This window comes from Neodiprion lecontei, chromosome 1 (assembly GCF_021901455.1).
Source record: "Neodiprion lecontei isolate iyNeoLeco1 chromosome 1, iyNeoLeco1.1, whole genome shotgun sequence".
Lineage (NCBI taxonomy): Eukaryota > Metazoa > Arthropoda > Insecta > Hymenoptera > Diprionidae > Neodiprion > Neodiprion lecontei.
In genome coordinates, this window is record NC_060260.1 from 6,247,881 (window position 1) to 6,372,628 (window position 124,748).

At 38.0% G+C, this 124,748-nt stretch overlaps 4 protein-coding genes across 9 annotated transcripts in view; 3 read left to right on the top strand and 1 right to left on the bottom strand.

The window, feature by feature from the left end:
• LOC107222748 (cleavage stimulation factor subunit 2) overlaps window positions 1-2,589 on the top strand; it is a 2,975-nt gene extending 386 nt beyond the window's left edge. The window contains exons 3-8 of one of the 4 annotated variants that reach the window (XR_006903874.1): window positions 214-785; window positions 959-1,130; window positions 1,204-1,230; window positions 1,305-1,402; window positions 1,851-2,067; window positions 2,280-2,589. Coding sequence is in view for 2 of the 4 variants with exons in the window: in XM_015662247.2 (XP_015517733.1) it covers window positions 214-785; window positions 959-1,130; window positions 1,204-1,230; window positions 1,305-1,402; window positions 1,877-2,067; window positions 2,280-2,399 (1,180 nt within the window). In the remaining 2 variants the exon portion in view is untranslated. The remainder of the gene's footprint in view (window positions 1-213; window positions 786-958; window positions 1,131-1,203; window positions 1,231-1,304; window positions 1,403-1,850; window positions 2,068-2,279) is intronic. The other 3 variants (XM_015662247.2, XR_006903875.1, XM_015662248.2) reach the window with 3 other exon arrangements.
• Window positions 2,590-14,063: 11,474 nt separating this feature from the next.
• LOC107218542 (RING finger protein 17) lies at window positions 14,064-115,123 on the bottom strand. 2 transcript variants are annotated; one of them, XM_046738797.1, is made up of 28 exons: window positions 114,718-115,118; window positions 113,675-113,950; window positions 113,103-113,185; window positions 112,747-112,950; window positions 112,328-112,408; window positions 22,166-22,399; window positions 21,894-22,021; window positions 21,632-21,786; window positions 21,289-21,405; window positions 21,034-21,183; window positions 20,537-20,816; window positions 20,173-20,332; window positions 19,953-20,066; window positions 19,743-19,845; window positions 19,469-19,641; window positions 19,135-19,364; window positions 17,908-18,502; window positions 17,675-17,817; window positions 17,119-17,465; window positions 16,802-16,977; window positions 16,577-16,696; window positions 16,331-16,441; window positions 15,950-16,246; window positions 15,659-15,871; window positions 15,204-15,297; window positions 14,935-15,070; window positions 14,619-14,781; window positions 14,064-14,499 (listed from the first exon to the last, which is right to left on the bottom strand). In XM_046738797.1, exons 1-28 carry the CDS (start codon window positions 114,824-114,826, stop codon window positions 14,389-14,391), a joined length of 5,103 nt encoding a protein of 1,700 aa, XP_046594753.1. In that variant the 5' UTR covers window positions 114,827-115,118; the 3' UTR covers window positions 14,064-14,388. The 2 variants fall into 2 exon arrangements, 1 of the variants encoding a protein (XP_046594753.1); XR_006904139.1 differs by lacking the exon at window positions 14,064-14,499 and having other exon boundaries at window positions 14,640-14,781; window positions 15,214-15,297; window positions 114,718-115,123.
• On the top strand, window positions 23,498-46,822 carry LOC107218548. 2 transcript variants are annotated; one of them, XM_015656457.2, is made up of 3 exons: window positions 23,498-23,850; window positions 41,210-41,404; window positions 45,506-46,822. In XM_015656457.2, the coding sequence occupies exons 1-3, from the start codon at window positions 23,790-23,792 to the stop codon at window positions 45,850-45,852; spliced, it is 603 nt and encodes a 200-aa protein (XP_015511943.1). In that variant the 5' UTR covers window positions 23,498-23,789; the 3' UTR covers window positions 45,853-46,822. The 2 variants fall into 2 exon arrangements, with proteins under 2 accessions (XP_015511943.1, XP_046595020.1); XM_046739064.1 differs by lacking the exons at window positions 23,498-23,850; window positions 41,210-41,404 and adding an exon at window positions 42,066-42,447.
• LOC107218547 lies at window positions 81,280-112,152 on the top strand. Its single transcript, XM_015656455.2, has 3 exons — window positions 81,280-81,493; window positions 109,324-110,945; window positions 111,039-112,152. Exons 1-3 carry the CDS (start codon window positions 81,400-81,402, stop codon window positions 111,375-111,377), a joined length of 2,055 nt encoding a protein of 684 aa, XP_015511941.2. The 5' UTR covers window positions 81,280-81,399; the 3' UTR covers window positions 111,378-112,152.
• Window positions 115,124-124,748: the final 9,625 nt, after the last annotated feature.

Below are 124,748 nucleotides of genomic sequence, written 5' to 3' on the forward strand. Positions count from 1 at the left end.
CTCCGTAACGTTCTTTACCCTAACCTCAAACAGTCTTTTATTGTGAAACAAAAAAAAAAATTCAATTACTTTACAGGAATTGGCAGGAAAAATCCATTAAAAAGTTTAAATTTATCTAACACTTTATTAGCATCTCATTATTTCCATAGTGAAAAATACTTATTATTGATTTATTTTGAAACTTGTGTATATCTTTTCGTATCTTTTTCTCAGGCTGGTTTTTGACAGAGAAACTGGAAAGCCGAAAGGATATGGATTTTGCGAGTATAAGGATCAAGAGACAGCGCTTAGCGCAATGCGTAACCTGAATGGCTATGAAATAGGTGGAAGGACACTGAGAGTGGACAATGCTTGCACAGAAAAAAGTCGGATGGAAATGCAAAGCCTGCTTCAGGGACAGAACACTGAAAATCCTTATGGCGAGGCAGTTCAAGCAGACAAGGCACCAGAGGCTATAAGCAAAGCAGTTGCATCGTTACCTCCTGAACAGATGTTTGAATTGATGAAGCAGATGAAGCTATGCGTGCAAAATAATCCAAACGAAGCACGACAAATGCTACTACAGAACCCGCAGCTTGCTTATGCCTTGCTTCAGGCCCAAGTTGTGATGAGAATTGTCGACCCTCAAACTGCAGTCAATATGCTACATAAAGCCAACCCGATTCCTGGTGTTATTTTACCAAATGATAAGCCACCGCTGCATCCTATTGTTCCAAGAATCGAAGAACCCTGGACTCCTAGACCTGCACCCACACCAGTTAATCCACCTGCTCCAATTTTTGCAGGTGAATATAGCCAGATTTCCTGATACTCATTTCAAATATTTATTCTCAGAAAGTCATTCGTCGTGACCCAATTTTAGTGGAACTTAATTTTTTTCTGTAATTTACCCATCGAGTATTGACTTTTAGGTTGAAAATTCAATTATATGATTTCTAATTATTCATTAAATTTATAGGGCAGGATGTGGATCTGCGTACTTTAGATAGACAAATTGATCCAAGGCTGGCTAGAATGGATCAAGACTTACGAGGGCCACCCCAAGTCCCTCCTGTTCCTGTCAGCGCTCCAGTTATAGCTCCTCCATCAGATCCCAGAGCTGTATCACAGAGCTTTGCTCTTCCAGAACCGTTAGTATAATTATAAATTGGGTTCTGTTTCCAATGGGATATTAAATAATCAATAATTTGCGTTCTTTTACAGCACTCTTCCAGCGGAGGGTATAGAGAGGTGTTACTATTATACTTGTCGTGAATGTAGCCCAATAACTTATCATTGTTCGGTAACTTCAATATTCGTTCTAGTTTCGGTCGTGATCCGAGAGCTGACAGATTCGGACGAGAACCACGAGACCCACGTGACCCTAGGATGCCAGTTGATCCTCGAATTCCCAAAATTAATCGTAAGCATCAAATCAGAGTTTTAATTTCCACTATTAACTTATCAGAACTCAGTGCTAGCAGTAACTTTTGTGAAAAAGTGATTTTCTAAGTAACTGTCGAAAGTTGCATGAGAATTTGAAGATGGTTCCTGGTTATGCATATCTACTGTAAAATTTGAAACGATCACGATTAGATGAAGAGATACATTCTCCTCATTCATATAATTTCATTCTGAAGAGTTTTTTCATATAGTTTGTGGATTATGATTAAAAATCGAACGCATAGAGATGTATAATTTATTTCATTCTTAAAGAAGATTTTAAGATTCGCTTGTACAGTATCGTTCGCTATTGCGGCAATGCATTATGCTATGCTGTTGACTTACCCTCGCCACATTTCATGAGATAAATTTAACTCTGATTACGATTTAGTTTCGTGTTCCTTTAACGAGATTATGAATTTTTCCAGATCAATTCTTGTTTGTGATGTTACAGCACCGGCTCCTGGGGTCACGTCTGTCGCACCCAGACCCATTGTGGCAACACCGGTGCCACCCCCTACAACAAGTGGTATTAACCCTACTAATCCACTGAGTCTCTCAACACCCAGTACTGCTACCTCAAGGTTAATGGCGGGGATGTCGCCTGCTGGTAACATTCCAAGTGGTGCTTCTGACCAGGAAAAGGTACTAAAGACTTTCCAATGTTCAAATTTACAATGTCATAGTATGTGATTTTATGAAAGGCTCCTGCTATGTAAGCCTTCCCTGCACTCACCAAAAGATTAGACTGTTGACCTAACTTCATCTAAGACGTGAAGAATATAAACATATTACAACTTTTTGTGTCTTTACATGTATATAACATTTCTTGAAATTGTTTTCATTCTATGTTACAGGCGGCATTGATCATGCAAGTGTTACAATTATCAGATGAGCAGATTGCTATGCTTCCTCCGGAACAAAGGCAGAGTATCCTAGTGCTCAAAGAACAAATAGCGAAAAGCACTCAACGTTGAGAACATCTTCTCACGGAATGATAATAATTGTATTTTACACGAAAAAAACTCATCAATTTTAATATTTAAGTATGTCACTGAACATTATGTTGGGTGTACTAGGTCTAGATTGTTTAAGATTCAATATGTTTCATTATATTACCTGACTTGTCTAAGCAGAGGGTGTGAAAATAAAAATTTGATTAACTGACGTGCGATTTTTTGTAAATATCATGATGATTTTGTGAATACGAAAACTCTGTATACACCACTTGACGAGAAGCACAGATTTTCTGGCAAATAACGTCTTGAAATTTCAAAACGAATTAAAATAGTGGTTAAAAAAAGGTTGGTAGAACCGGCCTTATGTGCGCAGAAGGCCGATGATTTCTAGGTTTAGTTGAACAGCGTATGACGTTGACTCCTGTCTATGGATTCAATCTACTACGAATTTTTTTCAAAATAAACCAAAAACTGGTTTTTTTGGTCACGAAATCTCTTATTAATCAATCCGATCTCAACCTCCGATTGTTGCACTGATCTGCTGAAACTTGGAAACCATTGGTCGCAGCTTACCGGAACTATGTGCAATTATGTTCTCTCGCAAGGTTGCGTCCAAATGGTGCATGAAAGATGCAACATTATTTGAAATCTGCCACATTTCAACGGAAAAATTTCAAGCAGTTTTTGAAGCGAGAATGTTCATTCTCAAATTCGATTCAAAGGATCCTTATAAGACTAATTGCCACAATTAATTTATTCCAGCACTTTTCAAAATCGCGAAAATTTTCGCCAAAAATGCAAAGGGGTTAGCCTTCCTTTTTTTTTGACCAAAAAATTTTTCGTCTCAGAATTGATTCGTATGACTCTTTCCCGACCAATTGGACCCCAAGGAACTCAGAAAACGCAGCAAAAGGAGCGTGGGATCAACGGGTGAGAAGATACGAGGAAAAAAGCACCTGCTGAAAAATGTCGAAAATTCAGGATTTTGTTTTTTGGCTGTAACTTTCGATGCGTTGATCGCAGCGTGTTGGGACTTTGCCCAATCGATTTCTCTCGCAAAATTACGTCCATTGAGTGCCACAATTAATTTATTCCAGCACTTTTGAAAATCGCAAAAATTTTCGCCAAAAATACAAAGGGGTTAGCCTTCCTTCTTTTTTGACCAAAAAATTTTTCGTCTCAGAATTGATTCGTATGACTCTTTCCCGACCAATCGAACCCCAAGGAACTCAGAAAACGCAGCAAAAGGAGCGTGGGATCAACGGGTGAGAAGATACGAGGAAAAAAGCACCTGCTGAAAAATGTCGAAAATTCAGGTTTTCGTTTTTTGGCTTTAACTTTCGATGACTTGATCGCAGCGTATTGGGACTGCGCCCCGTCGATTTCTCTCGCAAAATTACGTCCAAATAGTGCCACAGTTAATTTATTCCAGCACTTTTGAAAATCGCAAAAATTTTCGCCACAAATACAAAGGGGTTAGCCTTCCTTTTTTTTTGACCAAAAAATTTTTCGTCTCAGAATTGATTCGTATGACTCTTTCCCGACCAATCGGACCCCAAGGAACTCCGAAAACGCAGCAAAAGAAGCGTGGGATCAACGGGTGAGAAGATACGAGGAAAAAAGCACCTGCTGAAAAATGTCGAAAATTCAGGTTTTTGTTTTTTGGCTGTAACTTTCGATGCGTTGATCGCAGCGTATTGGGACTGCGCCCAATCGATTTCTCTCGCAAAATTACGTCGGAATAGTGCAGGCAAGAATTTATTGCAGCACTTTTCAAAATCGCGAAAATTTTCGCCCAAAATGCAAAAAAATGCCTTACTTTTTCTTCATTTTTGAAGCCGAAAATTTTTGGTCTCGGATTCGATTCAAATGACCCTTACCTGAATAATTGGACCCTCAGGAACTAGGAAAACGCAGCGAAAGGAACGTGAGATCAACAGGAGAGAAATGGCGAACGAAAAAGCACCTGCTGAAAAATTTCGAGAACACAGGTTTTCGTTTTTTGGTTGTAAGTTTGGACGCGCCGATCGGAGCGTATTGGAACTGCGCCTTATCGATTGCTCTCGCAAAATCACGTCCGAATAGTGCATGAAAGAATTTATTCCAGCACTTTTCCGAATCGCAAAAATTTCCGCCAAAAATGCAAAGGGGTTAGCCTTACTTTTTCTTCATTTTTTGAGCGGAAAATTTTTTGTTTCGGATTCGATTCAAATGACCCGTACCTGATTTATTGGACCCTCAGGAACTCAGAAAACGCAGCGAAAACAGCGTAGTGATTTAAAGACCTAGAAAGGTGATAGGGAGAGAAAGAACGACGCTTCTTAACACTTCGAGTGTATTTTAACACACATTTGAAAGATACGAGCGAAATTTCTCATCATCCAACTGTCGCAGAACGGCAGCGTTATTAGCCGACCCGTTCACTGAAGAATACATCTTCAGTCAACGGCTGACGATCGAAGGGCCTGGCCGCTTGAGTCTGGAATCGGCAGGAGAGATAAAGTGTGTATTTCTTGTATGAAATGTGAAAGCTAAAATCATTATACATCATATCATATCATCATACATCATACATCATACATCATACATCGTACATCATACATCGTACATCATACATCATCATACATAGTATCAAAGTTCGAAACCATAGTTTGGATGTCGGATGTTCAGAAAGTGACGTCACCAATTCAGAATCAGCTAGCCGAATTCCTCAGTCGGGAAACAACCGCGCAGTAGAGCGGACGGATGAGAGTCGCGCTCCGCAAATTTCGAGTAAGGGTTCTCAACCTCCCGATCCCGCGCTTCGGGTCCGCTACGTATTTCGAGTACCGGGTTCTCAACCTTCCGGATCCCGCGCTTCGGGTCCGCTACGCGGTGAAACTCGACTTCCAGGATAAGCGCTCCGTGGCTCCTCGTTCATGTTTACGATAAATTATTTCAATTCGTTTTTCGCGCAAGCCCAAATTCAATAGCTGTCAGTCCGCTAATAAAATTTCTCGACTTCCAGGATAAGCGCTCCGTGGTTCCTCGTTCATGTTTACAATAAATTATTTCAATTCGTTTTTCGCGCAACCCCAAATTCGGTAGCTGTCAGTCCGCTAATAAAATTTCTCGACTTCCAGGATAAGCGCTCCGTGGTTCCTGGTTCATGTTTACAATAAATTATTTCAATTCGTTTTTCGCGCAGGCCCAAATTCAGTAGCTGTCAGTCCGCTAATAAAATTTCTCGACTTCCAGGATAAGCGCTCCGTGGTTCCTGGTTCATGTTTACAATAAATTCGTTTTTCGCGCAACCCCAAATTCGGTAGCTGTCAGTCCGCTAATAAAATTTCTCGACTTCCAGGATAAGCGCTCCGTGGTTCCTCGTTCATGTTTACAATAAATTATTTCAATTCGTTTTTCGCGCAACCCCAAATTCAGTAGCTGTCAGTCCGCTAATAAAATATCTCGACTTCCAGGATAAGCGCTCCGTGGTTCCTGGTTGATGTTTACAATAAATTATTTCAATTCGTTTTTCGCGCAACCCCAAATTCGGTAGCTGTCAGTCCGCTAATAAAATTTCTCGACTTCCAGGATAAGCGCTCCGTGGTTCCTGGTTCATGTTTACAATAAATTCGTTTTTCGCGCAACCCCAAATTCGGTAGCTGTCAGTCCGCTAATAAAATTTCTCGACTTCCAGGATAAGCGCTCCGTGGTTCCTGGTTGATGTTTACAATAAATTATTTCAATTCGTTTTTCGCGCAAGCCCAAATTCGGTAGCTGTCAGTCCGCTAATAAAATATCTCGACTTCCAGGATAAGCGCTCCGTGGTTCCTCGTTCATGTTTACAATAAATTATTTCAATTCGTTTTTCGCGCAACCCCAAATTCAGTAGCTGTCAGTCCGCTAATAAAATATCTCGACTTCCAGGATAAGCGCTCCGTGGTTCCTGGTTGATGTTTACAATAAATTATTTCAATTCGTTTTTCGCGCAAGCCCAAATTCGGTAGCTGTCAGTCCGCTAATAAAATATCTCGACTTCCAGGATAAGCGCTCCGTGGTTCCTCGTTCATGTTTACAATAAATTATTTCAATTCGTTTTTCGCGCAACCCCAAATTCAGTAGCTGTCAGTCCGCTAATAAAATATCTCGACTTCCAGGATAAGCGCTCCGTGGTTCCTGGTTGATGTTTACAATAAATTATTTCAATTCGTTTTTCGCGCAACCCCAAATTCGGTAGCTGTCAGTCCGCTAATAAAATTTCTCGACTTCCAGGATAAGCGCTCCGTGGTTCCTGGTTCATGTTTACAATAAATTATTTCAATTCGTTTTTCGCGCAAGCCCAAATTCGGTAGCTGTCAGTCCGCTAATAAAATTTCTCGACTTCCAGGATAAGCGCTCCGTGGTTCCTGGTTCATGTTTACAATAAATTATTTCAATTCGTTTTTCGCGCAACCCCAAATTCGGTCGCTGTCAGTCCGCTAATAAAATTTCTCGACTTCCAGGATAAGCGCTCCATGGTTCCTGGTTCATGTTTACAATAAATTATTTCAATTCGTTTTTCGCGCAACCCCAAATTCGGTCGCTGTCAGTCCGCTAATAAAATTTCTCGACTTCCAGGATAAGCGCTCCGTGGTTCCTGGTTCATGTTTACAATAAATTATTTCAATTCGTTTTTCGCGCAACCCCAAATTCGGTAGCTGTCAGTCCGCTAATAAAATTTCTCGACTTCCAGGATAAGCGCTCCGTGGTTCCTGGTTCATGTTTACAATAAATTATTTCAATTCGTTTTTCGCGCAACCCCAAATTCGGTCGCTGTCAGTCCGCTAATAAAATTTCTCGACTTCCAGGATAAGCGCTCCGTGGTTCCTGGTTCATGTTTACAATAAATTATTTCAATTCGTTTTTCGCGCAACCCCAAATTCGGTAGCTGTCAGTCCGCTAATAAAATTTCTCGACTTCCGGGATAAGCGCTCCGTGGTTCCTGGTTCATGTTTACAATAAATTATTTCAATTCGTTTTTCGCGCAACCCCAAATTCCGTAGCTGTCAGTCCGCTAATAAAATTTCTCGACTTCCAGGATAAGCGCTCCGTGGTTCCTGGTTCATGTTTACAATAAATTCGTTTTTCGCGCAACCCCAAATTCGGTAGCTGTCAGTCCGCTAATAAAATTTCTCGACTTCCAGGATAAGCGCTCCGTGGTTCCTGGTTGATGTTTACAATAAATTATTTCAATTCGTTTTTCGCGCAACCCCAAATTCGGTAGCTGTCAGTCCGCTAATAAAATTTCTCGACTTCCGGGATAAGCGCTCCGTGGTTCCTGGTTCATGTTTACAATAAATTCGTTTTTCGCGCAACCCCAAATTCGGTAGCTGTCAGTCCGCTAATAAAATTTCTCGACTTCCAGGATAAGCGCTCCGTGGTTCCTGGTTCATGTTTACAATAAATTGTTTCAATTCGTTTTTCGCACAACCCCGAATTCGGTAGCTGTCAGTCCGCTAATAAAATTTCTCTACTTCCAGGATAAGCGCTCCGTGGTTCCTGGTTCATGTTTACAATAAATTATTTCAATTCGTTTTTCGCGCAAGCCCAAATTCAATAGCTGTCAGTACGCTAATAAAATTTCTATAACTTTATAATCTTCTCATAATCTTTCTGGTAGATTATATCGATAAAAAAATTATATCAAACCTTACACATTATTTTTGATTTGTTCTCACGCTGAAAATATTTATTAGTATTCGGGGTATAACTCGAGGTGGTTGAAGGTGGTCGGAGGTGGACGAGGAGGAGGACGAGGAGGACGAGGATTTGTGCTGGGTGAGTAAAACACTTTTATAATATTTGATGGCAATTATAATTATATTTCATCTGAAATATTACAAACTTGTCACGTTTACAATAAATTATTTCAATTCATTTTTCGTGCAAGCACATATTCAGTAGCTATGAATAATCTTATACAATTTATTATATTATTAATTAATTAATTAATATTCTTATAATATTTAATGGCAATTGTAATTATATTTCATCTGAAATATTACAAACTTGTCACGTTTACAATAAATTATTTCAATTCATTTTTCGTGCAAGCACATATTCAGTAGCTATGAATAATCTTATACAATTTATTATATTATTAATTAATTAATTAATATTCTTATAATATTTAATGGCAATTGTAATTATATTTCATCTGAAATATTACAAACTTGTCACGTTTACAATAAATTATTTCAATTCATTTTTCGTGCAAGCACATATTCAGTAGCTATGAATAATCTTATACAATTTATTATATTATTAATTAATTAATTAATATTCTTATAATATTTAATGGGAATTGTAATTATATTTCATCTGAAATATTACAAACTTGTCACGTTTACAATAAATTATTTCAATTCATTTTTCGTGCAAGCACATATTCAGTAGCTATGAATAATCTTATACAATTTATTATATTATTAATTAATTAATTAATATTCTTATAATATTTAATGACAATTGTAATTATATTTCATCTGAAATATTACAAACTTGTCACGTTTACAATAAATTATTTCAATTCATTTTTCGTGCAAGCACATATTCAGTAGCTATGAATAATCTTGTACAATTTATTATATTATTAATTAATTGATTAAATGCATTAATCCTTACACAATATTTTTGATGTGTTCCTATACTTAAAATATTCATTACTATTCCAGGTATTACCCGAGGTGGTCGGAGCTGGACGAGGAGGAGGACCAGGTGGACGAGGAGGAGGACCAGGTGGACGAGGAGGAGGACGAGGTGGACGAGGAGGAGGCGGGGTGGGTCGTGGGAGAGGACCTCTCCTCTCCTCAGAGGAGAGGAGGGGGAGGGGCAGGGAAGGGGGAGAGGTGGGCGGGGAGGGGGAAGGGATGGGAAGGGAAGGGAAGGGCGGCGGGGAGGGGCGGGCGGCGGGGTGGGGGAAGGGAAGGGATGGGGAGGGGAGGGTGGCGGGAGGGGGCGGGCGGGCGGGTGGGAGGGAGGGAGAGGGAGGGAGGGAGGGAGGGAGGGAGGGAGGGAGGGCGGGGAGGAGGGAGGGCGGGAGGGAGGGAGGGTGGGCGGGCGCAGGAGGGGGGGGTGTACTGCTCTATTAACTCTAACGGGCTCGCATCGACATCCGTCCTCCACTCTCTCCCTCCCGCCCTCCCTCCCTCCCTCCCTCCCTCTCCCTCCCTCCCACCCGCCCGCCCGCCCCCTCCCGCCACCCTCCCCTCCCAGCCGCCCTCCCCGCCCCGCCGCCCTCCCCACCCCTTCCCTTCCCATCCCTTCCCCCTCCCCGCCCACCTCTCCCCCTTCCCTGCCCCTCCCCCTCCTCTCCTCTGAGGAGAGGAGAGGTCCTCTCCCACGACCCACCCCGCCTCCTCCTCGTCCACCTCGTCCTCCTCCTCGTCCACCTGGTCCTCCTCCTCGTCCAGCTCGTCCTCCTCCTCGTCCACCTCCGACCACCTCGGGTAATACCTGGAATAGTAATGAATATTTTTAGTATAGGAAGACATCGAAAATATTGTGTAAGGATTATTGTATTTAATCAATTAATTAATAATATAATAAATTGTACAAGATTATTCATAGCTACTGAATATGTGCTTGCACGAAAAATGAATTGAAATAATTTATTGTAAACGTGACATGTTTGTAATATTTCAGATGAAATATAATTACAATTGCCATTAAATATTATAAGAATATTAATTAATTAATTAATAATATAATAAATTGTATAAGATTATTCATAGCTACTGAATATGTGCTTGCACGAAAAATGAATTGAAATAATTTATTGTAAACGTGACAAGTTTGTAATATTTCAGATGAAATATAATTACAATTCCCATTAAATATTATAAGAATATTAATTAATTAATTAATAATATAATAAATTGTATAAGATTATTCATAGCTACTGAATATGTGCTTGCACGAAAAATGAATTGAAATAATTTATTGTAAACGTGACAAGTTTGTAATATTTCAGATGAAATATAATTACAATTGCCATTAAATATTATAAGAATATTAATTAATTAATTAATAATATAATAAATTGTATAAGATTATTCATAGCTACTGAATATGTGCTTGCACGAAAAATGAATTGAAATAATTTATTGTAAACGTGACAAGTTTGTAATATTTCAGATGAAATATAATTACAATTGCCATTAAATATTATAAGAATATTAATTAATTAATTAATAATATAATAAATTGTATAAGATTATTCATAGCTACTGAATATGTGCTTGCACGAAAAATGAATTGAAATAATTTATTGTAAACGTGACAAGTTTGTAATATTTCAGATGAAATATAATTATAATTGCCATCAAATATTATAAAAGTGTTTTACTCACCCAGCACAAATCCTCGTCCTCCTCGTCCTCCTCCTCGTCCACCTCCGACCACCTTCAACCACCTCGAGTTATACCCCGAATACTAATAAATATTTTCAGCGTGAGAACAAATCAAAAATAATGTGTAAGGTTTGATATAATTTTTTTATCGATATAATCTACCAGAAAGATTATGAGAAGATTATAAAGTTATAGAAATTTTATTAGCGTACTGACAGCTATTGAATTTGGGCTTGCGCGAAAAACGAATTGAAATAATTTATTGTAAACATGAACCAGGAACCACGGAGCGCTTATCCTGGAAGTCGAGAAATTTTATTAGCGGACTGACAGCTACGGAATTTGGGGTTGCGCGAAAAACGAATTGAAATAATTTATTGTAAACATGAACCAGGAACCACGGAGCGCTTATCCTGGAAGTCGAGAAATTTTATTAGCGGACTGACAGCGACCGAATTTGGGGTTGCGCGAAAAACGAATTGAAATAATTTATTGTAAACATGAACCAGGAACCACGGAGCGCTTATCCTGGAAGTCGAGAAATTTTATTAGCGGACTGACAGCTACCGAATTTGGGCTTGCGCGAAAAACGAATTGAAATAATTTATTGTAAACATGAACCAGGAACCACGGAGCGCTTATCCTGGAAGTCGAGAAATTTTATTAGCGGACTGACAGCTACCGAATTTGGGCTTGCGCGAAAAACGAATTGAAATAATTTATTGTAAACGTGAACCAGGAACCACGGAGCGCTTATCCTGGAAGTCGAGAAATTTTATTAGCGGACTGACAGCTACCGAATTTGGGCTTGCGCGAAAAACGAATTGAAATAATTTATTGTAAACATGAACCAGGAACCACGGAGCGCTTATCCTGGAAGTCGAGAAATTTTATTAGCGGACTGACAGCTACCGAATTTGGGCTTGCGCGAAAAACGAATTGAAATAATTTATTGTAAACGTGAACCAGGAACCACGGAGCGCTTATCCTGGAAGTCGAGAAATTTTATTAGCGGACTGACAGCTACCGAATTTGGGCTTGCGCGAAAAACGAATTGAAATAATTTATTGTAAACATCAACCAGGAACCACGGAGCGCTTATCCTGGAAGTCGAGAAATTTTATTAGCGGACTGACAGCTACCGAATTTGGGCTTGCGCGAAAAACGAATTGAAATAATTTATTGTAAACATGAACCAGGAACCACGGAGCGCTTATCCTGGAAGTCGAGAAATTTTATTAGCGGACTGACAGCTATTGAATTTGGGCTTGCGCGAAAAACGAATTGAAATAATTTATTGTAAACATGAACGAGGAGCCACGGAGCGCTTATCCTGGAAGTCGAGTTTCACCGCGTAGCGGACCCGAAGCGCGGGATCCGGAAGGTTGAGAACCCGGTACTCGAAATACGTAGCGGACCCGAAGCGCGGGATCGGGAGGTTGAGAACCCTTACTCGAAATTTGCGGAGCGCGACTCTCATCCGTCCGCTCTACTGCGCGGTTGTTTCCCGACTGAGGAATTCGGCTAGCTGATTCTGAATTGGTGACGTCACTTTCTGAACATCCGACATCCAAACTATGGTTTCGAACTTTGATACTATGTATGATGATGTATGATGTACGATGTATGATGTACGATGTATGATGTATGATGTATGATGTATGATGATATGATATGATGTATAATGATTTTAGCTTTCACATTTCATACAAGAAATACACACTTTATCTCTCCTGCCGATTCCAGACTCAAGCGGCCAGGCCCTTCGATCGTCAGCCGTTGACTGAAGATGTATTCTTCAGTGAACGGGTCGGCTAATAACGCTGCCGTTCTGCGACAGTTGGATGATGAAAAATTTCGCTCGTATCTTTCAAATGTGTGTTAAAATACACTCGAAGTGTTAAGAAGCGTCGTTCTTTCTTTCCCTATCACCTTTCTAGGTCTTTAAATCACTACGCAGCGTTAAATACTGTCTCATATACGAAGCATCCATTTCATCTCGTTCAGAATTAGCGCATCCGTTATGTATTGCAGTTACTCTGAATTTTTTTCCATCCGAATACTTTTCGAAAAACAATTCCGCTTCTCCACCCAACGCAGATGCTCCACTTGCGACCAGCTAAAACAGCGTTTCGATTCTATGCCTATGAAAATTCAAGATCGAGAGAGCAAATGAAAAGTTGTTGGAATAATTGTGAAGACTAATGTTATGGAATACATCGAGCGCGCGTCCAATAGAATCCCAATACGAAATGAATAATTATTCTCTTTTCATATCATAGCTAATCTAGTAATGTAGGTAAATAGGATGGTTGGAGATGTTCGGAAATGGTAGGACATTTCAAAAGTTAAAGTCGACGATGATCCCGTGCATCAATTTTATCGTTACAGATTTTCTTTTTCCATGAGGCATAGAGTATTCAACAACGATAATGCAGTCCTTAAAATTCATCATTCATCTCTGTCTGGAAAGCTAATTCGCAAGGCGTGGTGTTCTATTCTATTTGCATTATTAGAAAAATACCCGTACTCTACATACACTGTTTCTAATCTTTTGCTACATTTGGTTTAATCCCCATGCTTCCACAGCACGAATAGTCGGAAATGTTTTTTATCATCCATAATAAAATAAAAGAAGTAACAAAGCTTAAATTTATTGTGAAAGCTCTAATGAATACATCAAACTGCGGTCGAATCAATTCACTTATTATTTGCACATGACCTCTGGATATTTGATAAATTATTCCTCAATACATTGAAACATACGCATTTATAATGAAATATCATGCATCCAACCTTCCTTTTTTTTTGACCAAAAAATTTTTCGTCTCAGAATTGATTCGTATGACTCTATCCCGACCAATCGGACCCCAAGGAACTCAGAAAACGCAGCAAAAGGAGCGTGGGATCAACGGGTGAGAAGATACGAGGAAAAAAGCACCTGCTGAAAAATGTCGAAAATTCAGGTTTTCGTTTTTTGGCTCTAACTTTCGATGCGTTGATCGCAGCGTATTGGGACTGCGCCCAATCGATTTCTCTCGCAAAATTACGTCGGAATAGTGCAACAATTAATTTATTCCAGCACTTTTGAAAATCGCGAAAATTTTTGCCAAAATCCATAGAGGTTCCTCAACCACAGGTTCAGAGAACAGCATAGAACAGTTGTATATTCATTTGATATCTCTTAAAGTGATCTACAAAATTTCTTACATGTATTACGTCTTTTTGAGCACTTTTTTTGGATATAATTATCATGGCAGAACTAGTTTAAGTGGAGAAGGAAAAAATAACTTCCAGTTGGCTGAAGGAATTGTGAAAATTGTCATGTGCGCTTTATTCAACATAATCTTACACGAAATAACTAATGTCTTGAATAAAACTAATAGAATATCATAGAATGAAAATAATACGATTATATATTATAAATTGTAATCGCACTTATGCAAATCTGACTCATCTGAGTGAACATGTCCTAGTACAGTCCTACTTTGGTGGGCAATGAAACTAAAAAATCTGTCACAATATCTCAGTCATTGTGTAATCATTCATATATCATGTCCGGAAATAAAACTCTGTTGTTACTTAGAAAAAAACTAAAAGATCACAAATTTGTTTGGCCTATCAGAACTTCTGAATTACTCCTGCACTATTTTAAACACACCGTCTTGTATTAGGTTTTCATAGAGCAGCCTGTTGCATTCATCATCAGAGTACAGCTCCACATCCAATTTATTAGAACAACGATTCTGGAACAGCGATGAGTAAATAGTTATTGCAAAATTAGTCATTAGTTGACGAAGCGTCAAGTAAAAAAATAAACATAGTTTATTCAGCAGTCAATCAAATTCGGGATCACCTTACGTACCTTGACTTTAGCTTTTACAACTCCGCTATAAAATACATGTTCAACTTTCTGAACCATCACCGCTAGAGATATTTCCGCATCCTGATCTTGATGAATATTCCATAATTTACATCGATAAGTCATGACAGGTACGTCCAGCCAGTCTTTCTTCAATGAATGTATTCTGGGGTAATAAAAAATTGTAACGATTATTCAAGTGTGTAATTCAGAAAAGAAAAGAGTTTCTCACAAAATGTCATTCAATCTTTGATTTACAATATTAATAAAAAATTATAAAATTATTCAACTACCGATTAAAAAATAATGATAAACTAACTTTCCAATGTACTGGTGTTCCTCGTCTCCATAGTCCATGTACATTACTTTGACACGTTCAGTATCAGGTTCAATTTCAGTTATAGAAGCTCGGTACCATATACCATTACTTCCATACTTGGCGCAGCACGGAGCACCTGTAATAATATGACAGAGTGACACTTGTTGCAGTTCAGAATCGGGATGGAGATAATAAAAAAAAAAAAAAATAATAATATTGTGCTGTCCCAGATTAGAAAAAAAAGAGGTAATCATTACAAGTGTAATTACCTAATCTTACTTCTTTGAGCACTGGTTGATCACATGCTTCTTCTTGCATATCATTTTCAACACGTTTGAGTTCTTGGTGACACATATTTAGAAACTGTGAAAGATTAATATAGTATTTGGAAAATTGTTATTAAGGTATAATTTGCATAAAGTATGTTCAAGAACTGCATCAGAGTGGGGCGAAACAATGTCTAAAAATGTGACATATGAGGTAAATGACCGTTAAATGTGATTTTAGAAACGACTTTTAATGAGGAAGAATATGATATTCACAAAGATAGCTTTGCAGGAATCTCACAGTTTCAAGTTTTGTCAGAATTAACTTTTTTCAATTTATTTTCCGTGAAACATCATATTACGAGTAAGTGTACCAAGAAAAAAAAGTGGGAGATATGAAATTTTAATAAGATGCTGTTTTGACCGATAGAAAATATGGAATTACTATACTTAGATACCTCGAGTTCGGAGGAAGGGTGGAGCTGTGCACAGAACTCAGTGGCGGTTATCATATGGCACGGATCAAGATTTATAATTTCTACATGATTTGGAATATCGAACATATAATAATTTTGAGGGCAAACGTTATTATCTTCAGATTCTTCGTCATGACCGCCATCATCGACTTCATTTTGTGGAGTAGAAGATACAGTAATTGATTCTTTAAAATCCTGTAAACATAAACACAACGAATGATTCGTATATTCCATTGATATTATATTTGAATGAAGAGTCATTTATAAACTAACATTCGTGGTAATATGGTTCTGTATTCCAGAGATGTCAAGCGAACCAGAAATTATTTTATCGAAATTTGCAGGTTTCATTTCTGGAGATTTGGATTCAAGACTCGTAGACAGTTGAAACATCGGCTCTGAAGTACTTCTGGGATCACAGCCTTCAATGCTTCCTTCAATAATCACATCCGCATCATCCGAACTGTCGTGACGAGAATCTACGTCCAATTCACGGATTTGGAAATGCAGAGTGTATCGTAAATAACAAATTAAATCTATTCCTTGGAATTCTCTAAGGTTTATTGATATCTGCAATGTAAATAATGGAATCAAGGAGACGTACATTTAAAAAATTCATTATTTAATATTATGGATGGATGTTCACTAGCTCACAACAAGGTGATCCGATTTTCTATCCAGAATCGTAATGTCGTTCTTTTTGTCAACTACCAGTGCGTGGATTGTATCTAAATTGGATATACTCCACTTATCGTCTGGTGTATCCTGAAAGTAAAATGTTTGAATAAAGTGCATGGATTTTAAAGATGCATACCATATTTTTCAAAGAAATTCGCAGCCATCTATATATTGGATACAGCTAAGAAGTGATACCTGTCATGATTGTAAAATAAAACTTACTGGGATTAGACCGTGTACCACACATTTTGTAGCTTGAATTGGAATGTGTTCCATAATGACCCGTTTTCTCAACGTACCAAGTTTGCATTCATCTACATTTCCATAATCTACAAAGACCACCTGTGAAAAGTAGAAAAATGCAGTAATGTTTTGTAGAGTGTTTAATTCTGGATAAAAAAATATGAAAAACATCATTCAACTATGATAAATAACTGAATGGAATACCTTGACTTCATCATTCTCTAAGAGTTCAAGAACTTGAGCTCTGTACCACTTCTTGTCAACATGATATTGAGCAATACAAAGGTCATTTGGTGCCCAAAACATGTCACATGCCTGCGGTTTTGAATCTTTGAAGTGGGCTTGCAGCGCAGCATCGATATGTGCCAATGTATAGCCATCTGATGAGTAATTAGAAATTAAAAATTAGAGCGCATAGGTTTAATAACTGGATTACACCAGTTGCAGCAGTAAACATGTATCGGTCAGTTGTGTTTCTCAGCAGAACTACAGTCGTTATTTTGATGGTAACAGCAACGTACTTTGTTTTGGTGAGTGTAGATATATGGTACAGTTAAGGTCCACATAAGTGGAAAATGCACAGAATTTATCATCTATGATTGGAGATGCTGGTATCCAGGCTGAAAAGGGGGGAGGTATCGGATATTCATCTTCAGATTCGTCATTTTCTTCTCTGCTTGCAGTATCAGATTCTGACATATTGATTGAGAAAGGGGCTACTGATGCATCACTCATTACATCTGAATGGGAACCGTGCATTCTGTTTTTTGCCACCCATTCAACATCGGTGAAATGTTGTTTTTCATCATTTTGTTGCAACTGCTGTCTCAAGTCAACAGCCAATACTTTCTCTTCCTCATCTTTGTATCTAAGAATTTCAAAACAATAAAAAAAACTTTATTATCTTGGGCACGAAGCAAGTATGTTAATAGATTGAGAAGAAAAAGCTGAAAAATAAATTGAATTAATTGATTCATATTTGAAATTTGTCTGTAGTGTCTGTATTTGAAGTATAAAATACCTAAGCTTAGAATTACTTTTTCTTTAGACACGTTTTCGTACGTCTGCAATACTCACCCTCTGACTGGCAGAGCAACGCCTTTCTTAATCAGCATTTGATTGACTGAATTGATTTCAACAATAGTTGGAGCCAATGCCCCTTCCAGTCTTGTTTCTCGAACCCAAAGCACAACGCATATAGCATCATCTTCTATGCCTGCCTGAACAATGATCAAAATAAATTTCATTACATAGTTTTGGAATGAACTGATATGTTTGATTACACTTAGACAGCAAAGTTTTTTACATACCACTTTGGATATATAAAATAGCGAATGTTGATTTTCGTTTATAATATCAGTTAGCACTTGGCAAGACGAAGAAACCCATGTTGCTGATCCGCCACAGGGAAGAATTCCAGCTAATTTAACTTTAAATGCCCGTGATGGTATATTTGCATAGTCTGGGTGTAAGGTTTGCAAATCTTGAATTCCCACTGTCTCTGTAATGCCGATATCATACAAGAACACCACGACTTTTGTTGGTGAAGCAATTTCGATTATTTTCGCACGGTGGTAAAATTTATCCTTAGCAGAATAAGCTACACAAACGTCGTTTTGCTTCCACTCTTCGCTTTCTCCAGATTTATACGCATTATAAAACTGTTGCAATTTTTCCATCATGTCTTTTATAACTTTTGTACAGCTCACGTCACCAACATAAATGCAATCCGGAGATACCACATGTAATACGTTTACACACATTCTAAATGGATCTGGTTCTGCCAGATCATTTGCCAAATATTCATCGTCAACATTCTCAGAAACTTGACTGTATTTTTTAGCCTTATTGCCTTTTTTCTTTCGCTTTTTTGTCACAGTTTTTGGCATATTCATAAACTTTGAGCTATTTGCAAATAAACAAGAAAATTAGTAATATATTTAACTAACGCCAAAAACACATGTTTTTGTAATACAGTGGCCTTCCAGAGATAATCTGCTTCGAAATGATATGGTGCCGGAAACATTCCTGGCAATGCTATACCCACTCTGTTCGTACGGACAGTGTACTGTGATGTCACACCCAGATAGTAGGGAGTTGAGGAGTAGGATGTAGTGCAAATTGCAATATGTACACCATATGAAATCCGAAACTGAGCGGCTAAGCTAGTCACTTTCAATCAGGATCAGGTGTCTTGGAATAGCAACATCGGAATAACCAAGTCCAATAGTTTTGAATATTGTTTCTATATGCTTAAAGTAAATTCAAAAAAATTTTCACGATACTGCCTGCCTGCAGGGAATAGGAGACTAAAATAAAAATGATCTATCTATAAACTTATAGTAGTAAGCTTGTTCTTATTCATCTCTTTTATCATTGTTCATAAAAATATTCACAGCGTGCGACAAATTTAGCCCACCAAGGAATCAATTAAATTTATGTCCTAGAATAGCCTCTTCTAAGATGAGTTACATATTGTGTTATCCTTGGAAGACCAGCACTTTTACTTTCTGATAATAGGAGTATAAAAAACGTACCTAGTCCCAGTGCTAATGGCATATCCTTTTTCAACTAACATAGCGTTGAAGTTGACATCGTTATTTTCCATTGGGATGTAAAGAGCAACTTTAAAGCAATCACTTTCCTTTGAGAATACAAATATTTTTAACATTTGAGATTCCAAGGTTTCGATCATAAATTTCTGTGTCTCCAAGATTGTTTCGCTGTCATTCACAGGTACGACGTCCTTCAGTGATATTTTGAATGCCTAAGACGTAAAATTTCTTAATTCCCACAGAGTAGATACCAGAAAGGAAATACTTTAATTGGCAGAAATTCCGTAACAATTTTCATCGATATAGGTTCACTCACCAAAGCAGTGAGAGACATAAATTGATTATGGAGCCTTCTGATTTGGTCATACTCATATTCACGTTTACATCCAATATCAACAGAGAACACTTCCACTTTCCGATTTCCAAGTAAGTTAGTGACTCTTCCTCGATACCACATACCATCATTGGACAACACAGCACAAGGCATACCTAAGAAATGTTAGCATAATTTGACACTTATATCGAAACAACATCGACTCGAAATGTTACAGAGATTATCAATTAATTCAAACCATAAAGTTTATTAATACCTATTTGTGGTGTATAAATTATCCCTTTATTTATTCCGATCTTTCCATATTCGATCGTCATGTCGTTTGTCAGTTTTGTCAAATGCATCTGACCATCGCCGATCTGTAAGATATAACTTAAAGTTGAAAAGGTCTCATAAATAAAATAAGCATTTATAAAAACTCATTGAAACCTGAATTCACTTAGACAAACATCAATCAAATACAAACCTTTTGTACGTATAAACAATCTGGCGACTCTATATAAGTCGCATAAACGTCGTAAGAATTTTCAATCGCTATTTCTTCTTCAAAGAATTTCCTCAATGATTCGGGATTAGTTCTCTGTAAATTGAAAACACATGTATTAATTTTACGAATAACATTATTTTATGATTTTGTTTTTTTCCCCATCTTACCAGTATTGTTAAATAAATACTGCAAACTTTACCTTCAATCTTTCGTTTGTTATGAAACAGCCGTATTCCAGAAAGATAAGAGCATCCCGAATCGAAACAGGACGATCCCCATCACCTGCCGATATTTTTGTAATGTCGACATGACAAATACCGTTGCACACTTTATACACGTGCATGACTGTATGCGATTTACTGAAACGAAATTGAGAAGTTTTAAAAATAGTGAAATCTTAAAGGACATACACAATTTTAAAGATATTTTCTAATCGCAGCAAATATTCACGTATACTTTCAGTATACACAAAGTTGTTCACAGTTGGAACTTATTAGGGCACAATAATTGATTAAGTGAAGGGATGCAGTTGACGACATAAAAAAGAAGCATTGAAAACTTACCCGCCGACCATTTCGTACATAGCTTTGTTAGCATCTATTGACCACTGACCATCTTTTGGGACAATGTCGTACAGAGCGCACAGTCTGGCCATAACAGGTACGAGGGAACTTTGTACCGTCATATTTCTCATTCTAGAAAGGGGAACTAAAATTTCCGTATTCCCATAGTCTATGTAAAAAACGTCACCGACCTGAGAACCATTTTTATCCAAATACAGCTTTACGATACGACCCCGATACCATTTCATATCATTTCCGTACTGAACCAGATATAATTTATCTGTAACAGAAACAGAATTAATGATGTAACGCCTTATGCGTCTTAGGCGCATAATAACGTCACTAACATCATCCCTCACTCGACCCGCACAAGCTATCAGCTTATAGGGACATACCTGAAACGGTATGGCGGTACTGAAGTGTTTATTGTTATTATCATATTATCATTATAATATCGTGTTCAATTCTTTTCAAAGTTAAGCTTGGCAATTTCTTACTCAATTCTAATTCTGTAGGTAAGGCTGAAGTAGCTGCTTGTTTCGCGAGTGCTTTGTGCAGTTGAACCAATTCTGAGCTACGGGACAATGGTTGAGTATAAAAATACGATGGATCCTTGATGTACGGAATTGTAACATTCTCACTAACACCTGAAATATATTATTATTTTCTCTTATCTAATAATCATATACGTATTAGAAATACCGATTGATACAATAATTGATTTTGAAATATAATGCATATCGACACGATACCTTCCATAAGACCGTTGTTCATGTTTGGATCAGATGCTAATAGTGAAGAAGTACTGATGGCTGTTAAACTTCTATTCAAATTTATCGGAGACGATTTCAAAGTAGGTATCCCAGGCTCTGCAAAAAAGAAAAGAAAAACAGTAGGATCAATACATACAAAAATATGGATGACTATAATTGAGAATTGTTGACATAGATAGCTGTGACATTGCCAACTACATTGCCAGATTTAGTACACAGTTCTTAATATATGAGAAAAAAGACAGAATGATGTAAATTTCACCATCATGTTCGAATACGAATATTTCTAAAATGTACTGTAAATAATTTTTGAACAGTTTACTTTTTGGTAATGTGATTTCCTCGCGATTAATCGGTTCTATTTCGTAGTCTTCTGGCAATTCTTCAGTCTTTAATAAGCAATAATTCGGAATAGGTGGGACTTCAACCCAGCAGTGTTCCTTGAGAGATTCAGTTATGGTTTCGTCGATATGCAGTCTAGAAAATGAGAGCGCAAGTCAAATTTACAGCATACAAACAAGACAAACAATAACAAAGAAAACTCATCAAGAACGTATGATATTGAGGTCAAATTTTCATCTTACGAAAATTTCTCGCCGGGGACAGAGTTACGAAAAAGATGACAAGGCAAATCTAAAATCTGCTCTAGTTTATCGATAATTGCTGTCATATTTACGGCAGAATCACTTTCTTGTAATGCTACTGTTCCTGCCTGTGAGAAAAAAAATAGTAATTAACAAGCTTGTAATGACAATGATAGCTTGACTAGAGTAAAAAGAGAAAGGTAAAATAAAAATTTCTTCAACAACAAGTAAAATAAGGCAATTTCAAGTAAAACCTAAACGTAAAAGCGTACATTCAATGCATTTTCAATTTCATTTTTCTGTTCTTTTAGTCGTTCCTTTATCGCGGCAATATTACTTCCAACAAAATTCTGCTGCTCCTGTAGCTGGTTGATCAAACGGTGTTCAATATTTTGCAAAACACCGTGTAGGTAAGTAAAATGTTGGATAAGTGCGGCTTCGACTTTTTCTCTATCCGTATCACTGCCGTATGATGTGTCGAGGACGGGTAGAGGTTTCGACAATTTCTGAAACAGAAAAAGAATATACCATGTAAATAATTTTACCGTCTTCTTCACTGAAACATGGGGATAAAAAATTTTGGATACAGCTGTGTCAAAAAGTGATCGCAAAGCCCTGCTGCGGAAATCGAGAACCGCGATACACGTATAATTACATATTTCATCAGTTATTTTATTTTTGTACAATTTAAGAAGTAAAGTTACGCCGACCAATCTCCTGGGAATAATGAGAATCCTGAAACTTGCGAAAAAGGGCGGAAGAAAAGATGAAGATAGGTATATACAAACACAGGCACGCATCTGAGGAAACGTAAAAGAAAGTCGCAGAGAGCAGCAGGTGAGTTGGTACCTTCTTTTCAACTGGGTCAAGTCGCGCCAGCAATTAAATGTAGTTGAAAAACTATCTCGTTCTTAACGGTACTATGAACAGACGTAAATCATTTAAGACGCCACAGCCTCCTCACAGAACCGTTTACCTCGCACGTCGTAGATGCGACGAGAAAAGTATTTTTTTTCACCAAGTGCAGCAAAAAAGGAAAGGGAAAAAAACCTTGATAAAAAAAAAAAAAAATTGTTGAAGCATTTTTTTCTGTTGATAAAATCAACGGATATTTGAAAGAAAAATCCCTACATGGGAATTTAAAAATACTTGTGAAGTATCGAGTTATTTCGTAAGCACAATGTTGAAGTAACGTGACGAACTTGAATCTCGTGATAATTGAGACAAAAGGAGCGTGGTAGTAGAAAAAGGTAAAATATGTCGTAGGAATAGTTATAACGATAGTAACGATCGTCGCGAACAGAAAGTGACATTCGTTAAAGCCGGCTGAGCATCGAAGCCGCGTTTAATTTCCAAGGCAATTATAATGATAAGAGTAAATCGTGATTCGTATCGAATCCTCCTCCCAAGGAGCCTGCAAGGTACGCACACGGTGTAAGATTCTTTCGATCGTTGATCGAGACCGAGGAACAAGGCTGCTATTGGAATGCCTCGGTAAGGTAGAATGAAACGAACCGTACATCGTCGTGTCTACCTAACGATGAAAGAGGAACTCGGAGGCCAGCAGCACTCCCTCCAATGCATTCTGCCGGCCGATGAGCGTTCAGCTTCAGTCTTTCTCGTTCCTACAGGCAGCCAAGACGCGGTTTTAAAACGAATCAAGCCGAGAAGAGGCTCTGAAAAACATTTCGCGTAGATCGTTATAGAAACGACGAGAGGGTTCCGCGATAACGTCGAATAGAATACGTGATTGGGGTTGCTTCGATTTCGAGGAATGATGCAGCGTCCGATCGGTTCGCGAAAATCGTGAAAATCGCACGAATTTTCATACGATTCTCTCTTTAAGTGAACAGAGAGAAAAACCCGTCGCCTCTACGCAGGAGAATCCCAGTGATCATGAGGGTTTTAAGCACCGTAGTAATTTTCATCAGTATTGATATTCTCCTACCTGCAACAGGTGAGTTTGGTACAAAAATTCGTCGACGTCAACAAATGTCAAAATTTTGGTTCTGACAACGTTCAAACTTCCCAGTCTTTCGCTGATCTCGTGTGTTTGGTTCCACGCTTTTCAAGCTCTACGACAAGTGAAACTGAAAACGCGTAATTCCAATTTTCGTATGAAATAGATTTTGAACAGTCATATAGATTAACTAATACCCGACAATTTTTTTTTTTACAACGATACCATTGTCTTATTTACAACGGTAAAAATTTCGTTGCGCGAAGTCGGTTGATATTCTATTTTCCTTATACATACGAATCATGCGGGACATTCCAGATTTATCCAAACACAAAATCGGAAAAATACCGTTAACGATATGAAAATATTTGTAGGAAAGAGTTAATAAAACGTAATTATTATTCCGCGAAAGCTTCTACGTATACCTACCAATGCATACGGTAAAGAATGAAGAGAAAAAAAAAGCTCACAGATTTACTCGGCAACGAGGTAAACAACGGGTAAAGCTCGACTAGCGCGTCCCGGAATGGTGTTACCATGGCAACCGAATTACGGGATTTCTCTACCCGACAAGAAATAACACGGTACTTTGCAGGAGTCCATTTTGAAACTGTAAACTTATTTCCACGAATCCGGACAAACGATGAAAAAATATTTAATAAAAAAAACATAAAAAAAAAAAAAAAGGAATGGAAGGATACAAAATGCGTTGAAATTTAAAGGATCGTCGTCCCTGCACTCGGCACAGTTTTGTGGGCGTTCGATGCTCTCTCATATTTTTACACAGGCTAATGAACTTTGTTACCGATTCGTGCATACGCCGTATATGTATACCTATATGATACCATGGGCGGTGATCGGAGAAACACATGGGGATTGTGTCGTGTCTCTTAAAATCCTTGTCTTCGGGCCGCGCCTCGGGGTAAGAAAGCAAAAGTTATTATCACTGGGAGTGGTGTTTCGATTTAAAGCTTCTGCACCACGTAGAATAATGAATATCACATATTTGCCATTTAAACTTGTGCTGAAAGTTTTGACAAAGGATTGTATCGAGAGACAGGCTCGGTTATCCAATCCGTAACAGCGTTGGAGAATTAATCGTAAGATGTTGCAAACATTTTGTTTTTTACATAATTCGTTTTGCAAATAACAAAAAGATACGAATAATCAATCCGTCAAATCGCTTTACCATTGAAATCGTAGCCTCTACAAGCTGTTCTCGAATTATGAAATGTGCGAAACACGAAATTAGATTGATTAGCACCACAATTAATCCTTAACTCGATTGAATTGGATATTGAAATCGTTTAGACGGTAAACAGTTTCAACGTTTTTAGGTAACAAGTGGACGATTTTATTATGTATATATATATTTTTTTTAATGTTCTTCAACGTTAACTTCGAATATCTGTCACGACGTTGTAAAGGTTACGTAATCCGATCTTCGACCGGAGCTAGCTGCGAAAGTATAGATATTGCAGCACGTGCTTTTTGATTGCAAATCTGTTTCGATGATTCATTGTCGGTAAGATAGAGATCTCGGTTATACCGTTATTAAAATGAATCGACGATAAAACGATGAGAGAAAAGTGCCGAACTCATTCATTTTAATCTCACATTCGAATATCGAATAAAAACACATCCTAGGCGAGCTTGAACATATTTTCTTGGTTAACGAGAGAGCGCATGTACCTAATCAAATACTCGAAAGAGAAAAGAACCCTCGGAACCTTCCAGCTTCTCTCCTCTCTCCTCTCCCGCTCTCTCGTTGTTCAACAAAACCGAGCGAATAGTCGGGAAGAACGCCTGCGGCCTGTCGGTCTACCAAGCACATTAACACGGTACGCGTGTGTTAAAAGTCTGACGGAAGGACGAAATATCAGGCACGATAACACCGCGGGAGTAAGTTGCACTTTGCGTGCAGAAAACACTGCATCGGTCACGGTTACGCGGCTAAGCGTTGTTCATTCAAAGGACAAACAACACGCGGAGAGGAAGGGATTTCGAAGGAGGGCGAGGTTGTTCGGACGACAAGGACTCCAAGAACAGCCTGCCGAAGGCGTTACGCTACGCAGCCGAGGGATCTTAATGGGATAAAATAAAACTGTCCGATACACACGTCCGAAGTGACAAATAAACAATGAAAATTAGGTGCTAAATTGACGCGTCTCGCGATACTTGGCGCGATTATCAACGCTGGATGAAATTGGTCCGTAAGAGATACGATCGTTTAGCCTGTGTATAATAGTTGACTGGTTGTTGATTACCTGGTATAGTACATTCAAATTGCGCCATTGATGATCGGGCAGGAATTATTGCGGACAATTGTTGGTAAATCATGAGTAGTATACGGAGCGTTAGAAACAGACGTAAAAGTTTAGGCGTAAACGACCATAAAACAGCTTGGTAAGACCGGCGTCGACTTCGTCTCGTCACTTCGGATATACCAGATCTTTACAACTCAGCGGTTTCCAGCATTAGGACAATTTCGAGTGAATGTGCGTGTACGGCATCTTAGCTACGATTTCTTAGAGATTCGTATAAAAACTTCAAACGGCTACTCTTATTTCTAAACGTCTGCAAAGAGCCCCGAAGCGTTAAGATTATCGCGACTTCCGGTGAGTTTCTCGGTAATTTTTTTATCGCTAAGAAGATATGTCCTAGCCCTATAACACAACAGGGGTTTGGCTTTGAACAAAGCGAAGCGGAATCCTTTGAAACTCGGCTATAAATTGCACTATTTATTAATTTTAAATTATCTAGGCTAGCAATGCGCACGTTTCGAGCCGCTGTTTCGATCGCTGTATTGTACATAGACTCGTACACAAGCTGAACGGATGCTTGGAAACTGAGAACACCGCATGACTCACTCGGAACAACGACGTTTGAGAGATTAATCTCATGATCTATGAGAAACAGGGATTATTATGTACGACGTTAAGCTCGTTACGTGTATACTGTATATGTATATGGTGTGTATATATATATATATATATATATATTTATCGAGTGACTCGTAGGTTCGCAAAACTTTGCAGTAGCAACCCATTTCCTCGTTTGTTTCACTATAGTTCATCACCTTGGCCTATTCCTTAAGCTGGAATAAATTGTTAGGAATTGGTTAACGGATTGAAATAACGGAAATGTAGTTTCGAGACAAACGTCCGTTTTATAATTACATTACCGCAAGTTTGATAACGAGCGACGTATTTAAATAAAAATTTAACTTTGTCGAAATTAAAGCTGTTATCTAACGTTTCAACTTTTATATATGAATTTTACCCGTAGATAGATTTCAATCGCCGTAAACGTTGTTTCCTCGTCGATACCACGTTTTTTTTTGTTTTTGTTTGTTTGCTTTTTCTCTCGCTTAAACCATTACGTCATACTTCAACGATAAGAGATGTGTATTATTAAAAGAACGCGGAACTATCGAGAATTCTCTAATGATGAATTTGCTAGCCTTGAATTCGGTTTTTAGCCTCCGATTCTTAGCGTACGTACGACGATAGGTCTTGCATAACACGTCTACGAATAATAACTTACAGCCTCCCTCGATCCACCGTCGTCAAAATAACTTATATTACTAATATCACAGTGTGTAACTAACAATTATGCACTCGTAACGAAAGGCAATTAACAAGTCGACGCACGCTCGTACATCATCAAGTGTGCGCTTCTTGGCAAAGTTTTGTACGATTTGCGTTAAAGTTTAAACGGATACGCAGAGATACATGCATATACCGTTGAAATTCGTTGCGACACGCAGAAACGAGAAGTTAGCACTTGGTTGACGACGGAGTTGCCTCGTTAGATAATTTGCAGTAAGACCTGGAACTGTAGTTTTGTCAAGTAAAGCTGTGTAAACGATGAATTGTTTTTTGTAAATATGCGCGTACAATTTCACTTAGTTGTTATGTAACAACACTACAAACTACGATAGTAACAGTTAATCGCCCAACAATCAAACCGAATGATTCCAGACAGCTGAATAATATTTACAAGCAATTAAAATACGGACAACGATATCTCGGATCTCTGATCAAAAGAGCCAAGGCTAAAACAGCGGCATGTTCACCAGCATTGTTGTACGAAGGCCCGAAACGGAAAGCGGATCAAAAAAAGATACATAAGAAAAAAAGGTCGTGGGAACGAGTGATTTGACTCACGTATAATAATTATCGAGTTATTGTATAAGGTATAAAGTACTCGACGTGCCTCGAGTTTCAGAATACCGAGAGACGACGTGATTGGATTCTGTTATACCTAGAAGGGGAAAGAAAGTACCGAAAATTTGAGAAATAAAAAAAAAAAAAAGAAAAAGAGAAAAAACCGCAGTCTGTTCCTTGCGGCATGTTTGATCGTCGAAAGGAAGAAACTTTTTTGCCATGTTTGGTGATATTTTGCGTCACGTAGACCAACCGAGAAATTTACAATCTGAAACAATTTTTGTTTTTTTTTTTCTTGTGCGGAAGAATATGAAACTGAGAAACCCTGTTATAATGGTTCTGCAGGCCCGACGACAAGTCGAGGAGCAGGGAGAAAAAAAGGATGTAAAAAAGCAAACTGTAGAAAGAACAAAAAAGGAAATCGTGCACGTAGGTACACAAGAACAATAAACAATGCGAATACGGACTTGCTGGCTACAAGAATGAGTCATTAAGTCATTCTATCCCCATCATGTACGAACGAAAAACGAAAAGTAACCGTAGCCCATTTGCTCGCATGAGACTTAATTGCAAGTAAAATATTACAAGCACTTTTTTTTTCTCTTTTCCTCTCTTCTCAGGTAGAAGTTTAGATTCTAGTCTCAAAACTGACGTGGGAATTTTTTCGATACGGACAATTACATGTCCAGGTCTCGTAATTGGCAAATTAAGAGAAACTGCACGAAAGAAAAAAGGTCCAGTCGAGAGCCAACTTCTCCACTAAAAAAAAAAAAAGTATTATACATACTATAATCGAAATCTTGATCGATTAATGCAGCAGTAAATCATAGTTTTCACGAGTTGCAGCCAGCCTGCATTTGACCAAACTGCAATACAACGCGTGACTGTATAAGAATAAAAATCGGCCTCGTCAGAATGCGGATTTGTTGCGTACGAAGGATGATGAAGAAAAAAAAGAAAAAATAACTGGACAATCGAGGGGACGAATTACAAAGATGCACCACCTTAACCCAGAAATCTCGCGGCAAGACGGTTTTCAAGGTGAAGTCCGGTAACGGCGATACAGCGGAAACGCCTCCGCCTAATACGAGCCGCAAAACGTGCGAACTTTCACTATTGTTTATTTCTTACACAACCATTAAAGTCTCCGCTTTGATATTTACCACACAGCCATTCGCGTCAAGGGAACTTATCAAAAGTCGATAAAGACGAAGGGGTTCTTAAGCCACGTGCCGCAGGCGTGTAAACTGTAATATTGAACGCCCATTGTGAGCACTGCAAGCATTATTCAAAACGCGCGGCGTTTCATTGTGTAACGTTTACAAATTTGGACCGAATTTTATTATTATTACACAGCAGCAGCAGCAGCAGCACTTTGCGCAATATTCACTACGTTCGCGACTAGACTAATATTATTCAACCTCCGATTAAGGTACTCGCATTGCAACGCATATCGTCGTTCGTCAAACGCGAATTCGACAACGTGGTCTTTGATTCGTCGCAGTGTAATATTATTCATGCACGTAATTTTTACGTCGCATGTGCGTCTAAATTCCTAGATGTATGAATTAAAAGAATGGCCAAAAATAATCGATTAGATTTTACCGATTAACCGAGTATGATACATTATTTTTTAAACTCGCTTATTTTTCCCAACAATCAATTTTTGTTTTTTTACTCCCACGAACGAAGCAATACAATATCAATTCTTCTCAATAAAGTATCAATTGTTATCATTGTCATACTTACTAAGTACCTGTTTGATACAATAATCGACAGATATATGCACACTTTCACCTGAAACTGTAAAATATTTTTAACGAAACTGCAAATTATCAAAAAACTTTTCCGCTATCAGGACTACGTACTGATATTTACGAAATTTTGGTTTAATATCAATCGAGTCGTGTTCCATTATTTTTAGTTTAGTTTAGTTCAGCGGCCATTGCTAGTATGAATTTTATACGGCTCAGAATTACCGAATAATTCAATTCCTCGTATTTATCATTGAAACTTCGCACATTGTCGGTAATTTTAGTTCTGTTTTTTCGATCCGTGGGATGAACAGCGTCATTTCGTACTAACACGCACGTCAGCTGTATTTGTCCTACGAGCTAGAAATTCAATCCACGCACTTGCTTGTATAAATATAAATCCAATTAAATTGAAGCTTTTTCAGGGCGGAGAGAATTTAAAACGATGAATAAACGTAGAGAAAATCTAAACAAAAAATAAAAATCAAATTAGAAAATTAAAAAAAAAATCAAAATTACCGTCAATTCAGCCTCCGACTGCGCGCCAGCGGCACGAAACGGAGTTGATTTTCCTACTTAATTTAATCAAATCGATTGACCTGTGCACGACTGTAATCGTATTTACGCAGCGAGGCATGTAAAAGCTAAGCCGCAGATATTCATTTTCCATGTACATGCGTACGTACGTACCGACAAATCGTGATTATTCGCCTGGTATCCGGAAGTGCCGAAGCAGCCTGATATTATGTAATGGTCGATAACCCGGGGCACTAATTGTAAGTATTAATAAATATGTTTAGGTTGCAGGAGCTGAACTTGTATGATCATCGTCGTGTTATAAAATGAATCGGATTCTTTATCTCAATAAGTTTTTTATTTTTCGTTTACTTCTTTTCTTTTCTTTCTTTCTTTCTTTGCACAGCGCTACATAATTTACGAACGTTTTACTATTGCACATACGGGAAATGCACACATGTGTGTATATATATAGGAAGAATTGCCGTAAAATAAGGATCCTTAACTCCTAATGCGTCTGCAGTGTGCAGGAGAAAGAAAGGCGAGGGCAGCCAAGCTACTGCGCTCAGTTATACGAATGCGGTAGTAAAATCGGAAATTGTTACAACCCCCGGTTCAGTTTTAGCGTCGGATTTACGACACGAACTTTTCTAACAATTTCTTCTCTCTTTTTTTTTTTTTTTTTTTTCATTTCTTAGTCGTCTTAGTCGTCTTCGTCGTCTTGGTTCCTTGTTCCTTCTTGTAAGTTTTTTCTACAATTCATTCGTGAACCAAATTAAATCGGCCAGCCTGCACGTAAACGTTGTATGATAAATGAGACGTTGCCTTATCCTCTATAAAAAAAAAAAAAAACAAAACTTCAAAATAATCGCAATTAGTTCCGCAAATTTTTGCAACGCGATGTTGTTTCAACGATTAGCAAAAACCTATCGATTACACGGTATCTCTGTATATATATATATATATATATCTATCGTTTATAATAAAAATGGTTTACTTTACACGCTGTCGAAATCGTGCCGACGATGAGAGAAATTCATGGCTTATTGATAGGTGAGGTGGAGGGGCGTTAGAGATTTAGATGAGTAATTATTTGTTACGCAGGAAAGATTGGGACTCGGTTTGACACATCGGCCTGCAAATCTCTGTAATAATTACTTGAATATAAAAAATTACGGTATCAAGATGTCGGTGCGCGTTACTCGATTCCCTGTTATCGTCACGGCAAAGTACTTACGCCGTGTGATGATGTAGAAATAGACACATGAGCCATCGTCTAGGGCACTAATAGGTACAATAATAGTAGGTGGCACATATATATATATGTACACATACTATGTATGCATACATGTGTCTAGATCGACAAAAGCAGCAGACGCGAGAGAGCCAACAACAAATGCCTTTGTACGGGCGATTTTATCAGGAAATTTATTTTTATGAAAGTTATTTTCATCCTAAACGTGGTGTAGAAAAATTCGTAAGATCTTTGAAGGCGGTGGTAAAGTAAGAGAAAGATAAAAATAGAGAAAGAGAAGGAATGAATTGAAAAGGCGTAGCCGAGTGCATATATATGCGTGTATATATGTACACATCTATCTCTGGCATAACGAAGTATGTATAATAAGTAGGACAGGTATTAAAGAAGAAAAGTTGGAAAAAGTTGAATTCGTACAGCTTCTTCGACAATTATAATCATTTCCCTTCTAACTTGAGAGAACTTTTTATAAGATATTATATTTTCTTCCATCCGTATAAGATTTATCGGAACTTTTATATATTCCGGGTATAATCGTGTTCGTTCATTGTTTTTATCATTATTATTATTATTCTACTCATTTCAGCCGCAATCTAATTAATAAGCAAGCGATAAGATATAAGGAAGTTTTCCCCGTTAGATGAAGCTTTCTTTTTATATTCGCGATGAGAACGCTTTAAAAAATACTTACATCTGCGGTAAGGTCACCAGAGATTCACATTGTGCGTTTGTACTGTTACATGACAACGACTGTTTGTCGTCGTCGGTTTCGGAGGAAAGTCAAGTTACACGTAATAAGAGGTGAAAAAAGTTTTGCAATTTGACAAGGTTTCGAGAACACAAAAAAAAAAAAATTCCCGGCGCATATTCGTGCGAAACGGAACGGTGTATATTATTGAATGAATAAATCGAGAAAAAATGGTAAACTTTTTATTTTCCCGTTACGTATGCATGCGAATGCATCAAGATATGCACCGTGCTGTACACGGACAATGAATTATATTGATGGCTATTTGTTATTCCTACGTCAAATTGAGAGAGCCTGTGATAATCTTCTAGGTGTACATGTACGTATTCGTATATGTATACGTATAACACATCCGTACGTGTTCAATCGCTAAATTATAATAATGATATTCAAATAAACGCAGACAATAATACGCGACTGACCGATCAATTAAATATGCATTAATTTTGTTCGATTGTAGACTCATGGCGCGAAAAGCGATATATGCGAAGGATTCCTAGTTGAAATTTCGACGATATTACTGAACAAAGAGGGAAAATGAAAATAAAACAAACGACACGATTGTACCGTTCGACGTTTCAATTTCAAAATGGCATATTTGTGCAGTATTGCGAAAAAAATATTCCCTTCGAGGTACGATATAACGAAATAAGTATAATAAACCATTCAATTACATTTATCGATTTAATTAACCGGTCAATTTCCACGATCCATGTATCAATTAGTTATCAACATCTGTACTTACGCGATGTATCGGACATTATTACATTTCTTTCGAATTAGTAACGCGTCTTTCATCATATCGCTGTACAGTGATTAAATTTAACAACGTGTTTTCCAATGGGGCTTACATCCTTGCAGCATAGACAACTGCATAGACAGCTTTGACACACGAAAGAGAAAGCAGCACCAGCAGCAGCGGCAGCAGCAGCTCGAGCCTAGGAAAGGTTGGAGCTAGAAGAGCTGGTACATCGTGACAATGCTGTTGGCAACGTAGAAAAATTCCCACTCAATTAAATAAGACGCGTGTATGCATGTACGTGTTTACGTACAATGTAAAAAAGGAACCTCGAGTACATCGTACGGAGAATTTTGAGATTACGAACTTAATTGGCCCGCGTCGGTATTTTTCGTTTTCAAATCCCCCCGAGTCGAATTCGCGATATTTCGCGTTTTATGCGAATTTCATGAGGAAAAAAACGAACTGCCAAGATTTCATCGTTTCACGATTACCGTTGTAGCTGCGAAGCGTCAACTTGTTGCATAAATCCTTGTACTATACGGATGAAAGAGAGGGAGGGAGAGAGAACGATATATGTAGGGAAAGAAGAAAGGTTGACGCAGCATCGGAGAGGGAGAAAGATAAGAGACGTCTTCGACTATAGAACGAGCAAGATAGAACTCGCCGCGCCTGGCATTGACCTGCTTGCCGAATACATCGCATACATATATAAATATTCTGGATATCACAGCTCCGCTGTAATATTCGTGTGTCCCTTCATTCGTTCATTCATTCATTCGTTCATTGTTAAATCGCGAGTCTGTCGATTGTTTTATCCATACCTGACCCGCGTGTATACGATACATATGAAATATAATGTTACATTCGATATCTATCGGATGTGCAAATCTAGCTTTTATAAAAACTCACGAAATAAAAGAATTATACAATATAAATGAATATCATAAAAAAAATTAAAAAAAAATATTGGTCACTCATTTTATTCCGAAGCAAGTTTCAACCGAGGTCTGCGGATTCTACGGACGATTTTTTTTTCCCACCGCGGTAATATACGTACTTTTTATTTCCCTGCAGGTTAAAATTGTCAGGGCGACACTCTGTATAGATGAAAGAGAGATAAAAGAAAGGAAAAAAACCACCTCGTGTGGGATAGACACGCGTGTTCGTGTGTATGTATTTATGCATGCGCATCAAAAATACACGGACACGGAACGCGTGAGAACGCGATGAGATTAGTTTTACAAATTACAGCCGACCCGCCGTTACTGCAGTAGGAAAGTTATATACGTTCGTACAATAGAGGAAATGGAGGGGGATTTAGACACAAAAAAATTACGTGGAAAATGTGCCTAGGTTTGAATGTTCGAGGAATTTATTTACCCCCTCTACTTTCTTTCGCAGTCTTTTCGCTTCCCGCTCTCCGCAAATTTCCGGTTCCCATGCGAGAGAGAAAAATCGAAAGCCTGATTTTAACAGATCGGTCAAATATTGAAATTTTTTCGATTTTATTATCAATCGTCGAAGTAACAAAGATTTCAGAGTATCGGCCATAAATGAAATGTGTACAAATATCGATAATAGTGCAAATTCACGAACGCGTGACATACCCTATGAATAATTTCGTCGTTTCTAAGACGCGACGGGAATTCCAAGGGTGAATGTGAAACGACGCAACAGGTTAGAGCGAAACTGCCGCAGAGACAAATTGCTTGAGCCTCTTTTTCTTGCGGTCGCGTGTTTGCTTTGGGGTGATTCTTTTATTCGCATTTTACCGCGCGTATAAGCCTCGGAATTATAAAAGTTTCACTATTCAAGGTATTCAAAAGATGTTACTCGAAAGGTTTTGACTCAGTGAAAAGCCTTACATGCATTTATGCATGTACACGGATGAATAAAAACATTTTTTCAAAGATTTGTTAATTTGTTATTAATTGTTTTCTCTCATTGTCAGCCGATTCGAACAGCAGGCAGACGTAACAGCGATTCGGAATTGCAAACATTCCGCTTTTAAAATATCGCGAAACACCGCCGAGAACAAGTAGTGAAAAATTCTACTCGACAACGTATATATTATAAGCTTAAATGGGCACGCATAGACGATGACCTTGTTCAGGAAGTTGTTCTGATTTTTTTCATCCTCCTTCTCTCTTTCTTTGCCAGACATTTATCAAGTCTAGAGCCTTGGCTGATCTATCTATGCTGTATAAGCATGGATTTCTCTTCATATAAATACGTCCACTTTATACATGTATATATATATATATATATATATATATATATATATATATATATATATATATATATATATATATATATATATATATATATATATATATATATATATATATATATATATATATATATATATATATATACTTAACCGCAACGCGGGATTGATTCTCAACGATTTTTCAATCGCCCGCATGCGGAATGGAACAAAAAGCGCCAAATATCGGATCGAAATGTACACACAATATACATGTATATTCACTGATAAATTGCGTTGGGTAAGCCGGTTAACTGAACCGGTACATCAGAAAGTAGTGAATTATGGTTTGGAAGATAAATTTCAATTTCTAATGAATCAGCGAAAAATTTAAGATCGAAAATAATCGCGAGGTGAATCGAGGCGAGGAACAAAAAATGAGTTATTGTAACTCGGGGTATAGTTAATCAACTCAAATCTTGAAGTATACATTTAGCTATACGTAAACATTGAATTTTCCGTTTTATGCAACTGCACAGTTTCGCCGAAAGGTTCAGCAATTAACGTGGATAGTTTCTTTCCGAAATAACCGTTTGGTTCGAGAATATTTACAGCGCAAATTTAAAACAAATATAAAAATAATAACATTTATGTCGAGTAAAAAACAAGTGTGATTAATTAACGAATTTTCTACCGTTCCATAAGACGAAGATTGCTTCAGTCATGGCGTATTTCAAAGTGATAAATACTGTATACATTTCTATAAATGTATGAACTGCATTTGCAGATAGAAAAAGTATAAATGGCAATCCTTAAAATGGTCATCTTTCCACAAGCCTCGTGGTAGCTGGATTAAACCTCTCGTTAGAGTTTCACAAGCCAGCTTATAAGCAGCAGCTTAATTCGTTAATTGGTCACAATGAGGAAAGAAATTGCCTAAATGAATCAACCTCTGCAGCGTAACAAAAACTCGCCTCAAGATACTTGCATCGGTAAACTCGAACAATTAATTAAACCGCGCGTAGTTCGCGGCATAATCGTTGAAACGATATTTTTTTTTTTTCTTCTTTTGTTTTTTATATGACAAAATAAAGTTGCAATAGAAGACGAAGATGGCAACCACGCTAAAGGAAAACCTTTCGTGCAAAGTTTCTCAAGTAGATTCTTTCACTCGCAATATATGTAACGCGTCAACGAGAATCGACGTACTCTTGTGTAAAACTTACAAGTTTTTTGGTTTAAAAACTTGATAAAAACTTCAAGGATCAATCAGCCCCGAAATCAAGGTTAGAAACAGTGGCCAACAATTTTTAACAAAATCTTTACCAATGTTATTACTTACTAGTCGAATCTCAGACAATCCTAAGGCTGCGAAGTAACGATTATTCTAAACGTGCATCGTGTTGAAGTAACGTTACCAACTTCAACCTCATTTATACCAGAGAGGGTTGAAAATGATTGGACTCTGGTGTATTTCTGAATTGAAGAAAAATATGATGCAGGTACAAAAAAAGTCAGTTCAAGCGCCAAATTGTTTTCTCGACGAAAAAAAAGTAAACTCGTTGGCTGAAAAAATGATTTCCAATTCCCGGGATAGAAAATTGATATTTTCAATTTTTCCATGACCAAATAAAAAATCCCCAACGACCTCCTTTAAATACCCCGACATGTCCTGGTTCGTGGCCACCCCGTCTCTTCCCAACTTTCGATTTACACGGTCCAGTCGATCGATCCTCAACTCGAGTCTCTCGACGGAGGGAAACGGACGACGATGACGAGTTGAATGCAAAAAGGTGACCGGGTGTCGACATTTGTATGCATTGCATCGAGTGCAGTATTTCCTGGGTCGGTGGTGAGCCCGAGCGGTTCCAACCCTCGGCCAACACACTCGACATCTCCGAACCGTCATTTCTCCTCCTTCCCAAGTATCGGCGACGACGGTACCTGCAGAAGGAGCAGCGACAGCGACAGCAGCCAGCACCAACCGCCTTTCGCGTCCTGATTACTGTTTTCCTTCGACACGGAGTTCGCCACCTCGTACGCCCGGGGGACCGCACTTTGTCGAGGCAACCTATCGGAAAATAGGGAAACCAGCTTGACGGTTCCCCGCACGCTCCTCTCCTCTCCCCCCCCATCTTCTCTCATAAGCCGCGCCCGCACCGCGTGGCGTTAGCCGAGGATGGAATGAGATTCCACTTCTAATCACGTTTTCCACCAGCGGTCCTGCAGGAAAGTCGTTACGTAGTTGACACCACGCGACGGCCGTGACACCGTCCGAGTTTAGAGCATCGTCTCCAACGGCCTTCCGCCGCCTCGATAACGCCACGACGAATTTCCATATCTTGACCAATGTCAGAGTACGGTATAGCCGCAAAGCGACGTGGACCGAACGCCTGTCACGATTCCAGGCTACCTTGAAAGGTGTCTTTCGCGCGATTCGACGACACCGTTAATGAAACACGTCGCAGGTACCTCGCGTATCTGACGCACACAACTTTTATAGGCAAATGCACGGAGAAGGAAAGTTTTCCAATTCTGCAGGTACCGACTTAGGATACGGCCGAGCGCTTCTACCTTGGCAACGATGCGGAATCTTTACTCCCGGGATTTTTTTTTTTTTTTTCATTTCTTTTTTATTTTTTGTACATACCCTTCGTTTCAATAGCTAGTCATTTTTCTTTATTTTTCATTCGTAGTTATTCTCTTTCAATTTGACTACACGGAAAGTTGGGATTGATTGTGAAATGAATATACCGTCTAGTCGTGGCCGGGTGATCGTGTTTGGTATGTGAATGAAAAGATGCGAGATGAGGTAAAAAGTTGGATGAAAAGTTTGCCGCAAATTGAATCGTGACATTTATTCTCAAGTACCTATACATGTCTGGTATTCCTTTCAATCCGCACTTTCTAGCAAGAATTTCATTTCGACTATATGATAACAAAGCTGACATTGTTACATTTTTAGTGTCAATTGTTCAACTGTACGACAAGATTATAAGAGAGACGGTATACCATTGTGAATTTCTAAAACGACGTCGATTAATGAGGAAGTAATCAATTAAACCGTGTGCGTCGAGTTACGGAAAAGCCGTTCAATTTGTACGAAGAGATAACCGGGAAGTAAAATTTTAGATGCATGTATATGTATGTGTATATAAGTACGTATACGCAAAGCCGTTCGAATTGGAATTACTAATGAGACCGTGACTTCGAAGTCGAAGCCTTCTTAGGTGTGAAATAATTGGTCCTGAGATTGAAGATGGTGCGAAACGGCGCCGAGGTTTCCAGGTACCGATGCTGGCATGTCGACGAATTTACTAGCTGAAGTGAAGAGCGCAACAAACGCTCGGCGTGGAAAAAAAAACAAACAAAATAACAAAAAACCATTTAACGCGAGAATAAAAATAAGAAGCGAACGTGATCCACAAAAGTAATATCAACGGTGTCGTCTTACTTTCGAAATCAGAGACTGGACTGCTTTGCAAAAAACAAATTTGAAAAAAGAAACTCGCAGTAAACCGAGGGAATTCAATCACCCAGTTTAACGATCCTTTTCAGTCTATAAAATTGAAAGGACTTTAGAAGGAATAAATTGAATTGCACCAATGGGAACAAATTTTCCGCGTTCAATTACACAAACTTCTGCTATACCGCGTGACGCGTAAAGCTGAGGAAAACTGTATTCCGTTTGCATTTCGGAATGCCGATGATACGGTGATTCGTGCCGACGAGTTTCCTACACTTTTTCAACGACGCTGAATCGACCACGTGTCTTACGAGGAAGGTATCCCGTTCTAGTTTTTGGTCTACTCTGACATATTAAAAAAGAAACGAAATCGGAGTGATCGACCTGGACAGCTCCCTTGCGAGTCCCGAACGGGATGGATGGAGTAGGAGGAGGACAAAGTGGACGAGGAGGCATGCACGATACCTGGACGTTCGGAAACAGAAGTGGATTCGCGGGACGCGAAACGCGGCACGTTCCGAACGCAAACGCAGAGATCCGGACGTATTATCGTTTGCGGAATGCGTGACCACGAGGGGTATTAACGACCCCAACCAAAGGAGAAAGGGGTCACGCGTGACTCCGCCGTGTGTGTATTTCACTCGTTTGCCTCGATCCCTGCAGCGTGCGGGATATTAAACTGCACGCCGTGCAGGCGTTCATAACGCGAGCGATAATAATTGTTTAGCAATGCATGATCGCGGTGAGTATGATCCGTAAACATTTTCCATTCTCGAATAAATAAATAAATAAACGAATGAACGAGTGATACTTTTTTAACATTACGTACGAGCACAGCTATGTTATATCATAATTTTCACAGTACGCATAAATCAACGATTTGCCTCCATCGCCTATAACTGTATATATTCGCGTACGAATAAATTTGAATTATTGAGTGATCCCTTATCCCGGGAATTTGTCACGTGCTTTCCCACATTACGTTCAAATTATTATTCATCAATATCGTCTGATTTCATTTGTTTATTTGCTTCTTTACCCCCTTCGTTTTGTTCCTTCTTCGTTATTAAACAAACGTATTCTGCGTAAGGTAGCATATCGTAAAAAGAAGGTGGGAGGATTAAACTGAAAATCATAATAACGTCACTACGCACCTTATACTTGACTTCGGTATCGTTCAAACTTTGCTTTTCACTAGTGCCCGTGGAAATGTACTTTTTCCGTTTACAACGAATCACTGCACTTTGCATGCTTCGTAACGACAAACACGAGCCTGATATATAAAACGCGATGATGCCACGCGGGATAATCCCTTCTTGCAAGAGCAACACCTTTCACCTGATATGCAGCGTGAGGCACGCACTTAGAACAATTCGAATTCGAATATTTTTCATTGGCACTCGGCCATAAGTCAAGGAGAACACCGCCCACGATATTACGTCAAATCGATTGCATCGTCTTGATCGTTGCGCAGACAATGGGTTCGTATGCAGGTTGTAGATACGAGGCTCTCGACTTAAAAATTTGCCATTCGGTACGTGCGTAACGGATTCATAATCTGTCGACATAATCAACGATACATCATGACGAAATTTTATTTTGCATTTACCGCCAATGCGAGGTGGAACAAAACGAAGCCTTTGTCTCTTGCATTCTTAACAGGCTGCGGACCCAATTCACGATCGTCACAGTTTTCATCATACGTATGCGTATATTTCTCTCTGCATGTTCGGCATTGAAAAGTATGAATTATTTATATTACCTTTTAAAACATAACACTCTGTTACTAATCAAGAATGAATCAGAAAAAGGGTAATCTTTCTATAATAATTTAGCAAGTTAGCGAGATTAAAAGAATTTGCCTTGTACCGTGGATGAACGGGGAAATAAAACTTCGTCATTACGTAACTATTCGATAAAAACTTGGAATTCCATTGCAGAGAGCAATGCGTGTGTAAAAGTATAAAAGTATAAAGTATACTTAGAGCAAAGCGAAGGTATTTCAATGCGAATTAATAATTAGTTCATTGCTAACGACGATAAGTAATCAATGTTACGTTGGCTTTCTGGTGAAAAAGAGGGAAGGTAAAGGAAGAAGAAAACGAAGAGGTGAGAGCAAAAAAAAAAAAAACTTGCTCCCAGTAATCAATTCAGAAAAATCCAGGGACACTTCCCCTCGTTACGTCGACTGTATAACGAAGTCAATTATTTGAAAAGCTTCTGAGAAGTTTTCATCGCTCTGTACGTGTAAATCCACGTACCTATATATATATATATATATGAATTTTGCCAGGTTAATAATAAATTTGTAGGCATAAGATACATCGTACATGTATGCGTAATATGTACCAAATCTACCAACCGTACCTACCAAAGCACGCGTGAGCGCTAAACAATTTTTTCTCGATCATTAAAAACAGTTTACACAAATATTTGCTCGGAAATTCATAACGTAGGTGTTATGTGTAGGTATGTATGAAACTTGACGCAATTATTCCAGACGGAGTCGAAGATCGAGGCCAGAGCGGATCGAAGATCACTAAAAGGACGAAGCCTCTCGACCCGGAGGAGGAGGATTATTATTACGACGATGTAGACGAGCGGAACAATCCAACGAATGGAGCGCCAGTCGCGCCCCCAGGATTTCTGAGTCCTTCGGTGAGAGAGTACCTGGATCTTGGTAAATCTATACCCGGTAAGTGAAAAAAATTCTGGCAAGACGTTAAAAAACCTCCCCCAACAGTATCCCAATTATTTATCCGTCACGACGGACACCCCGATCAGGTGTCATGAAAATAACTATCATTAGTTAGTTATCGTCCGCTGATGCAGAAACGAAACTAAGGTAAAATGTCGAACGAGTTTCGTCGTAACGCCGTATGGATTTAATTGAAAAAGAGTCATATCAATAGTCTCGGACGTCTTATACGGATCGGCGATTGAATCAATATAGCAGCCGGCATGTCTAAAGTTATCTCATTGACCTGACGATTCTCAATCTCCTGAAGGGTTATGCTATTCCTGGCAGTCTGGTATAGGATAATGAAATACCTCTCCCTCCAGACTAGATCAACGTCGAGGAGATTCTGGTTTCGCGTCACGCCGGGACACACGCGGAAACATGCACGAACTTACACATGCACACACCCCTGTTACCGCCCACAAGTATCACGGATGCATCACCGCGATGCAGAGCTGCAGCTTGCGACGTGTGTGCGGCCTTGCAGGGTTCACCACCACCACCACCACCACCAGCAGCAGCAGCAGTTTCATCCGCTTCACTGATTTTACGATGATGGGCGAGCGGAAATGTAAAAGAGAAGCTCTAAAGCTCAACTACGGTCCTTCATTTGCCAAACATGAGAAGTAGATTTTCATGCGAGATAACCTTTCCCGCCTTCCTACTTCCCATTTACCCCTGCTGCTGCATCTTCCTATTCCTATTTCTATTTCCATCTCTATCTCTATTTCTATTCCTATTCCTCTTCCTCGACGTTTTCTCACCTGCCGCACCTCGGGCATTAGGTGACGGCCAAGCCTGCCGCCCGTCGTGCGTAAAAATCGAGACCATTGCAACCACTGTTACCGAAGAAGGAGTATCTCTCTCCAGACTCTTTATAACCATACGGGAATGGCTCCATCATGTCATGTCCCCGCACTCGCGTAGGCGTTCCTCCTCTTCACGCAGCATTTTCATCCTGTCCGGGCGTGCCGGTAGTGTGTACATCGATGCCGATGGTATGGTTAGTGGTGGTGGTCGTGGCGGTGGTAGTTGTGGTGGTGGTGATGCATACCTACTGCCATTCACCTAGTGCTCTTTTGTTTTGGTTGTCATAGTAACCGGTGGTAACGTCAAACGTCGCGGTATTGAACGGGATCACCGCTCTATCCCACAATGTTTTACAGCTGCAGGTGCGGATGAAGGAGGAATGTTTTTTTTACTTTTTTTTACTTTTTTTTTTCTTCTTCCTTCTACTCCTTTCTACTTCTACTTCAGTCTTTCAGACTCCATCGTTCATTTCGAATTGTACACTGTCCCAGTAATCGGACAGCGATGCCATCAAAGTTTTGCAAAGTTGATGAAGTCTTTGGAAAACTTTGACAACAGCTGTATTTTCTGTTTTCGAGTTTTTTTTCTTTTTTTGTCTTTTTTGAGGGCGGGAGGGAGGGAGGGAGGAAAGGCGAAAGGCTTTTGTTTCATAAATAACCCCCGATCTCGATCACTAAGAGAGATACAAGGTACCACAAGAGAGGAGGAAAAGATGGAACGAAACAAAATGGCAACAACAGTAATTCGAGTTTTCAAACTGAACAGAGAGGTTTGCCTGCTCCAAACCGCGGAGGAATTTAGGTACCTACCTCGGTGACTCGAAATCGCTGCCAGAGTTCATTTTATAAAAATTAGAACACATAACTCCAATTAGGGTGTGTGCATGTACTAATTGCCAGATATTTATCTGCATTCTCCGCTCTCTGTTGTACATATCCGGCAGCCTGCCCACTGCGGCCGTTGTATAAAAGCTTGAAACGATAATAATTCGAACAACGCGCGTTCGAACAAACAAAATACACAGAATAATGAAACCGAGTTCACGTGAAGTTTTGAAAAATTAACGTTATATACGCACGTTTGTACACTGGGAAATTATTGCGGATTATTGACAAAGACAATTTCACGCCACGTGCAAAAACAAAAAAAAAGGAGAAATTTTTAAATACAAATTAACGTGATTAAAAGACCGTCGCGTTCGACCCGATTGAAGAAAGGTTTTCTCTTCCTCCCTATTGCAATAATTAAAGATTAAAAAATAAGTTTCACTTTTACGAAACGATGTTAATTATTCATTTTACAGTCATAACTCTACATATAATTGCACTACGCACCGCATGTACAAAAGTGTTTGCTTATACGTGTAATACTAAATGGAAAAAAAACAAAAAAAAAAAAAAGTATAGCGTACCCTACACAAGGCGCAATTTAACTTTTAATACTTTGCAAAAGTTGTGTATGTAAAATAAGATCGAGTAGTTTTCCCGTTGAGTTTTGTACTCTATTTTTACTTTTCTTCAATTTACCTTCGATTTTTTTCTTCTTCTACTTCTTCCATACCCGTGCCGCAAACGTTTCTATTTCGACTGCATCGAGCAGTGTAAGCTGCAACCTCGATGCGACGATTGGCGTGTGCAATAGATGTGTATGTAATATATACGTATGCGTGTATACGTACGAACGGAACATATACGGAGAGCCGTCACTCCGCGGGGAAAATAAATTTTGTTGACAGGTTTATACAAAATTGCAAAGTTTCCTCCCTCCGACCAGCCCGAAGTACAGCAGCGAACTGAATTTACCCTTCGTGGATCCAAGATATAATTACTTGGAGCTAACTTGCGAAGATTCTGAAGTAGTTCACGTGTATCCGTATTATACGTGTATACGCTGGGTATGTACCAAGAAGCACGTTGATTACCGAATCAAACTCCGCTAATTTCAAGGCTCTTCGACTAGCGGGAAGAACGGAAACAGACCGTGCACTGCTTCTCTATATCTTGCGGTCGCTGACAGAGATCGAATCCCTTCAGCTAATATAGTCTAATTCTACCTCTATATCGATTCGAAACGCTGTTGTGAAATTGCACGATGCTATTGTCCGTCTTCAAAATCCCAACTTCCCGCACGTTATAAAATGGTCAATCGTAGCTAACGACATGCTGCATCGTTACCACTTGTAGAACGATTTACGCCGTATACCACCAAGTTGTCCCAGGAAGTTGAGACGGAACCTGATTAGAGTATACACGTCAAACTCGCCGTCTGATTACCACTGACTCGTTTATTCATCGACAGCATTCGCATCCCTAATCATCCCAATTTTCGAATTACACAAGTAAGCAAGGACACGCGCGCGTTAAGGATACAGTATATTACAAATCATCCGTATTCCATACTTCATCACGTATACATTCGCTTGCTGGTAATCGGCTGAGAATGCCGTATACGTTGAACCGAATAACGGGTGGGGGTCAAAATCCCTAAAGACCAAAAAGTCGTCTGGTCGAAAACCCGAAATTTTCAAGGGACGAATTTTAAAACGAACCATCAGCGCACCGAAGCTGGGATTTTTGATAAAACAATTTTCCCGAAAGTTCATTTAACCGAACGCTTTCTTATCCGAAAATGTATTTTCAGAGCAGTCGGCGTTCCGAATAACCGAAGCACAGAATGTGGAGATGCAGAAAAATGAAAGTTCCGAAATTGAAAATTGAGAGAGGCTGATACTTCGGACACCCACAAAACCGAAAAAAAATTAAATGTCGACGATCAAAGTTCCGTAGGAGCAAAATTAAGATTCACAAACTGCAGAAGAACCAGAATGCCGAATTCAAACTTTCGGCATTTTCTGCAATTCTGTCGTAGCGGGTTTCGGGATTTCGACCTTTCGAGTCTTCGGTCAGTCGTTTTTGGTAAATTCAGATTCGTAAATTTTCGACAAAGGCACGAGTCTGACATCTGAAAAGTCGAATTTTTAACTGTTCGCTGTTTTCTCAATTCAATATTTTGCCCTTCGTAATCTTGGACAATCTGAGAAAAAAAAACAAAAATGTCGGTATAAATTTATTTATACATTTTTGCGTTCCAAATTTTCATTTTTCGACAGATCATCTTTTCGTATTTACGGTCTGTCCACATTTTCAACCGTCGGTAATTAGACTTTCGGGATTCCGTCCCGTCGACTTTTTGATCTTTCGTATATTTGTAACCTACCCCGATTAATAACGATTAACTTTGTTGCAGGAAGGCCAGGAACGGATTACCCGGTCCTAGGGACAGTGCCATACACGAATTTTTACTGCGACGATCAAGCCTATCCCGGTTTTTTCGCCGACGTTGAAACAAGGTGCCAGGGATGGCATTACTGCGACATAGACGGAAGACAGGCGAGCTTTCTCTGTCCGAACGGTACTCAATTCAGCCAGGCAGTATTCGTCTGCGATTGGTGGTTCAACGTCAGGTGCGAACTAAGCCCCAAGCTTTACGCCATCAACAGTCGCCTCTACCAAAGGCCGACGGAAAGCCCGACGAGGCCGCATCGTGTCATAACCAAGGAGTTGCTCGAAAACATCTTCGTCAAGCGAAAATGAGAGGAAATCGAAGACGATACGAAAGAAGGGAGAATAATTTGAACAAAGATACGCTTTTTTACGAGAGGGTAAAAAACGGAAAATTCAAAATGGACAAATTACTATTCGATTCTTGCGGTGAATTATTACGCGTAACGATGTAACATCCTTAGTACTTAAACCGTATATATGGGGTGGTCAAAATAAACGTGAACAAGGTTTGACCTCGACCCCCATCGAATTCGTCGCCGATTTATTTCCTACTTCTACTCTACTCAAATATAAATTTTAAATTCTGAATTGGTCGTAAATAATTTTTGTCAGAATTTTCCGACAATCGCAAGTCATTGTTTTCGACGAAAAATGTACAAAAATCAATTTTTCTCAAAAACTACATTCTCGAAAAATTTCAAACTTTTTTTTTAATTATCTTTTGACTAAAAGGAAAACTTTCTTTTACATTTCACGTAAAATCGCCCGGCCGTTGTTTGGTAGCTAAGTTTCTTTTTGCACATCAATATGCATGTTATTCGGATTGTAACAATTGGCCGCAATATTTCTTCGATCCATTATTCATCCACTCGGTAAAAAAACGACGACTTACGATTTTCAGAAAATTCTGAAGAAATTATTTTCGACCAATTCAAAAAAACAACCCAATTTTTTGCCAGATGCACAGTTTTCGAGTTCTGCAAGATGAGATCTAAAATACCTACTCCTAAACGACAGGTGGAACAAAAACTGAAAAAATTAGAAAATTTTATACTTGGTGGAGTAGAAATATGAAATAAATCGGCTACCGATTCATTTGGACTACCTCGCATGCATGTACAACAAATCGAAAGTATGTTACTTCATTTCAATATCAAATTATTTTTCGGCCCTCACGTTGTTCGTACAGGTTGTAAGAGAAAAAAAAAAAAATTAGGGCATTGAACTTTTGTAATACGTCACGAATCTTTGCGATTCACGACATCTGTTGTTGAGCGACGAATGATGAGAAATGTAAATACACGGATACGGTATTGTTACAATAGCTGTAGCAACTAACTAACGGTTAATTTAAAACATATTTTGTATTGTCAATATATTATACGTGAAGTTGAAGAAAAGGAGGGGGAAAAAAAATACGAGTAAAAAGTAAAAGCTCTGTTGTTATCCTGGTTACGTGGATAGTTTTGCGGTGTATAGTTATAACTTCGTATATAGCGTATATTATAATAATTATAATTGACAATTGTTATTTTTGTACATAGAAAATTCTGTGAACTAGCATAACAACTTTGCAACAGAAAAATTCATTGATATATAATTATATACTCCGATGAAAATACACGCGAAGCAGTGTGTTAATTAAATCGAATCTCACCGTTTTGAGTGTACGTCGTTTAATTTTACTTTTTCTCTTCTTTATCGTTATTCGTAATTTACTTTCACATTTCGCATCAAGATTTTACGAGATCGTAATCCGACGAAAATTTATAAACGCAACCATACACGTTACAGAACCGTCTTGGGTTATTTTAAAGACGGCGCACCAGGTGGCTGTTTTTAGTTAAACGAATTCACGGAGGCTACTTTCGTACCAACGAAGGGGGACAAAAACGTTTACCTGAAACGCGGCGGCTATACGCAAGGCTTGCGATAAAATTTGAAAGGGGTGGAAAACCAGCCTGACAAAGAGGTTGGCGACACCGAGACGCGGGGCGGAGAAAGGGGAGAATCCATCGGGGAGTTGTCGGGTAATCTCAGGTGCATTGCGCCTCGAATTCGAGACAGAGCTCGATATTACCGATCCAATTTCGCCACGGCGATCCGAGGCTCTGCAACAGGCTGCAATGATGGTGCGGTCAGAATAGGACTGAATTAAAAATATTCGAGATACAGCTGCGTTTTTGTGTACAGGGATTTTCGACCTTTTGAAATTTAAATCTGAAGTGATTTTTGAGCGGCACGATCGGCGTTTCGAAAAAACAGTTCGTTGATTCGACTCCGTTTCCGACATACGAGGACGCAATTCGACGCAGAATTTTCCGCTCTAGACGATGGTCGAGTCATTTTTTATGTATTCGTAGCAGTTTTTGAGGAAAACGCAAAAAACTTCAAATTTTACTGTTTTCCTGAAACGCCGGCTATACAGCTCAAAAATGACTTTAGATCCGAGTTTCAGAGAGTCGAAAATCCCTTTATAGAAATATGTAGCCATATCACGAATGTTTTTAATAAGATTCGAAACTCCCGCAACGATTGTTTTTAACGACGAATCGGTGCGATCGTCCGATTAAAAAATTTGGAAAAAGTAGATAGCCGTTAAAACTACGTGTAGTTTGTGATGGTAAACAAATCAAAGCAAATTTGAATAACACAAAATATTAAAAATGATTAAATTCTGGGATTTTTTAGCCAATTCACATGATTTTTGGGAACATTGTCCTGTCTCGCCAGATTATCACAGATAGTCTAAAAAATATTCAAAAAATCTGTACACACTGTCCTTTAATTCTAAGATAATTTTTTACGAACATCTATTGCACCGTACTTACACAAAACTATTTATATCCACAATGGAGACAACTATTTATACATTTTCTAGACAGTGAAAAAGAATTTCTATGTCGAAAAAGTGAAGCTCAAAATATCGAAATCAAATCGAAAACACCAAACTTTTATAATTTTTCACGTTCTCGTGATAAAAGTTTCATTCAAATTATCATAGATTTTATCTTGTGTTAATCGAATTTGCTCTGATTAATTTTCAACACGTATTAGGAATGTTCTTTTTTACGGGTTAACTGATTTTCGCAAACAGCACTTCTTTACTTTTATCTTGATCTAACTTTAGGTTCAAATAATTCGGTAGACTCGTACTTGAAGAATTATCGTCGTGTTTTTCGTAACGCTAATGGTATCGATTGTACAATTACATCCATTTTGAGAGAGATTTCCATTTGACAACACATCAGTACCGACTATTCTCGGAATTGTTTATATTATTCTTCGTATACGTACATTCGTTTTCTTTTTATCCTGTTTTTTCCCCCTTGCAACAGAAACGTTGGAATTGCGAAATTAGGTCGAGCATGATAATTTCATCGTTGGGGAAGAAGTAGCAGGTAGGTACTCAAGGAGGGTATATGCACATATCCAGACTTGGCATACAATTGCGCGGAAGTGTAACCGCGTTCGCCATAAATGAGAAACAATTTAAGCGACGAGTTTTGCAGCAAGCACTCGTCTAGTACTTATTGTTAGACGCCAACCGAGCTACCCTAGGCTTTTTTAAAAATTGTTGTACATATTTTTCACAGTAAATGTTATACAGGCGATACGCATACGTATGAGTTGTTTTTTTTTCCATTCTTCCAAAACTTTCAGCAGCAGCTATTTTTCGTACTCCATGTAGTATAATCGTGTTGAAAAAATAAAATAAAATTGAAAATATTTAGAGGTTGCTACCAATTATTGTAATACTCTTTATTCATTTCTATGTGTATACCTTAAGGATTTCTATTCATATATAAGTGGTTTATTTTCTACGTATCGTGGTTCAATTCATCATTGTTCGCAACAATCAGTACTGAAAACGAAATAGGGACATCAAGGTGATAGGAACAACAAAAATTGTTATCCAAATTTCGTCTAGATGATCAATCTTTCGGATAAAAGACGTGAACAGCCAACTGCAGAATTGTTGGGCAGAGTTTGCTTTTGATCGGTGAACGACTAATTGGACCATCGTACAAAAAAAAAAAAGGAAATTAAACTAATACATATAATATAAGTCCGTAAGGTGTATCCAAAGCAAAAAAAAAATAAAAAGTATGGCAATAATCGATAGCGATCTCTAAATATTTTTCTACCTCTTCCAGGTTTTACGATAATTTTTTTTCAGTATTTGTCACCAATTTTTTCAGTGGCGTATATAGAAAATTTGAAAAAAAAAGTACAAAATGAACCACCATAGCGTACGTGTACAATAGCGGAAAGTTTAGAATCGTAATACTTACGAAGGAAAAAAGAAACCAGTTTACAGTAAAAATCCTCGGCTAATCTAGAAGTAAACGCGAGTTTAGCGGAACGTAAGCAGCTTCTACCGTATCACTGAGTAATCCCCAAAGTGTATTTAGATGAGGCAAGAGCCGATGCACTTATACCGGTGAAGCAGTTAGCCCCGAAGCTATTTAATCCAGTGGTTTGAGATGCACGCGCGTCCGTCCGTAGAGGCATGTACAATATGTACATTGGTACTCGCCGCAGAGGTTCCTTACAATTAGTTTGAAGAAATCTGTTGAATCGGCTCTTGGTATGGCGGGCGTATAAAAGTTGGAAAGTAATCCTTTTAGTTACGGGTTGGAGCCGTCGCGAGACGCAAAACGTCGACAACGTCTCCCAAACGTTCACTTTTAAACTTTTTTACCGACACTGAAACGTTTTTCTATCGATCCCCGATCACGTTTACATCTCTCCTGACACTTGAATCAGAGCTAATAAGCTTTAACGAAAAACGTGTGTGCGTAAAAAATGTCGAATTTCCAAATTTTGAGGTATTTAGTTTGCTTACAAACGGGAATATACGCGCATAATCCTATAAATGGAATAAAAATTCTCTCCCGAGTTTTACGGTCCGTTAATGCGAGGATTGTGAACACGGCGAAGCGTGACAAAGGTGGATAGTTGTTCGTCGGAGAATCCGTTGTTGCCCTTAGCCAAGCGAATGTATCGGACAAGAGTTAATCAATGAATCGCTCGAAGCTACCGCGGCGGCAAAATCATCTTTCCTGACAGACGCGAGCGCAATGCCCGGGGCGTGTAAACTAGTATGAATAATTAAAATATCCCTTTCAAGTTTTGGCTTTGTTTATACAAACGAAAATAATTCGTTCTGCAACCGATATGAAACCGTGAAAAGCAAAATGAAGCTTCGAGCCAGTGACTCGATTTGATCGAATCAGTACTAACAAACGCGGAAGAAACGAAAAACAAAAAACCGAAAAAATAAAAAAAAAAAAAAAAAATAAAAACGGAGGGAGGGAGAGGGAGGATTATTCGCAGCGTCGCGTGTGCAGATCCGTATGTAAAAAAACAATCCTTCTCCACTCCGTGAAAATCGTGTACGATACAAAAGTTGTAGGTACCTACGTATGTAAGTATCGAAATAGAAAGAAAAATTTATCGCGAGGTAAAATCGACTAGGGAAAAACGCGGATTTCCGTAGTCCGCAAAACACGAGAGCGCGTGTTTTGAAATCTTTGAGGGATTTGCAGTTTCAGTATATACTTGAAAGAGTTTTACGTAAGTATAGGACGTACATTGCGGACATATACACGTGTAGTGGAAGAATAAGGAAAGATGAAAGAGAGGCCGTGGACGAACGATGCTTTCCTCGCATTGTATGCTTTCCGCTGCATCAGAGTCCCGCCCAACAAGTGGGAAAGAGAGTTTCCCTTTATAAATACGTTTCACAGTTGTTTGCGCACGGTCGTCGATTTGCGAAAAGTGGATTTAAATCCGCGAGTTGAAAAATCTCCGGCATTTCGCATTATTGTCTTTCAGTTTCCAACCCCATGCCGTACCGTTCCCGTCTTCTGACCCGATACAAAATTACGACAATAAATTGTCGAAATCCGGAATACACGGATCGTTCGATCGCTAATTTCGTATTCGAGAATCTCGAGAATTTCCATCGGCCTTTACAGACGTATAGCTGTATTTTCTCGATTTGAATATAGAAATCGGACCGAGAACGGCGCGTCTGTAACAGAGATGCGACTCGACGATCGACTTTGGGTCCGGTTCGTCCAGCTTTCACCTCGGGGAACAACGTCCACCTTCACCGTATAATAACCTTCTCGTTCCCCCGAGGTATCGAAGGCACCTCAACCTGCCTCCCTGCCTCCGGCACGGCTTTGGCCTCATCAACCGCTTCTGCTTCACGGACAAGGACGTAACGCTTCCGGTTCGTCTGCGGTTGGCAACGCCGTCAAGGCCGTCTCATCAGCTCCAGGTTGTAATCGAGATACACCTTCGCAATCTGTCAGGATTAACCGATACCTACATCCATTTCCGAAAGTGTCGACTCATCGTCGATCACTCGTATAAGATGATAAAAGTGTTCGAAATATTCCGCGAGGAAGAAAATTTTGTAACAACAAACCGTCGGAAAAAAAGATCAACTTTTTATCAATCGTTGACCGAAACATCGAAAGTCGAAGTGTAAGTATAATATCGATTTTCTAGCAAGGAAGGTTTTTTTTTTACTGAGAAAATTATATTTTCCTTGCTCGTTATGAGAAATCTTTTCCAGTTGGGTTGGTTAAAAAATATTATATTCTTGAGGGTAAAACTGTCAAATCACACCTCGACCTGCCTTACTTTGGAGGGTGGTTTTACCCCGTGAAAATGTTTAATGGCAGATGAAGAAAAATACGTGTCGCTTTGTTTGTAGTCTACTATAACGTATTACAAAAGAAATCAAATCGGCGAGATCGACCTCTGACAGCTTTTTTGTAAGTATCTTGCACGTCTGATGTACGTACGCGTGTACCATTACTTCCACAAATAGCGCGTTACTCCCGTTCACACCGTAATTTCTAAATATCGTGAGTAACGCGTAATGTGAATGTAATTGTCCGTCGGTACGAGCGTGGTCTCAACTATTACAGATCCGAGCGTAATTGGTTGAGAAAGCGTTCCAACGCACTTGAGGGATCAACAACTTCCTCGAGTACCGCGACGACGATTTTCTTTCCTACGTTATCGTCGACGCGACCAACTTGCAGTCCGTAACACCGTCTGCTAACCGTCCTCGAAATTAATCGTGAGCACTTTGGCAAGCTTGTAGGTACGTACATACCTATATACAAGTACAAAGAACGGCTCGGAGACACAACAAGGACTGGGTAGTATCGAAATTCGGTGATAAAGACAGCGACGAGAGCTGCACGCGAGAGGCGAGTTGTTATTATAGAGGGAAGCGATTGAAGCATCTGCGTCAAAAGCTGAAGCCGTCCGGGTGCTCATTATTGCACCGTAGCATTAAATCCGCTTTGGCGCATTCCGGCGAAGCGAGAGAGTCGAAGAGGTGTAGAGGTGGGCGGATGAAGAATAGTTAGATGCATCGACGATAATGCATCGGGTGCATCTAGGTACGCGTATGATGCAGTAGCGTCAAGGTGGCGTCGTATGCCGAAGACGTACGAATCTATTCGCACAGATCCGACTCTGAATGCAGGTAGAAACGGACGAAGGTGCAGAGGAAGGAAGAAAGGAAGTCGCACCCAGGTCGATGGGTCGGAGGATAAACGTCGTCAACGCAGGCAGGTGACATCGTTTGACAACCGTGAGATGCACCTCCTCCACCTCCTCAACTCTCTGATATTCCTGCAACATCCAACGGAGCAAAAGATTGTTTTATCACGCGTTTTCGCTCCGACGAGTTCGCGTCTGCGTCTCGTTCGGCGCCAACTTGTTACCACAGAGATTGAGAGGGAAGATAATCGCAGGAAGCATCTTCGAAAGAGCTCTGTTGCTCTTTTTGCACCTAGTACCTTTCGGAACCTCGTCTTGAGATGATTACAATTAGGGCGAAGAAATTAGAGAAGAAACGAATGGAAACTGCGAGGAAGCGAGTAGAAATCGGTTCGTACGATTCGTCTCGCTGTCGTCATGAGAAAAGGCGATACTTGTGCCAATTGGCGGACAAATGAGACTGGATTGTTAATAATGACCGGGAAGTTGAAGTTGATCGTGTGCAGGTCTGATTGCGAGTCCGCAACGACGAAGAGAGTCGACGTCGTATATATTCAACGCGCGTAATATTTCGACGAATGTTCTTCTAGATCTTCTGGTTAAAAACGTATAATATTTGCCACAGCTGACATTGTTTCTTTCGTCTTTGTCCAATGATAGATGTTATGTTACAGATCGAGTTATTTCCCATGTTTGTTACGTAGAAAGGGGCGATCTAGAGGTGTGAACTGTAATATAACATTCTCTAGTTTCGTGAGACTTATTTTCTAATCCACTACTCGACGGCAAGACTTCGAATAAGAATTGAATCGAATAATGGAATTGAAATTACTGAATTAACGTTTCTTTCAATTTTAGATTCCCAGACTTTCTTATTGTACCCGTAAAACGGATGGATTAGATAATCAAGAATCATTGTATGGTCCGTGAAACGGGGAGAGAAATGCAGAATAAGAAAGATCGTATCCTGGTTCTAACAACCGAATCCTTTTATTTCGAAAGCCTTTCACGCACCGTAAACTGTACTGATCGTTATTTAACCTTCCAATTTTTCCTTCCACCTAACTGACGATGCTGCTGCTTCTGCTTCTGCTTCTGCTGCTGGTGCTTCTGGTGCACCAGCCACTTTACGTCTTGCATCAAAAGCACACATGTTTGTACTGTTCCTTGGTCATAATGCTGTTTGCCAACAATCTATCGCAGTATAAGCCCAGGAAAGACGCTTTCCAGCACGTAGTGCCCGTCATCGTTGAGGAGGTATCAACTTTTGAACTGTACGAAGCGATATCGTGTCAACTAATTTTCATCGACGATTTAAAACGTAGTCAATTTTTCATCAAGACTTTTTTTTTCACGATACCCAGAAATAAATTGTACAGTACTGAAAATCTGAAAATTTGATGATAAAAATGACGGTCAATTTTTTCTTTTTCAATACATGGGAGTTGAAAATACGCTGCAATTGCAGGGAGCTATTCGTATATAACATAATACCCACTGGTAGGTAGAATTTCGAAACGGAAAGGGAGAGAGAGAGAGAGAGAGAGAGAGAGAGAAAGAGACGAGAGTTCAAAGCGCGGAATTTCATTCGATGATTATTCAACGCTTCAAAATTACGGTCATGAAATTCTATTAATTGTGCGTAGTCGGTGATTGTGCATTGTTTACAAGAATTGAAAAAGCGTTACATTAGCAATTACGAGGCTGTAGTCAGCGAGTATAACGAACCTATTCAGGTTATTTCTATACGTATTTAGGTCAATTTACAATCATCCCTCAGGCGTTCTAGGAAAAACATACAAGTTGTCGCATAGAACCTGTTCAACCGACTTCCACAACACGATCTACGTCACATTTTTGTCACTCTGTAAATCGAATTCGATAAATTTTTTCACTATTTTTTTAAATCACTTTTCACAATATGTTACAAGTTGAAACTTGGAAATAGAAATGTGAGAAACATTTTACTGGCGGAAAAGATTCCGATTGCCGCATAGTTATACAGTAACTTTCGAATAATATCTTCACTCACAATGGGGCTCGGAATATTACATTTATCAATAATAATATAACCCGTGCATTGAAAGGAGAAAAAAAAATGTCAAGTTTTTGATATCGTCTTCGAGGCTTCCGATTATACGTATATTCTTCGTTTCAAAAAATTCAGTTCATTTTTATCAAAACCAGCAACTGTCATTTACACATTTCGTATAACATTACTTTGCAAACCTCGATTTATAAATGAAATATCATGATATACCTACACAAGTATGGACCTTCTCATATCGTAAAGTTGTTAGTTTTTATTTTCACTCATCTATACAATACATGCGGTGGATTAGAGTTAAAAAGATTTGAAGACAAAAAAGCAAGCAAATTGAATATATGAAAAAAAAAAAATGACGAAAGTACAATAATATGGAGCACCTGTAATGGCATCGCAAACAGCAGTAGCTTCGAAGAGAAGTAAAATCAAACATAAAACAGTTTTCTGTTCTCTCGATAAATCCTGCACTCCCAAAGAATTGCACTCACAAACACGTGCGAATCTATATCACGTACGTATGTTACATACATACATACGTACGTACCTGTAACGCGTAGCGTATGAAATAATCGATAGCTCGTATCCAGCGATTTCCCCAATTAGGTACGTACGCGCAGCTCGCTCCCCTCCCACAAACCACCCCTTCGCTCTTCTCTCCCGCTTCGATTCCACGGAAATTGGCAACTCAATTACCCGGCCGATGAAGGGAAGAAAAAAAGAAAATGATGGAAAAAAAAAAAAAAAAAAAATTGAGAAAAGTAGCGGTAATAAGTGAAACGAATGAATGACTGTTGCGCGGGTATAGCCAAAAACGACAGAGCCGGATGCTTTCAACGTATTGCAGCATCGTCGCACCTGTTTAGATGTGCACTTCCAAATGAGAAGCTCGTCAAACTTTGGGGTGCAACCCCAATCAGCTAAGAGATGGTCGCAGCTGAGCTAATTTGCATACACAGCTACGTAGGTACGAACTGCATATCTAGAAACTGCGAAGCCTGTTGAGAGAACTTAACACTTGAGCGTGAAATGCGTGCGTACGAATGCATATACGTATGTAATACATACGGTGTACGGTGTGGTGTACGCTTGTTTACCAACAACGCAGAGTGTGTTTCCGACGGGGAGGGGAAATAGGGAGGACAAGAGAAGAGAAGAGAAGAGGAAGATGAGAGCAAAACGAATCCGGAGGTATTAGAAATTTGTTTCAATTATAAAGTACAAAGGCAGCGAGACGTACGTGAACCATAGAACGTGAATATCGGTTCACAATTTTCTCCGCATGCACGAAGCTGTCCATACGGCTTTGACGTGCATGAATAATATCTATAACAATATGTACGCAACGTTTGCTTTGTACTTCATGCGAGTGAGGATTTTTTTTTAGTCTTGATTTTTAATTTTTTTTTTTTTTGGTGTTTTTCTTGCAAATAAATGTTATTTATACCCAGAGAAATTTCCAATAATTATATAATCAGTTAGAAATGATCGGAAAAATTCGTTGGGATCGTCACGCGATGAGTATATTTAAATAGATAAAATCTACCGCGGTGTAAGAAATAGATTTTTCTCACATGAATTAATTCAGCAGCTTTCGTTGCACTTTGAATTCGGTATTTTGTTCTAATTACACGCACCTACATCGTTCGAATTACACATACCTATACGTATATTCATGACTAACGATCTGTACAAATAAAAATTTCGAAAGTAAATTGGTATATGTAACGTACGTATTCGGTTACTTTCGTCCCTGTTATACTCGACCAATTATCGTATATTAAACAGCTGTTAAATATTTTCACTTTAGAAATTTTATTTACCACCAAATGCACGCGTTTTAAATTGATAATTGACTATGTTCGGTTATAACGTCGTTCTCGACACCTCGAGAGTTTTCTTCAAATGTAAAATACGTCGCTTGTTAAGTTGGATCAGGAGTCGATGTAACGACGATAAAAATCTGACGAAAGATGCGAAACGTTACATTCAACAACGTTGCCCAACCATTATACGCGGGATTTGGTGAAAAGCAATAAACCGAGCTCCGAGAAACATATAAAATATCATATACGTATTACATACAAAAATTTTCATCGGGACGAATTTTTTTTCTTTCATCTTTTTTCCTTTTTCTACAACTGCAGCCGCACAGTTTTCACCGCATGCAGTAAAAGAATAAAAAAAAAAAAATGTTATAAAAAACGGCGCAGGGGGAATATAGGAAAACGTTCTTTGATCCTGATTGCCATTTATGCCAAAGTGTGCCTACGTGTATGTATATACTACGTACGACAAACGTGTGTAGGCGGCACATACGGCTGCTGAATGCGTAAACACCAAATCGAAATGAACAGCATTAGACTGAAAACGCTAGCAAAGTGACTCGGAACTCGCATCCGATGTACACATACCTACAGAGAATGTAAATACATACATTAGGGTATATATGCATGTATATATACACACTCTGACAGAAACAGCGGCTAGCAGGTGGATATTCGGCTTTGGGAAAATAGTGTAAACCCCGCTTACTGATTACGCATCGGCTATCAACAGCCTGCACGAATCTATATATCATATATATACATATATCGTCAATAAAAATGACATTAAACTTTTAACGTGCCAAGTTGCGAGCGTTGTAAGAAAACATCGAGCAAACGTTATTGCTACGTATCCGATCCTCTCTCACCTTCCAGTCATTTTTCACGACAAGGATTGTTCGTATCGGATAATACGATAATGGATACGCACGATTTTTGTATAAAGAAGCAAATTATAAGGACATAATATAACGATAAAATTGTAAATAACTTTTACACTTATCGTTTGTCGATAAGACAATTCTTCGCGATATAAATGAATATTTTATATGGATATATACATGTACGTGAAAAAAAAAAATTTTTATCAACGAGAAACAAATATGCTCAGTTTCTCCTCAATTTGCCAATTTTTGTGACCGTAAAATCTGTTCTTGTCATCACGCATACATGTGTATACATATAAAAGAAAAAAAGGTCGTTAAGTCTGCGACTACAGTGATATTACTATTGAGTAACAGCTCCTTGAGTATATGAAAGATTGACTGGAACAGACGGCGATAAAACTTGTATAAGTGAAATAACGAATCGCGTGTGTAATTTCTGCATTGGACCGTACAAATTAACGACCAAATTAAACCATAACTTTATGATCTGACCGAGTATAGCAAAGAACTATAGACTTTCACTGACGAGAATCGTTACAATATTAGGTATAACCGTTATTGCCAACTAATAATCGCATTAAAAAAAAAAAAAATTTAACCGAATAATTATGGCAATAGCGAATGCGTTTCGAGACTCTCGATTCTCCACATTCGGTTGTTGCACTTGCACGAAGAAGAAAACTATGTGAAAAAAGTGAAAACACCTCATGCAAATCCTGTCGTCACAAACTATTTGCTACGGTAGCTTTAGGTGTATAGGTAATGCTTGTGAAATTTTTGTCAACCTAATTCATACGTAATACCGATCCTTTACCTTAAGCAACGTCAAGTTTTCTGTCCTATATACAAATCGACGTGTGATAAACATATCATAAAAGCGGATTGTAGACATTTAAGACACGAAATGAGATGCAAAATTGACAAATTATACAGAATTGAAATTTTACACCGTCGAATATACAAATCGTATACATATTATAATGTGTGTGTATCAAAAGCGCATGTTTCTGTTTATCAAACGGTAAAAAGTCGGTTACGAAATTACAATAATACATAAATAATATGAATGTAAATAAATCGTTACATAAATTACAGATCTAAATCGGATATTTTGCTGCACCGTATATGTACCGCGGACAAGTGAATATTCAGTAAACTGGGAATCGGATATCATAATGCACAACGGTAAGTTATAATATAACAACAATGATAACAACGGAAAATATTTTAAACAACAAGACAAAGCGAAACGTTGAAACATTGTCAACTCGCTGTACAAACTAGAATGTTTCGATATAGCAAAAGTTTATATACCTTATTAGCAGAGTTTCATTAGTTATACACATACCGGACGGTCGCGTATTACGACCTTGGATGAATTGTTAATATAAAACCAAAATTCTATTTAATTAGCAGAACTTGGTCATAACCCGTGTTAAATCAGAATATGAAATAGGAATCCGCGCTCTGCGGAGAATAATTAATTATATTCCTCGACAAGCAGTGAGCACATGTATAATATATATATATATATATATATATATATATATATATATATATATATATATTAGAGCGGTCCTTAAGAGTGAAATCGGATTTCGATGGTCGCACCCCTCAAATTAGTTCAAAAGAATTTTTTTTTTAAATTTTGCCTTCCGCAAGAAAAAAGAAATTCTTATTCTCATAAGGACGATCGGGTGATCGAAATTTTTGAATTTCTATTTATTATTTTCAGCGAAGAATTTCCTTTCTCTTTAAGCCCAATCCCATTAACTTCCTTGACCGCTCGAAACTTTGTATTCACTAGTCGAAATTTCTTGCCGCACTGAAAGACTTAGACAGCGGAGTGAAAAATAGAGATAGCCAAATTTCGCAAACGGCGTTTCAAACGGAACAAATTCGCTTTAATTTTGCTTTTATAGAAAATTTGCCTCGTTTTTCGTGATTCCAATAATATTCGAACAGTTTTTCTAACGATACCCGTTTTACTGAATTTTTCTAGTCACCATAACAAATGAAATTTTACTCCGTGTGTATATATATATATATATTAGAAACAAACGTAGAAATTTCGCATTCGCAGTCAAGTACGTACAACAAGTCGCGAAACTACAGGAAACAAACGAAACGCCCGGAACGTCCAATGCAGCAGACACGTCAATGTCCCATTGGTTGAAATTTCCCCGACTCGTATACTCGTTGCGTCGGTCGAAGCGGGGTTTTTGCGCGAACAATGGTTATGCAGCGGAACATGCTCGCCATAAGCTTATTAGCAAATACGAGCAGATCGTTCTTAACACGGGGCTTCGACTGTGCTCTCTATCTGGGAAAACAGTGGAAGCATGCAGCGCAAGGTGGTGAAACACTGTCCCTTTCCCACGGACCGAAGCCGAGAAATTCGAATTGCGAATCGGCAGTTGGTAGATTTCGCAATACGAAGTATTCCTTCTACGTATGCAGGATGTAACGTACGGGCGATACTGCGGTTGGAGTTCAGATGTTGGGAAACTTTGTAACCGCTCACCGATTCAAAGAACTCAAGTACGAGCTTCGAGGAGGTATAAGTTGAATTAGGATGAAGCTGAAACTAGCAGCCAAACGTGTTGAACTGTTTGGAAACAGGAGAGTGCAGTTCGGTATTGTCCTATTAATTTTATCAAAGTATTCGAACTTTTCGAGGTATTTCACAAAAGTTTCCATTTTCGGACTTCACTACTTTATTCGAATGAACGTTAGAACGTTTTGTTGCTAATTCTGGCTCTCAGCTTCAGTCTCGTATCAGGTTGAACGGGAGTTTGATTTGTTTCATACTTGTAACAAGTGTTTCTAAAATTTCATCGTAGTGGATGAGAAATTGTACAAAAGCAAATAAAAAAAAACTTTAAAAAAAAAAAAAAAAACAACACCATTGTTTTCAAATAGGATGGTGATTTTTGCTACATTATCCGGCTTGCGGTTTACTGCATTTTTTTTTCTTTCTTTCTTTCCGTTTTTCCAACATACATGTATAATCGGCTTCGTACTTCCGCCTATAATTCTTGATAAAAAAAAATTCCACACGGTCATTAATTCAACCGACTAGCATGACAGAGTGAAGGAAATTCGTGCGTCGATCTCCTTTCAAAAATCACAAGCAACGTCGAATCGTAAAGTCTGACAAATGAAGTTTAAAAATTCAGAGAACTTGATAGCGCAATTTTACATATTTATCGCTGCACAATTATATAAGACAAATCGTAATGAAATGTAAACTACCGGATGGATCGAGTTTTTCTCCATATTTACTCATTCAATACCTTTTACAGAATGTATTCAATGACCTGACGAGTAGAAGAAAAAAAAAATAAACCAACAACGTCGCGCGAATAGCGAGAATATGTAGTCTCGATTCGATTCGTCTTGCTTCACTTCACCGGCATCTTTTCAATCTTTGATTTCGTCATATATTTCTTTCAGCTTTATACGCATCGAGACGAGTTTGCACTCACATACCGTCATCCGTAACTAATCGTTGATCACCGTGACCGGAGAACGGCATGAAGATTTCTTACTTTTTTCTTTACCTTACTTTTTGTCCGTTTAAACAGAACATCGCGAATGCGTGCAAACTGTTGACAGTCAAGTCGTTTAGTAGTTTATACCTATTGCCAAGGAGATGTCGAGGCCGTACGATTTCCGTTCGCGACGTCCGCGATATTCGACCTGGAATCTCGCCTTTTACCACCGACAGCGGTGCACGGAGAACGTGGAGAACGTCCCTTGAGTGGCTTAACGGGCTATACGCGATATTGAATATATCCGATAGGTACACGTAGGCAAGGCATACTGTAATTGTATGCAAAAATCATGCGTGCCGGATCGAAAGTGGAACGAGATGAGCGAGAAAGAAAAGGAAGAGAAAAAAATATTAACTTTTTTTCTGCGGTTACAGTCATTGCACGTAATTAACTGTATACGGGGCATTCCGTGATATTTCGATCAAGATTGACTTTTTCAACTATTTTTTTTTTTTTTTTCCTCGTACGAAAGTCAAAGTACACGACGAAAAACGCAATCGCAATTTTTTAAAAGAATTTTTCTACCCAGCGTATGTGAAGAGTACAATTAAAAAATTTTAAAACAAAACTCACTTTATAAAGTCTGAAAAAAAATTTTTTACACCTGTTGGAAAATGGATATTTCATAACTTGGAAAGATGAAATAGAAAAATGAAAAAAAAAAAAAAAGACAATTATTATTATTCGATTGCATCTGTGACATAAGAATGAACATAAAAGCTAATTGTAATATGAACTGAAAAATATCTATTTAGAGATGTTTAATCGTCTATTAAACCGTGTGTCAAATTTTGCTTCAATATTAGTTTAGCATTTATACTGACAAGAGTCGGAGTTTCAAATTCGACCTGTAAAGGTAAAACTCGATGCGAAGTTGAAAACTACTTAGTATGGAAAATATTTTCACACATCGGGTGAAATTTGACCGACCAACGAAACGGATTGACATCTCTAAATTGGCTCGGTGAAGTTGTATTTATTTTCAATTATTCATTGTTTTCTCTTCTTTTTTCTCTGTGCATCGTACGTCTCTCCTTCGTTTGGTTGTAAAAAATGATTTTTGGTTCCAAATTTTTTTTCTTTTTATTTCAACAATACCGATACGCGCATATACTTTTTGTTGCATAAATATGGAAGGTAGAATTTCGTTATACATGTAATTGAAAATCCCTGCAATAAATTTCGCTTCGGTCTGATGTTCGTATTTCGTTGTTATTTCCAGCAGATGTGTATTCGGTAAAACTGGAATCGGCGTAAAAGAAAGTTTTACGCGAGTCGAGGAATCTGAACTAACATAAGTGGGACGCGTTACAAATGCATATTACAGGAACTGCGTCGTATGGGGGTAAAATATAATATAAAATAATGACACTGATAAATAGTTTAATAATAAAAACCCGGATTCAACGCATATTTCGTGAGAGAATTTTTTTTTTTTTTTTTTGTTTCTCGTTCTCGTCATTCTACGCGGCTCGTGTGTTATTACACACATTTTACACTTGCCTATAATCGGCATTTACGACCGCGGAATATCGTACGTACATAGAGACGTGTCTCCGCACGTAGAGAAGCTCGTGAAAACCAAAATCAACCAACACGCTGCTCTAATAAAAGCCGAATAAAACAGCGAGTATTACGATCACGCCCGGTTTCAGCTACAGCTGATGACAGTTTTTGAATAACGTACATTTTATGCGTGCAATGCCGAGCTTGCGGCACGATTCTGACAACAGCAGGACGAGTATGTTATACACGTACCTGCCTGGTTCATAGATCGATATTATAAAATATTCCGGCGAATGTGAAGAATCAAAATTACGTATTTTATAGCTATATTACATATATTACAGACAGTCAGACATACGCGTTTTTATCGAAGTACATGCTGATAACGGGGAGTCAGCATTTTTCGAGGAGAAAAAGCAACACGAGTTTCAAATTATAGTTAGGTACGTTAAATTCATTAAGAATGACCAAAAATTAATCGACTCGATTATTTTCCCTCGCAATCTGTTCTTCTTTTTTATCAATATCAATATATATCGTTAGAGTAACAATTGTTATCATTGTCCGACTTACCGAGTACCTGTTTGAAATAACGAGTAAAAAATAAGTGATTATTTTCACCTGAAATTGAATAATATTTCTAACGAAACGATAAATTATCGACAAAACTTTTCCGCCAATTAAGACCACGTACTGAAATTGTCGAGGAAAAAAAACAATAAAAAAAAAAAAAAAATAAGAGCACCAACAACGCGATAATCGACGAATCGATTAATTCTTACCCGCGCAATCGAGTCGTGTTCGATTGTTTTTTCGTACTCGGTACATCGATGCATCGATTACTTTTAGCCGCAGAGGTACGACGATGACCACGGGACGCGCAAACGCAAAGACCAATTCAATGCGAGGGTGTGAAATGGAAGCGAGGGGGTGAACATGGCACGGCGACAGAGAAGGAGAGAGAGAGAGAGAGAGAGAGAGAGAGAGAGAGGAGCGCGTTTCCAAAATTTAATGGGTGTCGAATGGCCGCTGCAAGCACGGGAGGCGCAGGGCTCGGACCGCAGCAAAGAGTCGGGCATAGCTGGTTCATAAATAGAGGATCGCGTTGATTATACACCGCCTGGTCCTGCAGCAAGCCGCGCTATCTGCACTCCGCACACGTCCGTCAAACAACCCGATCGTAAAATCCTTTCAGCACTTCAACCGGGCCGCGACACCCGGCTCTGTATTATTTGGCAAAATTTTACCTCTCGCCGATCGGACCTGCGCGTGCAATTTCACACCCTTTCGATGGATCGAATTAATCGTCGAATCGACCTGGCGAAAGATCGCGTCCTTCTGATCCTCCTCCTCCTCCCCCTCCTCCTCCTCAATTTTAAACGAGATCCATATCTTGTAACACGGTCGAGGATTCACCTTGATATACTCGTTTCGGCGCGATTGATTAACCGACCTCGAAATATATTCCCTGCTGGCAGATGTGCGCGTGTGTGGATGGTTAGAAAAATAACGGAAGAGAAGAGTCAAGGAACCGAAGACACCGATCGTTTCGATAGCTTTTAGATCGCGGTCATCTTTCGCTGCGAACAACATCGTTAGCGCGCGTTGAATGATTTACTACCGTGGAAGATTTGAGAAAAAAAAAAGGAAGAAAAAAATAATTTTTTTAGCAAACACACACACACACATATATACACAGATATACCGTGAAACGGCCGCGTCTCCGTTTTCTGATTGACACTCTCTGCAACTCTCGAATGCGTGTCCTTGATTTCGGCAGAAGATTGAATTGGATATGCGCGGAAGAAAAAGAAAAACAAAGAAGAAAAAGAAGGGGAAAAAAAGCGATAAGATTTCGAGATAACAGTCCTACTTACAAAGAGTATCTGATTGATTTACTTGCAACGATTGTAATCGCGGGTAGAGTCTTGGTTAATTTTGAATTCCAATTAATATCGTACTGAAAAACATTTGGAAAAAACTCTTGAGATAATCTCGAATATCGCATACAATCAGTTGTAGCAATTCGGTATTTTCAAAATGATACTTTATTTCCGATACACGACGTTGTCGCGTTCAGTTTATACCACCAACAGACAAACTCTGTGCACGGCGAATGGATATATCGTCGATTTTCCGCAACTTCCGGAGAGTGCAGCACCGCAGAGAGGAAGTCACGACCCTGTGTATCGGGCATTCCATGTCAAATCGACCGATGATTTTCCCTAAAAAAAATTTTGATTCGTTTCACGATTTTTTATACGATTCTCCGAGCTCGCAAAAGCGCTGTTAAATATTTTGCAAATTTTTTTCTCCAACCATTAACTTTTTATCATTATTCGAACCCATCTGAGAGAATCGGCCTTTTTTAAAAATCTCGGTAAATATCCAAAAATATAATTTTTCATTCCAATCATTTTAACATCCGTCCTACGATGAAACGATTTTCTTAATCTCTTTTTTTCTTAGCACTTTAAACATTTTGAACAAACAAGATCCCATGTTTCAACGTTTCGAAAATTCTCGAAAAATTCTGTGTTCTTGCGTCGAAAGATTCCGACTTGAACACACGAGTTTTGTTCATTTATTGAGAATTTTTGAAACGTTGAAACATGGTATTGCGTTTGTTGGAAATGTTTAAACTGCGGGTGTAAAAATGATCGTAATGAAAAATAAGATTTCTTTAGAATTTTTGTAAACTTTCAGACAAGTCCGAATAATCATGAAGAATTAACGGTTGTAGGGAAAAAATATTTAAAAAATTGAAGAGTGCGTTTTTTGAGATCGGCAAACTGTATTAAAAAATCGTGAAGCGAATCAAAATTGTGAGTAAAATCATCGGTTGATTTCACATGGAAAGCCCCATATACATATGTATACGTATACAATAGACTCCGTCCCTACCACCGCAATATTTTCTTCTTTCTTTCTCTCTCTTTCTTTTTTTTTTTTTGAATAAATTATAGCAATCGATATTGCATCGCGTGCAAACCGTTCACCTTCACCTCGAATCGCTGTAGGCATGTAACAAATGTCAGATGTAACACATTGAATGTCGTCACGTTAATACCCATGTATGTAACATGCATACACCAACTGTGCGCCGAAGAGTAAATAGTCCCAAAGTTAAATTTCCCACAAAATAAATTTCATAAAAAACAGGACTCGGATAAATACGTATGGACTTGAAAAACTAGAAATCATGAAAAACAGAAACTATATTTTCTGACTCCAAACATATATACCTTATATACAAAAACCAAATAAGGAATGCAAATGATGAAAATAAAAAGTACGTATCGACACATTAATCCGGGTCCTAGTAAAAAAACAGACAGGGATGAAAAATGGACGAAACCAACAAAAGGATTCGCTGATGCAGGTATAATATTATATTTCGGTTATTTCCGTGCCTGTACGATATCCGCGAATGTTCGGCCGTTGCAGAATCGCGGATCTTTTTTCAAGGACTGTACGCGATGCAGCCCTGCAGGAGTCACGGTTTCGAGTGGCCGTGCGATTACCCGAGTGCAGTATGAAGTATGCGATTACACGAAATTGAGAGAGTACGAAATAGTGCGGGGGTGCGGCAATTCCGAGCCTGGTGCTCCGCTGCACCTTGGCAGTGAGTGTAAGCAATACCTGCACACCGTGGAACTTGGAGACAGCAAACGTCACCAGAGCCGAGCTCTATCGACTTGCTGGCAATTTGTTTTATCAGTAGGGTAACGTGAAACTTATTGCACGGAACGGAACGGCGTGAATTCGCAAATAGAGAGAGAGAGAGAGAGAGGGAGGGAGAGGGAGGAAGAAGCCGTCGCTCTGCGCGTGTATTACGTAACTTCTGATGAAAAGAAGTTTGCTCAAGAGAGTGGAAAACGCTTCGCGTTACGATCTTCGCCTGCGCTGCGTATTAGATTCTAACTCGAGAAAGAGGAAAAAGGAGGAGAAGGAAATCTTCGCCAACATTCCAAAAACATACTCAACTCCATTACGCTCCTGCAACCGGCGCACGAGCCGTGCATCCGCCTCAAGATTCCTCAAAGTCACTTAAGCTAAGCCTGTCTTACGTATTCTACTTAAATTCTACGCGCGATCTTGTAACTCGATCGCTTTTTTCCTGCACTATACGAACGGTGTGCAATATTGATTTTGTTTTTTAACGATTTTCCAGAGACACGTATACCGCGTATTGAATAATTGTCATGGTATACGAAACAGGGTTAAAATTTTTTGGCAAATCGATTGCAGCTATTTATTTTATAAAATTATTTTCACTTGCGAGGAAAAAGAGGCAAAAAAGAAAAAAACTACTCCTGAAACGTGTTCAAAATATCTCGAAATCGTCCAAAAAGTGTTTCTTCAATCAAATAAAGACATTTTGTGTCAATATTTTCGTATTATTGTTTTGTTATAATACCTGCATTACCTATATTTTATACATCGATGTAAAAATTACGTAAATATACGTTTGTAAGAATAAAGTTTAAATTGTCCGAAAGCGCGTACAGTCGAAATTTCATTTATATGTACATTGTTCAAGTTTTCACGAAACGTACAGAATTTTCTGACATTTTTTTGCAGATGTTAAGGTAATTTACTCGGTTTAAATTCGGGTAAGCGTGTGGATCAAATTTTTAAAGAAATTCTCCGGGGTACATCCGGTTTTCATTTGGCCCCGACAACTTTCGCAGGGAAGCCAGTTTTTATTTCTTCCACAAGTTTCTTCCAAGCAGGCGATATTGTACTCGCTCATGCCTCACGTACGCCTCGTAGATACAGCTGTACTCTGGCTTTAGAATTGCTCCGCGTGGTTGTGTGTTGGATTTTATTTCTTCGACTATTGAATTTTCCTCTCAACTGAAATTCAACGTTGCACGCGTTTGACGCAAGACTATATCGGTCTTGTTATTTTTATCGTTTCTTATTCGTCAAATTTCACACATCAAGATGCACCGATTTTCCATCGATTTTAATAATTCGAAATCTTGTTTCCTCTCCCCTTTAAAACTCCGGAAGAAATTAATTTGCGATTTTTCACCTTGGCATCCCCTGAAAAGTTTGTTCAGGTTAAAACAAAGATTCTGTCGAAAGATGAGCGTCGTTTCACGTTATACGTTTTTTACATTTCTTTGAACATATGAAGCGTCGGCAATAACAAAAAAAAAAAAATTTCATTCCTTGCAGCAATCATATCAGTCTACGTCACAAAGAAGACCCAGACTTGTAATATCAAGTCTCCAGTTGATGTTTGAGAAGTGGATCCGACCACTTTTTCATTATCAATTCAATCTCATAACACAGTTATGATTTAATATGAAATTATAATTTACGAAAATAAGATTCCCGGATGATACATCCTTGTGTTATGGATCGCGATCTTTCGGTTGAATATGAATGTCGGTAAAGACATAATAATTGAAATGCTACGACGTGTTTCTACAGGAATTCAAAAAATTGCGAAAAATAAATTGACCGCGATCTTCCACGTAAGATAGAACCTTAATTTTTTCACAGAATCTTTCTTTCAACCTTAAAAATTTTTCAAAGATGTCCCACGGTGAAAAATTGTAAATAATTTTTTTCTGAAACGCCCTAGTTTACGTACTCAGCATCGATACCCGCTCCCAAAAATTCGTCCTAAAAACAGAATAAAATATCTTTCTTCCTACCGCGACGTTCCAATTATACTACAATAACAATCATTTTCACTTCCTCGTAATTAGTCTCTTCAAAAATTTTCCAACCTTTCACCAGGGTGTAAAAATTGAATACTTTACCCTAAAGTAAAACATTATAAACACGTATATTTATACAATAAAAGCAGCAGATCGCGAATGCGGCAACCGCGAATCGTAATTCCTTTCCATGCAACTAGGTTTCCGGGCGGATGAGGTCCTCCCCCTCCCTCCTCCTCCACCTCCTCTTCCTCATCCTTCGTCTCCCTTCCGCCCCCGTTTCTCGGTAAGGATGTTAAGTTGGGATTCAGGATACACGAACGAACGTCGGTTTAACGCCACCCGATACGCCGCTTCGTGGCGGCTCTCCCGGTTTTATGTACACACCTAGCCGAAGAGCGTGATGTAATTCGAGGGTGGCAAGGGGATGAAGGGGAAGGAGGGGGGGGCGGTAAAGAATCTCCAGGGGAATTTCTAAACGAAAGCATAACGTAACTTTTACAACTTGGAATAAAATTTAAGCTTCATCCTACCTGGTCTGCTATCCCCGTCATAATACCTACGTGCATGCATTCTGCAGAGCATGAGGGAAGAACCTTTTTCTTTCACGCTGCATATAATGTGCAAGGTATTTTTATCACACGAACACACCCAAGATTTACCTAGGAATTCGCTGCTTCTTAAGTTTTCGAAATTTTCAAGTATTTTGCTCAATCGGGGAAAAATTGTTCGTCAACAACTGGATAATACAACGGCGAGTAAAAGAGGGACGGAAAAGAATCTTTATAAAAATTGAAATCCATGCGTCAACTGGAATTATACATTTATATTCTATCTGTTGAAAGGAACAATTGTCGTCCACGTTTTCTTTTACATCCGCTATTTGCGAGAACAACGATTTTTTTTTTCTTTTTAGAAAATAGATTCTCATTATCGCACAATTATACATACTCAGTGATCGAATCGCCCATTTCACTGAAAACCTGACCAGTTCTATACGGCGAATGAAATCGATACAGCGAAACAAGTTTAAGTAATCTAAATCACGCCCGCGAAAATGCACGTAATTTCTTTTATCCATGGGTAGAAAGAACCGGGAAAGAAGTTGGAAAACAAAAATCGGTAACTATTTGCGAAGTAACAAATTGGCGAATCGCGAGATTGATTTCGTCAAGTGTAATAATCTTGCCGATATTCGGAGAAGAATAATGATTGTGACACTATTCGAGAGTAATTTGTTAAACGACCGGACACAAAGGATGGATAAATGGATTGAAGGGTGCTTTAAACACCGTTGAAATTACGGCGGTAAACGACCCTTGTTCGCGTTGCCGTAATATATTGATTTCGAAAAGCGTCCACACCTCTCGGATGGAATATTATCGCCTCATACCTTGTGTATAAGGGGAATGCCGTGCAAATTCGACCAACGTCCGACCCTCGTCATTTCTGATTTTGTTTAAAGAAATCACTGCAACCGTCCCGACTCTGAAACGGTACCCTAAATTTGTTCAGATTTTTTGTGCAACTGCTCAATTATTTATAAATATTTAAAGTGATTTTGAAAGGGACATTTTTTAAAACTCTCAACAAATTGTCAAAAACTTTATTTTCTCACGTGTCTCTTTGGCACATTTAACTTTGTTTTTTCATCAACTTCGTAACGAAACCGGTTTACAAATGTTCAAAGTAAAAAACAAAAGTTTTACGAATTTTAAAAAAGGTTCTTTTCAAAATCACTTTAAACGTTTACACATAACTGAGCAGTTGAGTGAAAAATCTGAAAAAATTCAGGGCACCGTTTCAGATTTGGTACAATTGGAAAAAATCTTTTGAACACAATGAAAAATGATAGGATTCAGACGTTGGTTGGGTTCGCATGGAATTCTCCATAAATATTTCCATACCCTTTGTATAAATATTATATGTATAATTGTATACGTACGTAACGTAACGACGAAACAAATTCAGATAACCGCTGACGCGCAAAATTTTCCTCCAAACGATGAAAACAGTTATTGGCATTTGACGGTTTGGTATATGTAATTTATTTTGCGGTCATCGTCGAAAATTCCCATTTGACACAGAGGATTACTAGCTACCTGTACCAAGATAGGAAGTGAGGGAAGGAAAATTTCATGATCGAAATACGATCGAGCACCGCTTCGTCGGTCTTTGTTCATCAACGGCATTAGAGAGAGAATCTTAAAAACCAACAAAACGAACGGATTAACGTACAAGAAGTCGTCTAACCCTCAAAATCAACGACTCGATGCGGTTCGGCGCAACGTCGAAAATAACAACATGCACCACCGAAATCCGGGTTAGCGAGAGAAAGAAAAACAGGAAACATTAGCTGACAGAGTCTGACACGCATCCGGAAACAGGTGTAACCAAAGTCTGGAAGCAAATCTGAGCTGCTCGTAGAGAGAAATCCGTGCCAACAAAATAATTCAACTCATTCCGCGTCGCTGTGTTGCAGTTTCTAGGCCAGCCGGCACGTTAAGGTTGTTACACACGTTATGTTAGACGTATTTGGTTATGGAAATGCAGGCAAAGTTTTGACGTCGCGATGGAAAGAAAAAAAAAGATATATATATATATATATATACATACACACGTATACGCAAATTTTTTGTAGAAAAAAAAACACCACTCAGGTTTGTCCTAATTTTTATACCGTATGTCAAACGAAATGAAAATAGTTTACCTTTGAAATACTTTTTTTTATTATATATCGTATCGTACAGGATATATGTAGGAGGAAATCCGCCCCAGTATAATTCAATCGTTCGTATATGTGATGCAATAAAAACGGAAGAGGAGGTAAAAGTTAAAATAGGTGATATTTTCTTGCGATCCGATCCGAGCGATAATGTTACCAAGGATTCGTCGGCGACACGGAATATGGATTAGAAATAATATATTCCGAGTCAATTTGAAATTTGGCCGTAGATATATGGATCGGCATGGCATTTCGTTCCGATGACGAAGTATATTAGTATTCTGAATAATTTCCAGAACGGACGTCGTAGTTTTCGCTCGAAAAAAAAAAAAAAAAAAAAAAAAAAAAATGAGCGGAGAGAAGGTCAATCAAGACTTGGCAAATTTTGCTGGGATAGTTATTTGCCTGCAAACATTCCTACGGAAATATACCGAGAGATAAATCTTTGGCCAAACTGCATAATCCCTGCAGCAACAACTAATAATTACTAAAAATAATCGATTCTTTTTCCTCACAATCGATTTTTGTTTTTACTCCAATGAACGACGCGATGCAATATCAATTTATGTGATTAAAGTTTCAATTATTATCATTGTTTTACTTACCGAGTACCTGTTATTACATTACGTACTGAAATTTACGAAACTTTGGTTTCATATTTTTACCTACAATTTTTACCGATTCAATCGAGTCGTGTCCGATTATTTCTTTGTACACGATTGATCGATGCATCGATCATTTTCAACTCAGTGGGCATGGGTAGCAAATCAAGCCGAGTGTCGGAGATGACCGAACGATTCGAACGTTATACCTTATCCTGTGGAAGACTGCTGGTAGCGTTCCTGCGATTCACCCTCTCCCTTCATCGAACCCTCGTTACTTCAATTAACGCTCGTTACAATTTCGTTAACAGTAGACGAGCAGACTGCTGCGACGCCGAGGTGCGAATGACAGTTACAAATTACCGCATACACGGTGGATCCAGCGGCCGCAGTCGCATGCGGAAAAGCCGCGAATTACGATTCTTCCGTTCCATATCCTGTCCGTTATTACAATTTTCATGCCGCAGGTCTGCGATATTGTTAATTATTCGCCTTAGTCATATTTACGGTAGCCGCATCGCGTGCAGGGCGTTTCCTATGATTGTTTATAACGTAAGATTAGCTATGTAAACTCTATCCGTATATAATATCGATGAAGAAGAAAAAATTATATTCGAAATGTAAATGCAATCGACAATGGGTACATAATATGATCGAGAAAATGATTGAAAAAGTTTATAACTGTTCGGAGCGTTGATTATTGTCAAATAATTAATATGTTCGCTATTTACGGATCGGTTGATTAATTAATTATTGATGGATTTTGAACCGATTCAACGATATTAATTAATTAACGAATTAATCGAGGAGTGAGACACGCGTGCGAGGAATATAATTCCGTGAAATCCAATCCAAGTGTATACGTGCGGAAGTTGAGTGGATGTCTAAGGTACGAGACATGGAAATAATGAAAGATAAAGGTACGACACGTTTTTACCTCAAGACGCGCGTGTTTCGCCTTTCACTCGTGAAGTTCGATGGTATAATGGATATACGTACCCACTTATTTTCTTATATTACGAACAGTTCTGTGGGAAGAGACGCGGGTGTTACGTTAACGTCGGTAGAAGAAAGAGAAGGGAAAAGAAAAGGAAAAGGAGATGAAGAGAGAAAAAAAAAAAAAAAACCTGGCAAAAGATGAACGAGAAAAAGAAGAGGATGTATCAATTTGTATACCTGCATGGTAGAAAAATGAAGGTATTACCAAGGATTGAAATTGAGCCAAACTTTCCACGACATAATAATTTTGTCGCGTTGATTCGTTCTGCCATCGACAAATTGATTGTTGTTCTATCGAAAATAGGAAGAGGAGGAAAAAAAAAAAAATTAAAAATTACTAACGTTATTGCTGTACGCAACATTGCGTTAAGCGCAGTTACGACTCGAATAAAATTCTGAGACAAAATTTAACAATTCAGAAATAGACTCGAGACTTAGTTTTAGAAAAAAACGATGGAGGATGTGGGAGAAATTCTTGAATCAAAAAATGTAAAACAATATGCAATCTCTGAGACTTGTGTCGTAATGTTTGTTCAATCATTCTTCATTTTACTTGCACGAACATTCCTGATTCAAGCACGCTGAGCTTAAAATTATACGTTAAAATTTGTTCCGTAATCAACTGGATCCCGTGTCAGTGACTAGGACAATGAGAAAAATATTCTTCCGTTCGCTTGTTCATAAGTTTATAGGTACCGTTAAATAATAGGGTAATAATATCCAGAGCTGATATAAGTGAACAGGCAAGTAAACCCGTCGAATTCAGGGTAATTACAAAGTAGCTTCGGTATGTTAAATGCATACGGTGTGTAAACAATACACATATACATATATAAATATATTTATACGTATAAAAAAATAGAAGCGGACGAAAGCGTAAGCGGAACAAGTGAAACCTGTGGATTCTAGCCTGTAAGACGTTCTTCCTCGTGTCGTGCGGTAACTACAAATGCATGTACCTGTGTACGAGATGTAAATTATGTATATAATACACGCACAATACACATGCACGTGGCATACGCATAATAATAATAATGACAACAACATCAACCGCCTGTAACCTTAATTAGATAAGATAATTAAAATATTATTGCACCGCAATGCTTTCACCCGAAGCGTTCGCACTTTTGCAGACCAATTACAGATCGATATATATTATATATTACAGTAAGCAAACGCGTGTATTATTATTGCTGCGAATCGATTAGGTTTGAAAATTTCTGCACGTTCTTCCGGAATGACGGTAAAATTTATTTATCTTCTTTCAAATCCAAGCATAAGTTATACAATCAAGTGAAAAATAAAGGTGGCAAAAGAAGGATTCAAAAAGCGCAACTGACGCTGATCTTGTTTATTTGTAAATCAATTTTTTGAGAAGTTCCTGCTGTCGAAAAGATGAAAAAGAAATCTCTTCAAAACAATGACCATCGACTAAAATGAGATAGAAATTATTAGAAAAAACGTTTAACGAAAAAGTTTATACTGTAATACGTTCAATTCTATGAAAACAAATAAATAAAAAAATAAGTGAAAAAATCGGGGCCAACTCGTAAGTATTTTTCTTTCCTTTACGCTCAACGATGCAGAACTGTCATTAATCATCACGATATCGCGTATAATGTACACTTATACGCAATAGAAGTAATCGTGCGTTGACAGAAGCGTCCATCATCCGCATATTTATACATGCATTTGAAATAACTGCCTGTATTACGTATTGTACTGTATAAATACAAGGAAGTGGTTCTCTGATAAGAGCGGAGATAAATTGTCAATGATGCTGATGGTGATGATGATAATAATAACAATGACGACATGCCAACAGGTACAATAAGAAGCAATCGATTCGCTTTACGACGAACCTCGCGTTAAACTAATGACACATCTGCTTCGTTAATTCTGAGAAAAGAGACTAAGTAATTAAACAAGTAAATAAAGGTTAAAATAACGAAGCCAATGTAATTGCGACGCAATTAAAGCAGGTCGTTTATTACATGGATCAGAATAAAATTGAGAGGAATTTTTATTCAAAATTAGTATCAGAGCACAAATTCCGATTGCTATCGTTTCATTTCACCATGCAGGTTACATATCGCAATATAAATTCGCAGAAACTAACCACCGGCAATTATTTATTTTTATTTTCGAAGTACGGTGTAGAATGTACAAAAAAGATCATCTTTCGTCGAGTTTCTAATTTTTTCGACCACTGGTCTGATTTTTACTGCTCCGAAAAATTCGAAAATCCAACTTTCGTACGAATAGCCCCGATAACAAATTCTTTGCTAACAAATGATAATTTTCTCAAACAAGAATGGAAGCGGGCAAGCTTCTGGTTTAGAAGCTAGAGGTGAAAACAAGTGGTTGAAAAGTGAAAAAAAAATCGAATTGAATATAAATTTACATTACATTTGTTTTTACTTTATTTCTTTAGTTTTTTTTTTTCATACATTCGTATGCGTACATAGATAAATATACGTGTGCGTGTGTGTGTGTGTGTGTATCGAAGATCGAGAAAGGAGATCTAGAACCCGAGCGTTGCATTCCGTAATGCCGCACCCGCAATTTACTCAACGATTATTTATGCCCAGGATGAGTTTCGAGATATTTTCGAATTGGATGTGTCAGGTATAATAAATAATCGTGTAACGGAATCCCCGACACAAGCGATTATTATCAACGTTACATTATCATATGGCAGAAGGCATTAAAATCGAACGAAATTTAAATTCATGGGCGGATGATCTTGGATCGTAAGGTTATGCAACGATAACATTAAGGCCTGATTCTCGGACTGTTCTTTCCGTTCCGATGTCGTGATTGGAATTTAAATTGGCGTCGAAATTTCGTCAGTAAAAGAAAAAAAAAAAAAGGAAAAAAAAATGACATCTCGTTATTTTTATTTCTTCTTATCACTACCGGTTATATTATAATTTTAACGAAAAATTTGAGATCTATTCGGCATGCTGAAATACGGAATCATTTGGCAAAGTTATTAAAACGAGATCGTAATACGCGGCACGTTCATCGATTACGTAACCAAACAAGAATCTCGATTACTTTCCATTCGGTGGGACGTTTCGAGTTTAAATGAAATCCGCGAGCATGTTTCTATAATATACGAGAATTCGGGATAAAGCCGGGGGCGAAATTCTTACAATCCGAACCATCTCGTTCACCTAATTTATAGACCGCTTAGCCTGCCAACCGAGCTATGCAGATGTCATTTATTACGATTACGAGGTGACGAAACGTCTTTTAAACAAATAATGTCACCGCAATCGGACGACGTTTCGTCCCTGACTCAATTTAAACTATTTCTTCTCATTGTGTAAGTAATATCTTTTTCTTTTTTTTTTTTTTTTCCTCTCTCCCAAATAATATACTCTCCATTCATACTTCGATACTTGTTGTCAGGTGTACATGAATTAACTTTATCAATCCGAATAATTAGTCGATTATAATTAATTCAAAGAGGCGCATTAAAGTGCATTCGTAAACTCTGTATTACGTGTACGCGAATCATAATGTTACCGCAAAATGTAGCTAATAATTAGGCTGAAATTATTAACGTTATCGTAACGAAACATCAGGAGAAAAAATCGTCATTGCGTAATTTTAAAATAACTTTTAAGGATTTGGTTTTTCAAAATAAGAATATATCTTTTTTGTTATCATGGTTTACTAAATTTTGGACATCGCTAAAGGTGCGGAGTAAATATTTTTCCTAAACCTGCATGGTAAAATATTACAGTAACGTTACTAACTCCATCTTCATGGTTCATAAACCTAAATTCCCAGCGCGTACGATATAACAAATAAAGCACACGCATACATGCGATATCTTTTCACACGTTGTTAAATAAAAAATAAAAAATAAAAAATCATTTCCTCTTTCCAGCGTTAAATTCTTCGACTAGAATAATTCGATATGCCTCTACAATGATAAGCATCTTAAAGACACGGAAATGTTCTGTACGTAAACGATTCTATCTGCGGTATAATGCATTCTCAAAGTTTTTTAACCCGTTTCTTTTTTTTTTTTTTTTTTTTTTTTTATCGAAGAATGGTATCCGTCGTTTCTTCGCCGTCGGGATAGAAAACGAGAATGAGAGAGAGAAAAAAAAAAATTATGGCGTCGTTTCAACGACGACGCAAACGTTGTAACGGTGTCGCTTAGAACTTGGTAAAGATAATTTACATCCGTTATACGGGAATAATTCAGTCGATGGTGCAAAGAGCGGATGGAATTGTTCTACAAGGAAAGTCGCGGAAGAAAGAGAAAATAGATATAGACTTTCTTTAACTTTGTCTTTTTGTTTTTTTTTTTTTACTATTGTTATTTATATATTTTTTTGTACTTTTCTACGAATACGCTCAAAAAATCACCCGACAAATTGAAAACCATTCCATGTTTTTACCGATCGGAGGGGGAAAGAGAGGAATAAGAAAACATTCTTCAATGGAATTTGAAATAAGTTGTTTTTTTTTCCCCCAATAAATGTGCAATAAATTGGTTGAAAACCTTAAAATAAAAAAAAAAATCGACGTTGTCGGGCATTTTGGCCAAGTTCGAGTGAACAGAAGGCAGATTTTGAAATACATCCCACGCTGATATCGTAATCCGTACGTTTGGCAAAAACGGAAGTCGTCATGCATGCAGAGCGAAAAAAGCGGCGAGAGCATTGCCAAGATCAAACACAATGAATGAACTTCTCTGCGAAACGACCTTTGCCCATTGTTAAATATAATATGATACAACTGCAATAAGGAGAAAGTCTATTCGGCATTGCCGGCGTATTTTGTACTCGCGGTGTATTAAAAGCGTTGCATATTACGAAACAAACGGGGAGAGTGTGGTGGATTAGTTCGACACAAAAATTGACGATGCGGCGGACAACAAATCGAGAGCATCGGGAGCGGGGAAAAGTAGCTTTTTCATCATTAACGAATGCCGAAAGTATAACGCCAGGGAATTCAACTTGAGAATGCGGTGTACAATTTCTTATAATAGGGGTCAAGAAGTAAAGTTTGACCATTTTCTAAAAAGTTTGAAGTTAATTAATTAGTCCGAAAAACAAAAAGAAAACAAAAATTCGATCTCCCGCGAAAGAAATTTTTTCGCATCGTTGTACGGAATATTTGGCGAAATATTTTTCATTTGTTCCGAAAATAAAAAGAAATTAAAACGCTCTCGGTATAATAAAAATTGTAAAAGAACGTGTGTTCTTTTTGTTATTTTCAATAAACTGATTCCGATGTCGGAAAACCGTAGTATATAATTAAGTTAATTTGCAATAAACGACAAGAGGCGAATTGAAAATGTTGCATAATTGAGGAGATCAGAGAAGTGCGATCGCATTCAACAAAGTGAGGATACTAGTCGCGGAAAAGGTGGTCTGTCCCCGTGAACGAGGATAGGGATGATACCGCGAACCGAGACACAACTGCGGATAGAGCCATGCTAATAGAGTCGCCGCGGTTCTCCTCCCCGGCAGCCGGTAATTATCCCCGAAGCGTGTGAGTGTACCGAGAGACAGTTTACGACAAGCTGAGAGAGGCGACTACTCTGGCTGGCTGCTCGTTGAAACGGCAAGAACTGCAAGACCGAAGGTGCATAAGAGGTGCGGAGAGCGAAACTCTACTCCTTTCAACCAGGTGCCGTAGCTCCGACATCCACATCCACATCCACATACACATCTACATCCACATCCACATCCACATCCACATCCACATCCACATCCACATCCACATCCACATCCACAGCCACAGCCACGACTCGACCTGGCTACAGTCACAAATAATACCGACACCGTCAGAATTTGTCAGACAAAGTGGAGAAGGAGGAGGAAGAGGAGGTGGTTTGTGATATTCCGCGAAGCCACTAATTAAACTCTCTTCCATGTCACTGCGGACTCTCTTATTTTCCCCTAAATACAGAGAAAAAAAATTTCATTTATCGTTACGGTTGGTACGAAAATTCCGCTCAATTCGATATATTATATAATATATTATTGATGAAATAACAAGAAACTAACGACTGTTTAGTGTTTAGTCTAATTAAACTTGTCAATAATACATTTTACGGTTACCGTAACACTGAATTCGTTTCTTTAGTTTGCCACATTTATCCAATAAAACAAGACCGTGACATGAATTATTTATTGTTCCAGAGATGGAAGAAAATATAGTAGAAATGGATGTACTAGAATTTCTCGTTACAGGTACAAGACTCTAGTCATTTAGTATCCACAATTAGACATTCTGGTTTTTCTGTTACGGTGAAAAAGTAAAAACGGTCGAATACCGTGTATAGTAACCACAATTATATGAAAAATTCCACTCGTTGTAGAATTGAAAAAAAAAGGATAATAATGCATTATGTATATACGTATGTATATGAAAAATAATAGTAATAATAACAACAACAACGAAGATAAAGAAAGGAGAAGAAAGAAGAAGAAAGGAAAAGCACACGGCTCGTACGACCTGCGTATAAAACGTACGGTATATAACCTCCTGTAATTGCTTGTGCAACGGTTTGAAAATTATAAACACGCCTACACCAAAGTATCACATGTCTCAACGCTTTACGCTTCAAATCTCACGTTGGATTCTCTTTTACGCCGCAGCTACGCGGTATGTATAAAGAGTGTTGTTACAATCCAGCTCACTTTTATGCTTGTACCTACTTCTCACACGTCTCGTTTTACCTTATTTTACATTCAGGCGAAGGTCGTCGTCGTCGTCGTCGCCATTTTCGCGTCCTATCGAAAACGCGTACAATTCAATCCCGTTTCTATCCTATAACCGATTAATCAACCTCGGTTAAAATTAATGTTTTCTGTTAGTTTACCGTTATTTTAGAAATTTAGCAGATCGGAGTTGCTAACGTTTAACGTAGCGAAATATTGAAAAGTAGATCATCGACGGAGTTCGGTTTCGAAAGAATCTGAACATGCGCTCTTTACTTATTTAAAAAATATTAAATACATAATCAATCGATTTCAGACAATTATCCTTTAGTTGCGAAATGATGATTTCTTTCTAAAATTGAATCGTTACTAATAACGTTACGAACTTCGATTTCCAAAGATTCTAATTGCGTTGTAACAATTTCCTACTTCTTACATCGGGGTTTGATAATTCAAACTTAATATTTTATCAACAATAATTTTTCCAACTATTGTTAAAACGTAAAACAAATCATAATAATACAATTTTTCCTCTCACCTGCAAAACTGCTACTAATTGAATGAAAAATGATGTCAAACTGACTACCATCGACACTTCGATTCTCAACTCCTCGATTATACAAAAATCTACGCAATGCCAAAGATCAGAAAATTATACTACAAAACTCCACGTAAGATTTCATCTCAAGTGTCGTACCAAATATCATTTCTTTTTTGCTCCAAGTCTGGATAAAAAAAAAAAAAAAAAATTCTCCCATCAAGAAGCCGGATATAAAAATTCGTGTACCTTACATTAAATTCTGCATTTTGTACGTTATTAGTTCGACGTATATGCGCAATATTGGAGGAAGCAATCACCGCCCCGTAAAGCACAGAGAGGTGAAGTCTGACGAACGTTTTATATCTAACATCAGGTAACGTCGTGTAATAATAATAATAATAATGATAATGATAATGATAACAACCGCAACGACATATAATATAAAATTGCGGCGCGGTGTATAAGCTCAACGTCCGATGCAAACTCGGTCCCCTTTGCGATAAAATAACGTGATTGAAATTGATAATTTATTCCCTCTCTCGTCTCAAAGACCGTAAGCTTTAAGATGAAAATATATTTCCCAGATTAAACGGTTGAACCGCCGTTTTGATCAGCTGTTATAATTTCGATAATAATTACTTTTAATACAGGTGCACAATCGTCGAGGAAGATCGTTTTTCTTTTCTTTACCTTTCGCAAGCGAAAATTAAATTTCTTGATAAATAACCCCGGTCAACACGTATTTTGAGTATTTGGATGTGAAATGTTGCTTTCTTCTACGTAATTGATAAATGAAAAAATAGTTTCATCAGATAAAGTTTGTTTGTTTGTTTGTTTGTTTGTTTTTTTTTTTTTTTTCTTTTTATTATTTTTCGTTCTTTTTCGTCGACCTGTGCAATGAAAATTAATTTTTCCGGCTGACGAAGTTATCGCGTTCGCTGAGGGAGGGGGACGAGAAGAGAACGGAGGTTCCGAGGCGAGATCCATCCCCGTTTATTTGCTGGCCGCATAAAAAAAAAGTGAAAAAGGTGTACAAGTCGAACCAGCGGCATACAGAAGCGACGACACATTGATTCCCCCACGTTACCGTCGCCTGCGAGAAGGCAAAAGCCAAAGACAACTTTTGCTCCAGGTAGTAGTGGTGAGACGGCGTCTCCCTTCGTATCGCCTTTCCTCGTCGAGACCTTCTTTGAACAGTTTGCCCGAGCCGAAAGTTGTAGTTCGCTTTGCTTCGCGGTCCGAGTAATTGTACGATAATCGATGATCCAGGGAGTGCGTTTTTCACATCTAACAATCAGGATGCCACGTTCGTCGAACCGCAGGATCGTAATAACCGCTCTTCTCGTCGCCGCGGGTGAGTCGAAAAATTCTGTGCTCGTATTTTTTCAGAAATAAAAAAGCAAACTCGCGTATATTTTGTAATTTTTCTTTTTACTTTGAATCTGGTCAAAGAATGAAGAGAAAAAAAAAAAAAAGAGAGAGAGAGAGAAAAATTTGAATAAACAAATTGCTTTTACAATAACGTTCACGTTAGTTAATCACTGTAGGATTAAAATAATTCATTGAACAAGGTTTCTGTGTACAGTTGGTAAAATATAAATAAGTTAATACAGGTATATAAAATCGTTGGTACGATTACAATTTCATTGTAATTCAATGAAAAATTTATAATGTTTTACCGAGATTGGCAGCATCGTGTTCTTATAACGGTAGTGGCGAATAAATTTCATTATGCGACTCGAAACGTTTGTAGAGATGATAAATCAGTGATGGAAATCAACGGTCACAGCCAGCGCATTTATTATTTCAAGAGAATTACGACCGCGCTCAAGTATCTGCGGAAATTTTTTATTTACAATAAGTATCAAGGACAGGTAGACGATTTAGTTTCGTATAAAAATGGATTTCTAATCCGGCTTTATATTTATATACCATTTGGCATGATTGTGCAAGATTTCAGCAATTGTATTATTTAATCAACGATGTGGAAATAAAAATATACCACACTATAGTGGACTTGTTATTCGAAAATATTTCATCGATAATAATAATAATTATTATTATTGCTATTATTATTATTATTATTATTATCGAAGACGTTGGATTCCGTAAATTTGGTATTCGGATAGGCGTTTCAAAACACTGGTCTACAGTCTTATTATTATATAACTTTTCGTAAAATCTTCGATCTTTATACTCGTGCGGTATTTGTACGATTTTATCTGTTGTTAAATAACAACGTATTTTCCTTTGTTTAATAATGTATGAAAAAAAAATAAAAAAATAAAAAATTTGCATAAGAGTAAAACCAAACGACAAATGAAAAATACTATTCTATATATCCTTATTAGTTATGTCTAGTACAGCGAATGAAAATAAATATTTGAGTACGAGTTTGATGAAAATTGAATTCAAAGAACCGTAAAGAAGATTGCGACCGAAATTCTGCGATCTCATTTTTACGCCGGGCTGGAGAGAATTGAACGAAATTGAGAACAAGGAAATCTTTACTCACCCGGCGCCAATCTCGTAAAATCGACACCGATGAAATTTGTCGACGATTCCAATCTTTCACATATATTATACCATAATAATACCGTACCTAGTTTGTATGTAATAAAGTAATTAACTTGAAGTATAGAAGGTGAAAAAAAATGAATAAATAATAAAAAAAAAATGTAAGAAAAAATAAAAAGCGTATCACATCGACGAGAAATTTTATCGAGTCGTTGATCAACGGATGAGACGAAACAAAGAAAATAAGACGAGACGATGAAAGAATAATGATTTCTGCGGAAGCTTGCGGTGATAAAAATGACAATTTTTAGATAAAAGAGGCAGGGAATTATAATACAGGCGTATTTTGAGATGAGGATCGCGGACCGAGAAGACAACACCAGGGGAAATCAAGCATCCGCGGTGATTTTATTTGCATAAAGTGATGGAACTTGCGGGTATATATCACGTTTGACCGACAGATGTTCTGCATATAAACTATCACGTCTGACTATGCGAATATAATCGTACGTATAATTTCGCTTGTGCATCGGATAAGTCGAGCTTTGCCGTAAATGATATTCCAACTTGTTTCGCCGATGTGCAGATTTTGTTTCCGTCGAGGTTTTTTCCACGATCGAAAAATCTACCGTAAAAAGTAGAGGTAAAAAAAAAAAAAGAAAAAAAAACAACGATACTAATCGTGTGACGCGTCCGGATTTCCAGAAATTTGAATTTAAAAATGCAAAAACTATTCACTATTTTATACTCATCTCAGAAATTATGAAACGCATCCGACGGATCTTGATTAACTTGTACTTGAAATCACTTCAATTTTTTTCTGTAAGATATCTTTTCTTTTTTCAGTCACCGGATACATTTTTCAATTCTACTTTCCACACCAAAGATCGTAGGAAACGAATGATATATTTTCCGCTGGAATCGAATTGAGAATGCATCCAATAGACGTATAGTGCATCCTTTTCTATGCACAGGGTTATTGGACTTCCGATTGATACGTTGACGCGTCTCGACGATCGGAACAAATTTTATTAAAGTTGTGGGGAAAAAAAAAAAAAAAATAAAAATATCAACAGAAACGGAAATGAAAGATTATAAACAAAAAAATCCCTAGTAAATAACATTAAAAAAATTGAAGTTCTTTGCTGTAAACTTACATAACGAATTCAGAATTCAGCCAAATTTTAAGATCCTCTCAGGTGTACACTGAGAAAAATTTCATTCGTTAGAGTAACTAAAAAACTGTTCGAATATTGTTGGAATTACGAAAAACGAGGTGCGCGTAACCATTTTGCGCTATTGTCGATACTTTTTTGGTAATTGCAACGCAAAATCAGATCATGAGGTTTACTCTATTTTTGTTAGTTAAACAAGGCTTTAACGTTAATTTATCGTTGCACAAGCATTAAATTTTCGCAACAGTTGCAAGAAAATATATTAATAGAAAACAAATTTTCATTTCGTACCTAGAATTATATTTTTCGATTGTGGCAAAAAAATGAAAATAGTCAAGGACCGAGCGGTAACCGGAACTAAAAATAATCCGATAGAATAATAAAAATATCTTGAAATAAACGTGAATAATAAAATATCACAAAAATCATAATAATTTTTTCTTTTTCTTTTTCGTTGTCGATGTCAAACACACGAAAGAGAAAAGGCGAAAGTAGAGCGGGAAAAAAGAAATCACAATCGAACGATCAATCAATTTAACAGAAATATAATATACTCGAAGATGAGAAAATTTAGGTAGAGAGTAAAAAGGCGCGTGCGGCACAAAGCCGGAAACGTTTGTTCGGCGATGATCCTCGCACCCTTCCGGGCACGGTAATCGCGTTTCACCCGGTTTTCCGTTATTCTATCGCAACGCTTTCCTCGATGCAGCGTTTCAGAGTTCCCTGGCTTTCGAGCGTATCCTCTTTTTATTTCCGCCCCTTTCCTCTCACCGATTTACCACCGACGTACGGAATTCCAGCCACGTAGGTGGAAACGTAGAGTTTCGCGAAAAGAGTGGATAAGCATGCGTGTATATACACACACGCCTTGAGATAGGTTGCACCTACGATACGTCCGCCACATATTATACTTGATCACCATAAAAATATTTCCATCACTTCGTAAGCGAACAAATTCCATCATCTCATAGAGGGTGTACGAATATATATATATATATATATATATATATATATATGTACACGTGTACGTACGTTACACACATGGCCTTATTACGTGTGTGTTTCATTGTTTATCTCCGTACCGTATGGAGTTGTAGCTTTCCTAGTCGGTTACTGAAATATCGAATACCTATAACGAAACCCCATAAAGTCTGTCGGACGATCGAGATGAACGTTTCGAAACAGCATAACAACAGCCAATGGAAATGTATGTGTGTGAAATTGTGTTTCGTGCGTCGTATATGTTTATTATTATAGGATGTTTCGGGAAAAAACATTTTACGATTATCCACCGTCGCATTTCCCTAAAAAGTTTGTTTAGGTTAAAGGAAAGATTCTGTGAAAAGACGAGCGTTCTACGTTATGTGGAAGATCGCGATCAGTTGATTTTTAACTTTTAAACATTTTATTAAATTCGTGATGAAATACGTTGTAGCATTTCGATTATTATTTCTTTACTGACATTTGTGTTCAACCCAAAGATCGCGATCCATAACGCAACGATGTATCACCCGGGAATCTTATTCTCCTAAATTAAAAGTTCATACTGGATTACAAATACTTTATTGAGATTGAATTAATAATGAAAAAGTCGTCAGACACACTTCTCAAATATCAACCGGAGACTTGATATTACAAGTCTGGGTCTTCTCAGTGACGTAAATTGATATTATGATTGATGTAACCGACAAAATAAAAATTCATTCACAATTCTTCGTAAAGTAAAAAAAAAAAAAAAAAAATGTAATTAGGTGAAAAATCGTTAATTATTTTTTTCTGAAACACCCTAATAAATGATATACATGCATTTTGTCATTGTATAGACTTGAGATACTAGAATTACTCATCGTATTCTCGCTGTCTGTTATATTGTATAATTTATTTTATAAAATTAACATGTTTGGATTCAAAAATTGTTTCATTAATCCTAACCCAAATCGATTTTACCCAAGTTGTTCTTTTCGCTCAATCGAAGAATTGGATAAAAGTTTAAGTTCCAACGACTTGCAGATAATCCATTAACGCAACAAGAATGAGCTGTGATTTATTGAATTAGACATACGTCGTTCTTTTTTTTTACTATCATCGTTACCATTATTATTTTATATAAAAAAAAAAAAAGAAAAGAAAGTAGATTAGAAGGGTTTCTCAAAAATTGTACTCGATACATCCTTAAAAGCGGAACGAAGCACAAGATGATAAAACGTACCGAGCCTGATATGCGGAGTGTGTGTGAGGAAGAAAAAAAAAAAATAATCTGCAGAGTCGTTAATTACACAGCATTTTGGTTAACGAACCGAAAAGATCAGATGCAGTACCAAGTAGAGACGTGCATCGTGCGCTCGTTTCGCAGGCTGCATATTATGCAAATTTAAATGTGAAAATAAATTGTGGGATTCCAGTTTTTCTCATCAAACTATTTATTTATTTATTTCTTTTCAGTTCAGCAACTTTATTTTTCAATCGTTTCAGTTACTTTTCGCTCTTTCTTTCTTTCGCTTGTATCTTTTCTTTCTTTCTTCATCTCTTCCGTTAATTTCACTTTGCACCACGTGTGCGTACGTAAATAATAAAGGGAGAAAGAAGAAAATATCACAGAGAGAGGTGGAAAAAATAAATAAATAAAAATTCAAATGACGAGGATAGCTTCCGGAGCAGCATCATTACCACTGTAATCTCGTCGCGTTAAACGTGAGGTATATTTTTAATTGGTGGTAATTCGACGAACTCGTGTGTATAATATACATATATATATATATATATAAATTATACACGTGCGAACGTTTAGTAGATATGTACACATATTTGTCTCAATTAAAAATTCGCCGTACATATATAGAGAAAAACAAATTCCAAGTGATACATAGGTAAATATATTAAGTGTATTACACACACACATATATATCTGATATAATACAAATATAATACAATGAAAAGTAGAAATATGTACTACCTTTGTTATTATCTTCAAATGTTTCTGTATACGTTGTATATTTTTATGTGAATATTTATCATACACAGGTATTGTAGAAGAAATTTTAAATATTGTAAAATTAAGAAAAATAATAACACTTGTCGATAAATCGACGCGCACATTTGAAAACGACGAATTGATACAAAGATGATACTTTCCTTTCGACATTTGAAGCAACGATTATTACATACATACAATGCGGACCGATAGCATGTAACAGCCGCGTGCAAAATGTACACCGTATAAATTGGCAAATACGAATTTACGTCACGCAATGAACGGCGTTGCAATATCGTTTTCATCTCGTTATCTGTAACGCGTGACAATAACGCGTTTGAAAATCGTTGGGGATTATAATGAAAACCCTCGGGGGGTAAAAGATTGGATCAATTTTGATAGTTGCGTCGTGCTGCGGTATAACATTCGTCGGTAGCTATTACAAAATATCATATACACCTGCGCCTAATCTACCAATGCGCGTATATAATACTCGCGAAATATGATAAATAGGTATAAAAATGTGACAGACAATCGTAGAAACCTGCGATGTCGAATGAAAATAAAAATGTAAAAACGGTAAAAGAAAAAATAAATAAAATAAATAAATAAACGGGAAATTCACTGCGCGAAACGAGTCGCGCGTGAGAATTATTCTGCATTGCTGTTTTTTCTCTCAGCACTATCGAGTTTGCCGGAAAATGCTTTCTTCGCGAAAGGTGCAGAGGAAGGAAAAGAATGAAAAGAAAAAACTATGCTGACTCGAAAAAATGCTCGGTGTACCATCTCGATTTATCTATACATACATATTATATATATATATGAATACATTTTCCTACGCACTCTACGATATTTTCCACCGATTCGTCGGCGTAACGTTTTACACAGCAACTTTTTGTAAAAATCGACTGATGGGAATTGCGAAATTTCTTCCGTTTTTTTTTTCTTTTTCTATCTTTTTTTGCCGCGTGAAATTACGAATATTAAATACAACTTACTTAACTAAGACGAATAATTACAACCGCATCGTTCGTTTCTCGCTTTTGAACAGGTGACGAAAATTATACGATTTTTATACATCCTTTCAAACGATAAAACGTCATAATTATCAAATGACACGCGAGGCGATGATGATTAGTGTAAATTACACCTTTCACGATTATCATGATTGCGACAACAGAGCCTCAAGTTCATTAAACAGCGCGGTTAAGATAATGTGAATAAAAAAAAAAAAAAAAAAAAAAAAACAGAAATCTGCAAGCAATTATTAATCTCGATATATTGTCTCTGAATTGCACAGCGAATTCGATTTATAGATACCATAATATATAATATAATATATATATATATATATAGACATAAAATCTGGTTAAAAAATTAACAATTTTCTAAAGAAACAGCAGCTTAAAACGTTATACGTAGAATTGTTTCTCGTTAATTTATAGATGCGGGAGATTTTTATTCCCTGAATATTATCCCGAAAATCTCGACTTTCAGTGATATTAATATAACGAATAGGGTTTTTTTCCTCACTATTTTTATTATTTTTTTTTTCTTCTTTTTTTCATTCAAATACCTCACTATATCAAAATCAAACATTGCCACGACGAATTCGTTTGACGTTGCATCCGGGGCTACAAAATTAAATGGAAATACCCGTGTCATCTATCTACTGGGCAGAAATATCTGCGGGGTAATATAAACCGATCGTTTCTTTCGTATTATATACATAAACACACACACACACACGTATGTATATGTATGTATTTATAAATATGAATGTACATCCAGTATCAAATTTCTACTATAAACCCGTACAGTCGGTAAATATTTCATTGGTGAATTCGTATAAAGGTACACGTGAGGAGAGTATATACATGTATTACACATACATAATGCATGTGTATAAAAGTGGACATATTTTTCACATTTCAATATAGCTTTTGAATGGCGCGGGATATGGTGATACGTTTGTCAGGAAATATATGACATATACATGTGTGTCCGTGTGTGTATATATATATATATATATATAGGGTAAAAATTAAAATTCATATCCTCTCGAATATCAAAGTCTAAAATATAATGTAAAAGCTTTTCCCCAAATTCTATTCGTTAAAGACATAATGAGAATAGGAATTGACACTTGGTAATTGTTGTCAAATCGGATGAATATGCGAAAAAAACAGAAAAAAATTAAAAATTTAAAAAAAAAAAAAACATCAAGAAACAAAAAGAATGTAGAATTGAAAAACTTGCAAATTTATTCGCAACAGAAATGTTTGTACTATGAAAATTCCTTGTTTTTTTTAAAGATGTGTAAAAACATTGCAAATGAGTTATTAATTTTTGAATGACCGTCACGATCATTGTTGCGAAGACAAGAAAGATATAAATATTCGAAACCTAGCAATTCCCGTATAAAACGAATTTGACGAATCTTACGAAAAAATACCTCGATACAATACAAGACTCGTAATGAATGTAATAGAAATCTGCGTAACGTGCAAATTTTACCAGGTTTGTATTCGCTCATTTTCTCCCCGGGGACGGGAATAAATTCCATTGTTACATATTTCACGTTAACCGTCGTAACGGATGCAGGAACTGCAAGCTCGGCTTCTCCGTCGGCTTCGGGTTGGGTGTGTGAAGCAAGTCGTTTAGAATCACGTCTCGGTAAGCCGGGGAACACGCAGAATTTACGATAAACTTGAAGCTATAAGGTAAAACTTGAGCGGTTATCAAACGAGCTCTTCGCCAACGTCGACGTCGAGTACCTACGCGTGTATAGATATATATGGGGCATTCCACGTCAAATTAGCAACCCATGTTACCTCGCTCTCTTCGAATTCAATCATTTTTAGCATGATTATTATACCCGAAAAGGACTCGGAATTTTTGTCAAATTTTCTTAGCCACCTGAGAAATTTGAGAAAAATCGTAAATATCGAGAAATCATAATCGCGTGGTGCTCATAAATCACATTTCAAATCGTAGAATCTGTGTGAATTTTTTCAGATTTTTAAAAATGGAATTTTCGGAATTGGCTTTGCGATTTTTTTCAAATTTCAACGGTGGCTAAGAAAATTTAACGAAAATTCCGAGACATTCTTGGGTCGGTATAAACATCATAGAACGAGAGAAATTTTGACTACCGGTTACCGCTCAGTCCTTGACTATTTTCATTTTTTTCCACAATCGAAAAATATAGTTCTAGGTAGAAAATGAAAATTACTTTTCTAGCCGTTACCAGAAAGTCTAGTATCCGTTACTATTCTTTCTCATTACGATCACCGTTGCTATATTTTCTTGCAACCGTTGCGAAAATTTTTTCTGGTAACTGTAACAAATGAAATTTTGAGCTACTAATTTGACGTGGAATGTCCTATATACGTACACATACGAGATGGAGAAAATCAAGTAGGTACAAACAGATCGAGGCACGCCGGATGAAAGACGGAATCTCGGTGAGATTTAGGTCGATATACGCGTTTGCTCCAGCGATCTACTCGAATAGATACGTCAGGCTGACGAGTCAGAATGAAATAATGTCTATGTACCAAAAAGTGAAAAATATCGCGAGAAAAAGATCGACGGTTGTCAGAAAAACACTTTCAGTCACAGTGGGATACTCAGCGTCCAACGTCGAAAATTTCCATGTCCTAGCCTTATCGCAGTTTATTTACAGGTTGGATTAAAAAATTATCAAATTCCGACTTTAAATCCGTGATCAACGACCCCAAAAACCCCCGAGGAATGAGTTTCGGCCAGAATCATCGAATTTTGATAGTTTTCTCGATCTTAAATCCGCCGTATTGGATCCGCCATCTTGGCTTAAGAAATCATCAAATATTGATTTTTGATTCGTGATCAGCGACCCCAAATACTCTCACGTAACAAAAATTAAACAAAAATATTTACCGTTTTCGTTCCCGTTACCGTTTCATCGAATCAGAATAACGGACACTGGAAATTACGATCTTGTTCCCAAATTTCGACGAACAACAATTGATCAATAAATTCGAAACATTCATAATTTCATTCAAGTTTAGTTAGTCGAAGAAAAATTCTGGATATATATACATATGCAAGAATTGTGATTTGCCGCTGAGTTTGAAAAAGATAAAGTCGATGTTTGAGTTGCCTGAAGTTTGTAAAAGGCATCCGGTTAAGCGAGTCCGCCTTTTTTATTTCACGTATCAACAAACTAGGTTCAATTTATTAAAGTTATATCAAGATAAGTAAGCGCTTCAGAAAAGATCAGAGTTTCACGACTTTGAGACGGACTTTGAAACAGTTCCGTGTTCGAAAATATGCAGATAAGTAGCTGTTTAATTATACGTTGGTAATTGCAATAATTATTGTGATCACAGGATGTGATAAAATAGTCAAATTTTTCTTTCGGTTTAATTTTGTTTAAACTTAATTACCAAACATGTGAATAAACTCCAATTTTAATAAACTAACTTAGGATTAGGATTAGCCATTCTTTCGAAACAAGAATGATAGAGAAATCGATCTGAAAGTATTGACTGTTTCTGGTTCTTGTTCATGTTATTCATAAATTTTATACGGTGCTCGACACGGATTTATCACTTTTAAAAATTCTCCCAAAAACCGTATTTTTACACTATTGAGAAAGAAAATACAAAAATCCCAAGAAACATTCCCAAATTCCGTGCAAATTCCCAGTTTTCCAAATTTCCCCAACATGCGACAGCCAGACACCCAAATCCGATCAACCGAATTTCGTGCAATCAAAAAGTTTCGAAACATACCGATCTGTCAAAAAAAAGTCCCTAATCTCACATCACAAATTGTCATACCGTACATTTACATTTCTAATCGTGAATACATTTTATCTTTTTTCGTTTTTAACTAGCAGTCCTCCAACTTTGCCAAAACAATGCCCGAGTAGAAACTGCAACGGTATCTCTCGCCAACGAACAACGTCGAGTAAAATACGTTTAACGCACACACACAGAGAGAGTGACAAGGTATTAAAATAATTTTTCCACGGCGTGAAATTAGCCCGACATTAGCAGATTTCTGGTAAACTTTCAGCAGCAGACGACCGTCAGTCGCGTTGCGGAATTAACTCCGCTTTCGTTATAACTTTGGATTGTCGCGTATTAAACACCGCACGTTATTACAGGTATAACACGTATACCTAGATAAACTTGCGAGGGTAATTTTTCCGGACACTGGACCCTTTGCGTGTTGTTGGTTACACGATCACGCGCCTTGTCACGGGCTGAACCTCCTCCCCCTCCTCCCCCTCCTCATCCTCCTCCTAGGGTTTTCCACCACAAAGCTGCCGACTTTGGATCGAGAAGGCGCAAAAGGGACGTAGGTATCCAGATATATAACTCCCGGCATGGTTCGACGCTTCTATAAAGTTTTTGACGCCGTTGCAAGAGTACACTGCAGAGGTTGTAATGAGATTAGGGCACACTTCGCCTGTTTAACCAACGATGCAAACTCGGGATGCTACGAGGATGCGGTTTATTATGCATACCTACATCTAGGTACCGCATGCTAAAATATTATATTACACCGCAAACCCGCGCGATCTATAATTTCAAGGTACGAAAATCCTTCGAGTCTCGCGTCAACTCACTTTTATCGCGTTTTCCAATTTTTAACGCGAGTCCCGCAGTCGATGAAAAAAAAAACCGCTACCTACCCGACGCGTTTTTTTTTTTTTTACAGTTCTTAAAGATCTATTTCAACGTTCGAAACATAACGAGTTCGTTCGTGATCAACGTATTTCTCACAGAGGGTATAACAACATTTATAGATGAACAAATTGGTAGAATTTTCATGCAGATAGGTAAACGAGTGTAAAAATTTGGTAAACCATCCGATACACGTGCAAATAATTCCGTAGACAGAAATAATTACAGATACGAATCAGCGACGTTGAATCGAAGGTGAATTTCCGGTTCGGTTTTTGCGAATTCAGGCACTCTTTTGTAATGCACCACGCGTTTCTCTTCTGCAAAGGGGTGCGGGGGTGTACCTCGTACACCGCGTCCACGATATAATCACGGATTTTCGATAGCGCATAGAGCAGAGATTTCACACCACGCGTATGTGTATACACATACATGCATCCGCATATAATACACGTATATTATATATAAGGTGTGCATAACGGGGAAGAACGGAAACACAGACGCAGAGAGAGAGAGAGAGAGAGAGAGAGAGAGAGAGATCGGAGATGCATAGTTTCGAGTAAAACCTTCGGTTATTGTTCGACACCAAGTATGCATATCCGATACCTCTGTTCGTGTGGAATGCTCGACGTGCGTGCAGAGACAGAAATGCTGCGGTTACGGCCCGCAGGATTCAATACCTCGCTATTAGTAGGATTAAGTAAGTAAGTGCATGTGTACACCCTGTTTCGCGTATGGATCGCTACAGGAAACAATTCGCAAATACAACCTCATGTCCTCCTGCAGGCAGCTAGCTATGCACGTATATATATATACATATATGTATATGCTTTTATAAGCGCCGCGTCGCTAATGTTATATTATTCGACAACCGACTCTGTTTATAAAGCGACTTAAGAATGTGACCGTAAACGATTGATTTTTGATTAAATCGAATGTTTTTTACCGATTAATCGAGTATAATCGATTGTTTTTCCTCGCAGTCGGTTTTTGTTTTTTTACTCCCGATATGCAATATTGCAATATCGATTCATGTGATCAGAATATCGATTATCATCATTGTCGTACTTACCAAGTACCTGTTTGATACAACAAGCGAATGATGAATGAATATTTTCACCTGCGGTTAAAAAATATTTTTACTGAAACTATAAATCATAAAAAAAACTTCTTCGCTATTAAGACTGCGCACTGAAATTTACGAAATTTTGGTTCCAAATATACCGTTGAAAAATAAAACGAAATAACCGCTTAATTTTTGCCAATTCAATCGATGCATCGGTCATTTTTATCACCGCGTCTATCGCTAAATTTTTGACTCCGGTGTGCGACGTGAGGAAAAGAAATGAAAGAATTTTGTTTTTCGACAAACCGATTCGATAAGAATGAAAATTACCAGAAATCGTAATATCAACTGTAATAACCGCACGATATAATATAATACTTGTATCAAAGTATCTCGCATGTAATTTGCAAACATTTTGAAAAGACTAATCGTTATCTAAGCAATCTCACTTCCTGCAATCACCGCGTTACGTATAACGCAAGTTATAATTACAGGTATATAACAGACAAGTTTGAAAAGCAGCTTGTTAACGATACCTGCAACTATACGCATATATAATTTCCAAGTGTAAGGTGCTCGATACCTTCGGGTAAGAGGTGCAAATTAACGCTGGATCCTGCAGCCGGACAACAAGGGAGGCGAGCAACGCGTGCAGCATTATTCTATGTTCTAGGATTGGCGTAGAAAGCTTGAGTTTCGCGAACGTGGCACGTACTCCCCGCGCTTTTGCGGCTTTACATGTATATATATATATATATATATATATATATATATATATATAATTATATATACGCATGCACGATATACGTGGATACTACGCCATCCGTCGTTTTTCTTTCGCTTTGAATACCGTTAAACAACGTGTAAATATAATGTTTATGATACTTGGTTGTGTCGTTAAGCGGGTTACCTGCTGTACGTATATTATATCAATCGTATAGATCAATTTTGCAAAAGTATATACGGATATTTTGCAGTCGCGGTTTCGACTGAATAACAATTTATTCATATTTGCTATTTTAGAGATATTATGAAGCAGCGAGGAAGAGAAATGATAAAAGTAGAAAATAGATTCCGGTGCGGAGTAAATGTGGATAATTTACGATTTTTATAACATATGATATTTGTTTTATAATACGGGATATAATTTTACGTCAGGTGGATCGAGCTTCTATTTAAATGACATTTTTTCATCACACATAATTAACAAATTCTTGGAAAATCACGCATAGATCTTTACCTGACGTGACGATATTTATACGATCGGATTAACGTTACTGAGTTCAGCCTCGTTGTTTACAGATTATTTCAAATTCTCCGAGAAACTAACTCCGATGCATCTCCAAATTCCAGAACTCGTTGTAAATGAAATTAGCGGAGCAAGGGCGATAGCGAGTAACGTGAAGCTGGATGAAGATTTATAGGAAAAGATAGATACTATTGATGAGAGAGTCAGCAAGTAGGAACAACGATAGACGAGTGGCCGTACGCCGAACGTAACAAATAAAAAAACAATAATAGTATTTTATACACCTCGAATAACTGAACATACAAACAGAAGCCCCATAATAGATTTGTTGAAATAACATATTCGTTCCGTGCGTATTTTATCTACATTATTTATTTTTTTATTCTTTGGTTTTACTTAAACCGCAAAACAAGCGTGCGATTTTTATAAATTTTATTTCATTTTGTTCCGTTTTCCCGGTACAGAGTAACGGACAAAATTATCAGTGGAATATTGCAATACCTACAAGTCGAAAATCGCCCCGCAAATAGTAGCGCGAAATATTTCGCATTTCGTGAATCCGTTTTTCCGTTCGCACAGTAATATCTAACCCCCGAAATATATATCTCGTTTTACACATCTTGGCTGCTATTTTTCGCGCTTATTTTAAACACTCTTACAACTGCACCATTCTTAACGATTATTAATGTCCCGCAACGGATACAAATTTTACACACGTTTATCCGCATAACTCGCATAGATGCAGCAATATGAATTCCGCAATGGAAACGAAACGTGTAGATGCAAACGGATAAAACAAAAATACACGTTCGCAATGCGATATTATACCGTCGTAAAATATATCTGTATGTGTATAAAATGCACATTTACCAACTTCACATACAGGAAAACGTATTTGCGTATAACCGGTATTATACGTATACCTTTGAGTAAATATATTCCGTTTGATGGACGAAATTTCATAAACTTTTGAGCATTGAAATTTTTACCGTCCTTTCCGTTACATGTATATTATGTATAAGGTTATATTAATAGTTACGTAATAAGGTACTTGCGCAGATGGCTGCGTTTCGCCGCTAAAATACAGATACATAATTATAGTACATCGTGAGTTTTGCAGCGTGGAATGGTGTATATATATGTACAGGTATACCTTAGACTGTGTAAAAAAACATCGACTATTTATAAATTGTGTTTTTTTTTTTCAAAATTCGAGTCGAAAATATTGTTTGAATTGAGAAAAAAATTATGCTGTCCAAATTTCAGCGATTAGTATTAACATTTAGAGATGTCTCGTAGCGATTTTCTATTTCCCATTTGAATAACATGGAACATTTTTTTTTCATACTTTGAAACGTCTCAATAACCCGTCGACGAATTAGTGTACCGATAAGACCAGAATCGATCCACATTTCACAACTATTCAATACGCACGACAATCTCGTAATAAAATGAATAGATATTATAGATTTTTGGCCAACCAACCTCGTTAAAAAATCCTGACGTCAATTTTGTGTAAAAATTTGCCATCGTGAATTTCGGATCTTACGGTAGAAGAGAGAAAAAAAAAATTGCAACCACTTCGACACTAGTCGTGCAAATAATAAAATTTCAAACGACATTTGCAGAACTCTACCGTTAAATTAATTACTTTCTTTGATTTTAAAAATTTGTTACTCTGAACAAATGAGATTCGGTACCAAAGTTTACAGCAGCTAACGTATTGTAAATTGTCGACGACGTTCTATTTGTACGACTATTTGTACGTGTATCATGTATATTTGTATAGACGTTGGTGCAGCGTAGGCGGGTTGAATTGGAGAGGGTGAGAAATCGGGAACGGATTGGAAACTCTGTTCAGGGTGTAGAGCTAGGCAGCTGCACCGTCTGTTGCAGGACGATCCAATTGTCCCTTGCTTTACTTAGCGAAAGCAAATCCAAAATAACTGCCAACTCCATTACCAGCCTCAATTAACACAAAACCCCCGGTGCCCTTTCAATCCTGTAATTCGAATTCTCAAAGTTGCGACTGCGGTGCTGCAGCCTCGGACACTCCCATACTCCGAGCTTTGTTTCGGTGAAAAATACGTTTCTCTCTCTCCATTTTTTTTTTTTTTTTTTACAAAAAAAAAACCGACTCAGGGTATCCAGCGTCAATGACAAATCAAACTCCCTGTCATTTCTCAGTTTTCCAAACGAAAATAAACATTCTCCAGAATTCTTTTTAACCCAACGTTAGTGAAAAAAAAAACTCACTTTAATATTTCATCACAACTAGTTAAAAATTAATCATCAGATGTCTCCGTCGTAAGTTAAAATAGTCCAATTTCTCTTTCGGTTTAATTTTGTTTAAACTTAATTACCAAATATGTGAATAAACACTCCAATTTTAAGAAACTAACGGAGGTTTAGGATTAGCCATTCTTTCGAAATATGAATGATAGAAGCATCGATCTGAAAGTATTGACTGTTTCTGGTTCTTGTTCATGTTATTCATAAATTTTATACGGTGCTCAACATCGATTTAGCAATTTTCAAAATTCCTCCACTTCAAACGTCTCACTGTGAGTAATTTCCTACGTTTTTAAGAATCGTACATCATAGAGGAAAAGAATAGAAAAATTTCAGGACCCATGACCGGATCTCCTGACAATTCTCGGTTTTCTAAGTTTTTCCAATTGCCAGACACCCTGGGTCTGTAATAATAATACGAGAATGATGAAAGGAAGTTTAAAAAAAAAAAATAAATAGATAAATAAAAAGTGCGGCGATTAACCAATTTTCTTTGGATCGATACGCTTTTGGTATCGCGTCACGAATTTCACTCTACGACATTGCATCATTTCACCCTAATTGCATTTTGCGATTTGCGGAGTCGGAAGACGTGCATGCCAAGGCAGCAGCCAAGATTGGATCGTTAAGACACGGTTCGAAGACTGTGCAGCATGCGATTCCCATCCCTCCGGCACCTTTTATACCCATCAAGCATAGCGGGAAGGCATGGCGAAGGGGCAAATCAAGAGTAAAAGAGATACTGCCAAGGTGCATGCGGGATTTCGGAGGAGGAAGAAGATGAAGAAGAAGAACAAGAAAAAGAAGAAGAAGAAGAATACGAAGAAGAAGAAGAAGACGAAGAAGAAGACGAACGAAAGCGAAGGAAGTAAAACGGAGAGCAGTTAACTTTTACGGCGGACTCAGGATGTCTTTTGACAATTAAGTATCGCCGTAAACTCTCTGCTAAGAAGAGAGACGAGCGCACCTACAACTCTATGTGTACCTACACGCACACACACGCACACATATATTATACGCGTTACGTTGTAGATGTGAATTAGAACGCCTCTATTGAGTATATCCAGGATCAGATTTACGATTTTATAATGAAGAAATGCACCTCCAGACTGCTGCAGCATTTATAGTCGTATCAATCCCGTGTTTGGTGTTTCATTTTCCAGTATCTGATATAAAATTAAACTAACAATAAGCCTGCGGCAGGTGCACAGCTTGTTGAAAAATTAATCACGTTGTGCGGTAGCAGGGACGCGGCGTCAATTCCGCAGGTTAAGATACGACTTACACGCTTCTTAACCTGTTGCGTTTCCGATCATACATATGTATACACACACGTAATACATATATAATACATAGGTACGTGCATACATGAATACGTGTGTACTTGTTTCTCAACCTCGGCTACAGTAATGTGTAATAAATACGTGCGCATCATACGCAAGAGTTTACGCATATAAACAAATGTATAAACGAAGTCTGAGACTGTATAAAATAGCGTGTACGCACACACGCGTATATATACATATATATATACATATACAGGCATGTTATACGTACATAATTAAAGAAATTAAAGTCGCCGGCGTTCGCAGATATAACTTGAGATGTTTGCGAGCGGATTATGCGCCGGTTTTCATCGTTTTCACATCGCGTGTGCGTATCCAAGTCACGGTAGTAGGAGAGAAGAAAAAGAAATAAAAATAAAGGTGGACGATTTTTCTTTTCCTTTACTTTTTTTCCTCAAACTCGAGGGTAGGAAAAACTAACCGACTTTGACACGGGGTCGTTATGTTAATTGCGCTCAACGTTTTCACCATCGTGCAAAATTATTTTTCCAACTACACTTGACGCGTTATTACGGTCACATGTGCAGCTGTGTCGTATAACCACGTGTATGCATATCGTGCCGGGTAACGTCACATGTATCACACATATCCGCGGAGACGCTGTCACCGCAATAAACTTGCCGCAGCGGCATCCCGTCTCTGTCGAAATGATGAAAATATAAGAATGAAAGAAGGGGAATAATAATAATAATAATATTAACAACAACAACAATAACAATACAAATACGCTCGACTTAATTCATTCCTCGAATATATTATATTATTGTTAATTGTAGTACGAGTAACGATGATATAACAAAAAAGAAAAAACATAATGGCAACAAGCGTTAGATTTTTTGATTACAGTTAAGAAAACCATAATTTCCATTCCGCTCTACTGACCAGAAGTAGGTACTTGTAACAATTTTATTCGGTTACCGATAGAAAACGAAAATAGTTAAGAATTGTACCTACGGTAATTACCATGATATACGTGAAGGTATATTCGGATAAAATGTAGCCTGCGAGGTGAAACTGCATGGCACGGACGACGAAGTGAATAAAGAAGCTGACTCGAGGAAGAAATAAAAAAGAAGAAGAAGAAGAAGAAGAAGAAGAAGAAGAAGAAGAAGAAGAAGATGATGATGAAGAAGACTTGCGATAGGAATAATTAAAATTTTCCAGTAGAGAAGAACTTAACTTTTACTATACAGCGAGCGCGAAAAGACGACGAGAGGAGGAGAAGGAGGAGGAGGCCAAAGGCATGGCAGAAGAGACATCATCTTACACTCGGCTACGTTCAACGTCCTTTCAGTTCCAGCTACTGCGACTAACTATGACCATCCCAATCCATCCATCCATCCGTTCCATCCGAGCATCTCCGAAGGAGAAATACGGAAAGTTTACTTTAGACGGTGGATTTTCACACTCGATGTTTTTCCGCGGATTAACTTTATAATCGTCCACGTTGCGTACAAGGGGATGATATATATATATATACATATGTGCATATATAATTTTGTACGACTCACTGAACAGAATTTCTTCAATTAAAAGCTAGAATGATGATAAGAATATTATACGTGTACCTTAGGGTGTTTCAGAAGAGAATAATTTGCGATCTTCCAATGTGGCGCCCTTTAAAAAGTTTGTTTAGATCGAAAGAAAGATTCTGTGAAAAAATTGCGCTCACTCGATATTTCACTTTTTTTTCACAGTTTCTGAATTAAAATTTTATATTAAATTATAACTATTTTATGAGATCGATTAATAATGAAAAAGTCGTCGGATCCACTTCTCAAATATCAACTGGAGACTTGATATTACAAGTCTGGATCTTCTCAGTGACGTAAATTGATATTACGAATGATGTAAGCGATAAAATAAAAATTTATTCACAATTCTTCGTAAATTAAAAAAAAAAAAAAAAAATGTACAAATATGAAAAATCAAATGATCGCTATCTTCCACATAACGTAAAACGCTCATCTTTTTCCAGAACCTTTCTTTTAACCCAAACAAATTTTTTAGGAGATGCCATGGTGGAAAATCGCAAATTATTTTTCTTGACTTCGTTCTTCGTGTAATTTACCAATAAATCATGTAAATTTGACGCACCATTTACAAAGAGAGAGAGAGAGAGAGAGAGAGAGAGAGAGAAAGAAAGCATTTTACCGTGTTTAGAAATCGTTCAAGTGTAGCGGGGTAGTCGCCGTTTTATAAAAGGATGGCAAACAGAGTCTGCAAGCTGATCCAAGAAACTTATGCGTTTGGCATAATCTAGTCTGCCTGCAATAACGCAGCAGGTGCGAACAGCTGCAATTGTTGTTTGATACGCCGTGATATAACGGATCGGTTCGTCAAACACCCTCTATGTTATTTTTTAACCCTCGCAGCAACTTTTAATGAAAACCTTCGCGTTATACTTTCTTCAAGAAGTTTAAGAAGTCCAAGAAAGCAGCAGCAGCAGCAGCTCCGGATAATTTATCCTTTGCAGTTTTACAGTGAATTTCCACAAAACGCTGCATTCGCTTCATCGTTTAATTATAAATATATATATATATTTATTGCAACTTTCGCTACCGATCGCATCGACTAACTTATCGTTAGTCTCTATAAATCGAAGAGACGTTGTAAACCTACCGCGAGAATTCCGCACCTCTGATTCCGCGTGATGCACCTACGTTTCATACTTGCAAGTCGGGGCATTATTTACCTAACGCTGCGTGACTCCTGCCGAGTTCTCGCACCTAGTCTAAATTAGTAGGTAGAGTCGAGTAAACCCAGCCTGACCCAAAGCACGGATCTGCATCATATTATTCTGAATGTTTGCACTACGTCCACTAATTGGATCTACTGCCGTATACCCCCCGCATGCATATAATATACATATATATATACAGACATATATATGGTATACGAAGCAATCTCTCGCCCGGCAATTCGCGTCACGCTTGTCTTTTCGAGCTTGCTATCGCGTTCTGAAACATTTTTTTTTCCGCATCTGTGTTAGCGGTTTTTGATATTTATTTATTTATTTATTTTTTTTTCGTTGCCTTTCTCTATTTGTAATAATAATTGTTCAATTGGGACTTTACGAAGGTAAAGAGAGTGTAGACTTTCAACGGATTTTGAAAAACTTTTTACTCCTGAAAAACAGGAATTCAGTCTCGTTGTTTTCTATACGTTTAACCGTATTTTCGAACGGTTTGTTCGTCGAAAGGAGAAAGGGAAAACATTTTTTTATAATAAGAGAAGAAAACAAATCACAACGCGATGACCAAATTTTGAGAGAAACTTCAAGAAACCAGATACGGACGGAATTCAAAAGTTGAATGATTTAATCTGACTTGTCGTTTACCCAATAAAAAAAAATAAAAAATAAAAAAAGACCGAATGAGGTTAATTATTCCTCCACAATAATAACACACCTTATACATCGCTATATTCATACATAGATAACATATGCACATGTGTGTGCTTCATATTATTATACATACCGTGGAATATAACGCCGCTAAGCACAAATAGAACTAACCGCAAACTACCTGTCGGCATTGCTAATTAGATATGGGATCTCCGCGACTGAATTGTCATATCGAGTTTAGATTATAGCAAGCTACGCGTACGGGGGGTTCAGGATATAATAATGCCTGGAAATGCATATACCAGCTGTACGAACCTTGTTATATTACGTCGTAGTAAAAAGGACGCGATACGTTATACAATACTTTTCAGTTTCACAAATTAGGGTGTTTGAAACTGAGAATAAAGAAAAAAAATATGCAATCAATCAATCAATCTTTTACCGGATTAGTTTGTCTCGTCTTTAACTCTTCTCATGTTTTCGGGCTCGCCGATTGAATTCGCCGTACTGAATTTCCAAAATCTGATTTCAGATTCGTAATCGGCGACCCGGAAAACCCCTGGATAGTGTTTTCTCTCTGGATTAGATCAAATTTGAAATTTCCGTCGACCATATTGGATTTTTTAAATCCGTTTTTAGATTGGTAATCAGCGACCATGTATTATATATAGGGTGTAAGGGGGTAACATTCTCGAAAATGAATTATTCCTCAAATTTTCACGGTTTTTGTCAATAAATTTCTTTCTAACATCAATAATTTACATTATATCGCAATAATTATTCTCGAGTATTGAAAAAACCTATTCGTATATTATCAGAAACGGCAAAAAATAAAAAAAAATGCAAAGAAGTATGTTAAGAAATCGCTCGTTAACAAAGTATTAGCTGTAGATATACGTATAAATTTTTTTTAAAAATATACCCATATATACAACAAATAAGATTGTTCACCGGGTGCACATTTGTATAATAATTGGCAAAGTAGATCTGCGTTGCGGAATTGTAGCAGTACAATAAGTAAGCTGCGGCGAGTTATTCCCAATAGGGGTGGTGGTCGCGAAGGGGTGGCGAAACTCTGTAGCAACAATTTACAATAGACTGTAGAAGATAACAAGTTTGTGCGACGGCGGCGGGGCTAACTGTGCAAGAACCGAAGCCCTTGCCAATATTGTACGATTCGAACTCCTGCAAGGGAAGGAAACAAGCAAGCGCATCGCTCGCCTCCCTGATCTACCCTACACACACGTACTTGATGTTTCGCCATTTTCGCAACTGTATGCAAAGTACAGAATCCAGCCACTAATTTCGAATGCACTCGATGCACGCATGCCTGCATGTACGTACATGGATGTACAAACCCCGAACCCGAACCCACTGTGTCAAACTGAATTTCTCCGCCTGTCTGTCTCTGTGTACTCCTGGAACTCCTTACCGCAGGTATATCTCAATTTCTAGTATCTATCCCCTCCTCCCCCACCCTCGCCCTCTCACTCTCTCTCTCTCTCTCCTCGCGCCGTGCAGTTTGAAATCCCACATCACCCCGGGTCCCATGGTTTGTTCCTTCCTATGTATGTATGTGTGTCGAGTTTCCCGCATATCAGAGCAAACTGCATCGGAATGATCGAATTACTCGTTTCAAATTACCGTTCCGCCTTATTCTTCTCCCTCGTGCCGTCGAATTTTAAAAACCACGTCCATCTGCGCGATACACGTCGGTCGTGAAAATTTGTTGAAACAAAAAAAAAAAAAAAAAAAAGGATATGATGTAAGGGGAATTCCATGCGAACCCGACCAACGTCCGACTCTCAACATTTGTGATTTCGTTAAAAAAAAAAAAAAAAATCCTCTACTAAAGTAAATCATTTACCCTACAAAATCGTTCCCAATTCCAACGACAGTAAACTGATATTTTCATTTTTTCCACGAGACAATTAAAAATCCTCCAACAATTCCAGGTTTTCCATGGCCTTTTTTAAATACCCTGATATTGAAAAGTTTTTCAGATGTGTGTCCACCCTCTAAATCTACCTTACGAAAGAACGAAAGAATTACCGCGTGTTGGATTGATTGAATTTTTTTACAACCGGATGGTACAGAAAGCGGATGCAAAAACCGTACCCTGTACAATCTACATCGTAAACTGTGACCAATGCTCGTAAAATAACGATAGGAAAACGGGAATGCGCGGCTAGATTTTGTTACTCGTTCAAAAATATTGCTGCCGCGACGTGAAAAAGGAGATTAGAAAAAAAAAATAAATAAACAAAACTAAAAGTAATCAGAGCGTAGGTACAGCGACGAAACGTAACCGAACGTGACTACATTTCTTTCTCTTCTCCTGTTTCCTCCTTCTTTCTATATTTTTTTCATCTTTTCTTTTTTCCATCGCCGTCGATTTTATACACGGCGAAGTTAAAACAAAGAGAGAGAGAAAGAGAGAGAGAGAGAATAAAGTGTTCGGTGCAATTAGTGTAACGTAGAATGGAAGTTTCCCGCTTTCGACTAAATATACGTCACGTGTAATTTCTGCGCAATGCACATGCACATGTAACCGACGATGTGTCTACGTGTATGCAATGTGCATGGAATACAGCGTCACGCACAAGGCGATAAAAAAGGACGACGAAACGTTGCACCAGCAACTGTGAGAATTGCAATCAGACTTTGCCTCAGGAGTTTGCAACTGTTGCGATTATATGACAACAACCACGGCACGCGTTGCGTGACGTGCATATGTGTTTGTGTGTGTATATATATATATGAGGCAAGTTCGAATGCACGTTAACACCAATTTTTAATTCGTGCAAGTCCGGCAAATTAATCGAGTCCAACCGCTGCTTGCCTGCTTCCTTGCTCGGTATTAACAGAAAACACGTTTTGCCTTGCGTGCGAAAATTAAAGAGCGAATTATAAACTGATGCTAAAAATTTCGAACACCTATTTTACTTGGATATCGTTCATCTCTTATTTTATCCTACTTTCTGGATCATTGCCGATATTCGAATTATACTGATCTGGCGATTCTGTAATAACTTTTACAACCATACGGGCATATTCGGTACTTTCGATTTTTATTTATTTATACCCTAATTTCGTTCGTATTATTAACCCTGCAAATATGACACGATAATCAATGAATGATTATTAATCTTTACGACCTTTTCTTTTTTTATCGATTGTAGATTTTTTATTCTTACGGCGTTGAAATGAAAAGAAAACTTTGTTAACAATTCTTTTTTTTTTTTTTCCCCCCAAAGAAACAGGTAGAGCATAAACTATGCGATTATTAAATGTATTATAAATCTTTCTTTCAACACGCAATAAGGATTAACTCTCGGGTCCCGATATATGTAAAAACTTTTTAAGGTTGAAATCGTGAGGAAAAATTCGGCTCATGTTTTTAGCACGTTCGGGTCTTGAATTATTGTGCAAATTTCGGAGGGGGATCAAATGTTTACACATAGTATTGTAAAAAAATCTCGTCGAGCCGCGAGTGTACTTAACAGATATAGGTAATGCAAATTCAGAATGAACTCATCGCGACGATGATAACGTAATTTTTACCGTATATGGAAGAAATAGAAGAAATTGAATCTTCGAATATTTGAACAAGGTGGATTAACGGTATACAGCGAGAGAATAGAAAGTCCGAGTAACCAACTAACCCAATACGGGTTTAATTTCACTCAAATGTATGCACGTACTCATATATACAAATGTCCGTGGTACGTACATAATGACCGTCGTAATTATCCATCGTAAATTTGCCTAAATACGTCGGTAAAAAGTACGTGAAAATATGAAATTCTGATTAAAACATCGATTAAATCGAAGCTATTGAATTCGATCTTGAATTTATATTTATATACATCAACGGAGGAAAAAAAAACAAAAAAAAAAAAAACCAAAAAAAAAAAAAAAAAAATATAAAATAAACCACGCGACTGTTAAAAACGTGACGAAAACATGTTGGTTGTAACACTTTAAGGATCGACTGTATTCTCGGTTAAGGTCAAGTCGAGGCTTAATGAACGTTAGAAAACAGCTTTGAAAGTACGGTATAACGTGTATAAAAAACAAATGCAAGACCTGTTTTCCCGCATTATAAACTTGTTGTACAAAGAATTGCCAGTCACGCTGAATGGGGAAATTATAAAAACACGTTCCGACGAACTGGACATACGAAATTGATTAAATTCGTCGAGGCGAGGAAAAGGGGGAGGAAACAAATCCGTCGCAAGAACCGGAAACAAGAACTCGGTCTGCTGCAGGAACGGGGAAATTTTCAGTTTCGCAAAATTGGACCGTGGTAATATACCTTGAACGAGAGAGCTTTCCAATGTGAAAATAACAACCTGAATAATTCATGCCGTTGCCGCTGCCGCTCCTGCTGCTTCTGCATCCTCGAATCGTGAATTTCAGCATGAAAATAGAGGAATGTATAAAGGAAATTCGAAGGGAAACCTTTTCCCCGAATGTTGATTCAATATATTATAAATATATAATCGAATTACTGCGACTTGATTTCTGGTTTTTCGACAGAAACGTGAAACTGGTTTTCTCCGAGTACGATTTTCTACCTCTTTGTATACGTCAACTCGGAAACTGGGCCTCTCGCTTTATCTCGATCAGGGATATCATTATATTACTTGCTGCACGCGTTTGCGTGAAAGCGGACTTATTGTAAGAAAGGTCGTAACCGGAAACTATGATCGCGCGTTTTTCTCCTCTTCACTGCTAAGGCGATACGAATTATTATTATTATTTCCATTCAAATATTACGAAACAATTTGCGAATACTGTAATAATATACGTTATCTCAAAAACTGCATGGCCTCAACTGAGTCTATAATTTATATCTAACTCTCCGTTATATTCATTTTGTCAAGCTCTATTAGTCGCTGAATTTGTTTCAGAGAAAGCGGGGTTCAGCGTAATTTCTTACATAATTCAAATATGCGTAGAGGAAAAAAATAAATAAAAAATTATGCAGAATTTTTTCACGGAAAATAGAATTGGTCTTTTCTTTGTTTAAAAGATATGTATATGTGAAAAAGTCGACCCGGCCTAAATTCACGGCAGAGAGTGGGAGAGAGAGAGAGATAGCAAGAGAGTTTCTACGTTAATTTCTATGAACAATTACAACATAGAAAATCAAATGAAACCTGGTACAGGACCGATTTTAAAGTTTTTATCCGTCAGCTCGTCGAATCACCAATACAAAACGTTCCTGAGTTTACAGAAATTGAACGAAGGCGAAAAGTGACAAGAATTTCTCCTCTCAAACTAGACAGGTATAAATTTATCAGCTAATTGGAATGAGAGATACTTGTCGGAGTTCGGGGGTTGTTCAATTCTTTTTTTACATACGTCGACAAAGAAAAAAACGATTAATTTCCTTTCACGAGAGCCAGGGAAGTGAAATTAATCCACAATCTCGAATCTGTGTCTCATTTCTCTTTCGATATGTCGTGTGTATACATATATGTATAACACAAATGAGTGCGGATACTCAGGCATCGCACGAAGTGAATTGTCGATAACAACATAACGTGCTTATAAATTAACAATAGCCTAGTTTGGCTGTTCACCGAGTCCATATATTGTTTCAATTACGAGACCGTGTCTGCGATTCAAGGATCGAAGAGGAGGAAGAAGATTAAGAAGGTGATCGAACTGGCAAAGAATGACCAAAAATAATCAATCATTTTTCAAACTCGATTAATCGACGGACTCGATAATTTTCCCGCATGATAGATTTTTGCTTTTTACTCTCACGCACGACGCTATACAATTTCAATTCGTGTGATTAAAATATCGATTATTATAATTGTCTTGCTTACTAAGTACCCGTTTGATATAACAAGTGAAAGATAGATGAATATTTTCACCTGAAATTAAAAAATATTTTGAATAAAACTGTAAATTATCAACGAACTTTTCTGCTATTAAAACTACGTATTGAAATTTATAAAACTTTGGATTCACGTGCAAAGTTTAAAAAAAGCGATATAATCGATTAATCAATTAATTTTTGCCGATTCAATCGAGTCGTGATCGATTATTTTTTTTAACTCGATTAATCGACGCATCGATTACTTTTAGCTTAGTGGCCATCGCTAGAACTGGTGGTGCGGGAAAGTTCGATAAAGATAAGAAATGAAAAAAAAAAAAACGCAATGAAAAATAAAAAAGAAAACAATGACGATACACGCGTGACCGAAAAAGAATTTTTGTGAAAAAATGAGTTTCATCAATCGCTCGTTTCGCGATTGCGAACATGCAGGAACATTAAATGCATCGAAGTAATTTGATCCGACAGGTAAAGACCGAAGCGCGAACTGAATCTTCGCGAATTGTTCCCTGCGGAGTAAAACGTAGTAATTTAGTCCCGCAGACGGGTCGGGGCAATTTAATCAGCTGGTACAGCGACCTATACATACGTGCCTAATGTACCTAGAGGTCTATAACGTGTGTACAGGTGGCGGAAATTTTCACCAATGCGATGCAGCGAGAATTTCGTTAAAATTGAGGTACAAGCAATGGTTTTTTCATTTTTTCCCCTTCCGCGCTTTAAACTCCTAGCAAAAATGCATTCAATAATGGAAAATTACCAAATTTTTGCACCCGCGGTTTCTTACAATATTGATGGTATTATAAAGTGAAAAAAAAGTTTATTTACTCTTAACAAACGTATATTTTCATACGACAAAACAAAGGTTTCGTTATTAGCATCAAATTTTGGTTGAGTCAAATATGATTTGTCAACAATTAACAAATTTTTGTCGACTAAAATTTGACAATAATAACGAAACATTTAGTTCGCCATATCCAAGTATACGTTTATTAACGATAAATAAACTCTTTTCTCGGTGTACGCACGTGTTTCGATCCTCCACAGTAATCTGCGGAATCACGGTTGTATATCGGTATGCAATATGCATACATTGGAATTCTTTTTAACATGTAACCGCAGAAAGAGTATCGGACAATTTGTTACGCACTCTTTTTTACAGATTGACCCCATCGCGTCATCTGTTTATGAAAATTCGCAAAAACTGAGGCACAGCCAGTTACACAGTTTTCTAGTTATTCTAATTTTATACTCAAACATTTTAGCGGTTCAGCACAATTCGAGCTATCGGAAAATTTTCTACCAATTTTTCTTACCTTATATTTATTAATAATATTTTTTCTTTCATAGATTCTGCACAATAAATATTATAAAATAAGATATAAAAAAACTGAGACAAAAAACTATCCTAAAATCTCGAATATTTAAACGGTTGAAAGAAGGTACGACAAATTTTACGAATTTTGATTAGAAAAAACTTTTTCTAGAACGCGGTTGGTGTATGAGATTCAGAGCGAATCAAGAGACATGTTAAACTTGAAAGAAATGTACGAAGTTAAAGTATACTTGAGATAAAAAAAAGTTTGCCAAAATATTATTCGTCATCTCAAGAACTATGTATCGTACTTAAATTTAGAGATGAAACAAACAATAGTACTAATTTTTATATTCTCTGTTTTTTATTCCACAGTGGCGTTGCCGATCAAGAATGTGACGGCTAACTCCACAACGGGGTTGAACCTATCGGAAACAATGTTTTCGGTTGGCGATGAAGGTGAATCGTCGCCGGTAGATGAGGATGCAGAATTCAAAGATCGGTACCGAAGACTGATACCGTACATGACATTTTACGTCTCGAACAACAACGTGAACCAGCAATCGCAATCGCAGTCGTCGACTCCCTACAAGGGAATGATGAGAATTTCACCAAATGTGCAAAGAAGACCGGTACCTCCAGCTTCTCACCTGCGATACAACAATTATGGAACAAGAAACAACCACCCAAAGGGGGTTGGAAACGGCGTAAAACAGACCCAACAGTACTACGTGAGTCCGCCGACAGTTCCTCATGAAAAATTCATACCGTCTGTCCAATATGACCCGAAAGACACCGATAACGAGGAGTACTTTACGCCTGTGCGATACACCCAGAGTCCCAATATTGAAGACTACCAATCGTCCCACTATCAGAGGCCCAGTTACCTGACACCGAGGCCGACGACATCCTCGTCGACTCTACGCATCAACGAACATCAGCACCAACAGCGACCGCTTCAGTTGTACTTCACAACGCACAGACCAACCACGATGAAATTCACACCTGCTGGATCGTACGCCGAAATCTTGGTCAGGAAGGAATCGCTGCCTAAACGACCCACTCAGAGACCGCCTTACGTCAAGTATGACCAAGGAGAAACGATAAATTATCCTGGGGCTGAATTCGAACCTCAGCGATACGTCAGACCGCAGCCCTTCAGACTCCCGGAACAGGGTTCGGCATCTTTGCAGTCTTCTCACTTTACTTCTTCTGCTCATCAGCTTGACCAGAGACAGCGAAATCCGTCGACACAGGCGACCCTGAACCACATAGTAAAAAGTCTTCAACTAACTAATCAGCTCCCAGAGATGTTGAACGCGGATAATATTGACGAGAGTATTAAAACCCTTGTGGAAATACTTAGTCTGTTGAACAATGGAAGGAAGTACGAGCTGCCGCACTCTCAGCAAAATTCAGGGTCTGTTTTGCCGGTTGTCGACTCCTCTCCGAAGTACGTTCAGGAGTATCAAGACGCTTACGAAGTTGTTCAGGCCAGGCCCAAGCCCTCTACGAAGAGGCCGTTCAAACCGACTCGAATCAGACCAATCGTAGTTCAAGATAACACGAGGCCATCTAACGGACCCTATCACGTCAATGTGATCGACATTATAGGGAGAAAATACTTACCGACAATTTTGCCGGAGAATCAGATAGAGGCTACCGGGCTCTCGGAGCCACCGCGAATCGTTCAAACCACAACGTCGCAAGGGTATAAAATAAATGAAGAAACTCCTGGAGATCCTCCGGTGGACGATAATGTCGCAGTGACGATCTTTCCTCTGACAACCGAAGAACCTGCGGCACAAAATTATCCACCACCTGACGGAGCCTCGTCTCATGTTCAAAATTTTCCACCGACGCCACTAAAATACGGAGCAACCAGAGGTAAACCTAATGTCGATTACCCTGCATACGCTACGATACCAAAAACAGGATTCAGCTGCTCGACCCAACGGTATAAAGGCTTCTTCGGAGACCCCGACACGGGGTGTCAAGTAAGTTGATCTTTTATTCGATTCATTTTTATCGTTATCAGATTGATTGTACAGGAATCGTGGATTCACCAACGACCATTTTTTGTTTGTTAGGTCTGGCATTACTGCGACTTGAACGGTGGAATGTCCTCTTTCTTGTGTCCAAACGGTACGATCTTTAGTCAGGTAGCTCTGACTTGCGACTGGTGGTTCAACGTCAAATGTGAATCAACGGCACAGCTTTACGTGCTCAACGAACGATTGTACAAGTACATACTTCCAGTGATGCCCAAGTTTCCAGAAGATTTTAGTGGGCCGGAAGTGGATCGATACTTGGAATTGAAATTTAAAGAAATAGAGGCAAAAATGAAGGAGAAGAAGCTTAGAAAACAACAGATGGACAAAAATAAGACAAAGAACAGCACGCAGATTGAAGACAATATTACGCAATAGATTGACGATTCGATATTCCCTTCTTCAATATTTATTTTCCTCTGCTAATAACCGGTAAAAATTGACACTGCAACGAAACGTTACGGCAGTCCATTAATATATTTTTATTTGTACTGGGAAATGATTCTTTTCCTGCATTTCAAATTTTACAATTGCCTAATATGAAATCTCAACAGTCGCGTGCAAATGATAATTGCTTGACGGACTTAAATCTTAAATCTATAGATGCAATTAATGGATTTCAGTGAAATATTTTCGTCGCTTCATTGTACGGAGATGATTTACGGTGTTTTGTAAGAGTTTTCTTCGATTCCTCTAGTCATAATAACTTTTATAAGTATGTGTAATAAATATTTATGCGAGACTGTGACAAACCCATTATTATGTATATTCGGTGCTATGCATATTGTGTAGAAAAGAATTTTCAAGACTATAGATCGATTTTTACCAGCGATGGGTACGCAGGAAAAAAGATTTTTCTTTTTTCCTCGCTGTCATTTTTTCCTCAGATACGGTATTTATGGTGAAGGTTACATAAATATTATATATATATATATATACTAATCAAATTTAACGCTCGGAACTATGTTCACTTTAGATTGTGTTCGACTCATGAAAAAACGTTCACTTGTAGTAAACGCACAAATACGCTGAACATATTTTGTTCTTATTAACGACGAAAGAAACTATCGTCAAGTTTTACAGTCAATCGAAGATACGAAGTAAAATGAGATTATAGCATTAAATTGATTCTACAAGAGTACCTAAATCTTTTTTTTTTTTTTTTAGTTTTGTTATATTAAAATTATTGAATAAAAATATTTATTCATTTTTCTATACTTCACGCACTGATTATTTGCACACACTTATCCCTCGTGTGTTGTTTGGTCATCAGTTGCAAATACAGAAAAGAACAGGTACGTGTTAACAATATGATTAATTTTTCTTACCTTTTCAGTCTGTTTCACCCGCAGCAACATCTCAGTTAATTTCTCGATTACATCCTGAAGCTGCGGTTTCAACTCCTGATTCTATAAAATAAAAACATATTTTATAAAATTAAATTTAGAAGCATTGAGGGTTTTTCCAAAAAGTTTACCCAAGCAGTTTTGTGAAGACTATCTAATTTGGTTGAAACTAATGAACGAATTAAATCATTCGGCGTTACTTTTCTAAAAATATACCTTTTCAAGTGTAGAATATATTTTTATAATAAAATACGAAATATAATATGTAAATATTTTTTACAAATTTAGAAAGATGTCTTTTCTTTGTTATTTACAATTCGATACGCTCGAACTTACAACAGGTAATGTAAAACTAAATACAGTCAAATTGGAGATAACCTATAAATAAAAAAATAACAAACCTTCTCCGACTGAGTGACTATACTGTGATCTCGATGAGAGAGAAGCAGGCAGTGTGTGCAGGCTGATACGTTACATTTTTGACAATGAAATTGGACGCTTTCTTTGGGATGGACGTGACACTCATTTGATAATAATTTCCAGAAGTCGTGACTATCTTCTATCAAAGACACTTTCTGATGACTCTGCAGAGCTCTTCCATGAATCTGTTTCAGTTAAAGAAGCATATCCGATTTCAAAACGTAATGCCAACCATCTTAAGCGAAGTCGCATAATAAATAGTCGAATGAATTCTGCATACGGAAAGCGATTAAAAGAAAAAACACAAAAATTATTCCATGAAATATTTAACACAAACCTTTGTGTAACACAAGTTGCAGAAAAAAACGTTGCACTGCCGACATCGAAAATCTGCCTTGAGTCCGCATTCTGAACAATGCTCTTTAAACACAAAAATAAGTTACATCAAGCATACGCGTAAAAAGCTAGTCAATGAAATGCAAGAATGTTTTTTTTTTAATCTTCAATGTAAATGTTACTGTACTTCTCTACATGGAAGGTAAAAAGAAAATTAACTAGACTCTGAGAAATTACTCCTCGAACTTAATCAAGTTTCTCTCAAATAAAAATCAAAGTAAAAAATGTGTGTACATATGCTAATGCAAAAATATCTACTCTACATCCTCGACAAAGTTTCACAAGAACAACTTTTCATATCAGAATTAACCAACGTCAAACAAAACTATAGCACAACCAGAATGGATTATCGTTTTAATACATGACATACTGAATTTAAAATTTTTCTGAATTTTCTTCAATATTTCTCGTTTTTACAATCAACTCAAAGCATAGATAAGCCGAAAGTCAGACTGTCTTCGCAATAAAATTGTATATTCTTATAATTCATTGTTTCCATAGGCAGCCACGCACCTATATTTTCACTCAAAGATTTTTTGTGTCGAGCCGCCGCCGATTGCTGAAAAGTAATATTTGGCTCAACGCAATTCAATCCTGCGGATTGACTTGCAGTAATTAACCCCAAGGTATATAAGTTAGGTGAAAAATTGGCTTGCTCGTTGGTATTTGGTTGAAAAATTGTGCCACAAATTCCACACATCTTTGTCGTACAAGTCTTGACACATATCTCGCATATCGCGTGTCCACATTGTAGTAGTAGCGGAGTCTTTCCGCGAAACTGATGTGTTCCTGTAATAAAAAAATTAAATAATAAAAAAATTGATACAAGATAAATTAAAAAAGGCAAAAATCAGGCAATCAATGCAGTCTGTACTTTCACACAAGAGCAAATCAGGTATATTTAAGAAATCAATCTGCATGACCCATGCCTCGGGAAGCACTAGACTTAAAGTAAAAAATTGTGCTTTCTTCGGCTTTGCCATCTCGGTGTTAGCTTTTGGTCTGTTCGTAGAGTTTAGACTCGAAGTATTACCTTAAAAAGTGTCGTAAAGAACTGAACGCCAATGACATGTAACATGATTGTTGGCGACTGTAGATTTACTTCAGAGGGAATGAATCGTACAACTACAACGAAAGGTTGATATAAAGCGAACAGAAATGGTCTAATATCATACAGACTAGGTGATCTCGAAAGATTGGTTGGTGAGAATTGTGTAGGATAAATCGTCTTACAGCCTGTGAAAGAAAGAAACCCATAATAGCGAAATTTGCATCGAGATGCAACAAGCGTGGACGACAATGTGTCAACACGTGCTCCATGTACGAGGTACGTCAAAAACTGCACGTCAGATTAACGCGATGCATAAAGATAATCGGCCGTTATCAGGTCCTGCTCTCCAGTTTTCTGTAACTTAATTATTCTTCTTTCTCTGTATGCGAAAATCTATGCCAGGAAATCCTCTTGCGTTAAGTATCGAAATGAAGCCGGCACGCATGCAGGATCCATCCTCGAAACGAAAACAATAAAATGAAAAGTGTACGTATAATTAACTTACCTCGAAACGAGAAGGTGTGTTTGCAGTTGGCACATGTTGAGTATTTCAGTTTTGTCTGAAGAATCGAATGCATTTTTATTCGCAAATTAACACTTTGATTGTACTGCATTTACACGATGTACAATTACTCTTTCAAACACTTTTGCACTCGTGGTCCTACATCGTCTCGCGCAATGCGTAGTGTTGGGGGTTACCACACTCAACGGTAGGCTTACGGACGTACATGTTAAGCCACTGCCATCTGAATCCCGAACTTAAATTTTTCAAATATTTGTCCAGTTCATTCAACACTGTTCACACGATCGGAAATGTTCGTAACTGTACGGGTACGCGGTAGTTATCGTCTTAAAGCGCACACTTCACGCTGCTTACAGCTGATTTCACGGAAGGCATTCGCTGATGTTCGAATTCTAAACAGACTGGACAAATATGGCTGAAATAAAATCGATAAATTGTAAGTCTGATCTCCATTACCGACCGTGCCGACCGCAAATAAAATCAATTATCTGATGGTGAGAGAATATCAACGGTATTTCTGAACCATGTATTCTTTTCTCGGTTTCTAAACACGTTGCTTGGACAGTCAGAATCGAAAGTACATATTTTACAGTAGTGGTATTTACCAAGCGCGGTGTTTCGCTCAAGCATGACTTGACATCGCAAGTGTCGGTAAGGCAGATTCTTCTGTCATGAGAATCTCGCGTATCAAGAATTTAAATCGTATTTTCAAGGCGACAGTGTGCTAGAACTTGTTATGAAAACAAGTGAAAGACTTGCCACACGCCGCATGTACAAAAATATTACTTTTACCTAAGGCTACTGACTCATTAATTTTTCTTGCTGAGAGGCTGAATCTTTAATAACTCGATGAACTTAATTCATGACGGGTAAAAGCCTGCAAAGGAGTAAAACACACGGATATAAACAGTCAGAAGGGTTGATATATGGCTTTCAAGTAAAAACCACCCATAATATGTGCTGACAATTGATTCGTTTGGAAAATAAGAGTTTACGCGTATAGTATATAGGTAGGGACAAACGGTAGATCTAACGGGACAGCCGTTCTTGCCATTTTTTTCTTTAGTATTACATTGCTGGTACTTATTCGTTCCACTGCCCGCACCCAGCGTCGTGTATAAGTAATCATTACGAAATTAGAACCACAAGCGTCGATCCGAATGTCGAGGGTCTTGTACAACCGCAATCACGGTATAAACGTTAGAAAAAAATCAATTAAGACAAGAATCTGATGTGTATTAGCCCGTAATATTACAAGGACCTTTACATTCACTACTCCGAGAACCAGACGATAAAATTTTTGTTTTTGTTCTTGTTTCTATTTTTGTTCGCGGGATCAAAACTGGTCGTCCCCAGAACGCTTACGTCGCCTTTCGCGTATACACGAATTTATACGTGTACGTATAGGTACACATATTTAAATACTGTTATACGCTCACTATCAGCCTGCGACAGACCGGCACGTGATGAGTCTAAAGTATGTACTCCGAAGTAAGGAACGAGAGCTTTGTATGCAAGGCTCGTTAAAAGTTGACGCGTTGCTCCCGGCCAACGGAGCCATCCACGTATCCATCCGCCTAAATAATATAAATATCCTATAAATACCGGAGCCTGAAAAAGGTGTTGTACGGTATCGCGCCATCTACACACGGTAAAATCCGGTGTGCTCGATCGCCTCGACGATAAGACTCGCGCGGCTTCAGCTTCAGCTTTAGCTGGAACAACTATTTCCCGGGAACCATTGCATTAGCACTTGGAGCTGCGCAAATCGAGCTTTCAGCGATCCTCAGCGATCCTCAGCGACGCTACCCTGCAGGTCTAACAATAAGCGTGGCGGCAGGCAAGAGCCGTTATTAATGTCATAATTCCACTCCACCAGGTCTTTATCCTACTGAAAATAACCCGCGTGTCTTAAATCGTACGATATTATGTACCGAAATCAACCTGCAATTTATTACAAGATTTATCTTCTAAATTCGAGAAAAATATACCTGTATGAAAAATCATGAAAAACGCGTTGATCTCGAATCACGTTGATTTCGGTCACAACATTACACGATTTAAAAAATTGTTAAATTTCCGTAAGATATGCCACAATCGCTTATTGCAATTGCGGCACAAGGTCTAGGTTGCCATCGTTACATGCGCGCCGATGTATAACTACGTTCAGGCCACACGTCCATACGTATATAGATTATACAAGTAGGATCTATAGGACATGCATGCACATCGTGGATGCATTTTATTTCCGCATCCTGTACGCGTGCGTGTGCACGACGTAATGGTTGTAAGGGTGTTCGTTCGCGAACACACGTCGAAATCGCGCTCCTGGACGCGGGACGACGTCCGTGTGTGTCCTGCACACTTGTTTTCGCCGTTCAAGGTCGTATGCTGAGCGCAAAGCCCGGATCCGCGCGTCCCTCCGTCCTCCCTCCCAACCGTCATCCATGCACGGCTTGACTATCGGCCCTTACATTTCGCTCTGCACACAGTGCACTCCGCAGCATCGATTTATCCATAAAAATACCGTGCGCTTCAATCTATTATTTCCCTATCACTCCGACTCCCGCCCTCCTCGAAGCTCTTTACGTCGATGCAACTGAACCTACTCGACAATCACCTATTTCCTATACCTGCGACTGCATGCAGATTATAATGGTTGATAACTGGTAGCACGCTATTTCCACCCTTTTTCGTATATATATAATAATTATGTATAACGTATAATCAGTGGCAATAAATACCGCGCGATATTATCTAATTTGCTGCAGTTTTGTTAAAAGAGAGACAAATTTCTACAAGAAATCGTACGATCGCCCCCCGGAGGGAGGACAACAAGGATTCAAGCTTAATATTTATCGATGAATTCGGCATCGGGCGAATGTATAAAGAAGGGCTCGCTTATGTGATTTGAGGAAATACGGCGACGCTGGGAGCCGCGGGTGTTGTGGTTTGACTTTAAAAATAAACCTCATCAATTTTTCATTCCGCAAAGACTGCGGCGAAGGTTTATCGCGAATTGAACTCTCGGATGGAATGAACGGTTTTTTTTCCCCCATCAGTTATTTTTTCTATCGATCCAGATAGAAACGGCGCAAATGATAATAATGAAACGGGTATGGACGTATACCTGTGAGTTTCTTGCAGGTACTCATGTACTTTACGAACGATACTCGACAGGAAGCAGATTGACTAAAGAGAAGAACGCGTTGCGCTGTTTGAAAAAGTGCGTTGGGGATGGGCAAAATATGTCGATATATCAAAATTTCGACATTTCTTCATAAAATGATCCATATTTCTAATCTCAGTATCCAACTTCATGCCTTACGCACTTACATTGGATGTAACATATAAAACAGAGTATTCTTCCGATATCTATATCAGACGAACACTGGTTCGATTGATCGTAAAAATAAACAAATTAATAAAACTTTCTATAACTTCTACATGTGTATTTAATTTTTCAAATTTTACTCAAATATTTCAACACGCTTTGAGAATACTTTTAGGTAATTACTGATTTTGGGGTGAAAATATCGATGTTTATCTGTATTTATTATTATTGTTATTATTGTTTTTTAGTCGATCAATATCGATACGATATATTTATCGACATATTTTCTTGATTCGTCCATCCCTGCAACTCGTGTCGCGGGTTTGACCCGACCCGACGCGACAACGTTTAGGTATAAAACACATTTTTCCTCTGCACAGGTATAATACGTAATGTACCCGTAGGAACAACGTGCTGTGAGCGTACCTTCGCAGCCCAACGAACAATGCGCCGTGACGTAAGAGGGTCTGAAATTGCACGCTGCTGAATGTAGATGTAGAGTGGCAAATGTAGGACGCGAGGTAGGAGGAGAGCGGTTCACTGGAGAAGAAATGGAATGAAGGAAAACGTGTGCGATCTGTAACAGTGGGTACATACATGCTTGTTTACATACCCACCTATCCATATATATGGACTGTCGTGGATGTATTTACGTGGACGTGTCTACCCGAGACCGGGATTTTGCGAAGTTCAAATAAACTCACTGCACACCCCGTGGATCCAGAAACTAAAACGAACTACGACATCTGCAGTAAAAATATGTGAATTAGCTGTGGTCTTTTTTCTAGCCGAGACTGTATGATAAAAATCGACTATTTTTTTTCAGTATTCAAGTCCAAAATATTGCTCCAAATGACGAAATAAATATGCTGCCCAAGTTTCGGCGATTAATATTCAGAAGTGCATTGTTGAGATTTTCTATTTCCCATTTAAATGATATGGGAAAGTTTTTTTTTTCACACTTTCCAATCTTATGACTCGTCAACGCATTAGTGTACTGATAATACCAGAACGTATTTTTATAGCGAATCGACCGCTCTACAATAAAGGTTCCTTACAAGTTTATGATGAATCTACTCTTTCAAAAAATATTCAAGGTCCTTAAATACCTGTTCACCTTGAATAACTTTTCAAAGAATACATTGATCATAAAATAATAAGGGACCTTATTTATACATCGTTCAATTCCCTACAAGAATACATTCCAGTCTTATCAGTACACTCACGCGTTAACGAGTTATAAAACACTAAAGATCGAAATAAAAATTTCTCGTGTTATTTAAATGGAAAATATAAAATCGCGATGAGCTGCCTCTAAATATTAATATTGAGAGATGAAACTTGCACAGCATATTTTATTTGCCATTTCGAACAATATTTTGGAATGAATTTTGGAAAAAAGATTAGAATTTTTCCCGTTCTGTAGCCCATTAATTCTTAAGGTGATAAAATCAGAGATGCGTAATGCATTTTACCTTTCTGTAAGGTTCGAAGAGAGACTCCTGAAATTTCCATACCAAATTTCAGGAGTGTTCATCTTTCCAAGCAAACAATCTCTATGTACATACAAAATCCCGGAAAGGTCTTCCGGTACGATACAGAACGTACAAAATTTACATGACTATGATTAGGTCCTTGACGAGCATTCAAGCAAGGGAAACATTTGCTCGTAAGAGTAAGAACCCACGCGTTGAATTCATTACGCGCTGGGTGTAGGTCCTGAAAATCTTCGTCCTTGTACACGTGCCTCGAACCAAGTGGTCAATTACTTCCCTACCCGCGGCATTTGATCCTGGTGATTCTGGGAACGGTGGAAAGAAGAGGAAAATGGGAAAATGGGAAGACGATCCGCCCTCTAAGCGTGAGGAACACCGAGAGAGAGAGAGAATGAGGAAAGAGGGAGAAGCTTGGCACCTATCGGAACCTGTCGGCCACCTCCGCCGACCACCCACGAGTACACGGATACAAGGAACTACATGTTGCTAATAGCTCCCGTGAGCTACCTGTCGCTCGGAGCTGCCTCGACTCTTGGTTTGAAGCCCTGGCTGCAGTCGCTAACATTAAGAGGAGGAAACAATGGAAATCGGTGAAAGCCGAATTGCAAAATAACTCTGGGTTACCTGGGTGAATAAATTTGCCAGGTTTTATCCTGTCTCCGGTGCAGAGAATGAACTGGAAATGATTCGTTTTTATTTCACGTGAAAATTCTACCGTAGGAAAAGACCGCGGAATCTTATTCCTTGTTACCTTATTTGTTTTTTTCTTGTTTTTTTTTTTTTCTTTTTTTTCCGACGTTTCGGTGTATTAGAGATCGAACTTTACAAGTCCGCTGACCAGGGCTATTATTCGGAATTTATCGTCGCGTCAAAGCTATCCTGGAAAGGTTAATTGGTTGCGATCGGCAAAATTGATTTAACAGCTAACGCGAAATCGGAATAATTTACGTAACCGCAACGAACTGGACACAAAAATCCGACTACAAAAACGGTAAAATTTTTCTATTATTAGCAAATCGATGGAATTTTCGTCTCGTCTTTTTTTTTTTTTTTTTGTTATCAGGGCTGATTTAATATCTAGATTTAGAAAGTGGAAAGTAACAACATTAAATCCGATATAATGTGAACGAAAATCAATACATTTGAAATTTATTTAAATATAAGAGTTTTAGTTCAATAAATTTCTATTAGGACACTTGTAAAATAAATATGAACATTATAGTCATGTATAAACCATAGCAATTGTTTGATATCTGACGTCGTTACCTACATGTATATAGGTATGTATAATGCAAAAGATAAATTCAACGGAACGTACATGTTACAAGGTTTACTCTCAAATCTCGATACAGCGAGAGTTTTTGACACTCGCACTCGGAATCACCGATCAATAAATACATTATGGCCGTATGTAGAACACACGTGGCAATTTTCGCATTACATTAGATTCAATCTGATGTGCGGTTTCGTTTGAAACAAAATAGGAAAATCCTCGAATTCGTTCGATATATTATACCTACGAAATGACGGAAATAGGACCCAATAATCAACCATGTCGCTATTATTAGGTCTTCGAAAATAGTCCGACTTTTCGCCGTGTATCGAATCTCTTCCGAACGTAATCTCATTTCACACTTTGATTCCCTGATTGAAATTCAAATTCACGCCATTTTTTCCAACTTTTCGAAAACAGCGTTGATCGCTTCCAGACGGCGGTATGGGCCTGATATGTCACCACAGCGGCAACTTCACGCAATTCCCACAGAACGTAGTTGGCTGTGACGTAACAATGGCGACAATGTCGAGCTCTCTGATTGGTCTGACACGCGTGACGTAACGCGAGGTCACTCCGTCGTTCAAACGCTGTGCAAATCTCCTCATTTGATCAACCAATCGTTTTTACCGCTTTGGTGTATGAAAAAATATTCATTCCTAAATATACATACTTGAGAGTCAAACACCGGTCAACACGAATTATCAGTCCGGGTTCTAGATGTAAAATTTGTATTCCTTCTACGTAACAGCTAAAAGAAAAAATATTTACGTTACGCGGTAAAAACTTATTCACATTGTAAAAAGGACGAAAACAAACTTTATAAGTAATAAATGTAGATTTTGGTTATAACACCATTTATAGAATCAAAATTTATTCAATTAAGTATAAATCCAAAGAGAAAATTGTAATCCATGGTATCCTGAAGGCGAACGCGTTCTCCGTCTACCAGCTTACTAATGCTTGGGATTTCGTCTCTTAATTCCTTTATCCTCCAACTCCCGCGATTTTTGAATTATACATACTTTGTTACAGGGGGTGAAAAATTGCTCTAATTACGGACTGATTACTTCAACGATACAGCGCAGGTTGTCCTGTACGTACGTACGTACAATCGGTAGAAATTATCGAGTCGATGGGTTGTACTCAGCCAGGAGTGCTGCAGGTATACACGGATACACGTATACATACATATATATATATATATATATATATATATATATATACCTGTACGTATTTGCAGAGTAGGAAAATGTCAAAGGTAATGAATACCAGAGGATTTCGAGCTGCGGTAATTTTAACCGGGAATTAAACAGGTATTATACATTCCGCTATCCAGGAAAAGAGCCCATCCGAAATACTGTAGAAACATATTTTCAACCGTTCTGCAGTGAGATTGCGGTTGAAAAATATTTTTTTCCACAAATTCTGTCAAAAAATATCATCAGCGTAATTGGACGAGACGAGCTAGTTGAATACTGATTTTCGTATCACTGATGGACGCATATCATAGAGACAGGAAGTAAGCATAGAGACATCCCAAATCATTGTTAATAATTTGAAGCGTAAGGAATGCTGGGTCGTCTACGTTTATATATCTGCAGCTTTAACCGAGGCACTATTGCATTTTTAACCGTCTTCGACTAGTAGACACGTTTTACTTGATTACCATATTAATCGCTATGTATACGTTTCGGGAAATGAAGGTAGCGATAACATCAACTTACATTAAACGCGGTTTGCACCGATTGTGTAGAAAATGCATTGCGAAATAGTCTTAAAACCATGTTTTTCCACGTCGAGTCAAAGCTGTGGCGCCAAAATTTTTGGCATGCAAAGTTTTTAACTTGAATTCGACGCTTCAATGCTTCCAATTACCATTTTATTAATTTTTTTTTTTTGTAATTTTTATTATATTCGGTACAAAAATCTTAATCTTTTTTTGCAATTCCAGGTAACTGAATTGCGTGACTACTGTATACTATCGTATAGGCTATTTAAAAAAAAACGCTTCTCCACACTTTTCTCATCTTATTTCTTTATCCATGAAAGTTTATGGTTTGCCCAGTATGGCTGTGGTTATTATTAAATTTCTGTAAATCTATTCAGTAAAAACTCTCCTAGAAACGCGCTTGATTTGAACGTCGAGTGTTCTGTACATCGTTTGGCTTGAAATTTTCTCCTCGAGATGATAATCCTCGTTAAAATTCTATTATCAAGAAGCTCAGGTGAAAAAAAATGTTGATCACTTCAGTCTGTCTTCTGAATGGCTGTGTAAAATTTTTCTTTTTATTCAAATATGTATTCGGAGAAATAAGAAATGAAATCCCATAACAGCTGGTCGCAATGATTTTTCCGAGTATCTGGCTAGGTCGAGATTTCAAGAATTATAATAAACCTAGCTGGGCCCGAAGTTTACCGAGCTGCAGGCTATCTACTTATGGACAGTTTTTAAATTCACAATTTAATTAGAAATTAGAAAATAAAATTTTACCACTCCGCGTTGTTCAGAATTAATTGTTATTTGCGAGAAATTCTGCAATGAATTATTGCGCGCATCGATGTACACATAATTACGGGATTCACCCGGCCTACAAAATTTTCCGTACACAGTACGGTTGAAAAATAACAAAAATATTGCTCAAGGTTTCGTGGTAAGAGCTAGTAAAAGAAAATAAATATTTTTGTCGTCAAGCCAGCAGCTCTGCCCAGGCAGTACCGCCCACAGCAATTCGCAGCCCTAGAACTCTAAAGCGAGCTCTAAAGGTACCTAATCGATGTTGATCGCGAACGTATATACACCTATGTACGAACGGTACGTCAAAGTGATGAAACACGTATGCATACATTATTATGTGTACCGACTTTAGCAAGCTAGGCTGCACAACGTACGTGTGATGTACGTTTCAGTCAATCAAGCAACAAATTAAAATCCTTTTTTTCCCTCGCTCTCATAATTCTCTTTTATATAATTTGCTCGCAAAGGGCAATCAGCGATGTAGTTCTACAAGGCAAATAAAAGGGAGAAAACATTTTACAAAATTGATGTGAAAATAAAGTGAAAGATAAGAAAAAAATAATATCCACCATTGAACTGGATGGCGGATACAAATATATACCTCAAGTCGGAAGACGAAAGTCGGAGTACCGCAGTTATCGGTATCGAGGAACGCACTGTAAACGTGAACATGAAGGCATGTACCAATCTCCTATGCAATACTTAGGTATATAACACTAGAAGCGTAACTGAAGATCAACTGTTGCAGGATCAGTTTCGGCAAAAGTCGACCGACGTCGATGTGTTTATAACGGGGGATATATACGTAAATGATATACAGGTGCCCGTGGGGTTTGAATCCGTTCTCTTGATGCTTAGGCCCGATTCCTCCAACGTTTATCGAAGTTTAAACCAAGTTTAGCCTATCTCCGAACAGAACACGAATTACCTGACGTTTGCTACAAAATTTTGTAAAAAAGCTTGCCTGCTCTGTCGGTAATATGGTAAAATCGGCGGTTGTTTGCAGAACGTATAACTTCGTAGGTAATAGAATCTACAAGTCCATGATGCAGAATAGACCCGATTCTACACAACGTCAAAATTCTTCTACGAAGAATGGAAAGTCAACTGTAATGATCCGTTCAAGGGTTACTCTAAAACCGACAATCGCGGTAATTTACTCAATCGTATAATTATGCATCAATAATCAACCCGACCTCAGACAGCAGGGCGTGTTTGAAGGGTCGCATATCGCGCGATGACGGGCACAGCTCACCCTTTTGTTACAGACATCCCCACCACCCTCTTTGACCACAATCAAACACGAAGACACGATCGGATGCGCAAAGCGATGCGCGGGGTTCGAAACTTCATGATTTTAGGTTAGGGCGGCCGGCGTTTTGAACAGCTGCA

What these genes read in the sequence shown, in the direction of transcription:
- LOC107218548 (XM_046739064.1), top strand. Translation starts at nt 42,069, where the DNA reads ATGAGAAGTAGATTTTCATGCGAGATAACCTTTCCCGCCTTCCTACTT. An exon ending in TGTGTACATCGATGCCGATG is followed by an intron (nt 42,448 to 45,505) that starts GTATGGTTAGTG and finishes ACTTTGTTGCAG; the next exon opens with GAAGGCCAGGAACGGATTAC.
- LOC107218547 (XM_015656455.2), top strand. Translation starts at nt 81,400, where the DNA reads ATGATCCAGGGAGTGCGTTTTTCACATCTAACAATCAGGATGCCACGT. An exon ending in CGCTCTTCTCGTCGCCGCGG is followed by an intron (nt 81,494 to 109,323) that starts GTGAGTCGAAAA and finishes TTTATTCCACAG; the next exon opens with TGGCGTTGCCGATCAAGAAT. An exon ending in ACCCCGACACGGGGTGTCAA is followed by an intron (nt 110,946 to 111,038) that starts GTAAGTTGATCT and finishes TTTGTTTGTTAG; the next exon opens with GTCTGGCATTACTGCGACTT.
- LOC107218542 (XM_046738797.1), bottom strand. Translation starts at nt 114,826, where the DNA reads ATGCAGTACAATCAAAGTGTTAATTTGCGAATAAAAATGCATTCGATT. An exon ending in ATTGTTTATACGTACAAAAG is followed by an intron (nt 19,846 to 19,952) that starts GTTTGTATTTGA and finishes TATATCTTACAG; the next exon opens with ATCGGCGATGGTCAGATGCA. An exon ending in TATTTTATATATCCAAAGTG is followed by an intron (nt 17,818 to 17,907) that starts GTATGTAAAAAA and finishes ATCATTGTTCAG; the next exon opens with GCAGGCATAGAAGATGATGC.